This window comes from Homarus americanus, unplaced genomic scaffold (assembly GCF_018991925.1).
Source record: "Homarus americanus isolate GMGI-L3 unplaced genomic scaffold, GMGI_Hamer_2.0 scaffold32583, whole genome shotgun sequence".
NCBI classification, from domain to species: domain Eukaryota; kingdom Metazoa; phylum Arthropoda; class Malacostraca; order Decapoda; family Nephropidae; genus Homarus; species Homarus americanus.
The window spans coordinates 27,086,020-27,207,980 of record NW_024713129.1 but is presented as its reverse complement, the minus strand read 5'-3'; the positions used below and the strand labels follow the sequence as shown (position 1 = coordinate 27,207,980).

Below are 121,961 nucleotides of genomic sequence, written 5' to 3'. Positions count from 1 at the left end.
ATTTTTGTCATTCTTCGCTGCACCGACTCTAGTGAATTTATATCCATTCTATAATAGGGGCACCAGAACTGAACCGCTTACTCGAGGTGCGGCCTGACTAGCGCAAGATATAGTTGCAATAAGACCTCTGCACTCTTGTTATTTACACTTCTAGATATAAAACCCCAATACTCTGTTTGCCTTATTTCGAACATTAACGCACTGTTTTCTAGGCCGTAGGTCCGGGCTTACAAGTACCCTTAGGTCTCTTTCACAAGTCGACTTCTCTAGGTTGATGTTGTTAAGGCTGTATACATTATAAGTATTTGTTCTTCCAATATTAAGTACGCTGCACTTGCTGGTGTTGAATTTCATTTTGCCATTTGCCATTTGCAGTTTATTTAGATCCTCCTGTAATGCATTTCAGAGATCTCTGCCCTGAATTAATTTGTTGCCCTATTTGGTGTCATCCGCAAACTTGCTTTTATGTCATCAAGTGATCCCAGTATTCAGATCGTTTATGCAGATTATGAACAAGAGGGGTTTTAGCATCAACTCCTGGGGAACCCCACTGGTTACATCGGCCCCACTCAGATTTAACACCATCTACGACCCCTCTGCTTTCTATCGAGCTATGATTTTATCCAATTTAAAATCCTTCTCGATACCATGAGCCTTTAATTTTCTCTCCTTCCCATTTCTCCCCTCCTCTACCTTCCTCCTCCTTTACCTCCTTCTTCACCTACCTCACTTCTTTCTCTCCCTCCTTCCCTCTCCTCCTAAGCCTCTTCCTCCCTCTTCTTAATTATGATTTTATCACCTCTCGTCCTTTGGTACGATTCCACCTTCTTATTCCAGGTTGTTGTTAGTCATATTCGAGTAATTAATACATGCATAATAAATATGTGTAAACTTTAGAGGATCCTATGAATATTCCTACACCATAGCGATCTTCAAGACACGACTGGGGAGGCACTTGTCAGATAAATCATCAAGATGTCGAGTTAGATCAAACTGTTTTGAGTGTATGTAAAGATACCTGGATGTTAGACAAGTTATCGAACATCTGCAGAGAGAGAGAGAGAGAGAGAGAGAGAGAGTAAAGAAGAGAAAGAATGAGAGGAAAAAGGAGAGAGAGAGAGAGAGAGAGAGAGTAAAGAAGAGAAAGAATGAGAGGAAAAAAGGAGAGAGAGAAAGGAATCACTCAGGATGGCCAGGTGATGGACACGAGACCAAACACAGGCGCTGAGAACGACAAAGCTGAGACGCCATGATGACAGTACAGTACCTCCCGTTGTGTACCCAGCAAAGATCCAGCCACCCCACCCACCATCACCACCCCCACCACCATCACCACCCTCACACCACCATCACCACCCCTCATACCCACCATCACCACCCCTCCCCACCATCACCACCCCTCCCCACCACATCACCACCCCACCATCACCACCCTCCCCCACCACATCACCACCTCCCACCATCACCACCCTCCCACCATCACCACCCTCACACCACCATCACCACACCCTCCCCACCATCACCACCCCCACCACCATCACCACCTCCCCACCATCACCACCTCCCCACCATCACCTCCCCCACCATCACCACCGCACCATCACCACCCTCCCCACCATCACCACCCTCACCACCATCACCACCCTCACCACCATCACCACCCTCACCACCATCACCACCCTCACCACCATCACCACCCTCACCACCACCACGTGTGACCAAATGTATCTTATGTTTGTTTACAGTAGTGCGGTGGCTGAATGGATACCACACTCGCCTCCTATCTTAATGGTTGCTGATTCGATACTAGGGGTACTCTGAATGTACGCAGCCTTACATAGGTGCCTGAGTTTACAAATGAGAAGTGTCTTTTTACGTACCTCAGGTGTGTTGTATCCATCCACACTACCCCTAACGGGACACCATGCTATGAAACTCACTTCTCTTAGATTTATTGTTTATTGTTGTTATTCACTAAGTTTTTGGGTTCAACATGGAAATCTCTGTAACCACATTGTCCTGGATTTTTTTAATTAGACAAGGAAGTTTTATGATGAACTTAACAGGGTCGTTTGTCGAGGTTGTGTGCGGGGGTGTCCTTGTTCATCCTAGTAAAACAACAGCTCTTAACTGTGGGGTTATTTTAGTCGTATCGTTATATACTCTAAGAGAACAATAATATTAAATTTATGTTTAACTATAGTCGAGTTCTTGTTTATCCTAGTAAAACAGCTCCAGGATGAGGGTTTCATCTCCTAAGTAGTGCGTCTTTGTTCATCCTGGGGAAACAACTCCTCAGACTGTGGGTTTGTCCGGCCACTTTCACTCCTTCTCACCATTTTTAACGCCACTCCTCGCCACATTAGCATATTTCACTTTCTCTTGACTGTGTCTGTTTGTCTCTCTCAGTGTGTTGCTCCTCTCTATTTGTTTTTTGTCGTTTACTCTATTTCCTTTTTTTTATTGTTTGCTCCGGCGTCTTTCAGCACCGCTTGGTCCTTATTCTTTCACAATGTGATTTTAAGCTTGTCTATATACAAAGACAACAGAGAGTTAATGTCAACATCCCAGCGTTGTTGTCGTAGTTGTTGTCGTAGTTGTTGTCGTAGTTGTTGTCGTGGTTGTTGTCGTTTTATCGTTGTAGTTGTCGTCGTTGTTGTCGTAGTTGTTGTCGTCGTTGTTGTCGTCGTTGTTGTCGTTTTATCGTTGTAGTTGTCGTCGTTGTTGTCGTGGTTGTTGTCGTTTTATCGTTGTAGTTGTCGTCGTTGTTGTCGTAGTTGTTGTCGGTTTATCGTTGTAGTTGTCGTCGTTGTTGTCGTCGTTGTTGTCGTAGTTGTTGTCGGTTTATCGTTGTAGTTGTCGTCGTTGTTGTCGTCGTAGATGTTGTCAGGTAAGTCCACACGTTTAGCCAGATAACTTTAATAAACACACGATCCTTGGTATCCATTCCCAGTGTTCTTGTTTGTACTCAGTTCATTGACTGCGCTCTCTGTATATCGTTTCCTCAGACAGGTAACACCAGGTCAAGGACACATGTGTAGCCTGAGGGTGTATCTGGCCATGTAACACCAGGCCAAGGACACATGTATAGCCTGAGGGTGTATCTGGCCAGGTAACACCAGGTCAAGGACACATGTGTAGCCTGAGGGTGTATCTGGCCATGTAACACCAGGTCAAGGACACATGTGTAGCCTGAGGGTGTATCTGGCCAGGTAACACCAGGCCCAGGACACATGTGTAGCCTGTGGGTGTATCTGGCCAGGTAACACCAGGTCAAGGACACATGTGTAGCCTGAGGGTGTATCTGGCCAGGTAACACCAGGTCAAGGACACATATGTAGCCTGAGGGTGTATCTGGCCAGGTAGGACACATGTATAGCCTGAGGTGTATCTGGCAGGTAACACAGGCCCCAGGACACATGTATAGCGTGTGAGGAGTGTGTCTGGCCCGGGTAACACCAGGCCCAGGACACATGTATAGCCTGAGGGTGTATCTGGCCAGGTAACACCAGGCCCAGGACACATGTATAGCCTGAGGGTGTATCTGGCCAGGTAACACCAGGCCCAGGACACATGTATAGCCTGAGGGTGTATCTGGCCATGTAACACCAGGCCCAGGACACATGTATAGCCTGAGGGTGTATCTGGCCAGGTAACACCAGGCCCAGGACACATGTATAGCCTGAGGGTGTATCTGGCCATGTAACACCAGGCCCAGGACACATGTGTAGCCTGTGGGTGTATCTGGCCAGGTAACACCAGGCCCAGGACACATGTGTAGCCTGAGGGTGTATCTGGCCAGGTAACACCAGGCCCAGGACACATGTATAGCCTGAGGGTGTATCTGGCCAGGTAACACCAGGCCCAGGACACATGTATAGCCTGAGGGTGTATCTGGCCAGGTAACACCAGGCCCAGGACACATGTATAGCCTGAGGGTGTATCTGGCCAGGTAACACCAGGCCCAGGACACATGTATAGCCTGAGGGTGTATCTGGCCATGTAACACCAGGACACATGTATAGCCTGGGGGTGTATCTGGCCAGGTAACACCAGGCCCAGGACACATGTATAGCCTGAGGGTGTATCTGGCCAGGTAACACCAGGTTTATGACACATTATGTTTGGTACTAAACATTAATCATAACAAAAAGATGTAATCTACTTGACGTACAGTTTTGCTGAGAATCCATTAACTTGTGACACTTATGTTCTATATGCGGAAGGCAATGTGACATAATCCTGTACATTAATCTCTCAAAAAAGTATATTTACAATTTTGTATTAGACAATATGACACAATGGACGAAGGATTTTGACAACCCTACCGAGACAACAGGAGTCGTAGTGTTCATTTTGAAATGTATCGGGCCCAATTGTAAAGATATATTTATAGTGTACCTGTGTCTTTACTATAGGCTGGTATATTCCTATTCACCAAAGACTTCCAATATCGAGTAGCGGTAAGAGTGTTCTTTATTGTTGTTTACGGAATAATAAATGACTGAAAAACAAAATTTCACTCGCTTTGTTGGTGACGTCAGAGATAATTCCTCACTTCCTTCACCCTCATCGCAATTATCACGTTATCCTCATATTTCTTTCTCCTTTTTTGTCGTTCCAGCTTATCCTCGTTCATTATGGGATTACACCTTATTGTTCTGGAGTCCTTGGTGTAGGAGAGGGAGGGAGGATTAAAGTGCTGTTACAAGTCCTGTGAGAATTACCTCTTGTTTATGGGAGACTTTGTTAATTTTCAACAAATTTCTCTTAACTCCTCGTGAGTTAGTGTTCTAGGAATATTGCTATGACGCTGGTTATATGTGTGTGTGTGTGTCAATTATTTCATATATTTTCACTCATAAATGGTGGGAAATGACATTTGGTCCCCAGAGTTAGTAAATGTGTTTTTCCTGAGCGTACATCTTTTTTCCTTCTTTTCTTTATGTGAATCTCAGGGTTAAAACCAGGGTCTCTGTTGCTAAAAACTGACTGAGGAAGTAAGGTGAGGACGTGTTGGAGGGGGGGTAAGGGGGAGTAGGTTGAGGGCAGGGAGGGTATGGGGGAGTGGGGAGTAGGTTGAGGGCAGAGAGGGTATGGGGGAGTAGGGAGTAGGTTGAGGGCAGAGAGGGTATGGGGGAGTAGGGTGAGGTCGGGGTAGGGGGTGTAGAGGAGGAGGGGAGCCCTGCCGTGAATATCTCTGCTTTTTAAGTTACCGTTGAGGAATTTTGTAATTATATCCATTGGCTGCTAAAGGCAGAGAAACTTCCATGGTTGTGTCCGGCACCAAAAACATCGATCGCTATTCATGCTACTCATTTACTTTCATTAAAATTACAAGTACATAATCGTATTGTTCAGATCACCTTGTTTGCCTATTCATTAGTCGTGTGAGTGAGGACAACTACTTTTATGGGGTATAGTGGTATAGTTCATTAAGTTTTGGGATATTCCTAGAAACCAATACCTTGTGGGAGAAGGAACTGGGCTAGGTGGTGGTGATGTGTCCCGGTGCGTGACACAACGATTAAGAACCATGAACTGATTTACCAGGAATCTCTCCACCCGTGACGCCTATGTTGCCTTGACAGTTTTTAACGCAGGAAGGTGACCGTCCTTTTGATCCAGTGGACAGGAAAAATTGTTTTTAGCTCTTTGAATCGACAGCCTGACTTACCCGCTGATATAATTTTTTTACATAGTTTCCCGCCGACTAACTCACACTGACGCAGCTTATAAACCAATTCTTGACTACCCTCGTTATTTTGTAATTTGCATCGTGAGTTTTCTGCATTGTAAATTTTTAATACTTGTTGCTTGGATAGTTCCTTACGGTAGAGGTTGTCCTTTTACGCTCCAGCAGAGAGAAAACAATATATTCCATGATTTGCTGCGCGATTCCAGAGGACAATATCTTATTCTGAGTCAAGGCTGGAGCTATATTGATGGTTTTTAATTTCACTTTATTATATTAACTTATATTGATCTTATAATAGAAATGGCTGGTATTTTATTAATCGAGGACTATCAGGTGGTAAATGTACTTAACTTAGCTAATCCACAAGGCTCCACACACCTCCACATGACTTCAAACACCTCTATAAGCTCCAAACACTTCCATAAGGCTCCACACACCTCCACTACCTTAGCTTGTATGTGAGTCATTCCCTTCCCCCCTCTCTACCAAACCTTCTGAAATAAATTAATGTAAATTGCTTCAGAAGGTCGATTCATTAGAGGGTCGACGCCATTGTGGGTGAGGATAAATTAACAGCTGATGTGCTGGACTGTAGTCACAGTACCGGAGTGACTCAGGGGGGAGACTCATCGTGGTTAAGGGATTAGTGGCAGGTGTGTCGTGACCCAGGTAAAGCTTCTTGTGTACAGGGACGATGTGTAATTGTAATATAAAGTCTTTTGAGCTGTGATAAGGTTAGGGATTATTTGAGTGTTTTTATAAATGCGTGCTCGCTATACATACACGCACACCTATGTATGAGCTTGTAGACAGACAGACACACACACACACACACACACACACATTCGTTCATTTATCTTCCGCTATCTAATGAGCACTTGTCAGCAACACACACCTGTCAGCAACACACACCTGTCAACAACACACACCTGTCAGCAACACACACCTGGCAGCAACACATACCTGTCAACAACACACACCTGGCAAGAACACACACCTGGCAGCAACACATACTTGGCAACAACACACACCTAGCAGTAACACACACCTGGCAGCAACACACACCTGTTAGCAACTCATACCTGGGCAGCAACACACACCTGGCAGCAACACACACATGGCAGCAACACACACCTGACAGCAACACACACCTGGCAGCAACACACACCTGGCTCTGGGTACAACAAAGAGGTCGCCGACCTCGTCATTATCCTCATGGTATACCTGACCTTCTCACAAGTATTAATACCTATAAGAGTGAAGATCTAAATGCATGATTGGGTTTTAACTTTAATGAAATTTTAGTACAACGTTTCAGTATCACTGCACACCCACACACACGCACACGCAAAAGAGGGCATGCAAGATTATTCTCTCCCCTTCCTACTCCACATATCAAGAAGCGCTCAACACACTGACCCTTTCGACTCTCACTGACCATCACCACGACCTCATCTGCAAATTTGGTAAGAAGCTTCTACACCATCCCCGACACCGGCTCCTACTACCACCTGAGATCCCTAGTCCGAGAATAGCTGTTCGACACCACAACCGCATCCAGCCCATACGTGCACGAACTGATCGCTATAAGAACAGCCCAGTCCCAACCATTGTAAAAATTATCAATAACTTGTAATAAATCAGTGTATTCACTCCCGGTAAACACTGCTCCTTGCACTGTCACTATGTTGAAATGAACTGTAGTTTGAGCTTTTCCCCATCTAGTTATTATATGTCTTATTTGTGTCACTTATGTTACTTGTATATCATTTGTAATTCGTAACCCATTCCCCAAATATGTAACTGTATGTTTTCAGCCTTCTGGCTGCCAAGCTCTTTCAATAAACCGTTAATTATTATTATTATTATTATTATTACACCCACACACACGCACACGCGCACACACCCACACACACGCACACACCTGAGAAGGAAAAACGAGTTTTCGTATACGTGTGAAGTTATATTCTACGTTAGAGACAAAACCTAAATATAAAAAAAATTGTATACATATAAATGAAAACTAAATACGATATTTGTGCCATTGTGAAGACTCATTGCCAAGACAAAACGTAAATGGAGAAATAGGTTTCTGTTGTGTGTGTAATTATATGTGTTGTAAATTACTATATAACTGTTTACACAAATGCTCTTTGACGAATAGATATCAAACGTAAATGTTTTATAGTATCATATGTTATTGTCTACAAGTCATTCGGACTAACTCTCATCCAAGGTTGAACTTGGGGTTTTTCTTGAGACTATAAAACCATCTCAAGGAACCCCGCGTGGTGCAGCGTATCGCCTGACCTCCAAGTTAGTCACAAGAACGATGGCTTCGTGTCGGTGTAATTATCATTTACGTGTCATCACGAAGCGACGGACGGACTCACACCATAAACCAGACGAGGAAATGATTCAAGTGTTAAACATTGTTGCATATTAACGCTTCGCCGACAACAATACGTCGTTTATATTTCCAGAAATAAGAAAAAAATGAATCTTTGACGACGATCAGTGGCGTCTAAAAAGCCAAATTATTACTCATTCGTAAAATGTGTCATGTTGAAGTTGTTTTACCTGAGAGGTTTTCTATTAAGAGAACGGAACTATTCTTTAAAGTGGTGTATGAGAGGTTTGGTCGGTGGTCCAGTGTTAGTTCATTATACAGAGTTGATGGTTCAGGAACACGTGGGTTGGAATCCTCACATTGCTGCATAAATCTTAATCTGTTAAGGAGGCTGACAGCGGACAGCCAAGAAGACGATGAATGGTTCCAAGGACACAGCTGTAAAAATAATATTAATTTCCAACCTTTGTATACACCGATTCTAATTACGTTATAACATGTACCAATTTTCGGTAATTACCCACAAGGTTTAGATCTAAAAGTGTAAGAAGCCTATTTTTTGGTTGATTTTCCTAATGTTGGTGTCAATCACATTTGTATTGGATAATCAACCCACTCTACTCTGTTCCAACAAAATTATTCACCTGAAATCACTTTTGTCACTTATTCTTTACTCAAGTAATGAAACATGGCTGCATTTTCCTCTCTTATCTGTAATAGTTTCCAGTAATAATATTGAGACAATGATCGTGAAACACACTTTACTTCTTCCTTCCACTCAGTTGTGTAAGAAGCGAGCTGTTGACGCCCCAAACATTGTGGCATAATGTATACATACGTGTTTGAGGATGTGAATGTGTGCAAGTTTGTTTTAGACTGTGGTTGTGTGAATATTAGGGCTCCGGTTGTGGAAGCGTGTGTGTGTGTGTGGGTGTGTGTGTGTGTGTGTGTGTGAATTAGCGAGGGAATCCGCCAAATTGGTAGCACTATTGCAGGGATGTGAAGCGAATATGTGCATGTGAGCCAGCTAGTGTGATGTGTAAGTTTGTGAGTGTACACGTGCAAGAATGTGTATGCAAATGTGCGAGTTTGTGGATGTATGAATGTGTGTGTGTGGTGTGGTGTGGTGTGTGTTTGCGCGCAATTGTATAAATGTGTAAGTTGGGGGCAGAGTCACTCACCTGTTGGGGTGTGGCTGGGAGGGAGGTAGAGGCCAGGTAGTATGGCTGCTCGTGCTAACTCGTGCCTCCAGCTGAAACAATGTATAATCCATTCTGACATCAATTTCAGTTTATAGGTTTAAGATTTCTCACGAATACAAATAGAGGAAACTGATTCACATAAAGAGTTTTAATGGAATATTTATTTTTATTTAACTTCGTCTCTACAGTTTTTTTTAGGATAATATTTAAGTTTATTCAGCTAACTGTGATTTATTCGGCCAACTGTGAGCTTATTAAGTCAGATGTGAGTTTATTCAGTCAACTGTGACTCTGAGTTCATTCAGTAGTGAGTTAATTAAATTAACTTTGAGTTTATTCAGTCAACTGTGACTCTGAGTTCATTCAGTAGTGAGTTAATTAAATTAACTTTGAGTTTATTCAGTCAGCTGTGAGTTTATGTAATCAGTTGTGAGTTTATTCAGTCAGCGATGAGTTTATTCAGTTAAATGTGAGCTTATTCAGTCAGCTGTGAGTATTCAGTTAGCTGAGAGTTAATTCAGTTAACTGGGAGCTTATTCTGTCAGCTGTGAGTTTATTCAGTCAGCTTTGAGTTTATTTAGTCAGCTGCGAGTTTGTTCAGTCAGCTGTGAGCTTATTCAATCAGCTGTGAGTTTATTCACTAAGCTGAGAGTTCATTCAGTTAACTGGGAGCTTTTTCTGTCAGCTGTGAGTTTATTCAGTCAGCTCTGAGTTCATTCAGTCAACTGTGAGTTTATTCAGTCAGCTGTAAGTTTATTCAGTCAGCTGTGAGTTTATTTAGTCAGCTGTGAGTTCATTCATTCAGCTGTAAGTCTGAGTTCATTCAGTCATCTGTGAGTTTATTCAGTCAGCTGTGAGTTCATTCAGTCAGCTGTGAGTTTATTCAGTCATCTGTGAGTTTATTTAGTCAACTGTGAGTTTATTCAGTGCTGTGAGTCAGTTCTGTGAGTTTATTTAGTCAGCTGTGAGTTTATTCAGTCAGCTGTGAGTTTATTCACTAAGCTGAGAGTTCATTCAGTTAACTGGGAGCTTTTTCTGTCAGCTGTGAGTTTATTCAGTCAGCTCTGAGTTCATTCAGTCAACTGTGAGTTTATTCAGTCAGCTGTAAGTTTATTCAGTCAGCTGTGAGTTTATTTAGTCAGCTGTGAGTTCATTCATTCAGCTGTAAGTCTGAGTTCATTCAGTCATCTGTGAGTTTATTCAGTCAGCTGTGAGTTCATTCAGTCAGCTGTGAGTTTATTCAGTCATCTGTGAGTTTATTTAGTCAACTGTGAGTTTATTCAGTCAGCTGTGAGTTTATTTATTCAGCTGTGAGTTTATTCAGTCAACTGTGAGTTTATTTAGTCAGCTGTGAGTTTATTTAGTCAGCTGTGAGCTATTCAGTCAGCTGTAAGTTCATTCAGTCAACTGTGAGTGTATTCAGTCAGCTGAGAATGACGTACGAAGGCGGGGAATAAACTGTAATGTGAAGGTGAGAGTTGAACATGGTATCGTCTTGGTAATGGTGCAGTAATCTGACGAGCTATTGAGGAACGGGGTCAGAGTGTGAGGCGCAGGGGTCGTGAGTCAGAGGTCACCGGGTCAAGGTCAAGGAATTCGAGAAAGCCCCCAGTGTGTGTGAATCGTGTTTCGTATCACTCTTTCACTCTCTCTCACATTCACTCTTTCTCTTGCATTATCTCTCTCTCTCTCTCTCTCTCTCTCTCTCTCTCTCTCTCTCTCTCTCTCTCTCTCTCTCTCTCTCTCTCTCTCTCTCTCAAGAATGCGCATGATGACAGAGATGAATTAGGGCCATTTCCTTCACAACGTCTGAGTCACACACACACACACACACACACACACACACACACACACACACACACACACACACACACACACACACACACACACACACGAGTAAAAATCACCTTAAATGATGAGATGACGTATAGAGTGACAAGATATGAACATGACAAGTCAGTTTGTAGCGCCTTTGACCCAACCTTGACACGGGGGGGGAGGGGAGGGGGTGAGGTGTGGTAGGACTGAGGTAGACGAGAGGGGGGAGGAGGGAGGTTGGCGAATTACTACCGGATGCCGCAGTAATGATGAGAGAGTCATTGTTGTGCCTGTTATGTGCACAGTTACACACAAGCACAGTTACACACAAGCACAGCTAAACACAAGCACAGTTACACACAAACACAGTTATAAACAAACAAATGATATGTACAGTTCGTTACAGCTACAGTTATATGCAAGTGATTGATAAACAGTTATAACTTATAACTTATAACTTATAAGCATATCTATATACGATACTATGAGTGCCTGGATAGTTATGAATATTGTTATATACGAACAAGTTGATGTATACATATTTACAACCAGTTACGTACAAACACATGTTATATAAATTCTGACCTGTTCCGTATGAGAATTTGATCTATAAACAGTTATAAGCGCCGGTATACGCAAGGTTTTGATATGTAAACAAAATAAACATAGTTTTTATAGATACGGACAGATATATGTGTTACTTGATATATAGAAATGTACAAGCAAAGTCATAATAAAGTCGATGATTTATATATAGGTACAATAACAGTCATATAACACCTGATATATAAATAACTATGAGCACAGATATATATAAACTACTTATTACACAGTTACAGGCACAGTCACATTTAACACCTGCCTATACAGTTACAGGTACAGTCACATTTAACACCTGCCTATACAGTTACAGGTACAGTCACATTTAACACCTGCCTAAACAGTTACAGGTACAGTCACATTTAACACCTGCCTATACAGTTACAGGTACAGTCACATTTAACACCTGCCTAAACAGTTACAGGTACAGTCACATTTAACACCTGCCTATACAGTTACAGGTACAGTCACATATAAACACCTGCCTATATAGTTACAGGTACAGTTACATTACAAACACCTTTCTCTACAATTACAGGTACAGTCACATATAAACACCTTCCTATACAGTTACAGGTACAGTCACATATAAACACCTGCCTAATCATTTACAGGTACAGTCACATATAAACACCTGCCTATACACTAACAAGCACAAGATGAGCAACAGGTATTACAAGTCATCCAAGAGGTAGAACGATGACCTGCTTGTAATGCTCCATTTACTCTCCTTATATCGAATCTTATATTATTTTCTGAAGGTTACTCCTATATATATATACCTCCTAGTGTGTATATTTATTTACCTCCGCCAACAGCAAGATGGGGTTAATAAAATCTTGTCTGTGTGCTTGTCTGTATGTCAATCGGTTTTATTACCAATCGGTTATTAGGTCGAACGGTCGCTAAGGAAAAGTTGGTTTTATTTCTTTGGGAAGATAATAATTAAAATATCGAAGTTGAAGGTCACAGTTTTGCTTCGGGCAGTCCAGGTGAGGAGAGAGTGAGGGGAGGGGAGGGGGGGAGGAAGAAGAGAAGGGAAGAAGAGTGAAGGAAGAAGAGGAGGAAGACTATTATGGAGAATTACTTCTATATTTATTAATCTATTGTTGTCTATGTTTGATTTAATAATTTTAAATAAATTTATATGAACGAAATAAAACTTAGATAAATTATCACGTGATTTGGTGAGGTGAGGTGAGGTGAAGCTTTGGTCATTACTACACCTGCCTCAAACATCACCAAAATACAGGTCATTACAACACCTGCCCCAAACATCACCAAAATACAGGTCATTACAACACCTGCCCCAAACATCACCACAATACAGGTCATTACAACACCTGCCTCAAACATCACCACAATACAGGTCATTACTACACCTGCCCCAAACATCACCACAATACAGGTCATTACAACACCTGCCCCAAACATCACCACAATACAGGTCATTACAACACCTGCCTCAAACATCACCACAATACAGGTCATTACAACACCTGTCCCAAACATCACCACAATACAGGTCATTACTACACCTGCCCCAAACATCACCACAATACAGGTCATTACTTTCTTTGTATCCACCACCACCATCACCTGTAATCAAAACACAATAAGCAACTATGTGCAGTCGTGAAGCAAAGAAGTATCAAAGGTTGTAGGCAGTCACGGAATAAGTGATCATCATCATTGTTACCAAACGCTGTAATACCTGCAGGAGAGGTAAAACACCTTCATTGTTGTAACACGAAAAATTATATGGGGTTTTAAAGTTGGATGAGTGAGTAGGCATTTATTAGAGCTATTTAGGAATGGGTATTTAGAATCGCTCTTATGTTACATTAGATTATGTTAGGCTTAAGTTAAGGTTACGGTTGGTTAATTGATGAAAAATGAGTTTCATGATTACTTTAGGTTAGGGTAGGTTAAGTTAGGTTAGGGGGTGAACAAGGAGTCTTATTTACAAGGTAGTAGGTAGTAGGCAGCTACCAAACAGGGAGGTACTACCGCCTGGGAAGATATTGGAAGCATAATGTGTTGTCTAATGGTAGACCCTGCTGCCAAATGGCATCACGAAAATTGTGATCAGGTCCCAGGTTGCTGATCTGACTTTCTGCTTCATTTACACGCAATTGCAGGGTCTCAATTGTTTCTCTTACCATTGACAACACAACATACATATATCGTTTCTCACTTTTGATCTTTTTTTTCATTTTTGTGTTTATAGTTCTTTATTATTATTATTATTATTATTATTATTATTATTATTATTATTAATATTAATATTAATATTATTATTTATTATTATCATCATTATTTTATTATTCTATTTTTGTTTGTTTTATTATAAATTTTATTTATTATGAATTTATTATGACTATTATTTATTATTATTATTATTATTATTATTATTATTATTATTATTATTAATATTAATATTAATATTATTATTATTATTATTATTATTACATTTTCGTCCCCCAGGCCCCAATGTGGGTCAGTGACCTGTGCCCGGGTGGGCTAATCCCCGTAAAAAAAAAAAAAAACGTTAACCTAAGCGAAGAAACCTCCAGTACACCCCAGTGTGAGTCCACCTCTCACACGCCCAAGACCTATGACAACACACGAGTCCAGAAAGAGTGAAAGATCAAACAATGCCCAACACTCCTCATATTTATACAGCTTACATCACACTCTTAAAATATCGGGAGTAAAATAAAAACAAATGAATAACGAACGAAGGAAGGAACAAAAATACACAAAATAGTAAATAATTAAAAGAGAATACACAAATGTAAAGTTCATGTAGTTGGAATTTTATTTTCACTCAAGTACAGTTTTCTCCGAGCTTATAAAAACATGTTGATATATAGCATTGTTGGTTTTATAGTGTAGTTAATGTATAAGGGGTGGGGGGTGGACTGCAGTAATTGTCTTGTGTCTCTCTCTCTCTCTCTCTCTCTCTCTCTCTCTCTCTCTCTCTCTCTGTTTATTATTTTGTCTGAGAATTCCCGACGAGTATTTTGTGGTATGTAGTAAAGTTAAAATGCCAAGGAGGAATGTCGCTTAATATATATTATGGTTATATAAGAATTATACTGATATATCCTGTAGTATTATTTTAATTAGTTGTGATAAGTAGAAATACAGTAGAGTTTCTTATAAGTAAATCTGGATATATATTTATAGTAGTAACAATATATAATAATTCTTAGTCATTAGTAATTACAGTATAAAGTCCAGTTTATTGTTTGCACTAAGTAGTTTTTGTTTGTATTATTAATTAAAGTGGAAAAACAAAAGTATCCCGTACTTGTTTTTGTGGATTTATCTAAACTATCAGGAAAATTTAATTACTGTCTTTTATCATGAGTGAAAAAAAAAATCTAAGTTGTTGTTAAATACTCAAGAGTGATTTTGCTTATACTGAACCGGCGGCCAGTGACCTTGACCTTTAAGATGTAAGGTCAGGCACCCAGAAAGCACCTTGCCTCATGTCTCAGGTAAAAGGGGATTACACCACACATTTTAACAAGATACACTAATTAATTACTCGGAATACCAGTCTGGCCACAAGAAAACTGTCCACGTACAGTTAGTCCTCAACAGTCAGATAACTGGACCTTCGACTATTATTATCTCCATGAACCACAATAATAATTCTCAGAATCACACCGCTTCAATAATCAGTATAATCCTGAGGTAAATTATACCATGTATTGGGTGCGTTCAGTGTACATGGAATTATTTTGTTTTACTGAGAATTATAAATATGTTTTTCTCTTAATGGATAGGTGGTAAGTGTCCTTTATGGAGGCTCGTCTGACCTATTCCTTAACGTGCAGTAACTCCTTTAAAGTTAGAGGACCTTCATTACTCATTAGTTTGATGAGTAAATATCACCTTAAAGAATGTATGGTAAATATCACCTTAAAGAATGTATGAGTAAATATCACCTTAAAGAATGTATGAGTAAATATCACCTTAAGGAATGTATGAGTAAATATCACCTTAAAGAATGTATCAGTAAACTTCACCTTAAAAAATGTATGAGTAAATATCACCTTAAAGAATGTATGATAAATATCACCTTAAAGAATGTATGAGTAAATATCACCTTAAAGAATGTATGAGTAAATATCACCTTAAGGAATGTATGAGTAAATATCACCTTAAAGAATGTATCAGTAAACTTCACCTTAAAAAATGTATGAGTAAATATCACCTTAAAGAATGTATGATAAATATCACCTTAAGGAATGTATGAGTAAATATCACCTTAAAGAATGTATGATAAATATCACCTTAAGGAATGTATGAGTAAATATCACCTTAAGGAATGTATGAGTAAACATCTCCATAAAAACCCACAACTCACCCTTAAATCAGTAGTCTAACAAATCCTTCAAATAAGAAAAGATGAACCTCACTACAGCGACTAATAAGCATTGAAACAATATTATGTCGCCTTTGGTAATGACTTAATAACCGTCACAGAGCCGCAGAACATAACTGGTTACTGTGGTCTGCAAAACTTTACCACAACGAAAGTTAACCTTCTGGTGATCACTAAAAAACTTGTTCATAATAAGTCCTCAGCCAGCGTCTTAATGATCAACTGAGAAATAGCTCAGTGTAGTGATTGGTAAATGGGATCACCTGATGATTAAACAACCTAACCTAACCTAACCTAACTCCCAATTAACGTTAGGCTGCTTAATCATCAGGTGAAATAAGGTGGGTGGGGCTAAACTTCAGGTGATGCAATGACTGTTATAATACTGGCATATTAAACAGAAAATATATCTTTCATATAAACTATTGATACATACTACCATACTTACAAACAACCAGAGAATATATCCCTTATTGTTACCGAACTGGTACTTAACCTTTTACGATTTATGATTAACTTGGACAGAAACAAGAAAACAAATATTGGTCGGTAACATGGAGGAGTTGAGAGGCATTCTGCAGGTGGTGAGGTGGTCATGGTGGTGAGGTGTTGTGATGGTGGTGAGGTGTTGTGATGGTGGTGAGGTGATGGTGGTGGTGATGGTGGTGATGGTGGTGGTGGTGGTGTGGTGGTGAGGTGATGGTGGTGGTGATGTGGTGATGTGATGGTGGTGAGGTGATGGTGGTGAGGTGATGTGGTGATGTGATGGTGGTGGTGAGGTGATGGTGGTGGTGGTGAGGTGATGGTGGTGAGGTGTTGGTGGTGAGGTGTTGTGATGGTGGTGAGGTGATGTGGTGATGTGATGGTGGTGAGGTGATGGTGGTGAGGTGATGTCATGGTGAAGGTGATGCACTGGTGGTGAGATGATGCGATGGTGGTGATGTGATGGTAGTGGATGCTTAAGAACTGGTGGATTTTGTTGTGGTCGAGAAGAGGAGGAGGAGGAGGAGGAGGTGATCGACCTCCTTACACCTCAAGGTCGTCATCATAAAGGGGGGTCGACTGGTACAGTACAAGGTTCACATGGACTAACACCAGCATAATGGACCGGTTACTGGAAGGCAGCTTTTGTGGGTTCCATTCTGGGCGAAGGCGACTTCATGGACGGTCGTACTGAACAGTTGTTTAGTGATTACTTTTGTGTTAGACTGCTTAGTTGACTTGGATTTACATAAGACGACAGCTTAATGGGCTTAAATAAAAACAACAGCTAAATGGGCTAAAATAAAACAGCATAATGGGTTTAAATAAAAAACTTAATGGGTTTAAATAAAACACAACAACAGCGCAATGGCCTTAAAGAAAAAAACAAAGAATCTCATAATGAACTACAGCTTACCTGGTGAGTGTAAAGCTTACGGCCATTACTAAAACACGCTCTGAGTGGCGTGACTTACTAATTTGTCAGGAACTTAATCTTCCCCTCAGCATGCATTAATTAACCTGAACCTTAAACTGGTTTCTACACACAACTAAAAAATATATCTGTACGGAGGGGTCAGATGAATGTCTAAATGAACACTACGACTCCTGTTGTCTCGGTAGGGTTGTCAAAATGTTTCGTCCGTTGTGTCATATATGATTATCTCTATGATTCATCAGCCGCCCACTAAAATATTATTCGGCATCCATACGGCGTGATACAATATGACATGAGTACCGAGTAATTTTTTAGTGGGTGTACATACCAGGAAATATTCACTCGTGCATAAATAATTTAATCTAGTTTAGTATAGTTCGTTCACTTACCATGTGGTGTATGTTGTCGTGAATGTTCAGGACTTGTGTGTGAATGTTGTTGATGATTTTGGTGTGTAAAAGTGTCATGGGAGATATACCTATGATCCTTTGATTTGTGATAGGTGAGGAAATGTGGAATAATTTTAGGAGTGAAGGAAACGGATGAAGGAAATGAAAAAAGGAACAAAAATGTTGAAAGAAATGAAGGAGGGAAACATACAGGATGAAGGAAACTAAGGAGGGAATCCCATTAATCCCATTTCTTTTGGACTTGTTAAAATAAAGATTGAGATGATTGTCGGTAATGAGTTTCCTTTAAGAACTGTTGGCCTAACTTAACCTAACCTAACCATAACATTCGTGAAGACAGTGAACTGCGGGAGGCAAACAAAAACATTATTTAAATGTCGGAGCAACTGACAACATAACTTCAATTTCTCTTGCTCTTGTTCTTGTTGCTCTTATTTTCCTTCTTGTTCTTGTTATTCTTGCCCTTCATGTTCATATTACTGTTATTGCTGTTGTTCTTATTTTTCTTCTAATACTTGTTCTTCTGGTTCTTCTCTGCCTTCTTCTTCTTTCGTTATTTTCTTTCTCTGCCTTCTTCTTCTTCGTCTTCTTCTCCTTTCCTTCTTCTCTGCCTTCTTCTTCGTCTTTACCTTCTATGTCTTCTAGAAACTAGGAGATAACGAGCACCACACAAGGTCAGTCAGAGCGGGTGTGAGAGGGTGATCTATTTGGTGTTCTGTGTCACGCTCTAATTGGTCGACCACCTGAGTGTGAACAGTGAAGGAAAAGACGATAAAAGTGGAGAAACCAGATAATGTAAGAGTAAAGAATATACGATGAGAGATGGAGAGAGGATGGTTGGAAGAGGAGTAGTGTAGACTTAACTGTATAATATAAGGTCAGAGGTGTTATGAAGACACCTGAGGAATGTCTTAATGGAGGCTGTCAAGGTGTGAGGATGGGCAGGTGTGAGGATGGGCAGGCGTGAGGATGGGCAGGTGTGATGATGGGAATATGTGATGATTGAAGGGTACAAGGATGGGGAGGTTTGAGGATGGGGAGGTGTGAGGATTGGAAGATATAATGATGGGAAGTTATAAGGATGGGAAGGTGTGATGATGGGAAGGTGTAAGGATGGGCAGATGTGAGGCTGAAAACCTGATAAGAAACACTAAAGAGAAAAATAGAGAACAGAAAGGACAATTAGAATGCAATCAGTAACCAAGGTGCAATGGACTCGAGTAAAAACACATATCGAATTAATGTAGATGACGTTTAGACGCTGGTGAGACTATTGATCGTGGAAGATGTGAATGTGTGAATGTAAACGTAGATGGTGAGTGTGAATGGGTCGTTTATATAAGTGTGGGGGGACATCATCCACCAAGGCTTATTATAATGTTTTCCTTCGGGAGTGGGTGACTTGGGGGTGTGGGACTTGGGGAATGTAGGATTGGGGAATGTGGGAGTATGGGACTTGGGGAATGTAGTACTTGGGAACATAGAAGGTAGTCGAACCTTCTGGTCCTTTAGTCACTAGATGAAGACGATGAGAGCTACTGTAAGCTTATGCTGCTGTCCAGTTGGCTGAGGAAAACAACTTTGGGGAATATGTTAAGCTGTGATGAAGAGAGTATAGGAAGGTGCTAAGAGTAAGTAGAGGTGAATGAAAGGGACAGACGTAATGTATCACTCATTTAAATAGTAAAAAAAAATAGTATTATGGACTAGATTATTCATACGAGAAACAAAATTGAAGACAAGATTGATTTGGAAACGAATTTGAAAGCGAGATTACACAAATGGAAACGAGTTGAAAGTAGAAGGCAGTACGAAACCACAAGATTGTGAGTAGAATGCATTAAGAAAGTAAAGTGTGGATATACTCTAAAAAAAACTTCGAAAATGGAGAACAAGTCGAGCATTGAATATACATGAAGCCTCCGTGAAAGGTAAGAATTCTACACCATCCTTTCAGCGCCTTGACTTCTGTGTGTGTGTAGTCCTGAACACCGTGGAGCTGTACAGTATAAGACATACCACAAACATTAAGAAGACTCACCTCCTTAATGTCTTCTTTACACTCGTACAAAAGAAAACTTATTTTCACTTTTAAGGATACTGAAATAGATAACTAGTTTGTGATGTAATATTTTAAGAATTACAAGAAAATTTAAGGAAAGGGATTTGAAGATAGATGTTTGGTGCAGCGTTGAAGTCATTAGAAAGTCTCTTGGGTAAAGACATGCTTGGACGGTGTGGTGAGGAGGCGGGCCCGACAGTGTGTGGGTTGATGATAATTGAATGAGTGATGACAGCGATTGATACTACACGTTAATGTGACGAAGAGAGCAAAAGATTGCTATTGAAAGTGAATGATCATTTAAGCTCTTGGCTCTACGAGTGCTACTTTTTGTTCGTGTCAATGTCAAAATAGACACAATACATAAATATAATAAAGTAAATATTTAATACTTTAAGAGGACATAATAAGTGGTCGAGCGAAGGGTCGCTTCACTTGACTTAACGGGGAAAGTAATGATGATACGATTTTTTTTACTGAATTCTCAATTTAGTTTGTAACGTGAAGGTGTTTTATTCTTACTGAAATCTTAATTATTTTATTGTTACTCTTCTTCTTGGAAGGTTATTTTGTACCAGGTAAGCAGTTCATCATCCTCATTGCTTTTATAAATAGTTTTGGAAATTAGTTAAGGAGATGTTATCATGGAAATTCTTAGAAATATTGTAATGGATATTTTTTATGGAAATAGTTAGTCTAATAAAATAAGGGAATGGCTGATTAGATCCCATGATGCAACATTATGATTTAATTAAAGTCTAATATGTAGAATGCGGTTTTACTGGCTGGGGAAAAGGGGGTGGAGGAGGGAGGGGTAGTGGAGGATCACGGGAGGAGGAGGAGGAGGAAGTGAATGGTTGAGGGAGGAAGAGGAGGAGGATGGCTGAGGGAGGAGGTGAAGAAGAATGGTTGAGGAAGGAGGATGGTTGAGGGAGCAAGAGGAGAAGGAAGAAAATGGCTGAAGGACAAAGAAAAGGAAAGAGTAGTAGGAGGAGGAGCTGGGGGTTGTCTGACGGAGTAGGAGGAGGAGGAGGAGAAGGGGGGAGTGGTAGAGAGGGAGGAGGAGGGGGGGAGGGAGTGTTAGAGAGGGAGGAGGAGGAGGCAGAGAAGTTATTGTAGACGATAAGCTGCAAGTATCACAGACAACCTACTATTACTTAAGCAGTGGCTGGTTTTAACTTCATAAGGCCCGGTTCTTGCCCACCTGGAAATTTGAAGTAGAATAATTTGCATCTCACCGGTCCTCAGTTTAAGCTCATGCTCTGTAATATATTCACTAGGCTGATGTGTAAGTATATGTTACAAGTGGGACGTCCTGTGATAATTCAAACATTTGACGGGACTAGAAATTTGCATAAGCAGCTCACTCCACTACCACCTGTTCTCGCACCTGCATACATGGTGAAGCGATTGCATCATTCCACAGAAATATACACTGATACATGCCTTCATACACCACACATGGGAGTATTAGAACATCTATTCAGGAACACCGCATTTATTAAGTTTTATATAAACATTACACACACACACACACACACACACACACACACACACACACACACACACACACACACACACACACACACACATACTGATGATTGACCTCCAAGCACACGTTTTACAATAACAACTCATATACACACACGATAACATGTGCATGCTGGCAGGAGGTTCATGAAGGAGATGTGAGGCTCACTGTGGCTCACTGTGGCTAGCTAGTGACCACCAACCAGCCCTCACTGAGCCCTCATCCTGTAGCCACCAGCCAGCCGTCCCCTTGTAGCTACAAGCTAGCCCTTCACCTGTAGCCACCATCCAGCCCCCTCCCCCGTAGCCAGCCTGTAGCCACCATCCAGCCCCTCCCCTTGTAGCTACAAGCTAGCCCTTCACCTGTAGCCACCATCCAGCCCCCTCCCCCGTAGCCACCAACCGGCCCCCGCCCCTGTAGCCACTAATCAGCACTCTCCCTGCAGCCACCAGCCCTCGTAAAGTGTCGCAGTGATCGCTAACTCGCTAATGAACGCCGTCACGACTTCTTTGCTGCCGGCGCATGCGTTCTTCTTATCGTGACCTTCGTTGCATTGGGGTTACTGTGGCCTCCCTGGGTCAGTTTGGTTTATAGTGTGGATCTGTAACACGTCTATTTTTTAAAGTATTTTTCGTCAGGTGGTCATTGTGGCAACACCGGCACCATGCAGGCTGTGTGTGTTAACAAGTTGGTGTGGAGGTTTGCTATTTGTTTCTCTCTAGCTGGAAAGGCTTGCTATCTCTCACCTTCCCTCTATTTGAACAAAACATTAATTGTCTTTCTCTACCTGGTCAAGGCTTACTATCTCTTTCCTTACCTGGACATAGTTATCTCTCTCTCTCTCTCTCTCTCTCTCTCTCGCGCGCGCATAGTTTAGTGTACAGTCGAAAATATGGGTTGCTTTAGTTAATTATTTGTACAGCCGCAAAGGACGTTTGATTTCTCTGTACAGGTGTGAAGGACATTTCATTGTATCAAGATGTGAAATGCATCTCACTACTCAAGACAAGTATTAGAAATCTATTAATTCTCAACATAGTGGGGAAGAATAATGTATATTTTAAGTACAGTTGTGTAGAACACCTTTATCTACGTACAGGTGTAGCGTATGAGCACATCAACAGTGTAGCCAATCCGTAATGGATGAGTGACGGCTGAATACCCCGAGCCATGATGCTTCCAACACGACTTTCATCCAACTCCTATATATAAAACGTATTCCTCATGTATATCTGCATATTAGGTTACGTTAACTTGGCTAGGTTAGCGTAAGGGTGTTTAATCTTAAGGTGAAACAAGCTGGAGGGTTAATGATCACGTGATCCTCTCCAGGTTACCATAATTCCTCCATGTTGTTCCTTGAGGAGGTGATCTATGGTACATGTAATACTAATGTGAATTTCTATTTTTCCCCAGGAGGTGAGTCGTGAGGGGGAGGACCCTGAACTAGGTACTGGGGCAGTTCGGAGACCTATTGAAGGGTGGGAGGAGCCCCTGGAGGCCTCAGGTGAGTACCCTTGACGAAACCAAACAAACTCCTCCGTGTTTTCACTGTGAAATTTTGAATAGTTGGAAAGGCTCTTGGGTGAGGTCAGTGGCTCATGTTAGGCAAATTAGCGCCGGACTGACCCACATTTTGAGGTTTAGTGGCGCTTTAATTATCCAGGCAATACTGGCGGGTGACGTCACGGTCCCGGAAGCCGTACTTGAATAAAGCCATTCATAGATTCAGTCGTACTTTGAAGCCTCGTGACTTCAGTCCCATGAGTCAAAAACTGCTTAACTATTTACTTATAAGTTATTGATTTTTTTTACGGTAAGAATATTTTTTCATAAATAATTAGTGTAATAAGTTTTGTGAAAGTGGTGTACTGGATATGTGGACTTTCCATCACTAACGTATATGTAAGAAATATGTACAGTACATTACATAACAAATTTTTCCATTAATTCTTTCACTAATCAATCATTAACACTCAAAGCATAAAGTAAACAACAATTCCCTTATAAGAACTACGGAAAAGTGTTCTTGTAGGTGAAGGCTAAACATTACTGTGCCTTGAAGCAGTAAGCATTAGGTTCAGATATAAATAAAAGTTATTCCATGAAACTCCAAGAATATAGTGTAGGAACCTGCGGATAATGACACACTATGTTCCCTCACAGATGACGTGCCTATATAAGGGTATTGCTCTTATTGTTATGCTGTGGACTTGTTATTAGTAGTATAAAAACCTCGCCCTGGGGTATCTCGGCTCCACCAGGTAATGTAGTCATCATGTGAGATTTAGAAACTTTATTTACTAATTTCAGTATACAAGTACAGATATAAGTACATAAGTTACAATAATTCTCTTGTGGTGGTAATGTAAGTGTAAGTCTTAACGTAGATACATTAGGGACACTACAATATATAACTTTACCCAAGTGTTGTCTAATGGTAGACCCTGCTGCCATATGGCATCACGAAAGTTGTGACCAAGTCCCAGGTTGCTGATCTGACTTTCTGCCTCATTTACACACAATTGCAGGGTCTCAGTTGTTTCTCTTACCATTGACAACACAACATACATATAATGTTTCTCACTTTTGATCTTTTTTTATTTTTTTATTTCTTTATGGTTCTTTATTATTTTTATTATTATTATTATTATTATTATTATTATTATTATTATTATTATTATTATTATTATTATTATTATTATTATTATTATTATTATTATTATTATTATTATTATTATTATTTTCGCCCCCAGGCCCGATGGGGGTCAGTGACCGCCCGCAGTGGCTAATCCCCTCGAAAAAAAAATATATATATATATATATATATATATATATATATATATATATATATATATATATATATAATATATATATATATATATATATTAATATCTATATATATATATATATATTATTACCAACACACGTACACACCAACAACAATGTACACCCACCAGCAGACATATACCACCAGAAAACCTCACACAACACCACAACCCACGAAAAGCACACATGACACCTCACCGACACACCACCATCACCAACACACCACCATCACCAACACACCACAACCAACCTGCCAACAACACCAGCACACCACCAGCACACACCACCAACACACCACCACCAGCAACCACCACCACCAACACACCACCACCAGCACACCACACCACCAACACACCAACCACCAGCAACACCACCACCAACACACAACACCAGCACACACACCACCAGCACACCACCACACACCACCAGCACACCACCACCAACACACCACCACCAGCACACCACCACCAACACACCACCACCAGCACACCACCACCAACACACCAACCACCAGCACACCACCACCAGCACACCACCAGCACACCACACCAGCACACCACCACCAACACACCACCACCAGCACACACACCCCACCAACACACACCACCAGCACACCACCACCAACACACCACCACCAGCACACCACCACCAACACACCACCACCAGCACACCACCACCAACACACCACCACCAACACACCACCACACCACCACACACCCCCACCAGCACAACACCATCAACACACACCACTACACACACCACATCACCAACACGTTCACCAACACACCACCATCACCAACACATCACCAACACCTCACCAACTCACCACCACCAGCACACCACACCACCAGCACACCACCACCAACACACCACCACCAACACACCACCCACCAGCACAACCACCACCAACACACCACCACACCACCACCACCACCACCACACCACACCACCAGCACAACACCACCAACACACCACCACCAACACACCACCACCAACACACCACCACCAGCACAACACCATCAACACACCACCACCAACACACCACCACCAGCACAACACCATCAACACACCACTACATTACCACCACAGCATCAACACGTCACCAACACATCACCAACACCTCACCAACACATCATAACCACTACTACCAGGAGAGAGACAACATTCCAACCATACAGGATCTGACAAACGAAACTAAAAAACGGCTAACTTTCTCCTGTGCTGCCGCTTGCCTCTCCAGCCCTTCCATGCCTATCTCTCTCTCTCTCTCTCTCTCCTGCCTTCCCCTTCATACCCATCCCTCTTTGTTCTCCCATTTTTCCTCTTCTTTCTATCACTCTTTCTCCCTCCCATCCCTTCTCTCCACTTCACCTTCCTTCGCCTCTCTTCCTTTCCTTTTTTAATCTCTCTTCTTTTATTATTTTCCTTCCCTCTTGTATAATTGGTAATTTTTTCGTTTCTTTTCGTACTCTTTTCCACCTCATCATCATCTTCTTTTCCATTTCTTAACTTTTCCCTCACTCATCATCCTTCTTTTCCACCTCTTATCATCCACTCCCCCACCTTTCATCACACCTTTACCTTTCTACCTTCTCTTCTCTCCTTCTTTCCTTCCTTACTCCCATTTCCCAGTCACTCTTCTCTCTGGAATCTAATAACTGCTAACTTTCTGCCGTGACACTTGATTTAGCGTCACTAGAACCCAACAATAACACTAAGACTTAATAATAATTCAGTCAGATATACAAATGACTCCCTGAAGCTCCCCCCTGCTGGAGGTGGTGAGCCTTCACTTGTTTTTACTAAGTTTTTCTCTCGCCTTGTGATCTACCTCCAATAATCTTGACCTATATTGTAGATAATCGGATTACTTTTTTTTGGCCTCATACACAGGCTAATATTCCTACAGGTACAAAAGTATGCTTAAACAAATACTGTATATAGGCAAGCTCAGATATATACATTTATTCATGTATAGTCGTACAAAAACACAACCAGTATGTGTTTATACAAATGTCCAGTAACACTTATGTTGCATGCTTATGGCAGCCCATTGAAGTCGATGACGACGTTGCTCCAGATGAGATGATTGATGAGTTATGTGTTATTCCTCTGATGCCACCGTAGATGAGTATGGAGTCCAATCCCGGAGGCACAGATCTTGTTTCATAGGTGACAGGGAGATTGTTCATTGAGAGGAATTATACCTTGAGCCCTCTGATGTCGTTGGGCTCGTTTAGTAGCTCTCGTTTGGTTCAGTGAGGTCTCAAGTGTTTCCGCTCCTCTATGGCTTGTTAAGCGCCATAAGGAACGGTCTGAGGCGTACTGATGTACACACACACACAAACACACACACACACACACACGAGAGGATAAGCACGTACACGTAACAACTTTCACTGGCCCCATAACACTGGCTGGCGTCTACAGGCGTGGTCGACCATCCCCTACCTTGAGGCAACTCCACCAGCATCTTTATAGGGAAAGTGACCTGTGCCACACAGTGTAAACATCTTTCCCATATACCCCCATTATATGACAACTGCAAAACCACAATAGCTTTACTAATCGCCATTATGTGACAAGTTTAACGCTACATCACTCTCCATTATTTAACAAAGGTAGAGCCACAATACTCTTGCCATATTCCATTATGTAACAACTGTAATGCCACAACTCTTTATGGTATCGTAAACTACCCATACAAAGATTCATAAACAGATCACAATGTTATGGCTTCTAACACAGACTTGAGGGGGTCGTTATCGATACGTGTAATCTGTACTTTCAAACTTTCAACTTTTTTTAATAGGGAATAATTCACTGTCGAAGCAACTCCTAGACAACCATGTATGGGCAGTGTTGCATTCACCTCTCTCTCTCTCTCTCTCTCTCTCTCTCTGTTTGTCTCATATCCCAGCTACCTAAATATCACTTTCTCCTTCTCCCTTTCTCCCTACATCACTTTGTCAGTGTACTGTGTGGCGTTGCGGAGAACATACTCCTGAGGAGAGAGAGAGCGAGAGAGAGAAACACACAGTACTTTCACTTTCCGTGCCCTACCATCTTTTACTACCTGTTCCTCCTCCTCAACCCTCCCCCCCCATCAGCCCTTCACATCACTCAAACTTTCTCCTGCTCAACCACTGAATCTAATGTATGGTTTTATCCTGAAGTTATTTCGATAGACCGTTTCGTGTTTCTACTCCTAATATGGCACTTTTATGATGGTGATTTCCTTTAACAACAAGTAAGAAATGCTTTGGGATAATTTCAGTGGCTCCTGTGAGAAAAGTGAGGTAAAAGTAGAAGGTCCTCTCTGTAAAGTGAAAGCTTAAGAATACGATGTGCATTCTTGATTCTGAAAAATTTTGCCCCAAATATTAGACGCCTCGGTTTGGTAATACCCTATCAGGTCTCTCGACAGATGGCAAATCATAAACATCAAGCTTTTTTTTGTATCTTTACCGTTCCCGTAAATAAACTCCTACGTAGAAAATATAGTAATCAACTTTCGTAAACAAGAGAGTTGTAAGCGCTGCCATTAGTTAAAAAAAACACTCACACATGCCCTTCCGATGCCACATTCTGCAAGTTTTTCTCTGATTTCACTCCAGTTGGACTTGTCCTTCAGCCTGGCGAGGAACCCCCGCCAAGCAGACCTGTTTATTATCTCTCTTTTCTCTCTCTCTCTCTCTCTCCCTCTCTCTCTCTCTCTTTTTCTCATTCTCGTCTCGTCTCGTCTCGTCTCGTCTTCTCTTCTTTTCTCTTCTTTCCCCTTATTCTGTGTACATCCTTGAATATGAAAGTGCGTGCCTCCGTGCCTTTCTGCCAGCCAGTACGTTGGTTTGTCTGCTTGCCTGTCTATCTTGATCACCAGATGAGTAAGTGTCACGCGGTCAGGTTTATCCATCCCAACCCTGCCCGTCTCAGCTCTTGCTCTGTCCACCGTGCAGTGTAATAAATAAACCATAAGGTTAATGTATCTCGGCCAGGCCAGAAAACACCTACCTCAGGCTCCCCAACACATTTTCGAGTATCAGTAACAGTGAGGTCTTGAAAAAGGTGATTAAAATCGGTCATATTGTTCTCGTAAGTTTCAGTGGAGTAAAAATAATCATTGGTGGTCTTTTAAGTGTTGTTGGTAGCCAGTAATTTCCATTAAGACCTTCCCTCTTTAGAAAGTGATTCATAATAAGCGAATGTTGATACCAGTCTTTTTCAGTGCAGGTGACAGCGAAGTGGCTTTCTTATCGATCGTGAATACCCGTCTCTTTAGTAACAGGTGACAACGGTACACATTTTCTTGGACACGAGTTAACACCTGTTGTTTTTATTTGTATGTTAAGTTAGAAAGTTTACTGATTGTCATTGAAATGTCTTAAAGATATTAATGGCGGGCATATTGTTTATTACACGATAGAGTGCCTAGTGTTGCTACCTGACTGGCCTTGTTTTTATCACGTCGGATTCTGGGCGGGGCAGGGCAGGGTAGGTTGGGGGCAGGCCAGGGCAGGGTAGGTTGGGGGCAGGCCAGGGCAGGGCAGGGCAGGGTAAGGCAAGACAGGGCAGGGCAGAGCAGGGGGTAAATAAAACCTGTGTAAGAGCGACGCCACCTGAAGGACAACATTTGTTTATCGTGGTGATTGATCTGATGAATTAATAACATTCCTCATAATTTTAAATACAGATAAGTCAAAACCTTTAAGTGTACCCAAATTATTAGGATTTGTTTTGGGGGAAATGACATCCGTCTTGTTTCTAATTACATTAGTGAAGTCTGTGAATACCAGTTTTGACTGATTGTCAATCTAAGAGAACATATTGACAGTCTGTGCTGACGCAGCTTGTTTTAACCAGTTCTTGACCAGTCTTGCTTGTAATATAATTAGTGGACTTTCTCATCAGCAAGATTTTAATTTTAAACATCTGATTTTGAAGAAAAAAAATTCGTACCAACAACATAGAGTAAACTATTGTACACTGATATACATCCCTGTTATATATCAACACAACATTAATGATAACATATAAAATTAAATAGAACAACAAGAACACTGTAAGAAGACTCAACCCCAAGATATTGTAAGTGTATCTCTCAGTGTAAGGAAAGTAATCTCTGCCTCCCTCCCCTACAACTAAGAATGGTGTGGTGGAGGTGTACTGGGGGTGTAGTGGATGTAAGTGGAGTTGTAGTGGCGGTGTAGTGGAGGTGTAGTGTGTTGTGACACCTTAGATAACTGAGTGAAAGCTTAAGAAAGACGTATACATAATGGTGAAGGTGAGGAGACGAAACACGTAATTACTTTCACCTACCACCTGACTCGTGAGAATCCTTTCAGATGTTCTTATACTTTTATATATGAGTTACTTTTCTTGTTTTCTGTGAGTCCTTCCTCTGTTTCATCTTTGTTTCATGTAAGCATTTGCTAAGTGCGTTTTAGTTTTGACCCTGTGAATATTTTGTTTCATTTTATTCCTCAGGAGTTCTTGTGATTGTTTCATTTTCATTTATTATCTGTTTCATTCGGACACTGTGCTTCCTCTGTGTGTGTTTCAACTTTGTGTTTTAGTGGGTAAGCCTATGAGTTTTTTTTTTTTTCCAATCAGTATTCTCTATATATATTTCGTTCTATTATAAGTATAAATTTACAGAATTAACTCCTGGACAAAATAGTGTTTATCTGGTAGACTAATAATATCAGTGACCCAAGTTACTCACTCTGCATTCATTCATGAAATACTCCCCCAAAACATATTCATTAAAAATTTACTCATATAATCGTTACTCATTAAGGTTACTCATCAACAATTACTCATTAAAAGTCACTTATCTAAAGCTACTCATTAAACATTTATTCATGAAAGTTGCTCACTGTAAAGTCACTCAGCCAGGTCCAGTGAGCAAAACCTGCATCAATATTCCGCGTAAGTCCATCAGACAGTTAGATACGCATTTACTATTCTAACCACGTCTTATAAACTGCCTCAGTAACTCCGCCTCTAAACTAACTACGTCCCCTGTTTTATAACATCTTTAAGAAGCACTGGAGGATTTAATGAGATTCTGTGTGTCTTTATGTTTAAGGTGACCATGGGTGAGTCCTTCCTTTAAACGTGATAACTCTCCATCGGCAGGACAGATGTGATTGAAATTAAGGTGAAACATTAAGACTAATAAGAGCTTAAATGAGTAGGATAATTGACATGGTCAGATGTGCATTAACTGATTGCTGGAGATTTTAGATTTTTGATGACACATTATTAATATCTGAATGGAATGTTAATGACAAATGGGGTTTTATATCATATATCTAGATAAAGAAACACACACACACACACACCACGTTTAAGTTAACCCTCGGTCACTGTATCGTGAACACTCCTTAAATATATCATGAGACGAGAAATCCTAATAGTTTTCCCCTTTTAACTCAACCAAACAGTTATATACTTGGTTACCATTCAGCCCACGTCCCCCTGGATACGAACTCTGTGATGACATGGTAATAAAGACTCGTGTCTGAACAGGTAAGAAGGCGCGTCCTGATTAATCTAAAAAGAAAAGTCCAATAAACATCCATAAATGGTATCAGAATTACCCTGAGACTATAACTAAACTAGATACGTTCACTTGAGCATCAGGTTGATCAGGGAAAAGAAGAAGAAGAAGAAAAGAGATAAAGATGAGGAGAAAGAAAATATAAGAAAAGACAAAAGAGGAAGAAGAACCAGAAGATGGAGAAGAAAATTAAGTAGAAAGGAAGAAGAGGCTCAAGAAGACGAGGAGGAGGCGGAGATGGAGGAGGAGGAGAGGAGGAGGGAGAGAAACGTGTTTATGGTGCTGAGCAACGAGAGTAAATTTGTGATAATGTGGTTTTCTTGTTCTTGTCGGTTGTTTCATCTACATTATCAGAGGTATTGTACTTTATTGAGCCCTTAACGCTGAGAGAGAGAGAGAGAGGTTGCTGTCTAGACTAGCTTTCTTTCTCTAACAGGTATCGTGTTGTGTGTTCATTATAGGTGGCAACATCACAAAGGATGAAACATCGGAAATTATGAATGTGAAAAAACTGACACTTTGAAGTCGGAGAAAGTTGTGTGTGTGTGTGTGTGTGTGTGTGTGTGTGTGTGTGTGTGTGTGTGTGTGTGTGTGTGTGTGTGTGTGAGTGCGTGGAAAAGTGCGCGCACGCGAAACCTCCTTCAGTCATTTAATGAGATACTTCCGCCATGCTGAGGATATGAAACTTCCTTCCTTCACACGACAACTAGTGACACCAACCATCTACTTTTTTTCTCCCTTCATTATACAACATGAAGCACCAATACCTGAAGGCTCTAGCATGACCAGCGTGTTTTCCTCACTAGTCTAAAACTTAAACTTTCTCTATTGTCGCTTGATTCCTTCCCTTCACTCAGTATGCTACATGAAGGACTTAAGACACAGACTGAAGCTAGAGACGAGAAACATTAACTTAATTGTTATTCAGCTTTTCTGTTTAAACGGGACGCTAATGACCTTTAAACATAACTATAGCTCAATTAAATGAATGTTTTACTTTAGGAGGATGTCAAATTTGTCTTCTCATGCTCATTCTTGGTGTTTTGGGCTGACAACACAGCACTCGTATTTAATATTAACTTAGCAAGGTCCACTCTTATGGGGGTAATATCAAACACACAGATATTTGCATTAATATTATGCATTTTCGGTGGTTGTTCGTCATCTTCAATTCTGAGAAAAAATTGCTATTATTATTATTATTATTATTATTATTATTATTATTATTATTATTATTATTATTATTATTATTATTATTTTTATTATTATTATTATTTTTATTATTATTATTATTATTATTATTATTATTATTATTATTATTATTATTATTATTATTATTATTATTATTATTATTATTATTATTATTATTATTATTATTGTTGTTTATCGATTAATATATTTTTGTTTATTCATTTAAGCATTTGCCACCGTCAATAATTGCAACACTCTCTTGACCCGACGTTCGCCAGCTTCACATTTCTTGACCCAGCGGCCACCAGCTGTTGAAAGTCTCCTCACGTACAGCCATCAGATGGACGGTGAGGGGACGTCAGTATCTTCCGCGTCGGTCTTTCATCTGCATATGCTTACCCTCTATGAACTAAGCATACAGGGAGTGACTAAGTGGGGCGGTCCATCGTTTGTGTAGCGGTCGGTCGCCGATTCATTGGCTATCGTCCAAGAAGAATCGTTTTTTATACTTTGCATTAACTCCTCATTTTCTCTTCATTTATTGTTGTCTTTGTTGTTTTCCTGTAAATCTTTCTTTATCTAAATTAAATACATTTGTTGTAGCTATTAAAAGTATAATTAAGTTTGTGTAGATACAACTTATTGAATACTAAGCCTTCGATACACAAGGAGGCAACATGTCCGGCACTGCACTCGACTGTCCTCACTTTCCCAACAGTAAAGTTATGTGCCCCTCTCACAGCTGGGTGGATTAAAGGTGCCCCAGCCTCAAACCAACGACCCTTAGGACAGGAGACGAGTGTTGCACCCACTCGCCCACTATACCACGCATTGCAATTGAATGTTATTGTAAAAAAAAGTCTTTCTTGAAGCAACAGGTCAGTGTTGATTGACTTTTGACTATATATATGAGAAATTTCTTTAAAGTATATTTCTTTTGAAAGTAATGAATATCAACGTCTTATGGTAGACCCTGCTACCATATGGCATCACGAAAATTGTGACCAAGTCCCAGGTTGCTGATCTGACGTTCTGCCTCATTTACACACAATTGCAGGGTCTCAATTGTTTCTCTTACTTTGACAACACAACATTTCATTTTTGTATTTCTTTATGGTTCTTTATTATTATTATTGCAGTGTTATTGTTATTATTATCATTATTATTTTATTATTTTATTTGCTATGAATCATCATCATCATCATCATCATCATCATCATCATTATTATTATTATTATATTTTCGCCCCCCAGGTTAGGTTAGTGTAGGATATGGTAGTGTAGGTTACTCTTGTAGTTTAAACAGAAACATATCTTTTATTCAGAAGTATAGACATATATATTTACCCATGCAATACAAGTACATTAATCCACGTATGTTTCAGAATAAATTACGCTGGTGTCTTTAACCTCAATATGAACAGTAATGTCACTATATTAACTCTCTCTACACACGTCCTCTACTATACATCCGACCACCATTAAATAATATATTCTCTCTCCTATATTTCTTTTTATTTCCCCTTAACAAACCCGTATATTAACATCAACCGAAGATCATTTTACCAGCTTTAGAGACCCTGTTATTCCTCCCCTTGCTACTCTGCTCCTACCTTCAGCGCACTATTGTTCTTTACCTCCACTATTGTTCAATATCTCCATTATTGTTCATTACCTCCACTATTCTTCACCACCTCCACCATTGTTCACCACCTCCACTTTTTTCACTATCCCCACTATTGTTCACGAGATCCACATCACTGACTGTTAGCCTCGCCTTGGGTGTTTTCCGCCAATAGTTCTTACAGTAAGAAGAATATGCAGTTTTACCTGTTAATTATCATCTTACAGGTAACATTTCAATCACACTTAATAATATACTACCATCTACCAATCCCATACTAAAAACTACCAGTCCCATACCAGAGTCTACCATTCCCTCACCAAAATCTACCATTTCTATAAACTTGACCTGTTCGTAAATGCATCATATTTTAGGGGAAGGAGGGTGGGAAGGGTGTGAGTGGGAAGAGAGTGGGTGAGGGAGGGGGTAAAGAAGGGAGTGAGGAGAGGGGGATAAGAGGGTGAGAGGGAGTTGGGGAAGGGAAGGATGGATTGTGGTGAGGAGGGTGGCAGAATTATATGAATAAGCTGAACTATGACCTTTGTTGAGAAATGTCCATCACTAACTGTAATAAAAGTTCAAGGACACATACTCAGCTCACACCCATCTCTCCCCAACACCTTTAACCTACACCCATCACTCCCCAACACCTTTAACCCACACCCATCACTCCCCAACACCTTTAACCCACACCCATCACTCCGCTTTAACACCATCACTCCCTAACCCTTTACCCACACCCATCATTCCTGTTCCTTTAACCCCACCCATCACTCATATAACACCCATCTCTCCCCCCTTTTTGTAACTACCCATCACTCCCCAACACCTTTAACCCCACCCATCACTCCCCAACCCCCAGCACACCATCACTCCCCAACACCTTTAACCCACACATCACTCCTCCTACCTTTAACCCACCCCATCACTCCCTAACATCCTTTAACCCCACCATCACTCCACCTTCCCACCCATCTGCTCCACCTTCCCCCCACCCATCACTCCCCAACCCACCCACACCTTCCTTTAACCCACACCCATCACTCACCTAGCCCCACCCATCACTCCCTAACACCTTTAACCCACACCCATCATTCCGCAACACCTTTAACCCACACCCATCACTCGCCATAACTCACACTCATCTCTCCCCAACACCCGTAACCCACATCCATCACTCTCCATAACCCACACCCATCTTCTCCAACACCTTTAACCAGCACCCATCACTCTCCGGCACCTTTAACCCACACCCACACCCATCTTTTTCCTACACCTTTAACCCACACCCATCTTTTTCCTAAACCTTTAACCCACACCCACACCCATCGCCCTTCTCTCTGTATAATAAAAAATCCTCAAATAACCATCCTTACTGTTCTATAATACACAGTTCAAGCCTTTCACTGGCCTAAGACTTGACCTAAAGCAAAAACTTGCCCAACAGCTGGCAAACCAGATGGAGCCAGCGAGAGACGGCTCACCCCACCAGCTGGCGAGTCTTGTATCTCTCGCCTCACAGTTACCGCGGGTTAAGGTAACTAATTGTCCACACGTTTGATAGCGGAGTACCTGAACTAATAGTACCTACATGTGATTCTTATCGGATGTTTTAATTGTTCCGTCGCTATAAACTTTGTCGGCAGCCAGTTTTAAAAGTCTTTCTAGAAACTAACAGGAGATAAAAGGAGAATAAAGAAAAAACATTATTGGAACGAGTCTTATTGCTTTAGGGTCATTAGTCTCGAACTGATTATACTGGATTTGATGATCGTAAAGCCACGAAATTTTTCCTGTTTTATTTTTGTTTTTAATTGTGGTATCATCATGATGTCGTCGGCCAACTAACTTGACAAAATTGTTTAACTCCCTCGAATATAATGACTTAGTCTACTGAGTACAGTGTTATCGTCACCTGTGGGAATAGCTCGTTGTATTCAAAGGGTTAAGACCGTACTCAGAGGATGAAGTTAAAGTACTCATGGGGGTTTACGTCATTTGGCGAGGCTCACTATGTCAAATATTGAAGTTTCGTGGGAAGTGTTCGTTAATTTGGGGAAGCAAATATTTTTAGAAACCGCTGAGTATGACCATTCCAAAAATTTGTGTTTCCATTTTTTGTGTCTGCTCAGTATGTTATGACGCCATTGAAAATTAGCCTATTATGTGCAGATTGGGAAACATTTGTGGCATGTCTTTTCTGATTATCTACAGTACATGTTTACCATACTATTAATAAATATAATATATACACAGTTTTCTTTGTTATATTTTTGGTCTCTCACACACATACAAATCAAATTTTATTTTGATATATTGAAAGATATCGATCTTATATGCATTTTCTTAACTTTTACCAAATTTATTATATTTCGTAGAACATTTTAATCCGCCATCTATAATGTAAAACATGTCGATTATGTTCAACAAGCTTAAGGACTCTTGTGATCATGGTTTACAATGAGTTTCTACTGCCCACAAAACAAAAAAATACAATCTCGGCGTCGTCATCTTCATCTTCATCTAAATTGAATAGCTCTTGATCTTCGTTTTCACAGTCTACACACAAGCAAAGATCTGTACACATTTGTCCTTTGGTTTTGCCGTTGCATCGGATGGACACACAGTTGGTCTGTTTACACGAGCATTTAACAAATTCCTAGATGGCAGTTGGTGCAGGCTTTAGTCGTGTTATTATGGCACAGAGAACCCCACCAACTTCCCACCAACCAATCTCACGTGGATCCAATTTAACTTGTATAGATGTGCTGGACTGGCCTCACACAAGACTGCAAGTGAGCTCTCTTGATGTGTTCATGCAATGCAGCACCTGGTGGTGGTAGCCTCTCATTTTCTGTTAAGTATTTACAAAACAGGTGCCAACGCAATTCTTTAAGCTGGTGAATAACGTCACCAGTGGGACAATATGTTTGACACACAAATCTGGCAAGTATATCTATCCTGTGTTGTGTCGTTGAGATCACCTACAGTACTCAATTGCTGGAAAGCATCAATTGTTCTTTCAATAGTTTAAACCATGTTGCTTTGCTCTTACCAGATAATCTCCCTGTGGTGTCACATCTTGCGAAGGCATGAAACCCCATTAGTGCTAGAGACATGTCTGGCCTAGAAGCTCGAAACGTCGGTATCGCTTCATGTTTTCCAGATACCATGGAAGTGTGAACATTTGGTATAATTTTGGAAAATGTGCAATGAGTAGAATCAACACATCTGTGCTAGGAGTGAACACAGAGATTGCTTCTCGGCCTCTGGACTTTCCGCACTAGCAAAGAGTGCATGCCATGTCATCAGAGCGTCTGTTTCTTTATGGTTATTAACTTTCATGTAGTCTTCATCTTTGCTGAAAAAGGTTTTCCAGCAGCTGATACGCAGAGAGCCTTGTTATGTTGCCTGAAATGAAGCAGAGACTTCTCTGTCAGATTTTGTTTTGTTGTTTCTGAAAGAACTTTTCAGCGTGCTCATATTGACAATGTTTGCGGTGTCTGTAACCTTGTATGTGACTGCCTTTTTCTCGTCCTTTCTCTTTTCTCTCGTGCAGGTCTTGAGCGAATTTGATTTGTGGTTCATAATAAATACTGAGGGAATTTGAAATAATATGACAAAGGAAAAAATGTACGTTATATGCTTTAGCTCACGACTGATGATAAACTTTTCCGAGAACTGTTCCAAATATCTAAAGTCGATCCAAAACAAATGGTAACATCAATATTCCTGCTTCTTATTGATGAAACTTTAAAGTTATACAGTCGAACCAAAATTAACAAAAGTTCCCACGCATTTACATAGTGAGCCTGACTAATTGTACTTTAGAGGTTAAATTACTGAACTCAAGGATTTAATTGTACATAAGGGGTGTGTCTTAGCAATCAAGGGGTTAAGTCATTGTACTCAAATGGTTTTAATTCACTATATTCAAAACGTTTGTCATTGCACTCAGGTGTTAAGGTATCTGAATCCCTGGAATTAGTTCAATGTATTCAGACGGATACCATCATACAAAGGGTTAATGAGTTATAAACAGAAAAGGGGGTTGACAGACCTTTATTAACACTGAATTAAAGAGAGAAGGGATGACCTCGAGTCATCAGGAAGAAACCAAAACAACAAGGGCGAGAGAAGAAGGAACAATTGAAGGAAACAGGTCGAGGCATAGAGAGGACAAAGATGGCTGATATCACCTGCTATCCCACAACCAAAGGCTCCAATGATTGATATCTTGACTATGATTTGAATCTAAAGGCGACTGTCCCTGCTATCTTGTCATCTTCTGCTGGATTTAGATAACGATATCCCCCGAGATACACTCACGTTTTATTCCTGTCACTGCCGTCACCCCGAGCGTGTATTGAGAGTTGGATTGTACAGTATTATAAAGGATGTTTTGTTTAAGCTCCAGGATGAACTAATCGTGTGAAGGAAGTCAGGTATTAATTATATATTGTGAGGTAGTGTTTGTGAGGATGACGGCCCCAGTTGAGACGAATCAGTGGGCCAACTATTAACGTTTAATTTGATAACTAGAGAAAAGAAACAATAGTCTTTGATAACTACATACATGAGTAAACAGTAAGTGACTAATTAACTGGAGTTTTAAAGTTTCCTGGTTAGCATGATGATCAAGGAGTATACTGAGGTCATTCCCCTGCCAGTGGTCCAGGCGTGGCACACAGGTACGTGGTGGCAGTGACACACTTATCTCACACAGGGACAACCTCACCTTTGTCTCTGTGTGTGTGTGTGTGTGTGTGTGTGTGTGTGTGTGTGTGTGTGTGTGTGTGTGTGTGTGTGTGTGTGTGTGTGTGTGTGTGTGAGATAAATGAAAATTTGTGTTTTTAAAAGATGGCTGTTGCTTTGTTAATTGACTGAGGTATGCAAGGAGTGTCACCTCCACCTTCCTTCTTCTCCTCCTCCTCCGTCCTTCTTCCTTCCTCTTCCCCCGTCATCCTCTCCCACACCCACCTCATTCTCTCCCCTTCCATCCTCTCCCATACCATCCTCATCCTCCCCTTCATATCCTTCCTCCTTCCATATTCCTCCTCCCTCCATATCCCTCCTCCCCTCCATATCCCTCCTCCCCTCCATATCCCTCCTCCCACATCATTGTCTTCCTCCCACCCTCCTGCTCCCCCTCTCCCACCCTCATGCACACTCACTCTCCTGCGCCCCTTACCCACCAACCCACACCTCCCCCCCCTCTGGCTCCCCTTCCTCATCAATCATTTCGTCCTCCTTTCTCTTCTTCCTCATCAACTGCTTCATGTTCTTTTCCTTTTTTTCTCTTTTTCGTTTATCCATCTTTGTCTCTTTTAGCTTGTCGCGTCTTATTTTACGTCGAGTACAGTTGACTTTGGGTCTGATCACGACCTCTGGCAACATGAAGAGCTTTGGATATGCTGTAAACTCTCACGCAAGGGCCTATAACCCCTTAAGAACAAGGCCAGGATACTAAAACGTACTGTTAAGCCGCTCTGACCAGGGGATTTAGTTAAGAACATTGTGTAGTACAGAGATAAATAGCAATACTGATGAGGGCTTAGTTATAGACAAGTGTAAAACAATTTTGAGCAATGGGTATGTGTGAATATGTGGATAAACTCGAAAATGACTGTGTCTCTCTGTCTGTCTGTCTGTCTAAATGGTGGGAGGGGCTCACCAACAGGCGTCTGGCAGGTAGGAGACACAATCTTGGGACATTCCAAGTGTCCATGTGTGGTTTAACGACTTAACACGACACCTGCCACCACCTGGTCTCCTAGTGTCTCCCGATCCTGGACCTCCCTGATGGCTGCTCCTGTAGCCAGATCACTGACCAGGGGGACACGTCTCATTTCATCCTTTTATCCTCCTTCTCCCCCCCCCTCCTCCTCCTCCCTCCCCCCTCCTCCTTCTCCTCTCCCTTCTTCTTCTCCTCCCTCCTACCCTTCTTCCTCCTTCTTCCCTTGCGTATTCTCTTGCTACTCTTTCTACTCCAATAGAATTTCCTCGTTCTAATCATTCTTTATCCTTTAATTCCTTCTCTTCTCTCTCCTCCTCTCTTCCTTTTTCTACTTGTCATCTTACTCCTCCTCTTGCTATATGCTCATTTCTTCCCCTTCCTTCTCTTTCTCTTGTATTTCCTTCTCCTTTCCCCCACTCCCTCTTCCCCTTCTCCCTCTTCCTCTCCCTTCCCTACCCTTGACCCCATTTCCACTCTTTTCATACTCTTTTCTTCCCTTTTTCATCTCCTTTTTTCCTCTGCTCTTCCTCTCTCTTCTCCCTCCTCCCTTGTCTTCTCAGAATATTCCCTGCAGTCATCTCTCGTACCTGATTGGCCATTAACCTGTTCTAATGACTTGTTCAGTGGCGTTTGATAATAATTGATAGTGAAGGAGTGTTGCTTCGGTGTTTCAATGACCAGAGTCCTTAAGCATTATTAATTTAAGTCTTAATGGATCACCTGAATATTGGCATCCCTGTTATTTTCACCTGGTTATTAATTATTCTAATGTTACCTGGAGGTTTAGGTTAGGTTTGGTTTGGTTTGTTTTGTTTGGTTTAGTTTGGTTTAATTTAGTTTTGTTTTGTTTTGTTTAGTGATCCATGATAATTTCTTCACGAGACAAACCACAACTTTTAAGAATAATCTTCTCATTGAGGCGTCATTTACAGTCTTAGAGTCACCAAGTTTATAAAGATTATGACTCATAGTGACAAGTTTACGGGTGAGGTAGACACACAGTAAACTAAATACAATAGTGAAGATATATGCTACTGAATATATAGGTGAAATTTATTACGATAGAAAAGAATCACATCACCTGTACATTGTTGAATATATTACATCATTATAGATTCTTAAATGTGCCAGCTACGTAATTTATAATCTTAATTTTATTCTATAGTTTCGATTTCTTAAGTTCCTGGTTAAGAAACAATGTCAGGTTTAATATTTCAAGGCCCAATATTGAGGGATTCTGCAAGTCATAATTGTGAGTCAGTTTTCGTTTTCCTGATAATTGCTAATTCAGTTTCTCTCTCTCTCTCTCTCTCTCTCTCTCTCTCTCTCTCTCTCTCTCTCTCTCTCTCTCTCTCTCTCTCTCTCTCCCAATTAAAAACATTCACAATAAGAATATCGTTCCAGAATTATATGAGTTTTCTCCACCATTCGATTTCCTAAACAGTGAAAAGTAAGATTTGAGTTTCTTGCACTGCCCATGATTTTCACTACAAGGTTAGGTCACGTCCAAAAAAAAAGGAGGTAATTTATTCCAAATAACTAAAAGATCACACAACACAACACACATGTACAGTATTAGTCCCTCTTAAATAATATCACCACACTAACATCATATCATAAAATCCTTCATATTTCCTCTGATATAAATAACAAAAACAGGAGCCAATTCCCCGGTAGTCGTCTAAGTTAGAGCGACAAGGCAGGTAGGGTGGCTGTGGTGGTCTAGGAGTTATGGTCGCGCGTAGGAATCTTGCCAACACGGGTTTTTCATCTCCAAGTTATGAGGAAATCCACAAGAATAGTGTCCAGCGTTACCAGGGGGCTGGTTTAAATTAAGTGTAGAATTCCGTACAGTCACTGCAGGGTGGGATGAGCTGTGATCGCTGATGGAAGAGTGTAATAAATTATACGATTATCTTAAATGATCTCGAGCTGGAATGATGAAATTACCAAACAGAATGATGAAAGATAATCTGAAGATGATGAAATTACCATTAAGAATGATGAAAAGCAATTTGAGGTTGTTAAGATAGCAATATAAGGCGTCATGGTGTAATTTTCTGGCGCCTTGATAAACTATCTCTTAATGAACAAGGTAAATATTTCTTGAGATAAATGTAGTTGGAATTATTGCAATACGGATTTAAATTAAAATGAACAATATAAAATAGTGTAAATATCATGAGGTAGTCAGGTAAGCTTGGCGACACGTTAGAGGCGGCGCGGATATATTACACTGTAGACTAAACCTTCTTTGGTACATAATGAGGCCAACTCTGTACTCGACTACCTTCACGAGCACCGTACCCACTCAGCCACAGGTTTACATGTAAAGTAAGTAGTAACGCAGGATGTTTTTTCCTGTGTTTGATCAGCCCAAAACTTGTTGTCCTGACCTGACTGATGGATGTTTTTATCCTCATGATTGATCTGTTATGAAGTAAGGCTCAGTGTAGCCAATGAACAAGTTCATGATCACCCCTAACTGTTAACTCTCTTTTCTTCTCTGGTAAACATATGGATCTGTATAAATGATGTGTGTACGACTGCAGTTTTACCCATAAGGAGGAGGAAGGAGTTTTCACACCACCTGAGAGTATTATGTATTGGCGTGTACGTGTTGGCTCATCCGTGTGTGTGTGTGTGTGTGTGTGTGTGTGTGTGTGTGTGTGTGTGTGTGTGTGTGTCACTTCGCCAGTCACTCGCTGATCATCTACCAGCAACATACCTTCACGTTTATCTTTTCTTGTGTTGGGGAAAATCCTGCCACATACATACACGTTTTCTCTGTCAGGGGTACTAGCATATCTAGATGAATATAGCTGTCAGTCTGTTTATTTTTCCTCTCCTACATATTACCGCCATCTATCAGTCTATGTTTATCTGTCATTTATTATCTATTTCGGTCCGTTTATTCTTTAGTCGCTGGTTCTGCTGTTTGTTTTGTCACTTTTTACGCCTCTCATCTGTATTTCCTCAGTCACGTCTGTCACCTCCATCTCCTTAACCACGTCCCTCATCTCTATTCCTCTTACGTGGTTATGGTGGCCACGTGTGACTCACCTATCCTCACCTAGCCAGTGGTGAAGGTCGTAGTGTGATAATATTCGCTTGGGGAGGAATTAATGCGTGGTGGTGCGCCTATACCAACCCTCTACATGGAGAGTCACTAGTTACCCTACACACCAGGACATGAAGTACTCGATGGGTGAATTATAGGTGAGGGGGTGATTGGTGGTGGAAAGGGAGAGGGGAGAAGGGAAGTGGTGAAGGAAAGGGGTTGAGGGAGAAGAAGGGAGATGAGGGGTTCTGGAAGAGGTGGGGCGATGAGGGGGGAGGGTTAATGAAAGGAGGGGTAAAGAGAGGGAGGGGGGAGGTGAAGGGCACAGGATTACTTAGAAGAGGGGCTGTGGGGGGGGGGGATGTTTTGGAAGAGGATCGGTGAAGGGGAGCAAGGTTTATGATTTAGGGAGAGGAAATGGGCGGGGTTGAATTAAGACGTTACAGTATGTGGGCGGGCATCGCCCACGGCAGGTTACGTCACCTTACCTTACCTTACCTTACCTTCACCAAGACCTTGTATCTGGGAAGTTTTTTAAGTTAGGTTTGTAAATAGACTTTACAAAGTTTGTATTGGATGGCCTTCCTAATAAAACAAAAGCCGTTACCTTTTTTTTCACTGCCCCTTGAGGTAAGTCGTTGTTCTTGTGATCTTGATATGCTTTGGTGTCTCAGCTGCCAGTTTCTTGAAGGACAGTTCACTAAGTTCCAGTTTCTACACTTGATTAATTTTAAGAATTATGAAATATAATCTTACTGATGTCCATCTTCGTTACTTGATAAATTAGTTGCTTCAGTGGCCAGGGTCTTGGAGAGCCCGGTTCATTATTTCCAAGTTTTTACACGAAAAAAAAAAAAATACTTGTGAAATTTATGATCAATATTACTTCTATTTACCTGTCATCAAGGACCTGGTTCTGGGGGACTGCTTACTTAAGGCTTAGCTGTGTTCTTACGATCTTAGGATACATAGGAATTGTGTTGTTTTCCTACAAGTTTTTTGGGGCAGTGAATCCATTAGCAAATTGCTTCTTTATTGTGATCTTGTGTGATAGTGTCCGTAATGTTGTGCTTGTACCATTTGTAGTCATATTTTCCTGGACAAATTGTACACAAATGTCCTTTTTTATATATATAATTACATCCAATATAAATCAGGTTTTTGATGAACATCTTGACTAGATAATATTGAAGTAACTCTATTTTTGACGCTGTATAAACTGAAGTACATGACATGTATGCAATTAATGTTTATATATTATCAGTGGTAATTATACAGGTGATAACGATACGATCATTATAATTACCTGTAATAAAAAGTTAACTAGAAATAATATTGTGGTGGTTTTCATAGTACTTGTGGTGGTAGTTTTATTGGAAGTTTTTATTGAATGATAATGTGAAATAAAATCACACAAGGTTTATTATTCACTAAAGTGTTTTTTTTCATATAATTATAAACAAGTTCTGTTAGGAAAGAAATCCCCGAATTCCTGGTAATCAGTTGTTTCTAGCACTCATACAACTCCTACAAGGCAGCGTGTGCGAAACTTAGGCTGGTATAATAGTTCCTGGATAACACAGATATATTCAAGGTGACAAGGTCTATCTCAGCGTTATGTCGAGGTCAACTATTTCCTCATTCTTTTGCTTCAAATTTTCTGTCGGTTGCAATAGTGAGCGTGTTTGGGATTTAACAGAATAACTTAAAAAAAATATATCACTATCATCAATTCTGCTTTTTGATCACTTCAAGAGTTCTCTACCGCGCCACACCTTCAGTACCTCTGTGATCAGTGTGTTTGGTGCTATGAGTTTTTCTTCATTAATACAAAGAATATAAATGTAAATATCACCTAAATTCCTTCCATCAGTTCGATTTCTCAGTAGTCATTAGTGGCTCTAACCATCACTACCTTTCATGCCAATTACCTCTACTACCGCTACTGGCAAGACCATCGTCACCACCCGTAACGCCCATCATTAACTAGACCAGCATCAGTGTTAGTGATTTTTCGGTTTTTATCCACAGTTTCAAGAGAGGGAGACAGAGAGAAAGAAAGAGAAAGACAAAGAGAAAGAAAAAGAAAGAGACTGATACAGAGAGAAAGATAGAGACAGAGAGACCGACAGAAAGAAAGAGACAGAGACATACAAAAAGAAAGAGACGGAGACAGAGAGAAAGATAGAGACAGAGAGACCGACAGAAAGAAAGAGACAGAGACATACAAAGAAAGACTCAATTAACCCAGTACGTGTAGGTGGTCACGGCACTAGACTCACGAGATAAAAAGAAACTATTAATATTTTACATTTATATATATCGTACTAAATACTCCTACATACATTATCCAATATATTCTTTGTTACTCTTTAACGTCGGCGTACGTAACTTCGTGTTCAATTACGTTGTTCATAAAATGTCGACAATATGTAGTTTCAAGCGAGTTTTTGCTCTTGCCAATAATCGTGTGCAGTTCTCACTATGGCTTCTTCCAGGATCTCTTGTTTTTATTTTAAGATTTTGTATAAATTTTGTCGTGGCATTTGTATACACAGTGACTGGCAAGGTTGAAGATCAGCTGAACTTATCATAGCTTATTTGTGTTGGAATGTTTATATTTTTGCATTTTTTATAAATTGTGAATTTTTTTAGCACATAGATGTGTGTACGAGCGCTGGTACACGTGTAAAGGTCTAAATATAGTTGAACCTGTCACTTCTCTCTCTTAATACCGTCATGTGTGGAGTAAACGCTGAAGCTTTGCCAACTCGCAAGTACACTTACACTCCTCGTCGCCCCCTACGGCACTCCTCCCTACCCTCCTGTATAAGGCACTGACGGTGATGTAAGCAGAGAGCGGGAGAAGGGAAGGTGACTGTACAGTATTTAAGTGATTGGTCCAGATGCATTGTTACGATTCCTTTTACGTCTCGAGTTTAAATGTGGCCCTGTCCTAACAACACCCACCCCCTGACTTGATCTAATCTAACCGAACCTAACTTAATAAATACCAACCCTATGATTTGACTTAGCCTAATAATACCCACCCCAAAGCCAACATAAATTGGATAAGTTGAGACCCCTTAGGCCTGGGGTCAGCTTCACCAGTCACCAAGTTGAGTAATCTGGAAGATTATTGAGATGTTCCATTCTTTAGTGATAGGAAAAAATATATACTAGTGTATAAATAAATAAATAAATAAATAAATAAATAAATAAATAAATAAATATATATATATATATATATATATATATATATATATATATATATATATATATATATATATATATATATATATATATATATAAAACTTAATGACTAAATGCATACAATTACTGGTGATTCAAATAACACTAATAGTAACTTTGGGTGCCTATGATCTGGCGTACAGTAAATTGTACAGGTACCTGTACAACCAGCGCATGTCGGGGCTGTGAAAAGTCGTTGGTTAGTGAATCAACGGAGATCGAATCAATTAATCCCATAAGACTACAACAAATTCTCGGTTGTGCACACTGTCATGCAACAAAGTAAAGCAGACAAAAACCAAGCATAATAAGCATTAAATAAGGAATATAAAGCATAAATTGAGACTGTTATTTAATTAATCTGACCTGACCTAACCTACTCTAACTTAACCTGACCTAGCCTGACCTACTGTGAACTAACCTGAGTTGACCTGACACACTCGTAATGTACCTCACCGAAGTTACTTCAAGTGATTACACAAAGGTGTTTCTAGCTTGTTCCTTCCCCGAGTAGTGTGTGTGTGTGTGTGTGTGTGTGTGTGTGTGTGTGTGTGTGTGTGTGTGTGTGTGTGTGTGTGTGTGTGTGTGTGTGTGTGTGTGTGTTAATCATGTACTTGTCCAGTAAAGGTTTATGTACATTCAATCGGGAAGTATATACACAATACATAACTCGTGATGTGCCGCCGAAACTGCAAGAGAAAAGTCAACAAAATATAATGAAAAATATATGAAAGTGGACGAGACTGACGGCAGAAAGTAAACAATTATGATGAGTATCAGCTGAGATATGACCTCTCTCTCTCTCTCTCTCTTTCTCTCTCTCTCTCTCATCTATTCCTCTCAATTTTTCACCTGCTCTTTCTCCCTCCTCTCTCGCTATGTCTTTCTCCATTCCCTTCTCCCATACTATCCCCCCATCCTCTACCACATACCCTTCTCTCGCTTCTCTCCTACTATCCCTCTTTACCTCCCTTCCTCTATCCCTCTCTCCCTCCGTCCCTCCCCAACACAGCTAATCTACACGCTGCCTTTCCACTCACTGGCTAGGGAGGGGTGGTTGAACCAGCCCTCCCTTAGCCTGGTACCCTGGTGCAGGATACTGTGTTTTGGTACCTTTTTAAATATTTTGGTACTTTCCCCATACTTTGATACTTTTTATTGTGTTCCTCTAAATATCTTGGTACTTCTCCCATATTTTGATACTTTCACCTAATTTGACACCTTCACACTTTGAAACGGTATAGAGAAAGTGAGAGAGATTTTCTAGGTCAGGTGATAGATACTGTCCATCTCGGTCCTCTAGGTGGCTGTGTCGTCTTTCGTGTATGTAAATGAGAATGTAAATATATTTGTATTAATTTACCTTCTTTACTGTCTTTTGTTTTACTTTCTCTGTATGTAGCTTTATATTTGTAGTCCGTCTAAGAATGCAGTTCAGACACAAAGGTTTATTATTATTATTATTATTATTATTATTATTATTATTATTATTATTATTATTATTATTATTATTATTATTATTATTATTATTATTATTATTATTATTATTATTATTATTATAATTGTAAAATGTTTTTTTTTTTATCAATTACTATTGATTTTGCTATTGTTGTTATTATTAATTTGTTATTGTTGTTCCAATACCGAACAGTATTACTCAACTAATAACGAGACGTCAAGGGAGTGAGTAAACATGGTGAGTAAATGGTGTGTAAGGTGAGTCAGTGTTTTGAACAGGTGAGACGTGAGGGATGAAAGTTCACTATGGTGGATGAAGGTTCAGTAACTATCTACTGAACTAAGTGATGAAAGTTTAGTCGTAGTCATGAAAGCTCAGGAAAAGTGATGAAATTTCAATGAGTAACTTCTGATATAAGGCATAAACGTTCACTATTAAAGGGTTATAAGATAAACCATCGACCTTAAAGAGTTATAACATAAACCATTGACCTTAAAGAGTTATAACATAAACCATCGACCTTAAAGAGTTATAACATAAACCATCGACCTTAAAGAGTTATAACATAAACCATCGACCTTAAAGAGTTATAAGATAAACCATCGACCTTAAAGAGTTATAACATAAACCATCGACCTTAAAGAGTTATAACATAAACCATCGACCTTAAAGAGTTATAAGATAAACCATCGACCTTAAAGAGTTATAACATAAACTATTGACCTTAAAGAGTTATAACATAAACCATCGACCTTAAAGAGTTATAAGATAAACCATCGACCTTAAAGAGTTATAACATAAACCATCGACCTTAAAGAGTTATAACATAAACCATCGACCTTAAAGAGTTATAACATAAACCATCGACCTTAAAGAGTTATAACATAAACTATCGACCTTAAAGAGTTATAACATAAACCATCGACCTTAAAGAGTTATAACATAAACTATCGACCTTAAAGAGTTATAACATAAACCATCGACCTTAAAGAGTTATAACATAAACTATCGACCTTAAAGAGTTATAACATAAACTATCGACCTTAAAGAGTTATAACATAAACTATCGACCTTAAAGAGTTATAACATAAACCATCGACCTTAAAGAGTTATAACATAAACTATCGACCTTAAAGAGTATAACATAAACCATCGACCTTAAAGAGTTATAACATAAACCATCGACCTTAAAGAGTTATAACATAAACCATCGACCTTAAAGAGTTATAACATAAATCGACCTTAAAGAGTTATAACATAAATCATCGACCTTAAAGAGTTATAGCATAAACCATCGACCTTAAAGAGTTATAACATAAACTATTGACCTTAAAGAGTTATAACATAAACCATCGACCGTAAAGAGTTATAACATAAACCATCGACCTTAAAGAGTTATAACATAAACCATCGACCTTAATGAGTTATAACATAAACTATCGACCTTAAAGAGTTATAACATAAACTATCGACCTAAAAGAGTTATAACATAAACCATCGACCTTAAAGAGTTATAACATAAACCATCGATCTTAATGAGTTATAACATAAACTATCGACCTTAAAGAGTTATAACATAAACCATCGACCTTAAAGAGTTATAACATTAACCATCGGCCTTAAAGAGTTATAACATAAACTATCGACCTTAAAGAGTTATAACATAAACTATCGACCTTTAAGAGTTATAACATAAACCATCGACCTTAAAGAGTTATAACATAAACCATCGACCTTAAAGAGTTATAACATAAACCATCGACCTTAATGAGTTATAACATAAACTATCGCCCTTAAAGAGTTATAACATAAACTATCGACCTTAAAGAGTTATAACATAAACCATCGACCTTAAAGAGTTATAACATAAACCATCGACCTTAAAGAGTTATAACATAAACCATCGACCTTAAAGAGTTATAACATAAACTATCGACCTTAAAGGGTTAAGTTCAAACACTTGAACTTAAACAATCAGGGTTGTCATGCTGTCTTTACTTCAATCACTTTTTTTATTCTTTGCGGGAACTTAGATAATTTTGGGAAAGTTCAATCAGAAAGGTTATTAACAGTTTATTGCAAGTGAATGCCAGATTATATAACAATATATCATACGTATCGAGTTCTTTGATAGAGTTACGATATCAGTAGTCATGCTAAAAAAATTTTGATTATTATTAATAATACTGTTATGAGTACTACTACTAGTAGTAGTAATAGTAGTAGTAGTAGTAGTATTTGTAGTAGTAGCATTTGTAGTAATAGTATCAATTTTCATTGTCAATCATACTCATTATAATTATTGCCATTACTATTATCATCACCATAAAATTGATCGACCGTGATATCAACACCATTGAACCCGAATGAAAACGACTGAGTATAAACCCACACGCTACAACAAGATGGAGTTACTCTCAGATCACCACCCTTCCCTCTCCAGCCTCTAGATGTTACGATGGCAACAGCAGCAACGCAACGACAGTGGCATTTCTCATGAGTATGTTGATGTCTATTTTATTCAGTCTTCACCTATTTCTGGTTGGTAATGGCCATCAGGAGAGCGAGGCCCTCAAATGGTTGGGGTTGGTTGATCTTATTTGGTGTGCTTGAGTGACAAAAAGACAGGTAAATAAACAGACAGACAGGTAAATAAGCAGACAGACAGGTAAATAAGCAGACAGACAGGTAAATAAATAGATAGAACCACAGGCAAATATACACAGACAGAACGAGAGACAAAGATACAAACAGATTGAACACCAGACAATAATATAAATAGTGACAGAGAGAAGTACAGAAAAATACACAGACAGACAGACAGACAGACAGTATAAAACGCGACCACAACAACTTATACACTCTGAAGGATTCATTCACCCTGTCCAAGGTGAGCTAATCCTTCAGACTGTGTGAGTTGTCTGATCTTACCTGATGGGTATATGAGACAGAGACACACAGAAAGGCACGGCAGGCAGACAGACAGTGAGAGTAGATCGATATCATTAGTCCCTGTGTCTTTTATGTCCATGATCATGTAAACAAAACCTACACGAGCCCCACGACATTGTTGTGGCCGCCAGTGAGGCAGCAACACGTTATCACCTGTTGTATACTACTCTCTATACCTAGGTTAGCGCTCCATACATCCTCTGTTAGCTTATAGAACATCTGTAGAAGAGCACTTTAAGGGAATCGTGTTACGGTGTTTGACTGTAGTGTGGTGGTGTGTTTGTGGTGGTGTGTGTTTGTGGTAGTGTTGTGTTTGTGGTGGTATGCGTTTGTGGTAGTGTGAATTTGTGGTAATATTTGTTTGTAGTATTGTGTTTTTGGGGTGGTGCATGTTTATAGTAATGTGTGTTTATGGTAGTGTGTTTTTGTGCAGTGTCCTGCACAACGGCACCCAGTGTGAGTTCTACCCCATCCAAACTGGCGTAAAACAAGGGTGTGTACTGGCATTAACTCTTTTCCATTTTCTTGGCTGCCTTCCTTACTCGTGACGGTGCCAATTTATGCAGTGGGGTGGACATCCAGTACCGGATGAAGGGAGTTTTCAACATAAGACAGCTCCAGGTAGGAACAAAGGTGTCGGCCGATTCCATCACTGAACTTCAGAATGCAGACAACCTCACCCTCGACGCCCACACTGAACACGATCTACAGCAGATCCTGAACTCCTATGCAGATGCGTATGCACACTTCGGCCTTGAGGTGTATGCACGTAAGACTCAAATTCTCTCTCAGCCTGCCCCTGGTTCAACTACACCGCCATCATCCATCCACCTTAATGGTACTACTCTCTTTAATGTTACCCACTCCCAGTACCTTGGCTCCCACTTGCCCACCACTGCAAACATCGATGAAGTGATTCAACATCGGATCAGATGTGCATCTCAAGCCTTTGGCAGACTCCATACCCGTGTTTTCAGCTGTATGGAACTGAAATTATCTACAAAGTTACACGTGTATCGAGCAGTGGTCTCCCCCACCCTGCTGTATGGCAGCGAGACATGGGTCATATACAGGAGGCACCTTAAAGCACTTGAAAACTTTCACTAACATATTCTAGATTCCATCCTCCGAGTTCGCTGGGAAGACAAGAGAACTAATGCCAGTATTCTTGTTGACACGAACTGTAGGAGTATCGAGGCTACCGTTAACAATGAACAACTACGTTAGACTGGCCATATTACCCGCATGGACGACAACACTGGCGGACAACTGAAAAGGTATAAGGATAGTCTTAAGACGACCCTGAATAAGTGCCAAATCGACCCCCTCACCTGGGAGACGATAACTCCACAACGTAACGCTTGGAGAAACACCACATGAGAAGGTGTCAGTACTTTCGAGTTAGCCCGACTGCATACCGAGGCAAATTAAGCGCCAGCGCCGGAAAGACGCTGCCTCCGCCCTTCCCGCACTAGATGTAGCCCTCCACTTGTACAACATTTGTGGACGGCCCTGCCGGTCCTGTATAAGCCTCTTGAGTCACCAACGAAAGTGACATCCTTAATAACTCATATCAATGTATCAGAGCTGGATGACAGTCATACTCGATTACGAGTAACAGCAAATTAGTAGTAGTAACTGCATAGATCTGTAGCTCAACTAACTCAACACAGATAGAATAGCTACTTATGTATTAGGATATTTAGTTTTAAGGCAATAAAATGGCGGCGAAGGTGTGGCTATTGGGGGAGGCTGGAGGCCACTTAAAAAAGAAAGAAACAAGTAGTAGTAGTAGTTGTAGTGGGTGTGTGTGTGTGTGTGTGTGTGTGTGTGTGTGTGTGTGTGTGTGTGTGTGTGTGTGTGTGTGTGTCGTTCCAGGGCTCATTGTACCTCGTGTTCTGTGCGCCTCAGCTAGTAAATCAGGTGAGATACGACAGGGTAGTCAGACCTTCCCCTGTGTCTTAAGACTTGTGACTTTTGTGTAGCATTACTTAACGTTAGGGAGTGAAGAACCAGACACACAATGACCGCGAGGGTAAACAACTTTATTATCTAGGTGTTGCAACTGTGTGTGTTTGTGTGGGAGTGTCCCGTTGTGTGTGCGTGTACCTAGTATGTGTGTGTGTGTGTACAAACATTCCATCCCTCCCTCTTTGACTACCTCTCCCCACATCACTCTCAAGGCTAGTAGCATCCAGGAAACCCGTCCCGGAGTGTCCTTCACTAGCGCCATATACGAGTATCCCTTCAAATGTCACCCGCTGAAGTCATTGGCCTTTACCAGTGAATCGGTTTTCTTTTAAGCGTCTCACTCGAGCATTTTTAATCACCATTGTTTTTACCTCGGGGGAAGAAACTGGTTCCCTCTGAGCTGTGGTAATAAACCCGAGCTAGTTTGACTATCGCACAGATGAGTGGTTAATTAGGCCCCAGTCCTAATAGGCCCCGATCTAATGATTGTTCGGATTTGGGTCTCAATTTTAATAGGGTGAATTTAATGAGTGTTAGGATTAGGGCCCCAGGGGTACTTTGTTCCAATCCTAATCGTATATAAGACTGATGAAGCCCTACATAACTTTATCTATTAGGATGGACCTCACATTTAATGGGATTATTCACTCCTAATACACCTTAATATAATATAACGTGTCCTTGTGTGCGTCTGTCCTTGTATGCGTCTGCCTCAGTGTACGTGTGCGCTTTGTGCGGTTTTCCTTGTGTGCGTGTGCCCTTGTGTGCATTTGTCCTTGTGTGCGTATGCCCTTGTGTGTGTGTGTGTGTGTGCGCCCCAGTGTGCGTGTGTCCATGTGAGCATGTGCCCTTGTGTGCGTGTGTCCATGTTTGCGCATGCCCTAGTTTGTGTGTGTCCTTATGTGCCTGTGCCCTAGTTTGTGTGTGCCCTTGTGTGCTTGTGCCTGTGCCCCTGTATGTATGCTCATGTGTGTCTATATGTGCCTTTATATTTGTGTTTGCGTATATTTGTGTGCGTTTCTTAGGTCAGATGAAATAATGGTTGCCCCTCGTGTAAGGAGGATGGCCTGCCCAAGGGTCACCCAGGCGTGAATTTGTTGAAGGTGTAGAGGCTGTTGCTAACACAATAACCATACCTTAAATTAATGAGTTGCATGACCCAGTGTCAAGGAATAGTCCGAGAGGACCGGAACACGATTCGCAAATCGATTAACATCAAGATTCCCAATTACTTCTGGGTAGAGAAGAGGTAAATGGCGTAAAGAAACTTGTCCATAGTATAACCCTGCTCGGGGATCGAACCCGGGTCCACTTGCATAGTTAGGTCGGATAAGCTTGTGTTCATATCCCAACAGAAGAATTTGGGAAGTGGCAGTACAGTATAATTTATATTCATTAGTGGCAAAGGATTACAACAGGGGTCATAACCAGTACAGTACAGTACTGTGTGTGTGTGTGTGTGTGTGTGTGTGTGTGTGTGTTTGGAAGATGTGCCGCTATATATAAACATGTACAAACTTCAGTTGTGTAAGAGGTATGTATATAATTATGTGTAGTATTTATACATCTCCACAATACTCCTGAATTTTTGTAAGTGTTTAAATTAGACTGACACTGATATTTAGGTTTATAGACACTGTAAATGTCGTTTATAAACAACACAATGACCTCTTGAAGGGTTCGGCGAGAGCGTTGACCTCTTGATATGACCTCTTCAAGAGACATATATCAGTAAACATTTCTCATATGAACTTAAATATTACTAAATTTTTAACGTTGAATTAGCCTCAATTTCCTCCTTGTGTGTACGATACGACGCCCTGGTGTACATATTTACCCAGGCGGAGTGTCGGGTAATGTGAGTTTTTGTCAACAACGATGGTCTGGTTTTAACATGTTGGAGAGAATCAAGGAGGAAAAAAAGTACCAAGTAAAAAATAGTATTGTGTGAACAAAATCACAAAGACGTAACCACCGTGTTTGTTGTTTGCTTGTGCCAACAAAATTTGCAAGGTGAGGAGGTTTGCAGTGTTGGACTGAGTTGAGGAAAAGCAAAGAGAGGGAGAGAGAGAGAGAGAGAGAGTGTGAGTGTGGCATTTCATAAGCTTTCCAGGTTACGGCCCCAAGAAGTTTTGCACCAAATGAAGTGTGTAACACGGCGTGTAGTCGCGGCAGGGTGTTGCTGGCTGCTTCTTGGTTAGTATACGTATTGTTAACCTCACCTGACGTGTAGCTGGTGTGTTGTCAATTGGCGTGGTAGGCAGTTGTGGTATATTTAACTTACAACAGAAGATACGAAATCGCTCATTACAAGTGACGTTAAAACAGAAGAGCATCGCCCTACGTGGTGAGGTTGATGGAGGTAAAGTGATTATATCTGACGAAGGTGAATAGTACACTATATCCTGTCGTGTAGTTCATCATATCTATCATGGTATAAAAACTTTGGGGAAGGGCATGGGGACGGGTAGACGACGACCCGCCACCACCCCCAACCCCCGCCACGCCCCGGGAAGCGAATGACCTCGACAGTTGGGTTTTGTAAGTGAGTGTCTGGGAGGGATGGGGGAAGGTAAGGGAGGGTAGGAGGGAGAAGAGGGGCGAAAGGAGAGGAGGGATAGAAGGAGAGGAAGGACGAAGGGAAGGGAGGGATGAAAGGAGGGGTGGAATGGACAGAGGGAGGGCCGAAAAGAGGAGGGGGAGGAGGGAAGGAAGGGAGGGACAAAGGCTCGGAAGGAATGGAAATAATGGAAAGAGAAGGGGAATGGGGGGACGGCAGGAGGGGAGGGACAGGGGGGGTGGAGAGGTAGGGGAGGATGAGGAAGGGAGGAAGGGCTTGAGCCGAAGGAAGTTGAGGGAGGTCGAGATGGGAGGCAGTCAGGACACGACACTACTGAGGTCCCAGGTGAAAGTACTAATTAGCTGATGTAATGACTAAACACTCTTCGCCAGGTAGTTACGGAGGAACGGAACTGAAAAGGGGGAAAAGGAAGAGATAGAAAAGGAATGTAACTTAATGAAATAATATCAGAAGGAAGGAAGGAAGGAAGGAAGGCGGGGATGTTTATAGTTAGTGTAAAGGAAGAAGTGACGTCATAGCCAAAAATAGTAATTAGAGAGAAAGGGACAAGAGGGACAGGAATAATTCGACCAAAAGAAAGGGTAAAAATATGAGCACAGGAGAAAAAAAAAGATAATGAGAACTAGGGAACAGGAATAGGGCAAAAGGAAAGGAGGGCAAGAGGACAGTAGGGCAAGAGGACATCGATAAATGGGCGTGGTTTCCTGGCAGTCTTGCCCACGCCTCTTACCCAATCATGCATTTCAATTGGTCAAGTACGGTTCCCTTTCCCCTTTGTGCCTTCTCATTGGTCAACGTGTTTAGCGGTTTTTTTTCAGTTAATGCTTGTTTGGCTAATCTTTATGGGTAAGCCTTTTCTCTAGTCCGTTCTGATTGGTCACCCTCTGTGTGTGTGTGTGTGTGTGTGTGTAGGAGATTTCCCCGTACAAGAGCCTCAGTGTTAGAGATGGTACGTGCTGGTATATTTCCCTGTGTGCCTCGACTGGCTAATCAGGTACACATTGCATCACCGGAGGGCAGCGAAGGACGAGGGTGTGAGTGAAAGTCATTGAGCTTAAGGTCCACTGTCTCAGCCTTAACACTGCCTCTCTATAATCACGGGAGGTGTGTGTGTGTGTGTGTGTGTGTGTGTGTGTGTGTGTGTGTGTGTGTGGAAAAGTCAATAACGAGCCTTAAAATGTGAGTAAATAGAGGTCACTTTCTCCTGTAAACGGTGAGGGTAGTGCGAGCCTTACTGAGAGAGGCGAAGCAGCCCCGAGGCTTCACCCTGTGTGTGTGTGTAAGGTGTGGTGGTGTTGTACCTGGATCGCAGTGTGTTGAAACACTCGTCTTGGTGGTGGTGTGACGGATGAGGAGTATTTCCTAGTGGTAGATAGGGAGAGAGAGGAAATGGTTTGAGTGTGTGTGCGTGTGTGTAAGGGAAAGGAAAGTAGGGAGAAGGAAGAGGAGACAGATGAATACTAAGAAGAAAGTGAGAGGTTTGAATTCTTGGGAGAAAGAGGAGAAAGAGGGAGAATGAAAGGAAAGCAAATGAAAAGTCATGATAGAAAGGTTAGGAAGTGCTGTAATTTGCGCAAGGTCAGAAAACCCACACGACCGAGCAGATCTCATCACCTTGCCTGAGGCCTTCTGAACAAGTAATGAACATTAGTGGTCTTCAACAGTTAAAAGTCACAAGTGCTGCAGTAGTGGTACAGGGCGACCCGCTATTGTGGTGTAGACCACAAAAATATATTATGTAAAGCAGCAACAGGTGAGATGTTGCCCGGTACCGCAAATTGCCTGTGCTGGGGGAACTGGGTCGTTATTTAATAAAAACATATCATATTTTACAGGGTAAAGGCAGTATGTCGATAATCAGTAGAGAGAAAAAATTATTTTACATTTGGAGAAAAAATAAATCGTTATTAAATAAAATAAAAGATTTTACCTGTATGGCAAAAAAATCGTTTGGTAATTAATGGAGCCAGAAAAACCTTTTACCTGCACAGGAAAAAAATCGTAAATTAATTAGGAAAGAGAAATCTTAGCTTTGCGAGGTGTTAAATAGGTCAGTAATTAAGTGAGCCAGGGAAACCTTACCCGGGAAATGAAAATAATAGATTAGTAATTTGGTGGGCCAGGATACCTCCAGACCCGTGAAGCGAACAAAAAAATACTCGGTAATTATTGGAACTCAATAAATTACCTTAACTGTCTGAGAAAATAATCAATGGTAATGTTGCCGGAAGATCTCTGTACCAGTTAAGATAACATCTGGGACTTTAGAAGATAACCTTAAAAAATATATATTTCTTAATTTTTGTGTAGAAAATAATACTTATGGAGGGCTAAATAATCATGGTTAATACTTTAGCTCGGAAATATCCGAGTCTTGCGCGCGTGCACGTGTGTGTGTGTGTGTGTGTGTGTGTGTGTGTGTGTTTTCACCACAGATAGTAAGAGGCCGACCCCCAAGTCATCCCAACACTCCACTTTACCTGTTAAAACATTAATTATATCCAACCTTCACCGACCTCATTTTAAACAGAATAATAGAAATGGCAAGAAAAACACAAAATAATCGTGTGAGATATATAATACAGAATAACAAATAGAAGATTACAAAGAAAGAGAAGGGAGAAAGTGAGTAAATTTGTCATCACTGTACACAAGACGACAAACTGATATGGGTATAAAAATAAAAATAGATAAATACTGGTGACCAGGTACTCTCTCTCTCTCTCTCTCTCTCTCTCTCTCTCTCTTGGGAAACGCAGAAGGTGGGCGGGGCGGGAGGATGGGCGGGGACGGAGGGAGGGAGGAGTGTGAGGGAAGGAAGGCTGTGGGTGAAGGTCGTGTTCTACTTGTGGTTGAGGACCTCTTACTGGCCCTGCCTACCCTGGAGGAGGAGGAGGAAGAGGGGAAGGAGGACCCGCCTATCTGACACTGCTGATGGTGGTGGTGGCGAGGAAGAGATTTTTGGTGATGATATTTGTGGAAAAGAGATTGGTGATAGTGGTGACAATAGTGAGAGATGTTAGTTGTGAGAGTATGGTGATAATGATGGTGATGAGGCGGCTGGACAAGATAATAACGATTGAGTAGTGATGGCAGTGATGATGGCAGTGGTGATGTTAATAACAGTGGTGACAGTGATGGTGGTAGTGGTACTGTTAATAACAGTGGTGAAAGTGATGGTGGTAGTGGTACTGTTAATAACAGTGGTGAAAGTGATGGTGGTAGTGGTACTGTTAATAACAGTGGTGAAAGTGATGGTGGTAGTGGTACTGTTAATAACAGTGGTGAAAGTGATGGTGGTAGTGGTACTGTTAATAACAGTGGTGAAAGTGATGGTGGTAGTGGTACTGTTAATAACAGTGGTGAACCACTGTTAATAACAGTGGTGACAGTGATGGTGGTAGTGGTACTGTTAATAACAATGGATGGTGTCAGACTATTAACCACCTTCATTAATCAAACCAAACATGTCATCTGCCGTTTCAAGAAACTTTATTGATAAGAGAAACTTCATGACTTAAATAAACTTCTGATAATCGGTAAAACAAAAAATCCAAATAAATCAGTTAGGTTTCTTGTTTATCGTATATTCTAACCTTACTTTTGTATTCTAATAAGCGTATGCAAATTACAATCAGAAAGTGTGTCATTAGGATTCGGATGTCCCCAGCGTGGTCACCAAATGCCAAATTAGTGTCGGCGGCCCTTCACTCGGCAGCAAGCGAGCCGTAATGCTGCTACGCCTCGGAGTCTCATTAGCGTGACGTTTCTATTGTAATATGTATGTAATTAAATGAATTAGGTGTGGAGTTTATGGGTGGAGGGAAAATTTGACCCGATGACTTGTCTAAAAAGCACACACACACACACACACACACACACACACACACACACACACACACACACACACACACAGACGCTTATCTGGAGGCAATAAATGATGAATCACACATCTTAACAATGGCAATACTTTCTTGTCCATAATCTCTCTCTCACACCACACAACCCCCTAATCGAGAATCTAAGAGAGGACAGATAAAATGTTTGGTAAGATAATGGAGACTTGTGAATATTTACTCTCAACTAACGAAGTAAAGGTGAAGGTTGGTGATAATATTGCAACCAAACGCTGTACTGAAACACGACCTCCTCTGTTTACTTCCCTTTCTTCAGTGTCATCATCATCATCATCATCATCATTTATCATCATCATCATTTATCATCATCATTTAGCATACTAACTATCATATTCAACGTCATCGTCGTCGTGTTGTTGATCATCATCATCATCATCGTTATCATTATCAGTGCCATTCGTCATCATCAACAACGTTTCCATCAAAATTATAATCATCATTAACATTCATTATCATTCATCATCAATCTCACCACCATAATATAAGTATTTTACCCCATCGTATTGTTGTCCGCTTTGATACGTGTACTAAACTCACCATTAGGATTTTGGCTCAGGTCAAAATCAATTCCATTCCTAACATTATAGACAAGTATCAACTCAACCTGACTTAAACATTAGAATTGGGGTTCAATCGTAATAGGTTCCAGTTCTAATGCGCTCTATTCTCAATGATTTGGTCAGGGCCTATTAGAACTGGGACCTGCTTGACCTACAACCAGTTAATTGAGTGGCTAACTGGGACCGCCTCGGGTTGGCTGGATCACTTCATTGCAGCGTTGAGGTCTCTGGGAAGGACTGCCGATTGAAGGGGGGTGATGGGGAGGCGAGGAGAACGGGGAAGGGGTGGTGGGAAATGATAATATTTGAATATAAGTGAAGAGGAAAGGGGAAATAAACTATGGTAATGGGGAGATACGACTCTGAGCAATGGTAATGATGAGAAAGGATAAATTTGAGTAGTGGCGAGGGTAAGAGATGGATGGAATGATAATTGAATGAGTAGACAGAGATGGGAATGACTGGTTTGAAGAGGAATGGAGACAGAGATTAGGTGATGGGAATTCTGGGCTTACTTTGAGTGGGGGAGAGGATATGCGGGCGTAGAGGGGATTGAGTAGGTGGGAGGGAGGAAGCCAGAAAAGGTGGTGGGGAAGAGTTGAATTTAAGTGGGTAGGTAACCGCGAAAGGGAAAGTGCGTACTTTGTGTGTGGGGAGAGGGGGCTGAGCAAGGGTGAAGGGAGGGGAGAATGAAGTTACAGGCGTCCAGACAGGGATTACGTAAGGTCTCTCTCCAACCGTGAACGTAGTTAGGGCATTATTGATGTAAAGAATTAAATGTATCCTTGGTTTTGATGTTTTCTTCCGTAAACCTGCATGCAAAGACTTCATCTGTTGCGATTCTGTGTAACTTATTTCTTCTCTTCTTATCCCTCTTCCTCCTACTTTAATTCATCTTCCTCTTCTGTACCTTTTCTCCTAATTTCTCCTTCTAGCACCATCCACTTGGATATCTTGTAACAAAGTCGTTCTTGAGGGCGACATGGCCGAAAAATCTACCATAAGAATGAAACACTTTTTGGTCAAAGTCAATAATGTTCTCTCACATTTACTATACATTTCCACGGGTATTTCTTATCCATCTACATGTTCATTATAATTAGGAATCACTTTACTTAAAGCAATTGTTTATCATAGACATTTCACTAGATAACTTTGAGATGTAGAGAGAATACAGAGCTCTTACCTAACCGGTGTGGGCAGACGAGGAGAAAGTTTCAAAACACGACTCGTAGCTACAAGCGGCGTACGATGAGGAAATGCCATGAAAAGTAAGAGTGTGGACCACAGCTGGGTTATAATATCCGGTATGACATCCTTAGTATCCACCAGAGGCCCCGCCACACCACCCTGAGGGACGCCGTCAGGAAGGTTACTTCAAGTGTTTGTGGTCTTGAGGTGTGTTTAGTAGTCCATGTGTACTGTGACGTTAAGGAATGTGACCTCCTGTTAATTTCTCCTAAACCTAAATTTAACGACCGTTTCATTTACCTAATCTAACCAACACCGAACGCCAATCTAACCAAACCCAACCCAACCTAACCTAACCTAACCGAACCGAGCCTAACCTAACCTAACCTAACCTAAGCTAAGCTAACCTAACGTAACCTGACCTAGCCTAGCCTAGCCTAGCCTAGCCTAGCCTAAACTAACCCAACAATTAACGCCAGTCTCCCTTACCTAAACAAGCTTTCTCCTCCTCAACTCCCTTCCAGCACAAACCAACAGAGAAAGTAGAGTTACGGCAAGCCTCAACCAGCCAGCCTATCGTTAACATATGCAGAGCTGAGAGGGTGGGAGAGCTGGGGGTCATCAGTCAGCATGAGGCGTAACGTGTGAGTGACGGTGATACAGTGGTGAGATAAGGTACCATGGCCTGACCGAGAGTCTGGTGACCTATAGTGGTTTGATGCACCTGCTGTGTGTGTGTGTGTGTGTGTGTACATCTTCCTCTCTCTATCTCCTTTCATTTTCTCATTCATTATATCCTTCTCCGTCTTCTCTCCTCTTTTTCTCTTTAATTTTCTTCTCCTCTCCTCTTCTTTCCCAAGTCTTGGGAAAGAAGCAGCTCAGCCCATATGGCAGAAAATGAGTAGGGCAACAAAATACAACAACCTGTGCATTATGGGGGATTTCAACTTCAGAAATATTGACTGGGACAACATTATAGGTGACTATGAATCTGAAGACTTCCTAGACGCAGTACAGGACAATTTTTTAGAACAACTAATTACAGAACCTACTAGAGGTGACAATATATTAGACCTAGTATTAACAAATAAAGAAAATATTATCAGAGATATCACAGTAGGGGAAGAACTAGGGAACAGTGATCACAGAGAAATTAGGTTTACCCTAAAATGGGAAACGAGAACTATTGACAATATTGTCAGAGTCCCAGACTTTAGATCGGCTGATTATGGCGGGTTAAGAAAGTACCTAGGTGAGGTCACCTGGGAACGGTCAGGCCAGTCTCCAGTAGGAATGGGTGAGGTCACCGGCGACACAACAATTGATCAAATTAGGTCAAATAAGAATGAGCCTTTGTGGATGACCAAAAAACTTAAACATGACTTAGGAATAAAGAAGGCAATTTAAAAAAAATAAAGGGAGGGGAGGAGCATCTCAGAGATAGGTATAATGAACTATCTCGGAATTTCAAGAAAAATGTAAGGAAGGCAAAGAGGGAGTACGAAATCAAGATAGCAAGAGAATGATAGTGAGGAAATAAGCAAAGCATTAAACACCTACTTCTTTTCAGTTATCACAGAAGAAATTCACGAGGAAACGCCAGAGATGGAACTGATATTTAGGGGAAATGAAGAAGAGAAACTAAAGGATATCACAATCACAAAAGAGGATGTTCTTAAGATGATAAATAAATTAAAGACAAAATCCCCAGGGCCGGATGGAATTTTCTCTCGAGTTTTGAAAGAGTGTAAGGAACAAATCAGTGGACCCCTCGTAAATTTATTTACAAAATCATTAGTCACAGGTTTAATTCTCGTAGTGACTGTAACTGTGTCCAGCTCCTGTCACCCATCAAATAACGCGCGCACACACACACACACACACACACACACACACACAGTTTATTGTGGCCATTAGTCAGCAGTATTTTTGGTGTTATTAGAGCTGTTATATTTCTTTGCTACCGTAAATGGTATTCATATTTATATGTACTATAATTATATCAGACACACTCTAATTTACCTACTGAAATATTAGGTACTAAAAAGTCGTGAAGTTAATATATATATATATATATATATATATATATATATATATATATATATATATATATATATATATATATATATATATATATATATATATATATATATATATATATATATATATATATATATATGGTAATGTTTACTGTATAACGCTGTAGTGGGTAGAGACGTCAATATAACTTTTAAAGTTTGTGTTCATAGATCACTCTAATCTTATGTTAGTTTATTCACCATTGTTGTGAGTGTTTTCCCCACAGTTGAGTGTTATTGGTGAGACAGAATGGTTCGCTACTACGCCAAAACGATAAAAATGTCTTGGGTAACGGAGCTTTTCTCGGTAATTTTTTTTTAGGTTTTACACCTTCTGTTTTGCTGTGTTCCCATGATAACGTGTGAAGGATGTTTCTTACTATAATCACTATGAGAGTCATGCCATCAGCAGCTGGGTAGTGAAGGTGCCTCTAGTCACAACACTCTTAAGGAGCTTTTCAGGATCTTGGCTGTAAGAAGCGAGGTCGCTCGTTATCTGATGTATAAGGTTACCTTGAAGCCTTTGTGATAAGTGATAGTGTTTGTGTGTGTGTGAGGGGGGGGGGAGGTTGTTTAGGTTTGAGTTTGTGTTGATGACTTGGAGTCTAAGATGAATCATGTTTATTTTTACGTCAGCTTCTTAGTGTATTTAATTTTACACTGAAAATTTGTATAAAAGTTGATACTTTTTCTGATATTGGTAGAGAGAGAGAAAGAAAGACATAAGAAGAAAGATATATAAAGAGAGACAAACAGAATGAGAGGAAGAGGACTTAGTGTAAAAATCACCATCACATTCCCCTCGTGTCAGGTCTCAAACTCACACTCAACCTGTCAGTTGGGTACACATAACCACTGACCTCTTTATGTCTGGTCAGCTCTGATAGATATCAGGGAACTCTGCATTATATAGACTCTGTCACTTCACTATCACTTGACTGTTTATCGTGTTCATTTATCAACCGATACCTTCGTGATGTTCTTTGCCAAATACAAATCTTGTACAGTAGATTAGATGTTGGTCTTGGCTACCTCAGCTGTAGATGAAAATACACACACACACACACACACACACACACACTCCAAAAATCTAGGTTAATGTAAATCAGGTTAATGTTTAGCTTCTGTTGATGTGGTAACTGATGCAGGCGGAGGAAAAGATAGCGAGGCTCATACAGGTAAAAAAATAAGACAGGTGCTCCTCTACCGTGGATCAGAAACTGTGTACAATGTCCGCCTTCCTTAATGATCCAGGTGTGTTGGTTATTACCTCCAAGGTCTGGTGGTCTTTGCTTATCAACATTACGCCATGATACACGTTGCTTAATGCCTCGATTTTAAGAATAATACGAGAAGTTGCTAAACCATTTCCGACATCCAAACACAAACAATGGCGATGGTTGGTGAGTAGCCCATGCACCTTCTGCTACAATAATTACCAGCGCAAGTTTAATGGTGGGAGGTGATGGGTGCTGCCACGCCTGTCTGACCGACACTCACCCTATTTAAAGGTCCACATGTAAATATTTATGAATGGAGGTAGAACGGGTGGCGCCTACAGTCCTCCTAGATTAGTAAAATGTTATGGTGGGTGTCCCTCAAAAAAAGATTTTTTTTTTTTACATATTTCAAACTTCTTACCTCTTACGCTTTTATCATCCAGTATGAGTATCATTAAACTGTGCACATATCATTTTAATTTATTTTATTGGTAATTATGTTTACCGCATTAATAACTTGTGTAAATATGGCAGATATGAAGTAATACTGGCACAGTAGAGTTCACAGCCTCGTGTCTAAGAACGACCATGTCTTAACATCAGTAAATATTATTTTAATGTTAGTATAATTACGTGCAAATCTTCCCTGTGTTTGGAAGAATTAATAACTATATACATTAAAACACCTCACCGTACATCCTTGCGGAACACATTAAGTCTCACTGAACCTATTTCTGTATCGTGACACACTAAGGAGGTCAGACACAGGTACCTTAAACACCCAAGTTGAATCAGGTCAGCGATGATGTTGTGTCATTACCAAGATCTGAAGCTATTAGAGATGTTTCCTTGAGCCTCTAACAGTGACCCCCCCCCACCCACCCCCTTCTCCACAATGTGTAAGACACACCAGTAACTCGAAAGAGACATAAAGGAGAGAAGAAAGTAATTAAGAGAACTCATGTGTACCTTAGCTTTTGGAATCAGGTCAGTGTCTAGGTCAGTGAGGAAGCACAGATTCACATCTCAGGTGAAAGTGTAAACAGACAATTCACTTGGTAATGTACAGGAGTTGAGTAATGGTTGGAGAGCATTAAGACTTTTAAGGTAGCAATGTGTTGGTAGTGGTGGCAGTGGTGGTGGTGGTGGTGGTGCTAATGATGGTGATACGATTGGTGGTGAGGTGGTGATGCTAATGATGGTGATACAGGAGGTGGTGGTGGTGATGCTAATGATGGTGATACAGGGGGTAGTGGTGGTGATGCTAATGATGGTGATACAGGGGTGGTGGTGATGATGCTAATGATGGTGATACAGGGGTGGTGGTGGTGATGCTAATGATGGTGATACAGGGGGTGGTGGTGGTGATGCTAATGATGGTGATACAGGGGGTGGTGGTGGTGATGCTAATGATGGTGATACAGGGGGTGGTGGTGTTAGTGGTAGGAGGAGTAGTGGTTATAGGAGAGGTGATGGTAGGTGACATCGAGACACTGAAGTAGCGGAAGTAGATGTAGAAACCGCTGAAGTGTAAACAGTAGGAGTGGCAGTACTTGTAGGAGAGGTTACGTAAGACATGAAAGTAGTTGTAGTTCTGGTGACAGGTCAGATGGGCCTAACCTAACCTAACATAATCTGACCTAACCTATTAGAACTGAAACCCATTAGGGCTATTCCGCAATCCTGATGGTAAAGTTAGATTAGGTTAGATGAGGTGAGGTTTGGTTACTTCAGGTTAGGTTAGGTTAGGTTAGGTTAAGGACTTTTAGTTAGGTTGGTTAGGTTAGTTTGGTGTCTGAATAGGAATGGGGCCCAACTGACCATTTACCATAGTTTGACCTGAATGGGTGTAGAGGTGGAGGAGGAGGTGGTGACGCAGTTGTGTAAATTCATATAAATTTCCCTTACAAAATCTTCATCTTTTGTATAACGCGACAAACACTGAGTTCCTCATCTTAGTAAGTGAGGTATAATATCTCCCTACGGTAAATTGATATATATATATATATATATATATATATATATATATATATATATATATATATATATATATATATATATATATATATATATATATATATATATATATATATATATATATATATATGATAATTAATAAAAATATTTATTATAATGATAATAATAATAATAAATAATAATAATAATAATAATAATAATAATATACAATAATAATAATAATGATATGTGATGATGATGATGATGATGATGATGATGATGATGATGATGATGATGATGATGATGATGATGATGATGATGATGATGATGATGATGATGATGATGATGATGATGATGATGATGATGATGATGATGATGATGATGATGATGATGATGATGATGATGATGATGATGATGATGATGATGATGATGATGATGATGATGATGATGATGATGATGATGATGATGATGATACATAATTTTTCTAATCTTCCGAAAGTCATTAATGGGTGTGAAGATGAGTCAATTTTCTTAGAGCAGGAGGACGGTGCCTAACCCAGGGACGGCGGCGAGAGTGATTCTGTAATGTGTTGTAAGGATAAAGTGATCCTGTCCTGTAGTGTGATGAAAGCAAAAAGTGATTCTGTAGTTAAAGATGAATGATCTTATAGTTTTTGCTTTTGTTTTTTGATGTTCACTTCCTTTCTCCTTTATACGTAACTTTTCTCTCTCTCTCTCTTTCTTAGCTTCTTCATTTATTTTCTAGTGTTGCTTATCCCTCACCCTCCACTCAGCACCCATCACCCTCCTCCCAGCACCCTCACCCATCTCCCAGCACCCTCATCAATCTCCCAGCACCCTCACCCACCTCCTATACCCTCACCATTCTGTTAACACCCTCACCATCCTCCTAGCTCCCTCACCATTCTCCCAACACCTTCTCCATTCTCATAGTAACCTTCATCGTCCCCCTCACCCTGCATGGCGTGAGTGGTGACCCTAACACACTTCCCGTCACGCTCTGTAGTTCAAGATTAACCAAACAGTGAGTCGTCAAGACCTTCCTTTCTACGTTGGCAGCCAGAGTGAACGTTGCCCCCCCCCCCTCCCACCCGGGCAGCAGTGTTGGTTGAACGGCGAGCAGGATGGTGAATGTGAAGTCAATGCCTCGCCTTGGAGGGTGACACAGTGTAGGCAGACTGAACAACACCAACATACAAACAACTTTACACACACACACACACACACACACACACAGTCACAGCAAATTAACGACGCCATATGTCACCCTTTCTTCTCTTTACAACATCAGTTAAACCAAATCCTCACTTGCGTCATGGCAAGTGACGCCTCAGCTTCCGGCGACGACACCACAGTTACACCCTACGGCAGAGACCTCCTCAGGGCGTGACACTCTCTAATGTTACGCCCTCTGTCGTCAACCTCCCCCCACCAACCCCATCTACCTCCCCCAACCCCCTCACTCACTTCACGATGCCCCCAATCATCCCATTAATACATAAATGAGGTACGATGAACATATTAATACATAAATGAGGTATTTACCGTCTACAGCTATGTTGAGTTATGCTGTAGATATTTGTTGTTAGAGATATAGATATTGAGAAATATAGGGTATTGGTTGCTCTACACAGTCGGTGCTGCTGATGTGTGTGTAATAATAGTGATGATAATATAATAATAATAATAATAATGATAATAATAATAATGATAATAATAATAATAATAATAATAATAATGATAATAATAATAATAATAATAATAATAATAATAATAATAATAATAATAATAATAATAATAATAATAATAATAATAATAATAATAATAATAATAATAATAATAATAATAATAATAATAATAATAATAAAGTACAGTTCCTCAGCGGTATGTACCTCATCCGTCACCTCATACTGTTCAAGTTTATCTGAGGTTCGCTGTATGTATGTATGTATGTATGTATGTATGTATTTATTTATGAACGTGTGTATAAGAGAGTGTGTGTAGGAATGTGTGTATACGTGTCATTATATCTGCAAAAACCCGCCTCCACTTGCTTCCTTGGGGATGCCATGTGCAAGGTGTACTCCGTTGGGTTAGATTATGTTTATTTTGTATACACCTCTGCGGGTGTCCATACAACTGCATTTGTAATATACACTTTCCTTCAAGTTAAAACTGATATATTTTTGTTTGCGTGCAACTGTGTTTGTGCTTGTTTTTTTGTTTTGTATTTTTTGGTGCTTGTGTGTGTGGGGGGGGGGGGGTATATGTATAGGTGAATGTACACGTCACTTCAAATTAAAACTCAACCTTGTAGTCACGTTGGTTATGTACTGTTATTCCTGTTTAATTACGAGGTACTGTGTTAAGTGGGTGATAGCCCGACACAGGCTTATTACACCTTGTCTGAAGAAACATTTTAACAAACATCATGATGCAGTCAATTTAAGTTACTTTTACTTTATAGAAGCTTAATGTTACTTGTTATGATTTTAAATAGTTTTGTTTTATCTTATTCGTGAGGACTTTTGATGTGTTATTAATGTGATTTATATTACTTAGGTTATATTGTCGATGCTGGATATATTGTAAATGGTGAAGATATATTATTGTAAGTGGTGCTTGTCGGGGTAAGATATACGTACTGGTGACCCGTGTGGTAACTTTATTGCTGCTTTGTGATCATGCGAATCAATTTTTGAGGTTTTATCGCAGTGTGCCTGTGTTATTCTCGTACCCTGGAACAACATACATCTTATGTTTTTGTTTTTCTTGGCTTAGAGAATTGTCTAGACCTCGAGACGGAACAAAAATATTACTGCAGAGTCATCCTAGTTCTCAAATTTGTAGTACGTCCTTGACATCCTCAGCCAAAATATAGTAATCCTACTATTGTGTTTGTCGTCAGAACCGTGACACGCAATCTCAAACAAAACAGAAATGCGTATTCCAAGATTATTTTAAGCCTCTCTTTAACCATCTGCTGTTTCCTACCACCACACCTTACGGGAGACAGATAACCTTGGTAGTGGAGAGCCTTCACGTAGCCTTTAGGTTTGGATAATACATAAATGTTGACTCTTCAGTTTTCATGTGTCATGGTTGGAGGATCAGAAACAGGGAACATCTGGAAGATTATGGGAGTCTGAGGCAGACGTGTGGGTGTTGGTGAGGTATGTGTCCTTGGGGGAGGAGACTGGGGTGGATTTAAGACCTGAAGGGAAGGCTGATGTGGAAGGCCTTAGGAGAGGATTGTAGGCTTAAGGTGGAAAAACTGCTGAAAGAGGCAAGTGATAGAGGACAAACAACAGCTGTTGCTTAGAGAAGGATGGCAGAAGGTTCTCTCTCCGTTAGTGTGACCCATCATGAAGGAGTAGTCGTAGTCTTTGTGATCTTACTTCAGATATACCAAGAAGTGTAACTGAGTGTGCAGGACTCCTTTTAGGCACTGCAACAGCTGATGTTGACATTTGGAGTTGTCTTGTCCTCCAGAAGGATCAAGGGGCAATCTCAGGAACCTTCAGTTGTCTGAAAGGAATCTTGGGTGTGTATGAAGTCGACCATAAGGACCCTCGTGTTGTGGTCAGGTCATCTCCTGAGAGAAGGGTCAAGGAAGTGGTGGATTGAGTATAATGTTTTATTTTTGTTGTGGAACTTCATTGACATTCAGGAGTCTACACTTTTGGGCGTCAGGCGGATACTGCTGTGACTTGTGAGTTTTTTTTCAAGTAAAATATTATATGAAATCTTCAGTAAGAGGTGATATGTGAAATTTATTCACGAATATATTGTTAGTTAGGCGATAAAGAAACAAGGTGAGTCAGGGTGAAGAAAAATAGTTTAAATTTATTTTATTCTGACTTATTGAGCAGAACATCATATTCTGATACAATATTACTCTTTTTTTTTAGACAAAGGAGCTGGCGCATAATAATAATAATAATAAAAATTAATAATAACTATTATTATAATTATTATTATTATTATTATTATTATTATTATTATTATTATTATTATTATTATTATTATTATTATTATTATTATTATTATTATTATTATTATTATTATAATTACGCAAGTCTAATGCCTTAAAGAAAGTGCGATGCTCGAAAGGTTCAGCCACGTCAGTAATGTTGTTGTTACACACTTGTGTCTGTATTATTCTGGCCAAATAAACTATTTCAGATAGAAAGATATATTGTTGCGTTTAATGTTTTCCTTCTTCACAATCATCTGCTTCTGGAAATCTGGCATCATGGTCCACCGACAGTATCAGTGACTCTTCTCCAGTCTTTTCTTTTTTCTTTTTAAGGTTAAGGTGGGGAAAGGATGGGGCTCAAGGCTCAGCCAGACATGATGGATAGAGAAGTCACGACAGATAGTCGTGGAGGGAAAGGTTGGAAAGAAGTATAATGAGTTAAACAGAGGGGGACGACACCCCTTGTTTTACATATTATAGAGTTTGTTGGCTAACTAAGGTAACCTAGGATTTAGGATGAGGTTGCACAATGGTCACTTTGGTAGACAATGACTAGTTTGATTTTACAATTATATGTTTATTAAAATCTAATACTGTATTACGTTATGGACTCACTAGATTGTGACTTGTTAAATGCGATCTTTTATCATCTAAGTTTTAATCTAAGGTGGATTTTTTTGTTTTTGTTTTTATTTATTGGGCACTCCCCTACATCCTTGTGTAAGGTGAAGCGCAGAAGCGTTTACAGCGCCCAACAGGGAAGCATGCTAAGTTCATGCTTGCCTTTATGTCTCATGAGTTAAGGGCGTAGAAGCCTGAAGAGTCAAGGGCGTAGAAGCCTGAAGAGTCAGTGGTTTATGTCATCAAGTTATTGGAAGCTCCAACAACTCCCTGAATACGAATTCGCAACTTTCGACTCACAACAGGTACCTACTTTACTGCTAGGTGAACAGGGACTAATGGGGGCTAGGAAGTAAGTCCAAACAACTTCCACCGGCCCGGGAATCGAACCCGTGACATCTCGCTTGCGAGGCAAGAACGGTACCGCTTCTAACACCGGTCCCCCGCGATTCTAAGGTGGCCACTGTGGCGGACATAGATGGGACGCGGGTTGGGTTGTTGTGGTGCGGCAGACTCCGGGGCCACCAGGCGTGGGGTCGCCCTCCGTTGATGTCTTCCCCGCGTATGTGGTCTGGGCTGTGAGGGTCGTCCAGGAGCTTGTCCCAAACTTTCTTCCCTAGGCGATGGAACCTGACGTTGAGGGCCTCCGTTTTATTTCTTAGGTGGATGGTTTCCACTGTCTCCTGGTAGGGTGGCGCTTGGCCACTGGCTGACCTCAGACACTTGTTTTGGAAGCTCTGTAGTTGTTGTACTCTGTTCTTCCCGAGTGTGACGAGTGGTATATGAGGGTACTCTAACACAGGCCTCATCAGCGCCTTGTACAGGTGGACTTGTATCTTCTCAGGCATCAGTTTAGAACGTTATAATTTGGCGGCGGCGACTTTGGCTTTCTTTAGTCTGTCCCTCACGTGGGAAATGATGCCCGTCCGAGAGATGATGAGGCCGAGCAACCTGTCTTGCTCAGAGTACTCAATTTCGTCGATCATCACTGGCGCAGACTGGAATTTGGCTATGGGTATGAACTCAAATTTCGCTTTGTTTGTTTTTATTTTCCATTTATTTCATACTCCCAGATATCCTCTATTGCCCGAGCAGTGAATCGCGCCATCATCTGCCATAGACCTTCCTGAGCAGGTAACGATCTGTGTTACATCGTCGGCATACATGACGTACTCACTGCCGACGATTGGGGGTGGCAGGTCAGCTAGTGAGAGACAAGAGCCCTGAGGCACGCCGCTCGAGAGTGAGAATTCTTCTCCATAATGTTCTTGCATCTTGATTTTGCCTCTGCTGTCCGTAATGAAGTTGCACAGCGGGCGCGTCAGGTTTTCGGGTAGCCCCAGTTGTATGATCTTATACTGCAGCCCTGCGTGCCAAACTTTGCCAAGCGCATTGCTGACGTCCCTTCAGTACTACGTTGCACTGCAGGCGGCCATTCATGGCGTTGGCGATCTTCTCGTAGGCCTGGGCTGTGGTGGTGGATGTGACTCGGTACTGGCGGGGATTATGCACGTCTTCGTCCTTTAGAAACATCCGCAACCGCTTGTTTACTGTTCTGTCGAGGATTTTGACAGGCACCTCTAGCAGCGATATTGGTCGAAAGTTTTCGACTTTGTTTGGAGGTTTCCCTACTTTTGGTATGAGGCGGATAACGGCGATTTTCCCTGCAGTCTTAGTTCTTTGTTATTTTCGTTGATTTTTTATATGCTATGGTGCGCGAATTATAAGACACTGCATAACACCCACTCAGCTCAGAGTTTCCCATGACGGTGTGGCTGTTCTTCAAGGCCGTCTGAAATGCCACACGAACACCTGTTTTCCACCCTAACTGATCTGGTAACACAAGTCTATATCGTCCCTGAGCTGTGAATAAACCCCAGGCTCGTGAGGTAGCCAGTCCCTTCTGGTAACAGTTCCACCAGGTTAAGTGAGTCGGTCGTTAATAATTGTTATTATAACCGTTGTAATTATTATAATCTTCATCCCACCCATCTTAAGCAGTGAACGATATACGAGTATTTAGGTCATAACAGAAAACGAGTAATGATTACAATGTATATAAAAAAAATAATTGTTTTTAGAAGTGTACACCTGCACAGTTTCCAGCACTAAAAGCCTCTGGATGTCATACAGGTATTCATTACTATTATTTATCTGTTAAATTGAACTTTAGGCTGTTGTTAATTATCACTGAAGTACAGTTAACTTGCTCCTTCTCCATATACTGCATTTCTGTGTGTGATAAAAACTGCACCAACAACACCTAATGAATGAGTCACGTATGACCAATAAGTGAGCGACCTGGGCGTTGGTCCGGGAGATGAACTGAATGGAGTAGGAGTGGGAGCCACGCCTGCGAACCAGTGACGCTTAGAACGGAAAACGAGCGTTGTTTCCACTCAGCCAACGTACCATGAGCGCAGTGTTGCAAATTTTACTATATATTCAGCTCAGCTTTTACAATCAGCGTTAACAAGAGCAGAGGGGGAAGGTTGTTGGGGAGGACTAGTAAGGTGAGGACATGGGGTTAACAAGTTTAATCATCAGTGTTAACAAGTTTTACCATCAATGTTAACATATTTTACCATCAGTGTTAACAAGTTTTACCATCAATGTTAACATATTTTACCATCAGTGTTAACAAGTTTTACCATCAATGTTAACATATTTTACCATCAATGTTAACAAGTTTTACCATCAATGTTAACATATTTTACCATCAGTGTTAACAAGTTTTACCATCAATGTTAACATATTTTACCATCAGTGTTAACAAGTTTTACCATCAATGTTAACATATTTTACCATCAGTGTTAACAAGTTTTACCATCAATGTTAACATATTTTACCATCAGTGTTAACAAGTTTTACCATCAATGTTAACATATTTTACCATCAGTGTTAACAAGTTTTACCATCAATGTTAACATATTTTACCATCAATGTTAACAAGTTTTACCATCAGTGTTAACAAGTGTTACCATCAAGGACGACTTATATAAATCTCTATTCATACGTCATCCTTCAATACTTATACGTGACCTCGTCCTCCAGCACGTCTTCTAATAACTGCACCGACTGAGTACATTCTCTTTTCCTTCCCCTTCAAGAGTTTACTTATTCACCTCTCGGTCATCCCCCACCATAGAGACCTTTACACTAACCTCTGCCTCCGCGGTACCTTCCATATACCAGTTTTTACCCAAGTGAGGTTCTCGTCGACGGGTGTTTCTCGGGTGGTGGTGTTTTAGAGAGGAGGAGGAGGAGAAGGAGGAGGAGGAGGAGGAGGAGGAGGAGGAGGAGTTCAGCCTACAGTCAGAGAGGAGGAAACTTTCGATGCCGTTCACTATAGTAAGACTTTAAGAGTTGTTGGGTTATAGTTTTATAAAACTTGAAGAGTGAGGAAGATGGAGAGATGGATGATGGTGGTGATGATGGTGGTGATGGTGGTGATGGTGGTGGTGATGGTGGTGATGATGGTGATGGTGGTGGTGATGGTGGTGATGGTGGTGATGATGGTGGTGATGGTGGTGATGATGGTGGTGATGGTGATGGGTGATGGTGGTGATGATGGTGGTGATGGTGGTGATGGTGGTGATGATGGTGGTGATGATGGTGGTGATGATGATGGTGGTGATGGTGGTGATGGTGGTGATGGTGGTGATGGTGGTGGTGATGGTGGTGATGGTGGTGGTGATGGTGGTAGTAATGGTGGTGGTGATGGTGGTAGTAATGGTGGTAGTAATGGTGGTGGTGATGGTGGTAGTAATGGTGGTGGTGATGGTGGTAGTAATGGTGTTATGTCTATTGTCAGTATCTCGCATTCTTACGACTATTACCAAAAGTATTATATAAATATCACTATCAGCAATAATGTTATCAGTATCAACACAGTTATCATCATATCACCACCAATATGATGATGATCATGATGATGATCGTCATCATGATCATCATCATTAAAACTATATAACTATTACCACTGTTCATCGCCAACACCATCTTCTTCAATACCGCTAACGACAAACCAGTATCACCATAATCACCGCCATTCACCACCAGCACCATTCACCACCACCATCACCACCATTCACCATAAACACCATTCACCACCAACATCACCTCCACCATCACCACCATTCACTACCAACGTCTTTATTTTCAACGTTACCACCATTTACATCATCACCACCACCATCACCACCAACACCACCATTCACCACAACCACCATTTACCACAACCAATCACCACCACCAGCATCACCATTTAACAACATCATATGCCATCAAGACGATCAATCATACACCATTATCACCAGTAAATCGCCCACCCGCCACTAACGCCGTCATCACCATCATCATCACCATCAATCACCATCTCTTTAGGCACCTGGCGGCAGCTACTCCCCATCGATACATATCACTTTTATAATCTGGTTCTCGATGAAATGTTCAATACTATCGTTACGAAACCATGATTATGGTGACTCTCTCTCTCTCTCTCTCTCTCTCTCTCTCTCTCTCTCTCGTAGGAACATTGCTCTAACACGCATCAACACCTCACGCCACACACACACCTGACTGACAAGTCGCCCTCAGGAAACATTTCATAAGAGATTTTACCCGCCCTCCCCTTCCCCAGTCTACCTGTCACCTGGGACCAAGGTTAAAAGGTAAGGCTAATTTACGGTTGAGTTTTAAGAAATGGGTTATGGTGGCTTGGCACTCTAATGATCCTGGCGTAAGGTAAAGGGAGGTGCTGTGTGTTTTTTATGTGTTTCTGTGAGTTTTGTTGTGTTTTGTTTTGTTTTAGTGAGTGAAATCATATTGTGACAGTCATGTGGTTTTTTGACACACACACACACACACACACACACACACACACACATACACACAATTAACACTGACCACAACCTACACCTTAAGTAGCATTCTAATTCAAGGAGCTTAATCCTCTTACACACTCGAGTGAATTAAGAGAGCTCGATGTCCCTCTGAGAAGACTTACTGTATAGGAGTGTTTAGTGAAGTCTCTTTTAGTTTTAACTCATTTTTTGTAATTGGTTGGAAGATTAGATATATGGCGATTAGTTTAGAGATTAGACGTAAGATGGATTGGGGAAGACGAGAAGTAAAGTGATTAATTTCAAGATTGAATATAAGACGATTGGTATTAAGATTAGACGTAAAGAGAATGAGGAAAGATTAGGCTTGAAGGAATTAGTTTCACGATTAGATATAAAGTGATTGGTTTCAAGATTAGATGTACGATGAATGGGGCAGACTAGACGTAAGGTGATTTGTTTCAAGATTAAACGTACCTGAATACCTGGAGATATTAAATGAATTTCTTTCTATCGATAAATTTATAGGTGGTTCAATGTAGGTTACTAATGGATGTAAAATGGCTTGCTGATAACACTAAACTCTTAGAAAATTCTCTATTCGTGCATTCGAATGTAAATGAGTTTGATTTCAAGGCTTGGTTATGGGATGACTCTGGTTACTGACGTTTTAGAACTGTTATCGGTGTATTATGATTATTATTATTATTATTATTATTATTATTATTATTATCATCATCATCATTCTCATCCTCATCATCGCCATCATCATCATCATCATCATCATTATCATCATCATCAATATTATTATTATTATTTGTGTACCTAAGTCAACCTAACATACTGTACAAATACTCTCTATATAAACTGTGGTCATACCTCGACAAACGGTAAATGGGCGCCTGCAGGAGACAACGAAATTATCAGCCTCCAAACAGCGTCCACACCTTCATAAACAAGTGGCCCATATACCTGTATACCCAGGATTTTTTTGCTGTGTTTCATTTCGCAACTAACGGAGACCTGACCACCGTAGTCAAGGTGTTCATTTAGCTGTTGGTCGGTTGATGGGAAAGGTAGGGTTGATCGGTGGATGGGGAAGGTAAAGTTGGTCGGTGGATGGGAAAGGTAGAGTTGGTCGGTGGATGGGGAAGGTAAAGTTGGTCGGTGGATGGGGAAGGTAGAGTTGGTCGGTGGATGGGGAAGGTAAAATTGGTCGGTGGATGGGGAAGGTAAAGTTGGTCGGTGGATGGAGCACAACTAAACTACATCTTAAATGGTTAGATGTGCTCAACCTTGTGGTGTTCTGTTAGGAATTTTCTTTACATGATATCGCGTTTTTTAGCTTTATTACTGAGTCTTCATGCCCTTATGGACGCAGGTAAATGAGACTTCACGCCCTTATAAACGTAGATAAGTGAATCTTCATGCCCTTATGAATGCAAGTAAAGGAGTCTTCACGCTCTCACAAGCACAAATTAATACTATAACCAATCTAATTTTCCATCTAGGGTTTATGATATCACGTGAAGATTAGCCCCCAGCTTATTTCACCTGATAATTAAACACCCTAACGCTACCTAGGTGTTTAGTTTAGTTTAGGTTACGGTTTGGGAGCTTAGTTGGCAGGTGAAATAAGCTGGAGTGGCTAATCTTCACGTGATCTGTTCTTGGGGCGTGAGAACTCTACTAACACAACTGTTAAGGTCTACACAGAAGCGAATATCCTTCAGCCATTAGACACCCTTTTAGGTCTGGATGATTATCGGGGGTTTAGACCTTCTCCAGGTGATTAGCTGTCTCGGGGTCTGGTAAGAGAGATAGTTAACCTCCTACTCCTTTTCCTCCTCTACATCCTACTTCTCCTCCTCCTCCTCCTCCTCCTATCTAAAACACTAAGAGTGATTTAATGTTCAGTAACTATACCATTAGACATAATCTTACAGGATGTATCATAATACGTATTTGCGTTCATCACAAGTCTTGAAAGAGGAACTTTAACAACACAAACTTGTTCAGTCATTCGTTGATTTATATTACATACTGATACTACATATAGTACACCTTCCCTTGTGTCCATGTTACTTAATAATGTCCTTGATTGCACGTAACACTTAAATACTAGTTACGTAAACCCGGTACACAGCTTTCGCTTTCTACACTGCCCGATAAACCTGCAAAAAGTAGGTTTCTAGTGTCATTTCGCCGAGTATGGTAAATGAAGTATAATTTCAGTGAGCAAGCAGTAATCGTCTTCATTTTTTGGTCAAAGATTTCACTCTGGTAAAAAACAGAGGGCAAACTTCCCTCCGGCGACTCAACAGCTGCGGTGTTTGGTAGTTTGATACGGGGTGGCTGGTGATGACAAGGTACAGTCGTCGATAATAATGGTGGTGGTCGGGGCAGTAGCGTGTAGTATGAGTAACTGGGTGGGTAGAAAGCCATGTCGAGAGGGTTTAAAGCGATACTGGTTCTAGTGGGCATTGAGGCACGACTGGGTACTGCTATTGGGCGAGGAGTTCGAGTGGATACAGCGCTGGCCTCTTTTCCCAAGGGTCGCTGGTTTCCGACCTGAACACTCCCAATTCACCCAGCTCTAAATAAGTACCTAAATTTACAAGATAGGAAAGTGAAGGAGGTGAAGTACACATTCCAGGAGTAAGGAAGGCCTAATATACAATATTCTGTATCCACATTGTCCCTATATGGGCCGTCATGTATATGGGACGCACTTTCACCTTCACTGATAAAAACGAAATCCTACTGCAATCCCTTTTTTTTTCAACAGTAATTCACTGAGAAGGACGATTTTCAAGGGAAGGATTTTTGTGCTTTATTAAACCATCTCTTCTCTCCACCAACCTACCAGTAGACGGTGGGTAGCCGAACAGACGGACCCTGAAGGATTACCCCTAGAGAACAGCAGAACAAGTAGATTGCGGGGCGTGGGGGAAACTGGTGATGGTCTCTGAGAAAGTTGGGGGAATAGGCAGGTGATGGGTTCAGGTGAATGAGAGGTGGGGGGGGGGTTCAATTGAATGGGGAGGTAGTGAGTTCAAGTGAATGGAGAGGTGGTGGGTTCAAGTAAATGGGTAAATGGAAGAGTGAAGGAATGGGAGAGGGACGGAAGGAAATAAACACAAGGAAATGAGAAGATTAATGAAGATGGAGAGGTGAGGAAGGAAAGGTGAACAGCCCGTTCACCTCCCGTCATCAAGTTCTGAACAGGGAAGGAAGACTTGATGACGGGAGGTGAAAGAGAAGATGATAGCAGAGTTTAAAGAGAAAGTTCGAAATTGGATAAAGAGAAAAATGGCTTAAGTGATAACAAAGTGAAGGGTAATAGGTAGGAAGTAAAATGATGATAACATGAAAGGGAAAAGACATCAGGATACACAATAAACCAAAAGAGAAAGTAAATAAATAGCATAATGAAGAATAATATGATAATTGGTGGTGATGTGGAGGAGAAGGACTCACGAAATAAGTCCTAAATGGGGCTTGGAAACGATGAAAAATGAATGAGAAGAGGAGAATAAATAGGACAAGGAGGGGAGGAGGATAATGGTGGCGGTGGTGAAGATACAGGCTGTAGACAATGGGCCACTTTTTACAGGCTTCTGATGGTCTACAGGCCAGGGTAATCCGTCAAGATTACAAGCTGACCTACAGGGTGCAGTGTGAACCCCATAGTGGTGTTGGTCTTATTATTATTATTATTATTGGGTTCGTATCGTTGACCTGGAGAGTGAAACATTACATGAGTGTGAATATCAGTAGTTTTCGGCAGCTTTAAAAATTTCCGTTTCCTCTAAATCTCTTTAAAGGAACCTAACCTAACCATATTAATGTCATCAACCATTATATCGGTCATCAACCATTATATCCGCCATCAACCATTATATGTGCCATCAACCATTATATCTGTCATCAACCATTATATGTCACCAACCATTATATCTGCCATCAACCATTATATTCGCCATCAACCATTATATCTACCATCAACCATTATATCTGTCACCAACCATTATATCTGCCATCAACCATTATATACTGCTTGTCATCAGTGTAGATGTAGACTGTAGAGGGTGCATGACTCGCCTCTTCCCAGGTACCCCGCTGTGACAATCATAGACGGGATCACATTCTTATAGACGAATGAATTGTCTACTACCTGGCACGGTCGGTAGCCAAGCATTTATTGTTTTCATAGGATATTAGTGTGATGGTACACGTTATCTCAGGAGGTGGGCAGTAAGGTGGGTGTTTACGACCATACCGCTCCGAGTTGACGTCACACACACACACAGAGTCGCCACAGCCACCCAGCTGCACTTAAGCTACCAATGTATTATTTAACTTTAACAATAAGGGTCTTTAAGCACTTAGACTAGGTTAGTAATGTACATACACTAGTCATCAACAATTAAGAGACTGATCTTTCTGGGTTGAGCCGTGAACCTGTCTGGTATAATTAAAACAAAAGTGGGTTAATGTGAACTTTTATCTGTATATATTGTTGGGGTGATACAGGGTGACTGAGAGTCCCCTACGCACCTGCAGTAATTAACAATACAATGATTTACCTTGATCTATGTATAACTGTGCAGGTATAACAAGGAATAACTGTATTGTTTATTATTGTTGGTGCACACCGACTTTTCGACAGTAAACTGGATCTCTTCTGGCTTTTCAGTGAGAGTTAAAACATGATAACTTTTGTGGGTTAATATACCTGAGTACCTTTATTAACACACAGTCTGATGCCAGTTCTCATTCATTACATAACACCTGTCACTCACCTGTAATAATATTAAGGTAAAGCTGCCACATCTCGACCTTGACTGGCGCCCCTCGGTACCTGTCGCGCCTCACCACCTAAACCTGTCGTTCTAATTAATCACCAACTCGCTATAATCTTGTGGCAGCGTACGGTCATGTCCTCCTCAGGGATACCTTGATGACTAACCCAACACCAGTGACAGGTGGGGTATGACCCCCTTTCCTTCAAGGTCACAAAGAATGGGTCACTGAAGTTCTTGATGACTGTGAGGTGAAGGGCGGACATAAGGAGAGATGGGTGGATCTTATATTCTGGTCATGATTGTTGATTCAGCTTAAAAAAATATATATATATATTTTGTCATTCTTTCCTACACAATGAGGTTCTCTTAACTAAACCCACAAAAAAGAACTAGCGACAAATATCTTGGTATTTACTCAGTACCTCTTGGTATTTACTGTAACAATAAGCAATCAATTATAAAAAAAACTAAAAAAAACTATTCTTATCTAACAAGAAAATCTAATTCATATTCTTGTTTATTCAAGGTGTGACGAGGTGTAATGTATTCTGACACACAGAACAAGACACAAGTAACGTGTGTTTCTTGGCCTTATATTAGTTTGGGATAGATATGGGTTTATTCAGATATGTTCTGATCCTGACAAGCTATATTAGTAAATAGCTTCATATATAAGAATGTTATTTAAAAAATGCACGTTTTTTTCTGTTCCGAGTAAGGGTTACAATTACGTAACCCCATATAGATATCACACACACACACACACACACACACACACACACACACACACACACACACACACACACACTCATTTTAACCCCGTCCCTGTACACACTCACTCACCATAACCAACCATATTCTCCACGTCGCCCCAGTGGTCGCCGGGCAGGTCCAGCTGCGGCAGATCTTAATATATGGAGTGAAGTAGACCGTGTTTGTGTAAGGGGCTCAGACACGTACTACCAACAGCTGCTATACACTGTGTCGACCTTGGCACTATGTTGATCTTGGCACAGTTGTCCTTGTATTCCCTTTTTCCAACTCCAAACTTTCACATCTCGATTTTTTTTCGTGTAGAATGTTCATGTTAATTTGCATTTATATCTCTCAGGTACGTCAAAACTACATTCCAATCATGACACTCACACTCAATGTCTGGTGTAGCTCAGTGTCGAGTTGGTATTTATCTGCCAGTTTATATAAAATGTCTGAAAATTATGATATATTGTAAAGTAGAGCGATAAGGAAGATAATTCTTGGGTATGATTTTTACATTGTTTATATTATATTCTGATCGTCATTTATTTCTGGAGTTTGTAATTTAACATAAGTGACATTAAACTTTTACTACTAATTACCTCATTAAACTCAATGGTTGAACCCCAAAATAGCGGACACAAGGGTAGTGAGGCCAGTTACTACCCTTCACAACACTCACGAAAAATAACTCCCGAATGAATCCACTTCGATCGTTATTATCACCGTTACCTTATCAGTATCACTACCACCATTACCAATACTACCATCGTTACCATTGTTCCACCACATCCACCATCACTACCACCATTACCACCACCACCACCACCATTACCACTACTACCATCGTTACCATTGTTCCACCACCTCCATCATAACTACCACTATTACCACCACCAACATCATACCACTGTTACCATCACCACCACCATTCACATCCACAACATACCATCGACCTTAACTGCCACCCGCCTCCTTTACCATTACTACCAAAATTTAGCACCGACCACAAATGTCACTCGCCCCTTTCCTCCTCCTCCCCTTCTTCTTTACCCATTCCTACCCCTCCTCCTACCCCTTCTCCTCCTCTACGTCAACCACTGGTCGTGTGTGAAAGTTGTTCTGGGACGGCTCGTGTGAGGTGTGTATAAAAAGTAACTTTTGATATGTATGTACTTTTTGTTTGGGCTGTTTGTTCCTTTTGACTTTACGTCTGTGTATGGTAGGGAAGGAAGGGAGGAGTAAAAATGGGTGGGAAGGATGGAGGGAGGGCACTGCATGCTTCTGTCTGTTTTAACCTTAAGAGTGTGTTAAGGAATGAGAGAGGGAGAAAGGTAAGAAGAGTATTGCTGTTTATTTTAACTTACCTCTCTGTATGGCAGGGAAGGAAAGGCCCATTAACAGAACGGTGATAGTGTGTTCCTTGGTGTGTATATTACTGACTCACCGATGCGCCATCCCTCTACCTCTCGTCTCGTCTCTTGTTACAAGGTCAAATCTCCAAGAGGCCCCAAAAATATATGCAATTAGTGACTGTTGTTGTTAATGAAAAGTGTTTGGCTAAAATCGTAATTGTGTGTTCTTATGGAGTTTAGAATTGAATACGGACGGAGTTGAGACTGCATTGGAAGTGCCCAGTTATCGGAGGAAGCAAAAACGACGTCACCTCAGTGAGTTGTTTAGCGTCTTGTGACAGTTGGGCCAAGTGTCTTGTGAACAACGCAGAAAATTGAGTTCATCAGTTAATAAATTCAATAAAAAAACTGTTCATATCGTTCTTCTGTAGGATACTTTCAGGCGATTGTCTTGTGTCAGTTTGAATACTTTTGATTTCTGTGAGCTAGCAGTTAGTGTGTAATACTGTATGAATCCGTGTTGGAGGACCAGTACAGTCAGGTGTGTGGAGCCTCGAGACGTTTAAGCGTGTAACAGTGTATATTAACAGGATCTTCATGATTTGAAATAATTAACACGTAAACTATCCACAATGTCTATCGATTATTTACGGTATTCAAGGAACAATTAGATTAAATGTTGAGCGAGTTGAGGTGACGTTAATTTTATCTTTATGATATTACTAAGGTATACACTCTCAACCTTGCTCCAGGCTACCATGTCCTCACACCTCAGCGGCTGATTCCCGCTAGTCTTACTGATGTTATTCGCTCCTCCTCCTGTCCAGGTATGAAAGTAAAATCGATTGATCGTGTGAGTTGAAAGTGCTAACTGCCGTCCAAGGTCGAGTGTGACTGACTGCCAAGAACTTTGAAATCGTTGGTTGTAAGAGATGGCAGATGAGAGGAGTGTATGGGTGGATGATCACCTTCGCGGAGACAATTACCTAATAAAATAAAAGCGTGAACACAGTTGAGGAATTTATCTGAACTTTCTTCTGTGTTATTTTCCTTTATTTTCTTCTTCTACTTCCGTTTCCCTTTCTCCTTTTTTGCACTTTCATCCTCTTTATTTTCCTTTCTTCTCTTTCTTAATCCCTGGGGATGATCATTAACACACAAGAAAATATTCTCCATAGCAATAAACCTGCCCATCACGGTTACCTTGTTGTGAAAAACATGACCTCAGTGACTGTATCCCCTCTCTCCCGTAACTAGGAATGGCCATTTAAGGTCGTGTAGGACTCATAACATTGGAAGAACATGATAACCTTGCACCCTCTTCGTCTGAGAGGTGATATCAAGAGAAGGTTGTGTGTTGTTGATCATTTAGATGTTGGAGACGTGTGAGGTAAAGAAGTAGGTGAGTGTTGGTATTTGGTGATGGTGTGTGACAAGTGGATGCTTGTGTGCGACAGGTGGGTGTTAGTGTGCGAGGGTTACTGAGAAGGGGGGAGGGGGGAAATAATTGAGATTGAGAGAGAATGTGGATTATAGATTGTGTAGGAAAGGAGGCATGAGGAAGGAAGGAGGGGAGAGAGAGTGTGTAGACTTCGGACCGTAAGATAAGGCCCGGGTAGAAAATTTGTATCCCCTGTGTGCCGATCACAGCTTTTGCGCCTGCGACCGTAAACATTAGGAAATATAACCCGGGAAGAGGGAAATGTTTCCACGAACTATTTGGGGAAAAAGTGTACCTGTGCTACTATTTTACCTGAAGTTTCCTGGGTGAGTCTCTCTTCCCAGTGCCTTGTCTAATGACTATATGAGTTGCCGCTCCTATGGCTGTGTCAGTATCAAGAGTTAAAGTCGTTTATGACAATCTTTTCTATGACTTCTGAATGGATATGACAGTAATTATAAGAGGCATGAATATGGCTGCAGAAAGATGCCTTTTACCATCACGTCTCCTAAAATATTACAAATTACCGTAGGTTAGGTATAGTTACACATTAGATTTAGAACATTACCTGTTATAAGAAGGTTTGTTTTATAATACACTTATCCCCAGATTAATGGATATCTCGCACAAGAGGGCGACACCTGGCCTCGTTATATTACCCTCGTGTCTTGCTGATTAAGTCATCATTTATAGCCTTTAAGCTCTGTAGGACACACAAGACATCTCTGATTATTGCCTTTTACAACTGGATTTTAAGTAAATACTTATAAACACACTGAAGAAGATGATATCGCTTGAACTTTTACCGGTTGTTGTGATACACCGCCATTACTAAGTCTGGTGTCTTCTTGTTGCACGCCCACTGTTGATCAATTAACTTTACGTGTACAACCATGTCATTACCACAATTCACCGCACCTCTCCGTCATAATGTAGGGTGGGAGAGAGGCATCGAGGCGTCACTTTTATTAGCGGGTCGTCGAGGCGAGATGGTGGACACAAATCATCACTCTCACTCCTCCGTATCTCCCGTTATAGACGCTGGTGGGAGAACTGACCATCGACTGCCAAGTAAAAGTTACAAGATCCCTATGCTACTGTTTTGTTTTGGGCTTCAACTGATCACCACTCCAGATGAAAGTCACCCCCCCTGAGGCTCCCCGCTACCGGTTTTCTTTTTTTCTATGCTAAAAAACGCTCTGGTTTGGGCATAAAAGTGAAAATGCTGATACTTATGACTGTCAGACTGAAAACTGGTTTGAAAAAAAAAACATTGTCTGTGGTCGCATAAAACTCCGTGTTGTCTGTGTGGCTGTACAGCAGCTGTTGATATATCTGGATCACCTGAAGATTAAGTCTCTTGAAAATTAGCCACCATGACACTATCTGGGATGATTAGGTTAGGTCCAGTTAGGTTAGGTTAGGTTGGGTTAGGTTAGAATGGTTAATCTTCAGGTGAAATAAGCTATGGGCAAACTTCAGGTGATCCATTCTTCTGATGCTGCTTTAAGTTTACTCGAAGACGACTTTAAAATTCTTTGTTTACTCTTAATTTTTGTATCTCACCAAATTTACTGATTTTTTTTCTGATTGGTTGGCCCATCCGACTGTCCGGTGTCTGGTTTCATACTAGTTTATGTATCTACTACAACCCACTTCATTAAGTATCTTGCGACACGCACTTATTAGCAATAATTACAAATTTCATACTTTTTTCGTTAATTATAAATCCGTATGAAATATATCCACACAAGCATGCACCACAAGCACTCAGGTAAGGTAACTGTTTATCTACTCCCCGACACACTAGTCTTAGAGTTTGTTGATTCGGGTTGAAACCTCGAATCATTTTTGTTGATTCACCTACTGTCTTCCTCTCGGTCTCGTTGTGGTCAACATAGGTGCGACGAAACACCTCATACTAGGAATTTAATACTCCAATTTATTATCCTCCCTAGACCAGGTGACCAAGACCCTATTCAGCACCATAACGACTGACCCGGGAAGCTGGTGTCAGGGATTCTTCTTAATGGCTTTCATGATTACCATTTTTATCGTTCCGGGTTAACCAGTTCGTTTCATGCTCTCGTGAACATAATAACGTCACCAAATATCTGGTTTTCTCACGAGAAGCTTCATAGCCTCCTGCACCGTGGTTTACAAGTGGCCATATGTGTCAACACCAAGAATCCCATTATTTTTGTGTGTGTGTGTCACCGGAACCCTTGTAATCCCACGTTCGTTCATGGTGGGGGGCTTCCACATAGACACAAGTGCTTCACAGCCACATAAGTCTCCTAGAGTATGATTTACTGTGATTATAAATAATCATTTACACTCGGCTGCGTGTACAGGATGTCATTATTTACCGCCAGGAGACGACACTACTTGGTCGCCAACTTACACGACCTAGATACCTGAGTCGTGTAGAAACCGAGTGATTTCCGACGACAAAGCTCCTCTCCACTTCCATCACCACCTTCACTGCCGCTACGGACATACCAACTTTCATCTTAATTGGTGTAAATATGACCGAACACCAGCTCAATGTATACGTTTTGTGGCTATCTCTGACTCACCACAATCCCTAAAAAGGTGAAAATAGACAAAAAAAGACAAAGAAGAGTCGGGGAGTAGGACCAAATTACAAGTCTGCCAGATCTAAAGCTAAATGACTCAGAATTGAAGATTTGGCGATTAACTGTTGACTGTTTTTAAGAAAGTGAAAAAAAAGACACACAGGGACAACGTAATAGGACCCTGATAAAAAATGAACACCTGAAAAAATAAAGGATAAATTCTGAGAACACCTTTATGGAGAATAAAGTCCAGGAGAGCAGTGGCACCCGTAGATATTCTGTTCAGCCGTTAAGAAAATAAAGAGTAAAGTCTCTCTCTCTCTCTCTCTCTCTCTCTCTCTCTCTCTCTCTCTCTCTCTCTCTCTCTCTCTTTCATCCGTTGCACCGACACACAATATAACCCTCCCCTAACATACCTGTCAACTCTTCCCCATACAGTGTTACCAGATCCCCTGCCTCATATCATGCAGTTGGATTTGGACAATTTCTGCAGTTGACTGCACATAGTGTCACAAAGTTGACAAACCACTAATAACTTAAATTACAGGTATTTTATATCTTGTTATATTAATCAGAAGAAATATTTAAATTATTAACTTAGGACACCTGTAACGAATCAGTTGAAGATTAGGCATCCTAGATTATTTCACCTGAAGAGTTAACCGACTTAACGCTACCAGGGGGGGGGGGGGTGTAGGCTAAGTTTGGTTAGCTTAAGTTTTGTGTTGTTAGGTTAGTTTAGATTAGGATCTCGTTAAGCTTTAGGTGAAATAAGCTGGAGTCTCTAATCTTCACTATAATTCCCTGTATCTTTAAAATGAAGTTAAAAAATTACCTGTTTTAGTTATATATTAAAAGTAGAAGCTTGGAAAGTTACACTTAGATGACTATCTCCACTAACGTATCATCCGGTTTGAACTAACTCCTTGTTGTCATGTTTTTCAGGAGGCGACAGAGGGGGAGGATATGTAGGAATAGGAGCAGATGGGACCTGTCAAAACCAGGACTTCCTAACTAACCTGCTGGTATATCAGTACCTATCCGGCAGCATCCCTGGAGGCCCATCCAGTTCACACCCTCAGCTGGCTGCCCTACTCGGCTCTCAGGTCAGTACAGTACATCGAGTTTTGTGTATTCTTCAGTAAACACACTGGCCCCGCCACTGTTGATACTGCCACCCTCCAGTGACTCCTACTGTTGATGCCTCCATCCTTGTATCATCAACTCGCCAGTCACTTTCTCCACATCATATTTCTCCTTCAAAGGTTCCAACACAATAGTTTTGTTATGTGTTCACCTGTGTGGTGAACTACCATCCTAGTTCAGGGACAACAGGTAAGATGTACCAGTCGTAAATTCTGTTGATCATATACTTTAAAAATGATAAATGGTAGAATTTTTATCTAGTCTGTGTAACCAGAGTATCGTGCCTTATTGGTTACATTTATATATTGTTTAGTATTAATGAAAACTATATTGATGCCACCTCTGTTAATAATTCATGTTACAGTGAATCAAGTCATTTATTTGCCCCTGCTGCATGAATCACTGCTATGTTATTTTGATTATAGGCCTATGCTTTGTCGGCCACTCTTAAGTTTTTCATAAGATTTCTTACCACAAACAACAACGTGGAGATGAACTATCTTTTGTAATCGACTTTTATGGTAGTGTGTGAGATGTGGTCAGTGTCAGGTTCATAAGTATTGTGTTGTTCTTCTTCAGGGACCAGCGACCACCACGGTGACGAGGGTGTCCAAGACGGTGACGACGCTGAGCGTGGACGTGGCGCCCACCACGCAGTTCACCACATCCACCACCTCTTACGTCACCACTATTACTTCCGTTGAATCCAAGGTCATCCCCGTCATCTTCCGCGGCTCGAAGATCACCACCACCATCACAGAGTCCAATGAGGAGGTGAGAGAGTCGAGTTACTATACTTGACTTTGACCACGACCTTCATTACTCCCCCGGGAAGATGACCTTTTGACCTTGTTCTCGGAAACATCCAGCCATTCTGGTTGACTGTTTGTGACCCGGAGTGATCTTACCTTTGATAGTGAAGACCTATCGATGTGTCACTGAGCTTCGACTACGGTGACTCGACTTCAGCAAATGAACGACACTCATCTGGACCTTGGAGAGACATCATCTAACTTGAGTTACTACACAATGACCTGCTTGACCTACCTGAATAACGAAGAGGAAGACTGAGGTACTATACGTCCACCACCGTCAGCAAGGGCGCGTGTGACTGGCTGACTCTGATAATGACGTCCTCGGCCACTGGTGCAAGAGTTTAGGGTCGCGACCTTACATCTGGGTCAGACTAGTTGTTGGTCACACCTGTTGTCCTTTGGTTTACCGGTGAGCACAAGTACAACCACTGATGATGCTGCTGCTCCGACGTACTGGACCCAGGCCGGTGTACAAGAAGCTCACAGGATGGTCAAGGAGAGACGTACTAAGTCTTCCATTTGAGTTGTGCACTTAAGTTATTAACTATTCAGATGGACATAAGCTCTTTTACTAATTGCTCGATTTCTCAGCATCTCCTCCAGATTCTTGTCAGTGGACGCCGAATCACCTGGAGTGTGTAAGATTTGGAGTAATTTTTACCACAGCAGAGTACTGACACGCATTAAGACTTAGAAGAGTAGACTGTTTTGTTATGCAGCACAGCTTCTGCCTTGATGCCCCCCCCCCTAGAAATCGGATGATGTGTATTGTATCACACACACACACATACATATGTATATATATACTTCATTTTTAGTCCATATAACACCCGGACTTAGAACATATAATCAACGACCTCACTAGCCAGGTGGGACTAGGGAACGCTACCGACCAACCCACAAGGACACTACAAAGCAGTCCTTGTCCCACCTAGTAGGTCGAGGGTTCGATTCCTGGCTAGTGAGGTCGTTGATTATATGTTCTAAGTCCGCGTGTTATATGGACTAAAAATGAAGTATATATACGGTACCTCGTGTTTCATACCAACTGGATTCGGTAAAATGCTACTGACACCACATAAGAGGCACGGGCAGTTCCCAATGAGGTTCACGGCGCCATCAGCTCGATGAACAGGCTTTGTGTGAAATATAACAGAGTCTAGGACTGCTTTGTAGTGTCCTTGTGGGTTGGTCGGTAGCGTTATCCTAGTCCCACCCAGTAGGTCGAGGGTGAATGTGAGTGTAGAGTATGATGTAAGATGTAGGAGAGTTTAAAAAGTCTCAGTGAGGAAGGCGGAAATGAGTATGAGTGTGAGTAAATGGAGGAGGAGGATGTGGGTGGATGAATGATCTCGGTCAATGCTTTGATGAGTCAGGGAAGGAGGGGGACATTCGCGTCTTTCCCAGAACATTACTGACGTGTTAGGAACCAGCAGCAGGTGACCTAAGCTGACCTACCTGGAGCTGCAGGTGGTATGCGGCAGCCGAGGGGCAGTCACGCCGTCACTCCTCCACGACACTGTGGGATAAGTAACAACTTGCCACTCACAAAGTTTATCTGTCACTTATTATTAACTTCTTGCGTGCACTACCCGCACGCACATACTAAAACTCAGTATGTCAGTCATACAATTCACACACAATACCGTCACAGGAATTATCAAAAGGTGTTATTGTATAATGTATATAACCGGATCCTTTTAAACTAGTTGTTATATAATCAATGCCTATAGGACGCTGGAATAGTCTGTACATATCACAAGTGAGACAAAGACGCCATTTGTCCAGTCCTTACCACTTGACCTGTCCCTATCACTTGACCTGTCCTTACCAGTTGACCTGTCCCTACCACTTGACCTGCCCTTACCACTTGACCTTCCCTTACCACTTGACCTGTCCCTACCACTTGACCTGTCCTTACCACTTGACCTGTCCCTACCACTTGACCTGTCCTTACCAGTTGACCTGTCCCTACCACTTGACCTGCCCTTACCACTTGACCTTCCCTTACCACTTGACCTGTCCCTACCACTTGACCTGTCCTTACCACTTGACCTGTCCCTACCACTTGACTTCTACTGACTCGGCTTGACCTTGTCTTTTAACTCTAGAGTGTCTAGACCAGCTCGACCTCTCTCCTGTCCAGCAGATGTCGGATAGCTGCACCACACGGTCGCCCGACAGTACTGTGTCACCTCACATTCTTACCTCCAAGAGGGTATTGTAGGTCCATCAGAGTTTAGCAGACAATGGATTTCAACACATAATCCTAAAGACAATGATGAAACACATATACAAAAGTTTCGCATACAGTTTAATGTGTTTTTAGTTATATATTAAATTTCTTAATATTCACCTTTTACATTATAATATTTAATATGTGATAAAAACATGTTTTTTTATAAAATATTCTGAAAACAAACATGCATAGACACACGTACGTATAAAATTATATATGTTTGTGTATTTGTAAGCAATACAATTAATTTTACAATAGCTTTTAATAAATTCTTTTAGTACTAACCTCTTAGTATTTTCCTGGTTAACATTCTTGGACTATTACTTGCGGTATCACTTTTTAGAGCAGTTATTTTTAATCTTATTGTACTAGTATTTTATCAAGTAGTATGACTATGTTATTGTCTATCAATTGTAGTAAAGGAGGTGGTATGTTGCAGGTGATCACGGCGACTGAGTACTTCACTGAGTCTTCCGTCTTCCAGCCCTCCATAGTCCAGACGCTGCCAGTACACATCACCCTGACGGAGACTAGGACCCGAGGCCTCAATGGACAATACTCGGTGTTCGATGTGACACTAGGGGCCACCTCCGTCGTTCACGAGCCAACCACCACCTCCACACTGGACCTGGACGCCACTGGGTTAGATCTGGCTAACTTGGACCTGTCGCAGTTAGACCTAACTAGTCTAACAGGTGGCTTACAGGGTCCAGATATTGACAGTCAGATGTTGGCAGCACTTTCTTCACTGCTCCAGAATTATGACGAGCAGGCGGGAGGTGATCCTTTCAGTGACTCAACGACCTCCAGCAGCCCAAGCAGCAGCAGCAGCAGCGGCAGCAGCAGCGGCAGCAATGGCGGTGTCCGAAATTTCAGAGGTCCTCCATCCAGGAACAGAAATACTGGCGCCAGTAGATTCAGTGAACCGCAAGATTACACTGATTATGAAGATCCAGTGGAAGAGACTCCGAAGTTCAATGTGCTGCGCGGTTTTACCCTCAGTGACCGTGTGGCTAGTGTGACTTCTGGTGGTTCATCATCATCATCCACGGGCAGGGCGGCGACCGACACGCGCTACAGCAAGTTTCATCGAAAAGAAAGAGTTGATACCAACGGCATCAGCACGACAGAATCCAGTCCTCGAGAAAACGAAAGATTTTCTGCTTCAAATCGTCGCCGCACATTCTCAAGGACCAGTGATCAGCGGCGACCCGCCACCATAGGAAGTAGCGGCAGAGCTCCAAGCACACGCTTCGTTCCAGCTGTTGAGTCTCAGTATTTCGATGAAGAGACGCCTTCATTCCGACCTTTTGGCCAAAGACGTGACCGTGAAATATCTACACGGCGCCGCGGAAACCTGGAAGACCGAGGGTCGTCTTCGCCTCCTCGCTCCAGAAGTATGCCGCGACCCCGAGTGACCACTAATTCTATACCACCTATTGGGGGTATACGTCAAGAGGACAGATCCAAAGTCCCAGTGAAGCCCCCAGAGACCCCAGAACCTTCACCTGTAGGTGGAGGTCTGAGCACAGTCTTAACCATGTACATCAGTGGTTCTGAACCTGGCCAGTTCCACACAAGAGTTCAAACTATCCTCCTTCGGTCTCTCGGCTCCTCTCGAAGGCGCAGAAATGTAAATGAGCAACCAATGACTAAATTATATTCATCCACTGCAACTACTGTGTCATCAACGAGCACCAGGATCCCCGAGATGCCTCCAGTAACAGACCCACAGAAGATCGTAAATCTTCTGAAAACTTTAGACCCCAACCAAGTGCGTCAAATGCTTCACTCGTTACAGAAGTGGGTAGACTTCTATAGCCAAGAAGTCCTGGATGAGAGTGAAAATGAAATACTGCCGGAGTTGACCTCGTCTCTCAGTATGGAGAGCTCAGAGGTGGAGAGCAGTGCTACGACAGCCTTACCCAGTTCTCCGTCACTCCTAGCAGGCGTCCCGCGGGCTAGTAACCTTTGTCCCGCACCACCAACGTTTACCACCACTGTGTATCGTACTATAGTGGTCACCTCTGGAGCAGAAGTAGAAGTTTCTGATATTAAGTTTTAAAAATTTCCTACCAACCCCCTTCCCCTTCCTCCCTCCCTGGCAAGAACTGAACCCTCTGAGTGGAGCTGCCAGGGTGGGCGTCAGCCTCCTGACATGAGGCTGTCAGCACCTCAGTAGCCTGGTGGTATTTATGAGAGTGTGTCTTCGCTGTATATAATCGCTTGTGCGTACCTGGACTGTATATAAATGTGTACATGATGTATGTACGTTTGTGTGTGTGCGTGAGGGACCCACCCCAGCTCAAATAATCCAAATGCCTCAAGGACGTCGAGGACCAGGTGGGAGTGCTTTGGAGACCTGTTGACCCCAACTGTCGACTCACCTTATCCTTTATTTAAATTCAAGGTCATCAGTTACATCTTAGACTTTAATCTAAAACAGCAGAGTTAGGAATCAGAACAAATATTTTCAAAGAATAAAAAATATGGATAATTCTTACATGAAAACTAAACCTTCCAATAGAGTACTTGGAACCAAGGAAAGTTCTGGTCTTTATTTTTTTGCATTTGTCGATTCTAATTTCCTGAAAAAAAATCACCGAAAGTGAATATATTAAGCAGCATACATTTTTGAGATATTTATTTGATGTCTCTATGAATATCTTCGTGGCATGTCTGTAAAGCACTCCCCAGCGTCACACTGTATAAACTCCTTCCAGCCCGAAAATTGTTGGAAGATAATTATTAGCTTTTGGTATGTATCATATCATCGTTTGCAGTTAGGTGAAATTAATTTACATATTTTTTATTTTTTTTTCATTTCACTTATTAAAAGAATCGTGTCTGAACCACTCGCCAAAATCTACGTTGAGAGAACAAGATAATTCTTTTGGGGGGATTTATTTTCAGTCTGTAGTTGAACTGTCACCATTGCATAACATACCGGTACAATTGGTAGTTTTGTGTTTAATTTTAGGCCAGTTATGACTGATTAAAAGAATAATAAAACTTTACAGCAGGCAATGTGGTTCTTTGATTCTACAGCGATGTGGAACTTTAAATCATGTATTGGAAAACTATGTAGAACTTTAAAATCTGAAGAAAAAATAATTATTAATAATCCTACAAACAGGAGATTACCGGGCAAACTGTTTTGATCGTAAATTATGGCGATTGTTTCAACTTTTTAAGATTTTTGTGTAATATTTGTTTTCTTGTTAAACGATTACCAATGTATTCTCGACTGTCTTGTACGAGTCTTGTTAATTCTCTAGAGTCTATGATATAGAGCGACATATATACTGTATATTGTGGTGAAGTGTGAGGGTATGTGGGCTGGATTCTTCTCTAGGGGCATTTTGTAGTCATTCCAAGAAATTTCTGATTGATATTTTTTTTTTTTTTAGAAATTATTGATTGGGAGGATTGTCAATGATTCAAACTCTTGTCTTGGTCTGCCATAACTCTATAGGTGTCAGGACACCCGGGTTCTGGGAACGTAAATTCTGTGATTAGCTAATCAGTCAACTTAATCCACGGTCATTGATAACCTTAGTCATTGTTGGCAAAATTTTTCGATTAAATGATAAATAAATCTAGCCCAAGGTAACAGTTACCTGGCCAGTGATGACGCATCCCTTGATTGGCTGACTGGTTAACTTGGGCCGTAGTGCCGCTAATTTGATCGATAATGACGCAGACTGAATGAACGGCTAAGCACTTTACTTGGTCTTTGTTATCGGTTCGTGACAAACAAATAAATAAACACATTCCTCTCTTTCTCGGAATTCATTCACTAACCAAAGGGTTTGTTGCCTTCAATGGCAAGGTTCTGTGAGTAAGAGTTTAAGCTTAACACATCCATCTGGCCGGTTCAGAAGAGGGTTGTTGTATGACCACAAACCCCAGATTTTGTAGAAAAAATTATCTTATAGCAAAACGATTCACCGATTAAGGTTGGAAGAAAAGAAAGCTTTGCTCAAGTCAGAGTGTTTCTTGGGGGAGAGAAAGTAAATGCTTGGCAGGGAAGTAAATCACAATTTTTTTTAATTGCATGTGTATATCTTTTAAGTGGACTTATATAATTGTTTCCCCTTCCCCTTCACTGTGTATTGACTGGGTCTCCTTAGTGCCGTAAGGAACCAATAACAATCTTCAAGGATCAGTAACGCTGATTTTGACATTGTGTTACAAAGATTTTGTTAATATAATGCAGTCAAGGAAACGATGAGACAAGAGGTTTTCGAGTTGACTGTGTTGTGGTGTATCATTCTTGGCCCAAGGCGAGGGTGACAAAAGCGATCATGTGTTACTCTCCTTGTGTTCATCATCCAAAGGCTTCCTCACCGTGAGAATAACACGAACAGCATCCTTAAGAAACAAGACCATGAAAGGGTTACAGAACAATCATGGATAAAAAAACCCAGTCATAAACCAGTATTAAAAAAAATAATAAACTATGGATTCCAAGCCTCATGATGTGTCGTGCTCGTCTGCTGTCAAATGTTTCCAGAGGAAGGTGAACACGGTATCACGCCGCACTCTCATAAGGCCCTGCTGATAGAAAGGCGAAGTTCATGAATATTCTGGGGACTGGTGCTCCAAGTACAGACGTTGGCAGTGAGTGTGTTAAGTGTCAGTGCCACTTTGGCCCTCAACAGCTAGGGCCAACTTAAGTGCCACACACTCCATGTAAGTCATTATCTCTCTACACGTACAGTACATCACTGGTCAGTCAGGAGGTGCGGCTCTGTGGCGGAGAGGAGATGAAGCTCCTTGTCACCGTAAACTCCTTCAGGATAGTCAGTTACTAGTGTTTACAAACGAAAGTCAGATTTCTTGTGCATGAATGGTGAGTCAGAATTCAATTGTTTGGATGTTAAACAAAATTCTATGGCCTTACAGGTTGTTAGAATTATGTTGTCTAAACTGAAGTCAGAATTCTAATCGTTATTCAGAATTAATCTGAAAGGTGCTCAGAGTTCAATTATGGTAATCAGAACTCCACTGTATGAATGGTAATCTGAATGTATTGTCTGATCGGTAGTCAATAATTCTTGTTGTTTATCACTGATTAAATTATTTGAATATAATGACCAAAACAAAAAGCCAGTAGGTAATATTACTTCATATTGTAAGATATAGGAATATGTCTGTATGTTCACAGGTCTATTTAAAAAGTAAACCCATTTATATATTTGTAAAAATAAATCTTTGTTTTACAAGTCAGGTTATGAGAGGTAGATAGCGAATGTAAATGAAGCTTAATTTGGTAAATGATTTCTATAATGTGATAAATGACTTATTGTAATTAGGTGAATGACATGTATTGTGATAAATGACTTACGTAATTTGGTAAAGGATTTATGTAATTTGATAAATGATCTATGCAATATGGTAAATCGTTTATGTACACTGGTAATTGACGTAAACGTAAACTTAGTAAAATAAGAATTGTTCACTTAAAACAGTCTCGTCAAAAATGGCCTCAGTTTTGTCAACACATCTTCATTACTCCACTAATAACATGTCTTGTTTAGGTTAATGTATATACAACTATTTTAAGAATATAAATAAACTCTCTTTTCTAATAAATTGATGTTTCATTAACCTCTTGAGATTCCCTTAAGGAGAGAGTTTGTGAGTGAGTGAGTGAGTGAGTGAGTGAGTGAGTGAGTGAGTGAGATTGTATGTTTGTGAGTGAGTTTGTAAGTGTATGAGTGGATATGTAAGTGAGTGAATTTGAGTTAGTTTGTGAGTGAGATTGTGAGTTTATGAGTAAGTTAGTTTATGAGTGAATGAGTTAGTATATGACTGATTGAATTTGTAAGTTGGTGAGTGAGTGAGTGAGTTGCTGAGTGCGTCAGTGACCTAAACGTGAGAGTTTGTTTGTGAGTGAGTGAATGAGTTTGTAAGTGAGTGAGTGGGTTTATGAGTGAGTGAATCTGAGTGGGATTGTGAGTTTGTGAGTGAGCGAGTGAGTTTATGAGTGAGTGAGTGAGTGAGTGAGTGACATTGAGTTAGCCGGAGAGTTTGTGAAAGGGTGAATGATTTTGTGAGTCATTTTTATGAATAAGATTATGAGTGTGTTTGTGAGCAAGACTCTGTGAGAATGAATTTGTGATTGAGTGAGTGATTTTGTGAGTGAGTGAATGAGTTTATAAGTTCGTGAGTTTTTGAGTGAGATAGTTCGTGAGTGAGTGATTCTGAGTATATGAAAGTGAGTTTGAGAGAGGATGAGAGTGATTTTTTGAGTGAGAGTGAGTTTTTGAGTGAGTTAGTTTGTGAGCGAGTGATTTTGTGAGTTTGTGATGAGTGAGTTTCTGACTGAGTGATTTTGTTAGTGAGTGAGGGAGTTTGTGAGATATTGTTTGAATCTGAGAATGAATGAGTTTGATTGGAAGAGATTATGAGTGACTTTTTAAGTGTGTGAGAGTGAGTTTGTGAATTAGTGTATGAGTGAGTTTGTGAGTTTGTGAGAGTGACTTTTTAAGCAAGTGATTTTATGAGAGAGTAAGTTTGTGAGTTTGTGAATGAGTGAGTGTGAATGATTTTGTGAGCGTGAGTAAGTTTGTGATTGAGTGAGTAAGTGAGTGAGTGGATGAGTGACGGAGTGAAAGAATGTTTGAATTAAAGAATGATTAAATTTGTGAATATGAGTGAGCTTCTGAGTAAGCGAATGAGTGAGTTTGTGAGGGAGTGAGAGGAATAGTGAACGCTTGAAATCAACTTTAGACAGAGAAATATAAATGTAAGTAAGATCATCAAAGAAATTTACATTGGTTCATAGTTATCATAGACAGTGTGTTATGTACACTGGTAAAGAATAAGTTAGATGAAGTTATAATACAACAGGAAGTAATCAAAATAAGATAAATAAGGAATTACTGTAAAGATATATTCCAAAATAAATCACATAAAATTAACCCTGCTCTCAAGTGCTCACCTGAAGATTCACCCTCTCCCCATCTTAACCCATCGTAAGATTCACCAACCAAACCACCTCAAGTTAACTGAACGTTAACCGATGTTGTGAAATAATGTGGTTAAGAAATACAAAAGAATGCACTATAAATCTGTTAAATTAATATTGTTATAGAAATACAAAATAATACACAAAAAGTTAATTAGATACAGAATGATTTTCATGTAACCTCTTGGTGACTTTTGTGGCTGTGTCGACGATAGTGAAGACCCATGTTTGACGCTCCTCTTCCACGATATCTCCGTGCATGAGATAAGCAGGTTTCATCGGATCTCCTGAAGAATAGACACCCCAGCTTATTTCACTTGAATAATAGACACTCCAGCTTATTTTACCTGAAGAATAGACACTCCAGCTTTTTCACCCGAAGAATAGACACCCCAGCTTATTTCACCTGAAAAATAGACACTCAAGCTTTTTCACCTGAAGAATCGACACCCCAGCTTATTTCACCTGAATACTAGACACCTCAGCTTATTTTACTTGAATATTAAACACCCCCAGCTTTTTTACCTGAATACTAGACACCCCAGCTTATTTCACATGAAGAATACACACCCCAGCTTTTTCCCTGAATAATAGACACACCAGCTTGTTTTACCTGAATACTAAACACCCCAGCTTATTTCACATGAAAACTAGACATCCCAGCTTTTTTTACCTGAATACTAGATACCCCAGCTTATTTTACCTGAAAACTAAACACCCCAGCTTATTTCATCTGAATATTAGACACCTCAGCTTATTTCACCAGAAGATTAACTAATCTAACGATACTTGGGAGTGAGGTAGTTTCATTCCCTGGACCAATAAGAGAGCTCCATTCCCTGGACCAATCTGAGAGCTTCATTCACATTACCAATCAAAAAGCTCTATTCCCTAGACCTATCGGAAAGTTCCATTCCCCGGACCAAAGAGAGAGCTCTATTCCCTATACCAATCAGAGAGCTCCATTTCCTGGACTAATCAGAGAGATCTAATCATGGACCAATTAGAGAGCTATGTACATTCCCTAGAAATTTTGGAAATTAAAAAAAAAGGAAATTTGAAAAAAATGGGAAATTTAAACAAAAAAATCGAATGTATTTTCAAAACGTTTTCGAAACATTCTGTAAATTTCGAAGATCATGACCTACCTCACATGTTTCCTTTGTTTACGCTTGAGAAAATACTGTATCATCTTTGTTGACATTCGAGACTACCAAAGTTTGGAGTTGAAAAACAAATATTAAATTCTTCTCTCTACACATAGCAGCATATTCTATACATTGGTGTCATAGCTTCAACACTTGCAACATTACAACCATTGAAATACAATAAAAACCCTGAACATCAACACTTCGACGGCATAAACTAATATCAACAACCCAGAGTTGCCTTGTATGGTAGTACCCTCGTTACTGTCTCCAATAGATGTCAATCATTGTTACTTTAAGATGTTACCTGGGATAATTATGCAGTAAGGACCCGTTGTATGTGTCCTATATATGTCACTCAAAGCCAACTGACATGACACCTGACAGAATCAAAGACTCTGGAACCATGTATCTAACTCTCTTTTTCACATGTCAGTCAGAGTCAGTTCGAGATGTCAAACAAAAATCTTAATCTGCTGGAGTTATTTGGAAGTCATTTGCATCAAGTGACTAGCTTTAAGTCTCTGGTCTAGCTAGAGTCATGGAGCGCTTGGCTGTCATGTGGTGGTAACACTAGTTGATTCTCCTGATGTTCAGCTGATCAACAGTTATGTAAATTGTTTCATTTCCCTGACGAGCTTGATTCTTACCAAAGAGGGATACACTTACTAACTTGTGATAAACGTGTAAAATATTTCCATTAATTATCTTAAAAAAAATATTTTACTAAAACTGCACCGGCAGCTTGAGGTGTAACCTTTACCAAACTTGGAATGTTGGGTGATGGTCCCTGAGTATGGTTCAGAGGGTGCGGACAGCAACAAGAGGTTATGTATAGTACACTAACAGTATAGATTTATATACGGGGAGCGAGAGGAGGTAAGAGATACCCCAGAAAATTGCCAGTCATCCCGCCCCAAACTGCCCGATAGCACTGAGACTCGAATAGGATTAAAGGTAAAAGAATTTTCCATTTAATAGGGGCTAAAAGTACCCTGTCAATAAGACGAGTACGAGAGATGGTAATTATAATTCTGGCAACGTCCATTCTGTATAATGTTAAACCAACTTTCAGTCTTGGCCGTCCACGAGTTGCTTCGTTGCAGATAAAGACTCATTTATTAATAAATTTCAAACACAAATGACTGCAAAATACACTCTCCACATGATACAGTGTAATATGTAGCTTATAATTCCCTCTAACCTTCTTAAAATAATATTATACCGAAGCTCACACATCTGGCATCAGTGATGAGCGTATCACTTGACGATCTGTGATGCATAATGCAACTGTCTGCCGAACGCTAATCTGATTTAATTAACGCCTGACCTGTTGAATGTAGTGCACGGAACTCTTAAAGGTGGTGATCTACATTACTACTCTGAGAAAGAAGCAGTTCCTTCAGAAAACCTAAACAAAGCCATATCAGACTTACCTTATACACCTGTATGTATTCTGTACCTCACCTACCTGAACGACAAATCCTTTAATGTTAAAGATGTAGTTTTCTCTCACTGATGCAATCATAAGATATAAAAAAAAACTCTTACACTTCATTATAAAATTAAAGTTACAATGTAAATTTCTTTGCATTAATATAACTGTCAAAAGTTAATCATCACTACACTATCGTTTCCAATAAACCATATGGATACGTAAAATCATAATCAGACGATGAATTTCAATTGCTATCATGGACGTCTTATGTTTTTCAATTTGAGATGTAGAATTATGTTTGAATGAGAGAATTTGACCCTTATGGATTATTATTGTTACTCTAAAATTAAATTTAACGTGAATCTGTGCTCAGTATATAGTAAACAGGAAAACACTGTCTCACACACACAGAAATATGACAATGAGGCACTTAACTTATTTAAGTGTTTGCGGGAGTAATTCTGCGTTCAAGACATGATGCTGTTAAATATTTGACTTGTCGAAATTAGATGGAAGTTTTACTCCTCTCACATCCACCCATCCACCCCTTCCCCTCAACCACTGAACGTGGGTGTACCGGAGAGACACGATTTAATCCTTTCGTAAACGAGAAATTCCTGAGGGTATGACAAATATAGCGGAATATCTTAACTTATTGATTGTGTAATGTTATATTTGTGAGTGTTTTCAACAACTAAGTTGTTTAAACACGTACACTGAGGTCATACATGAGACATAACTACACTAACCAGTCTAGACCCTGCAACAGGTAAACGGCATTACTGTTCCCGTCCTCATCATTAACCCATTAAAAGTGTTTACCAGAGAAGAACAAAATAATCAATGTAAAACACCACTTGTTTGAAGGAGGTGTTTGCCAAGTATGTTGGGTGTTTGTTTGTATCGGTATCTGTTGGGTGTTTATATCAGTTCCTGTTGGGTGTTTATATCAGTTCCTGTTGCTTTGTTTGTATCGGTATCTGTTGGGTGTTTATATCAGTTCCTGTTGGGTGTTTGTTTGTATCGGTATCTGTTGGGTGTTTATATCACCCAAGTCAGCGGCTGTCATCAGAGGCATGTGTATTGAGAGACGAGGCCAAAAGAGGACTGTGCAAGAAATTAAGTCTACATATGTACGAGTACATGGGCACGTGATGTACTGCAATAGAAAGAACCTAAGCAAGAGAGACCAGTTCTGATCACTGAGGATCTACAACGTCAACTGTATGATGTAAGGAGGGAGAGAGATTCTCTTCTCATTGAGAAAAAAAAGAGGATGGGAGGAGAGGATTTCTTTGCACGAGCAGATAGAAAATGTTTTTATTAAGGCTACTGCTACTGCTAAAGATGTTTTTGGTACTCTAGTTATTTTTCCCTTTTTACAAGATATTTTTTTCTTGACTGGTATCCCTGTAATATACTGGTCTGAGGAGGACACTAGTCGAGCACTGACCCCGAAAGCTTATCGCTACTTGGCTAATAAGAGTAAATTTCCTTTCCCGTCTGTCAGTACACTGCATCGTGTTGCCTGCAGTTCTGCAGCTGTTGTACCATAAATGTGAGTCTATGGATGACCGTGAACGCCTACGTGTTTTATCTTTTGATGAAACAAGTGTCAGTGAGGGTAACCCTTGTCATGTGATGTCATAACTCCTGTCACCTCACCTCACACCTGCAGGCAAAGGCAGTACCTGTGATCACCTGCCCTAACTATACCCGCCCCTTTATAATCTGGCATCAGTGGCGGTAACATATGTCATGTGAGGTCATAACTCCTGTCCCCTCATGTCTACATTATTAACATAATGGACACAGCAGGGAGGTAAGAAACTTCTGTAGGCAATTGTATATATAGTTACAATTACCCTATATGAAGCTGCACTTATTTAAATACATACCTAAAACTGAAATACATTGTTATTCTTTTAACTTTTCCTTCTATGTATCACCCACCACACTGATGAGTGTCCTTAGCTAAAGTTATGTACAAGATTAGACACTCTATTAGTAGTATTGTCCATGTGTGATACTGAGATAACGAAGTATAGTATGTAGAACCATAAAATGTTCTGTTTATAAGGGATGAGAGGTAGGCGAGGGAGCGTGGGCGTCTACCCGCTGACGTCAGTAAAGCTCCATCTAGTAGAGCGGATAATGGAAAAATCGTGCAAATGGTGATACAAGCATGAAATTTGGCATGATTATACCCTAGGGACTACTTGTCAAATCTGCCTGATTGGCCATTTGTAAATCCAAGGTGGCGGCCATTTTTCAAGATGGCTCCCAAATTGACCTTCGAAAGATGATTTTTTTTATAGAAATTGATGTAGTTGGTCAATCTAAATGATCTTAGTGTCGATATGTATGTTTTTAAGCATGATCAGATGATTTTTTTCTATTTCTGATACTCTCAGATATATATTTGTCTTATTTATGATTGGTTTTATGTACTGGTTTTATGTTTTTTCCAACTAGGTGAGGGTAGCATGCAGAGGGTCTCTGCATGTGAGGGAGTGATTGTCGGGCACTACCAGGGCACACTGGTGACATCACTGCTGTGCAACCCAGCATGGGGTTCAGTGTCAGCTAAGAAAAAGCATGTCATACTGCAACAACTTAGTGTCCCAAATGCTGCTTAACCAACCCCAAATCAGTTAAACAGCCGCACCTGAATTGACAGGATGTGCCAGCGCGGGAGAGCCGAGCCAAGGATAACGGGGTTTTAGTTATCTGGATGGTGTACAGATCGCACGGGACTAATGCCACTGGATGAACGCTCGGACTAGGTGTAGGGCAAAAGGCATGAACCTAGTTGTATCCCATACAAGAAAGCGCTCATCAGGGTGGTAAAAGGATAAACCCTCGGCCCTGAAGATCAAAAATAGTTATGGACACAAAATCTACCAACAAATCATTCCTCACTGACTGGGCAAAGTGTTGTCTTTGTCAACAGGATAAGAAGGAAGATCTTAAGTCTCCACATGCAAATCCTGCCAAAAAAGGAGATGACGGTTACAAGAGCTTGGCAAGGAATATTCCTCTATTTCATTCAATCAATGCACTGCCAATCAAGCTTGACCCTGCAAGACTTGTTGACGATGATGGGATAGAGGAAACCTTGAGGAGAAACAAGGCACAGTATAATGAGAGTTGCAGACTTCTGTTCAACAACACAAAGTTAAATAGAGCTCAGAAAAGGCGAACCTCTGCAGTTGCTACAGAGGAGAGCAGCAGTAGCAAGATGCCACGAATGGTCAGAGACCCCAAAGCAACAGAATGCTTTCTATGTGAGGAAGAAGCTTCGGGAGATGACATAAGACATGCAATGACAATGAAACTTAATAAAGGCTGAATGATTGTGCGAAGACACCTAGCGATGGAAAACTCCTTGCCAAACTAAGTGCAGGAGATGTTGTGGCACAAGAACTGAAGTATCACCCTCGCTGCCTGGCAGACCTGTACAACCGAGAAAGAACACACCGAAATGCTCATGAGGAAGAAGAAGCACAAGAGCTTCATCCGAACAAGGACGCATACCCAACTGCTTTCTCTGAACTGGTCACTTACATCACTCAGATGAAAGCTTCTAGTGAAGGTACTGAACCACCCATTTTCAGACATTTTCAGACAGGAATCACAAATAGAGTCTTTCGAGTACCGGGAATATATCAACTTAAAACCGCCCCCCTTCTCGATTTCTTTCGACGACATGTAATGTTTATGTCCTCCAAGACATTTGTAGTCTGTCAGAGTCGTAGATTCAAACATTAGTTTTATACCTACGTTAAGGGGTGCTTCTCGAGATCAAGAGACACAATTCTGATGGTGAGTGAAGCCAACACAACACGTACAATGCAATATGTAAATTTGTAGATTATTTACCTGATGTGTCAAGTAAACAAATGATGCAGAAATATTACCACTTCATATTTATCCCAAAGACTAGATGTTCTTGTTGAGTTTCCTATTCTTTGAAATGTCACAGATGCAAGTCTCACCTCCCCCACGTAACGGTTAATTACTGAACCTTTTACCAAATACCTAAAACACTCAATCCACGTTGGTCCCTCCACCTTAGTACAGTTTAGTGAGCTCAAGAATCCTTGCTTGATATTCCTCACATATTTCTCGCTGAACATGAACATGATCAGCTAATTAGGATTTAATTAGTGAATACCGTAAGGTAAAAACCCACCTTCACAAGCTGGACCAGACAACACTACAGTATCAGGACTGTTGTGGGTCAACTTATCGCAAGTAAGTTTTAGTGATACGTCGTGTTGGGTGAGGCACACGCAGAACAGATGGTTCAAATTGGCTTGTGATCCCCAGAAGTTGATAAAAGCGAAAGAGAAAAGTCGTTATTGAGAATGAGTGGAAACGTATGCAGGAAACAGGAATAATTAAGAAATACAATTACAAAATACAAGAACAGTAAAAAAAAAAGTGTATTATGTTCCGAAACCCATGAAGAATTTAATAAGTTCCCTGTCAAGGACAGTGAAGCTACGAGGTTCGAAGCTAAACCACCGAAATTGGTCTCCTTGTATACCAACAAAGAATTAACAATAAACATATTATTTGTTTTTATGTATTTATATTCCCTAACTACACATGTCATATTTTTGATCAGCACCCTCCCACATCTGAAATGCAAACTTGATAATAACTGTGTAACGTGAGGTCTATACATTGTTCCATTTGTAAATCTGTAAATCATATGGCTAGGCAAAATATGAGATATTATGTGTCTGTGTTACGGTAAGGACTGAATTACAGTCACTTCGATTAAGCTCGAAAAATATAATGAAGATAGTGACCAACAATGCAAAAAAGATGAAAAAAAAATTATTTGAAGTGCTAAATCTTCCTTTTAGCCTTTATCATTGACCAAACCTTGCGTTTGATACTACAACAGGTCTTGTTGGCACTAGTTGTACCAACAAAAATTCTGCCATTTCGAGAGATTTGTAGTAAAATAACATGATTTATCGCCTCAGGATTATATGTACTACTCTGTCTATTTTTATAAAAATAAATATCATTATATAATACAGGGTAACATGCATAGCATTTATTCTCCCAGCTCCACTTTTGTTCCACTTGGACAGCTAGTACTACCACTACTATTTTGCTGTCACTCGGAATCGAGTATGATGATCATCCAGCTATGATACATTGATATAAGTTATTATGTCACCTTCGTTGGTGATCTCTTAGGTGACTCGAGAGACCGATACGGGACATCCACAGATGTTGCACATATGGAGGGCTACATCAAGTGCGGAAGGGGCAGCAGCAGCGTTTTTCCGACGCTGGAGCTTGTCTGCCTGGGTATGCAGTCGGGCTGACTCGAAAGCATTGACACTTTCTCGTGTGGTGTAAAGTAGCTGCTTTCGAAGTCTATTGTCGTCCATGCAGGTAAAATGGCCAGTCTAACGTAGTTGTTCATGGATAATGGCAGCCTCAATGCTCCTACAGTTGGTTCTTGTCTTCCCAGCGAACTCGGAGGATGGACCTGTATGTGACGGTGTGACCCATGTCTCGTTGCCATACAGCAGGGTAGGGAGGACCACTGATTGATATATGTGTGTAACTTTGTAGGTAATTTCAGCTCCCTACAGAGAATCTGAGCCTTACGTACATTCACCTCGAGGCCGAAGTGTGCATACACATCTGCGTATGTGTTCAGGATCTCCTGTAGTTCGCGTTCAGTGTGAGCAACAATAGTGAGATCGTCTGCATATTGAACTTCAGTGATGGAAGCGGTCGACATCTTTGTTCCTGACTGGAGTCGTCTATGTTGAAAAGTTCCTTCATCCGGCACTGGATGTCCACCCCGCCGGTTAAATTGGCACTGACACGAGTAAGGAAAGCAGCCACAAAATGGAAAAGAGAGTTGATGTCAGTACAAATCCTTGTTTTACCCCCGTTTGGATGGGGAAGAACTCAGGCTGGGTGCCATTGTTCAAGACACTGCCGTTCCTGCCACCGTGGGGTTGCCTCACAATGGCGGTGAATTTTGGTGGGTAACCAAAACGACTGAGGGGCTTCCCTATTGACCGAGTCGAAGGCCTGAGTAAGGTCGATGAAAGCCATGTACCGTACATATTCGTTGAATCATAAACAAGTATATATAACAAATACGAGGGGACACATGAGAACACGAACACTGAACCATCGGTATGTTCAGACGACACGAACCGGAAGCTCCTACCTAACCTAACCTATCTCTACATTAACCTGGCCTCTCTCTCTCTCTCTCTCTCCCCATTATAAACAAAATACTCACTGTACAGATATACAACACACACACAAACACAAAAACATTACATATGAGCATGAATACACAATCCCAACGATAAAAAAACACTACCCATATCATACACACCCAAACAGCATTCCTAATGATACACACATTAACACCTAACTGAATACCAATAAACACACACACACACACACACACACACACACACACACACACACACACACACACACACACACACACGCACACGCACACACACACACACACTTTTATACTCATTCCCGGACAAAGTTTCCTTTATGCCTCCTTTCCGCAATCTGTTTTAAATAATTACTAAACACTATTTTCTATTGCAGACATAAGCATAAATCATTAGAAAACATAATTATTACTAACATAGAATATTGTGTTACATTTCCATACGAACAGCAGCACTGAGTTCTGTATGGCAATGGTTCTCAAACTTTTTAACTTCACGGACCAGCAGAGTGAAAAAAAATGGTAATTGTAAATATCTTATCGTTACAATTTATATAGTCCATATATAGTAAACCCTCGGTGTTTCGTGAGACTGGGATCGATAATTACAAAGTTATTTAATTTGGGCGATACAGTACAGTATATCAACAATGTCATTAAGACGTTAATTCTCTAAACATTGGTAGCAGCTCAAAGTGAAGCTCCACTGTAATATGAAGAGGTGTATAAATTAGATTCCTGTCTTCTGACTGCCTTATTATAGACTAAATCAATATCCCTACGCCACCCGTGTCAACTGATAGTTGCCAGATATTAAATATAAATTAAACAATTACCAATTAAGTAATCATAGTAATATTAGTAATGATTGCAAAGCTTAAGAAAAGTTTATTTTACAAAAAAATGTAATATAAACAAAATGAGCGAGTGCAAAAAAAATCAAACTTACCAATAAATCTTAAGCTACGGACCGGGACCACCGCTATTATGGTATGTTTCATAGTTCTGTGTATTTATATAAGATTAAGATGTCTGATGTATATTCATTTTGTGTCAGTGACTGTTGCAAGAGCGGTTTTTTATGAAAGAAGATAGGATAGATGTATACTGTACGGACTTTGCAATAATTAGTTTATTCTTTTCATTAGATGTGAATTATATTGATTCTATGTAATTCCTAATATTTTGTAATCATATAATATTACTTATATAAATAAGTTTTGAGTTAATATTGTAATTGTTTATATGCGAGTATTAAAAAAATTCTGAACGTTCTGATTCGTTTTCTGGTGTTTTATTATTCTCTCTGCAATAAGAAATAGTATTAAAAAATTCTGAATGCAAAAAATTGCCACAATTGTTCTTGTATATGTGAAATTGTCCAGATTTCCTCACGCAAATTCTATCCTACGCTAAATTATGCAGGATTCTTTTAAAGCTATCAGCATTATGTCCAATATCAACAGGGTGCGACAGCTGTCGCAAGTAAATTGTACTTTTTTTATGACATGGGGAATATTTTTCAAATTAATGCATTTTATGGCTGACAAACTTGCTTCCAAATTTAATAAATACCTTTGTTACATAATTTATACCTTAAATACCTGTATGATTTAATTTCTTTACTTGTATAGTATTGTATGTTTCCTAACTGCAGTAAGCAAAAGAAACACTAGTTATGCACACGACACGAGACTGCCCACCACCTGGACATCATTAATTCACCTGGGCGAGGTGAGGCGAAGGCCGAAGGTAATGCAGGGGTCGAAACTGCTAAGACTTATGCCACCAGACCTACAATGATAATAACTCAGCGGGGTGATCATTAAGACCACAGTCAAATGAGGCTCCCACGAGTATCTTTCAAGTGAAACACGAAAGGCAATTAATTCATAGATCTGGTCAGAGAATATCTCTGACTTTGCTAGAACAGAACATGATAGCTTAGAGAGGAGAATTTACAGGAAATAAGGACCACCATTTAGTCTGGGAGGCGCCGGACTGACATTGTTGTCGAGTGACAAAATTATGTTCTGGATACGTGGAGTCAAATGGTTGATTCACTTCCACCCTTGAAAAGAAGAAACTTATTTTATATCAGTTATTAATTTTCATCCATTAAACTAGACTTTTGATAAGAACTAAGAAGATTTTATGAACCTTATGTCACATTATACAAGTTCTTTTTGTTATGATCAAACATCTCAGTCAAAGAATAAACGTAAGTATGAGACAGAGGTATTGTTGTGGGTCCTCAGTCTTAGGATGAGGAGGATATTGAGTCTTATTTCCTGACCACACGACGGAGACGAAAGGTTGGTGATGTTATTAACGTAAAATAAATAATGCATGTGTTGAACTTTCACCAAAGTCTGAGAGGACAGAGGTGCTGAGGAGTTAGTGGTGGTATAAGAATCAATATATTTTCAATTTCAAACACTCGAACATCGATTAAAAAAATGCAATTACTTGAAAATATGAAAGCTACTCCTATATGCGCATGGCAATACATACATACATACATACATACGTGCATACATACATACATACATACATACATACATACGTGCATACATACATACATACATACATGGCAGGTGAAATTCAATGTGGACAAATGAAAAGTACTTAGTCTAGAAGATATAAGCAGAGAAACCAGATACCAGATGAGCAACCAGAAATCCGACTATGAGAAAGATTTAGGAATAATGATAAGTAGGAATCTTAAACCAAGTAAACAATGTGTATTTGCTCGAGACAAGGCTAACAAAGTACTTGGGTTCATACAAAGGAGTGTTAGTTACAAGAATAGCGAGGTCATCCTAAAACTATATCTTGCGTTTGTGAGACCTCACTTGGATTACGCAGTTCAATTCTGGTCACCGTACTACAGAATGGATATAGAATCCCAAGAAAATCGCAAGAAAGAATTTAGAGGAGAATGACAAGACTAATCCCGGGCATTAGGAACCTTGAGTACAGAGACAGGTTTAAGCATCTTAATTTGTACTCCCTGGAGAGACGTAGAGTGATCTGTTTCCCAAGTTCACAAATGATATTGTATATAAGATTATCCAGGATATTTTATGGTTGTATGATTAATGTTCCTTGTTCAATTTATGCTTTCTACATTTTTACTTTGTTTAATATGGTTTAATGACTATCTGTTGGACTACAGTTATCTATTGTTTTAAATAGTTTACAATGAGGGTTTTGTATTCAAATATGTTGTTTGCACCTTGTGTAATATTCTTAATGTAAGCTGTGGCTAATAAACATATGTATGTATGTATGTATGTATGTATTGTATGTATGTATGTAGAATTGAATAAAAAAACCTATATAACCTAACCTAACCTAACCAAGTAGGATTTCTTTCTTTAATTAGGTGTATTTACTTACGGCAACAAATTCAATTACTTCAAGTCATGCATCATTCACGGTGAGCATTGACTCAATCTAGTCAAATGACAACGAAGATCACTGTCCAATGTAACTCGACCAGTGGTATGTATGTGATCTGTTCCTAGGGCTCATTTTAATATCTCATGGAGTCGTAGGTCAGTGGTCAGCAATGAGATCAAAGGAAAGTTGTTTACAATGACTTTTATAGAAGCCGATGACAACTTATTTTCCTTTGAGTTATCAATTCACATTTTATCAGTTTGTTAATTTTTTACCTTGTTTAATTCTTCTTGTAAATCAATCAGTTGTACTAAGTTAATGTGGTTGGTGGTTCATGGTGGTGGTTGACTGATACCTCGTAATAAATGTATCTCTCCAATTTTTTTCAGTCAGCATCTAAATTTATCGCCAATACTCCCTTCGCCCAACACATTTCAATTCCCAACACCAAATATAGTTCCGTGTGTGCTTGGCAACTCTTTCCACTTACCTTCTCTGACACCTGTATGTCATATAAAGCTACTGGGGAGTGTTTGGAATTGTGGAAGTGTGGAAGAGTGAGTAAGTGGGAGTAAGAGTGATTGAGTGAATGGGAGTGTGAGTGGATGGGAGTAAGGGAGGGTAGGATTGTGGGAGTGTGTGAGTGGGGGTGTGGGAGTGCGTGTCCCCAGAGCTCTTGAAGACACTTCCATTGTCAATATTTATAAGAACAAGGGAGACCGGCCAAACTGTGGCAACTAATTACCTTGGGATCTTGCTGCTCTCCGTAGCTGGCAAGAATATCTCCCAAGTCCTCCTAAACAGACCCCTTCCTGAGGCGGAAAACTTCCTCCCAGAATCTCAATGTAGTTTTAGACCATCACGTGAGCACCACTGACATGATCTTTGCTTCCCGCCAGATATAGGAAAAGTGCAGAGAACAGCGTCGTGACCTATGGCTTTCATCGACCTAACCAAGGCCTTCGACTCGGTCAACAGAGAAGCCCTCTGGTGAACCCTCAGCCGTTTTGGCTGCCCACCAAAATTCATCACCATTGTGAGGCAACTCCACGATGGCATGAACGGCAGTGTCCTGCACAACGGCATCCAGTCTGAGTTCTTCCCCATCCAAACAGGGGTTAAACAAGGATGAGTACTGGCACCAACTATCTTTTCCATTTTCTTGGCTGCTTTCCTTACTCGTGTCAGTGCCAATTTAGCCGGTGGGGTAGACATCGAGTACTGGGAGAAGGGGGGGGGGGGTCTTTTCAACATAAGACGACTCCAGGCAAGAACAAAGGTGTCGGCAGCTTCCAATACTGAACTTCAGTATACAGACGCCCTCACCCTTGTTGCTCATAATAAACACGACCTACAGGAGATCCTAAACACCTATGCAGTTGCGTATGCGCACTTAAGCCTTGAGGTGAATGTACGTAAGATTCAGATTATCTTTAAACCTGCCCCAGGTTCAGAGACACCTCCACCATCCATCCAGCTTAACAGTACTACCCTCTCTAATGTTACCCACTTTCGGTATCTCGGCTCCCACCTGTTCACCACCGCGGACATCGATGAAGAGATTCAGCACCGGATCAGATGTGCATCTCTAGCTTTTGGCGGACTCCAAAACCGTGTCTTCAGCTGTAGGGTGTTGAAATTATCTACAAAGCTGCATGTTTATCGAGCAGTGGTCCTCCCCACCCTGCTATATGGCAGTGAGACATGGGTCACATACAGGAAGCACCTCAAGGCACTTGAAAACTTTCACCAACGTAGTCTACGTTCCATTCTCCGAGTTTGCTGGGAAGACAAGAGAACAAATGCCAGCTTCCTGACACTAACTGTAGGAGCATCGAGGCTACTATTATCCATGAACAGCTACACTGGACTGGCCATCTTACCCGCATGAACGACATTAGACTGCCAAGGCAGCTACTTTAGAATCACCTAACGTATAGTAAACGTAACGCCGGCGGGCAATTGAAAAGGTATAAGGAAAGTCTTAAGACAAACCTGAAAAAGTGCCAAATCGACGCCCTTACATGGGAGTTGATTACTCCACATCGTAACGCTTGGAGGAGTACCACACGAGAAGTTACCAATACTTTCGAGTTAGCCCGACTGCAAACCGAGGCAGACAAGCGCCAACGCGGGAAAGACGCTGCCAACGCCCCTCCCGCACTAGATGCAGCCCTCCACATGTGCAACGAATGTGGACGACCATGTGGGTCCCTTACCGGCCTCTTTAGTCACCTCAAAACTCACCAACCTAGGTGACATCCCTAATAACTCATATCATTGTATCATAGCTGGATGATCGTCATCCTCGAATCCGAGTGACAGCAAAGTAGTAGTAGTGGTCCAGTTGCTTAAGGCTCATTTTGGGGTTAATCGAGCACTTTTTAATACACGTATGAGACTTGGAATACAGTTACTATGACCCACAGGGATCAATTTGAAGATTCTCCCCCAACCGGATTAGGATGTGGACAGCGGTGGCAGCCATTTTTCAGAATGGTTTCTTCGCCCAAATATATTCTGCAATATCTCGTTTAATATGTGAGCTACAGACTTTTGGTGTTAATACCCAGGATTTTAGGGTCAAGGAATACAATAAAGTCAATATTTTTCATATACTGAAGATGATGTCAGTCATATGGTATCACAAGATTTCTGCCCTTCATATGTATATATGCTAAACATAATTAATCATGTTTTCGTCACAATGTTTAATGTAGGGTTATGATATACACATAAATTTAGTTAAACTGTATTAGTAAATTATGAAATTATATGATTGTTCATTAGTTCTAACAAATAATGAAACAAAAATACTTGCTCTTATTACAAATAATGAAAACAAATTACATGAAATACCTAATTAGTGGCTAAAACATTACTAATTTCTCTCTCAAAACTTGAAATGAGGGCTTGTTGTCGCTTGTGTGGTGCACCAGTACTCAAACAGTGCAGGCATCATAAGCTTCTTGTCGGAGCATGTATAGTACACAAACTGTTAATTGATGAGCACGAGCTGTTTTCTTTACATGCATTGCCTTAAGAAACGAATTTGCTGTACCTGGCGTAGAAATGCTTGCTTGTGTTATGGCTTTTACCCATCCACTCCCATCAAGCAGGTCGGCAAGACATTTCAGGAGGGCCATTTTTATGTGTAGTCCACCTATCATAACTACGGTTGAGCCCTCCCCATGAGTGTGGGGCCCGGCCTATTGAATGTCCTTAGCTATCTTGTAAAGAGGCTGGTCGCAGGCAATGACTGTAATTTGTTCTGGATTGAGTATGCTGATTGCCTTTTTAACCACATCCATTGAAGGCTTTAACACTGCAACTGATTTAAAGTCATCAGGAAATAAGGGCAGGAGTGCACTAGTTGCTATCTGTCCATGATCACAGTTGATGTCCACATCCTGACAAAGACGACTGGCATGGTATACAGCCCACGACACATGTATGTTTTTATCTTCTTGTTTGGATTCCTCATTTGATGATACAGAATGTACTGTAATTGTTTTACTGATATGTGAACACCACTGACTTTCTTCTGCTAGGGCTTGTTTTACTAGGTCACCGCTGGCTTTAGTGAGACCAGGCAGCTCAGGAATGGGTGGATTTTTAATGGCCACCACAGCTGGCACCACTGTATACTCCTCAGGTAGTTTGTTATTCTTTCTGACTCGTCTGTCAAGTTGAGGCACTATTTGATCCGTGCCGTTATGACCATCTGGGTGTTGAAATAAGGAGATTCCAGTGCCATAGAATGAGCTGTGGAAACTGGTTGCCGATGGATCATGATAGATGTTATCAACAGCAGAGATAGTAAACACACCAGTCTTGAGAGTAGGTGGGCATACAGCTCCCAAGGCTTCAGAGTGAGCAACAGTAGAGTTTGCCAGATCTGTAGACATACTCAAGACCCAATCATAGAACACATATAGCCCCATCTGGTAAAGAGTGTCATCCAAATCCTTATACCTGGTCTTAGCATACACATATGCTCCAAGAAAAAGAGGTAAAAGTGATTCTCGTTCACGACTGTGTCGAGCATCTGTTGTTGCTCTCTGCGAATGAACAAAATTGTAAACCAGCAACTGTTCCAAAGACAGTGCTGCTTGGGAGTCACGGCTATTTTTTTTTATGTTAGTTCGAAAGAGAATCATAGAAGCAAGAGCTACAAGAAATTTTAGGCCAGAAATCTGTTGACAATCTTCCGAAAACTCTCCATTGAATTATGGACAAGATTTGGCGAAGACTTCACGACGTATAATACTTGCTACACGAGATAGAGCTACAGTCTCGCCCTCCCCCATTAAGCAGGCATGTTTTTTTATCAACATTCCAGCAGTGCCTGCTGGTACTAGTAAAACATCACGTCCCTCTCTTGTGTTCTTTTAACTCTGGAAAGTAGCTGAGAATTTTGATCTTGAACCTAGAAGCATGGAAATTAGGTGATTTATCCCCAGTCAAGTAACTCAGCTGCTGGATTCTCAACAGATAGAGATTTTTCAATGCAGACAACTGGAAGACAGGTGTAGACTCATCATTGTCAAGGATTTCTCGCACGTACGAACACTGCTCAGCAAATGCAGTGTTACATTCATCAGCCGCAGGTAGTAAGTAGGTAGTAGGCAAATACCAAACAGGAAGGTACTACCGCCTGGGAAGATGTTGGAAGCATAATGTGTTGTCTAATGGTAGACCCTGCTGCCATATGGCATCACAAAATTTGTTACCAATTACCAGGTTCCTGATCTGACTTTCTGCCTCATTTACACACAATTGCAGGGTCTCAATTGTTTCTCTTACTTTGGCAACACAACTTACAAATATTTGTTCTCATTATTGATCGTTTTTTCTTTTTCTTTCTTTATGGTTCTTTATTATTATTATTATTATTATTATTATTATTATTATCATTATTATTATTATTATTATTAGTGTTGTTGTTATTATTATTATTGTTATTACTATTACATTTTCGCTCCCCAGGCCCGATGTGGGTCAGTGACCTGTGCCTGGGTATGCTAATCCTGTATATAAAAAATATAAGTAAATAAATAAAAAACTAGATGTACTCGGTCTGTCACGATTATAAAACGCCACCAGATATTTAGGGTGATATTTAGCCTCAAGAGCTATAACATCCCACTGACTCAGCTTTGTCATTATCCTTTCATCCTGTAGGTTCTGTGCATATTGTTTTGTGTGTGCATTAACTTTCATTGAGGAAGCATTGCGTAACGGTGTGCTTCTCGTTGCATGTTGTTCGCAGAAAAGACAGGTATCATCATAACCTGACTTTTACATTTTTGTAAGGGTGAATTTCTCTGGTACTTCTGCTGCTTTACTGCTTTTGCGTTGTGACACCCGTTTGAGGCTCTTTTCAATGAACTTTGAAGCACAGAATCTATGGAACTTTGGTATTAATACCCTGGTTTTTAGGGTCAAGAAATACAATAAAGCCAATATTTTTCACAAAGGTGATGCCAGTCATATGGTTTTACAGGATGTTCGTAACAGAAACGTGTTGCAAATAACTGTTGTTGCTATCAGTGTAAAGGAACTGACCAACGACAATATAACATATCATATATGTTGTTAATCAATGCTATGTTATGCCATGTACAGCCTCACCCAAAAGTTCGTTAACTCTCCCAGCCAGCTATTGCCAGCGAGATATTGCCGTCACATTTAGGGGAAGCGACCATTTTGAAAAATGTCTACCACCGCTGTCCACAGCCCAATCCGGTTGGGGAATAATCTTCAAATCGACCCTTGTGGGTCCTAATAACTGTATTCCAAGTCCCATACTTGTATCAAAAGTGCATGATTTTGTCCTAATCCTCTGGGCTAGTGTGGTGAAGTGATGTTTATTTATGTATTGTTCGCGACACAGAATTTACAAGCTAGCAATGGCACTATGTGCCAACATTTTTGCGACAATATGACGCAACGGACGAATGATTTTGACAATCCTATCAATTTGTGGTGTTCATTTTCAAATTCATCGGACCCCGCCTTGCAGATACATTCTGTAACGAGTGTACAGTCAGAAGCTGTAATTAATACACCCCCTCCCCCCACCCCTAGTAGCCGGGGTCTGTCTAAAGTCTAAACGTTGCTGGGTAGTTTTGGAACAATCGTGGCTGGGAATGTTATATTGAATCAATATCGGCCTTCACTGGCTGTGGTTCCGGCTTTTAGGTGGGGGTAGCAATTATTGCTTCTGACTGTATTATTATTTAATCTATGGCGCCACGGGCTATGATTGCCGTGGCAACTTTTGGTACATTTGACAACACTGACTATGGCAACTCATGCTACTGCATAACTAAATACAGGAACAACGTTAACACTCGCTCATAGATTGACAAACGGACCTCACGGACCAGAGAGACTCAAGCACCTTCAAAGTCTTCAGTTTCTTCATTGTATAAAATTCCACCAGTGATGAGGACAGACATACAGACACACTCAAAGCCTTGGTAGGGGTGAGGACAAACATAGTAACACACACACACACACACACACACTCCGTGCAAGGGTAAACAATCGTTACAGCAACAAGGTCATCCCACGGATATTACAGGTGAGGTGTACGTATAATGACCTTAGCCCTGACCACGGTAATTCGCCTCCCACTGTCCTCTGGTCCTGACACTCCCACTGTTATTAGTATCGATTATTCTCATAGTTCCTAGTGGCTCTTGACGACAAATCACAACCCAGGAGGTGATTGGTAGATGTTGGAAAATTGGTAGGTGTCCCTTAAGGTTCTGGGGACTAGGGGGGAGTGTGATGGTGTTGGTAGGTTTACCAGATTCTAAGTGCATTCATATATACAGTCAACCAAAGATGCACCGATCCCGCCCTGGCTGCGTAATCGTAGTTTTTACCGAGCAATACTTGATAAAGTAAGGCTGAATGTAATGGTGATTGTGATTGGTGGATCTATTTTGGGCTGTATCACTGTCAGGATAAGTATTAAACAAACCAAAGGTAACATTTTTATAATAATAAACTATTCATCATTATTTAAGATTATGAGAAGTTTCCAAATGTTCGTAAATTTGCTTAAATAATGAAGAAAATTATACTAATGAATTGGCAACCCAACTACAACCACAGCTGCCACAAGATTCTCACATTATAAAGTTTATTCGTATAGGTACATATACTGTATTATGACTGAATATATACAATTATGTAAAATGTAAGGCATGGTAAGATTATAAAGGCTTCTCTCTCTCTCTCTCTCTCTCACACACATATAGTGGTTGCCCCTCGTGTAACGAAGATGGCCGGTCAAAGTGCCACCTAGGCGTAAATTTGTTTAAGGTGTAGAAGCCGTCGCCAACACAACAACCACACCCCAAATTAACAAGTTGCATGACCCAGTGTCAAGGAATAGTCCTAGAAGAACGGACAACTCGCCAACTGCACTGGCTGACCATTACCCCGGAATACGATCCGCAAATCGATTAACACCCAGGTCCCCAATTACTGCTGGGTAGACAGAGGCAAATGGCGTAAAGAAACTTGCCCATAGTTTCACCCTGCCCGAGGATCGAACTCGGGTCCGCTAGCTTGCGAGGCGAGAATGTTGACCATTACACCACACACACACACACACAGTAATATATTGCGTGTGTAGTGTTGCGTGACTTGTGTGCGGAAAGGGCAGGTACGTCTCCGTACACCACTTCATCTTCCATCCCGGCACTCCCTGACACAGGTGCCAGGTGAGGGATAATTATGGGTGCTAGAAAAAGAATAACCGTTGGTGCCAGGTAAGATATAACCCAATCAAATACTAATAGTGCTTTTAATATTTTTCTCTATCTATTTATCTATCTCTATCTATTTCTTTATCTACTGCATCTCTCTATCTATCATATATACATATATATATATATATATATATATATATATATATATATATATATATATATATATATATATACATATACATATACATATACATTTCATGTAAATCCACAATGAAAACGTGGATAAGATAAATCTTGATAAAATCACACGGGAAAAGGGAAACAACGGAGTACCTTAGCTTTCGTCTTTATTCAAGACATCTTCAGAGGCAACTGGATTACATGGACAGAGAGAGGCTTAAATATACAGGGTGACCTTAAAAACATGAGGCCAGGTCATAATGATGTCATCCACTAATCCCCACACCAACACACACGTAGAGGAGCTTAAGAGAAGGGTGGTGACGTGACTAGCTAGGTCAGGTCAGAAATAAGGGACCCACGTCACCTTCACAATAGTAGCACCGACTTTTCCTAAACTCACAATTTGATGACAGTCAGTAAATCAACTAGTGAAGTGCCCAACCCTGACTCCACGATCCAGGAAAATACTGATAGTAAACCTTATTACTTAATCAAGCAAATAATGACTTGACACACACACACACACACACGTAAATAACGTAAGCAACTCTGTGACGCAAAACTATAGCGTCCAACGGTGTGACGCCTGACCAAGTGTACGCGTGTGAAGTAGTGGTACAGTGGGTGTGTTACCTCACGAGCACCAAACATACCGACTGTACATTCCCGGAACTAATAATATTAAGATCTAAGATAGTGGCGGATGTTTACAGTGCGAGGGTAATAGTAAACGCGAAATAAACTTTCATGTCACGCAAAACTATATGTCCAACGGTGTGACGCCTGACCAAGTGTACGCGTGTGAAGTAGTGGTACAGTGGGTGTGTTACCTCATACCGACTGTACATTCCCGGAACTAATAATATTAAGATCTAAGATAGTGGCGTCTGGGGAGGTGTATATAAACAAGAGTTTACAGTCAGGTGTATGTTATTTATTCGACATGTCAGGCATCAGCACCCACCCCCAACACTTTCTCCAGCCTTGCCTTAAGCCCTCACAACACCCATACACTGTCAGACTGGCGGAGCATGACATGGTGATCCTTGAGCCAACCCATTCATTGAGTAAATATGTAGGCAAATATTTAAAATAATCTGAATAATGGGTTTCGACCTTTCGCGTCATGAAGGGGAGGAGGCAGGCGAGGTTACAGTATCGTGTGGTGAGGCCAAATGGTATTCTGACATTTTATGCTGCCAGTCGTTGCCTCAGAGCGACTGTGTTGTAACTCCATCTTGATTATTTTTATTCATACATGATGAATCAACTTTAGTTCTCTTCTAATAAATAGACAATGAATTTATTTCTAGATATAACAAAGGAACACAAGCGACCTGGTGTGATTTTTCAAATCATATAAGTTATGGGAGGACGACTTTATTTCTTTGTAGTTGTATTTTTTTCTTAAGAATGAGGGATTAAAAGACTGAAACCTATCCATTGGTTTCAGACACTCATGATTCTCAGAGTAACGAGGTGTAACGATGTAGTGTTAACCACAAATGAGATGATCAAGAAAGTAAATAATGGTGATGTAAAAGAGGGAAAGAGGATTCTACCCTACGTGTTGTCTGCCGTAACTTTTCCTCGCCCACTGTCTCTCGTAGATGGATTCCTTAGCACGAGAACCGAAGTTAACTATTATTTGTACTAATTCATCTTCTTTAGAAAGGTTACACATATTTATTTACATTATGAAAGAATAAATAATGAAATTTGAAAGTCTGGTGTCCACATAGTTTCTACTGTAATACACTGTAAACCTCTTGGTAAAAAACAACACATCGCATCACACCAGAATCCTTGTATCTCCATTTTTATTTGATGAATTACTATCGTTGTCTTATGTGTCCATGCACAAATGTTACACGTCATCATCAACCACAACTAAGTCAACATTGCCATTGTTGGCTCAGCCGTATCATTGATCATAAGTTCTTCTCGTCTGTTGGTAAGATTTGTTAACATTAAGTGTAAACAAGTATTGCACCCTGTGGGTTTACATATCAAGTTATGTGTGACTGCTGGACTACACTGAGAGGTTTACAGACTTGGTAATTGTGCACAGTCAACACAAACACATTGCGTCAGTCTCCATGAAGGTTGCTGAAAGTGACCAACCAAGCAGACCTGGCCAGGGTGACCTTGTCAGCTTAGAACCTGAAGAGGAGCCGCCACCCGGAGCTATTTGTACGTAATTATCATAAACACCACTGTCAACTAATACCTCACCCCAGTCCTACATGGTGATAATGACTGTATACTCAACTACAAACTGAAATATTACAAGTAATAGCTGGGAAATGTGAGTAATTACCGTAGGTGTGGCCGGGGCAGATGTGGGAGGAAGATGATGGCCTTACAAAAGCTCATTTGTAATACTGAAGTGAAGTGAAGTCCGCAGTTCAATGTCACAACACAAGGTTTGGGAAATATTTGATCCACAAGCTACTCCTGTATGCTGATAGGCTGAATATTTTTTCAAGATGTTTACTGATGTTCCACTTAGAAGCAGAGACAAAGAACGTTACGTGCGGTGAATCTTGATAACTTCCCCTGTGACAAAGAAACGATATGATGCGTTGGACCTGCTGCCTCTCCTTCCTCCTCCTTCTTGATAATGCAAAATGTAAATATGTCTGGCTTCGTAAAATCTTTGTTGTAGTATTCCAGGTGATGGAGACTTATATTATTTCTACTTGCTGCTGATATGTCGTACACAAATCACTCAAACGTCTTATATCCACTAATAAAACGTTTTAGATTATTTCAACCCTTGTAAAATACTATATAAACTCTCTCTCCATATATCATCAGTATTGGGTATTTATTTTTTCTTCTTGCTGTGACCGTGTGTGTGTGTGTGTGTGTGTGTAACCAGGACATGGGTTTGGTATTTACAGTTGCACACACACACACACACACACACACACACACACACACACACACACACACACACACACACACACACAAACACACACACACACACACACACACACACACACACACACACACACACACACACACACATATCAGACATTTAATGTCGTACCCAACGTTTAACTGCGTCAGTTACTTTAAGTTTAATGCATACTAATTCTTGCTTCCTGGCTGACTGATTGGACTAGAATGGACTGTACTTGACTGAAATGAACTTATCTGGACTGAATGGACTGATCTGGACTGGACTGGACTGGATTGGACTCATTAAACATACCGAATCTGTCAACATGAATTTCAGTAATGGCATGTACAAATTGGACAATTTTGTGATGAACAATATTTGTCCACCTGAATATGGTGGACACCTGCTTTCCCTAAGGGATTTGATCTCACTCTCCTCTACTGTATACTGTATATTAGCCTTCTCAAGTATTTCTCCTTAATCTGTACTCACCCCTGAATATGTGAATTACACGAAAGCGCTTGGGAACTTCGTGTTTTCTTGTTTCCTATGTGATTATCAGCATATACATGGATCACGCGCACCTTCAGTAATTTATTTGCTTATACAGTATATATATATATATATATATATATATCTTGATAAAATCATAAAGGGAAACCCCTCGAAATCGAGGATGGCCGACCCAAGGGCCTCCTAGGCGTGAATTTGTTAAGGTGTAGAAGCTGTCGCCAACACAACAACCACACCCCAAGTTAACGAGCTGCATGACCCAGTGTCAAGGAATAGTCCGAGAAGACTGGACAGTTCGCCAACTGCACTGGCTAACCATACCCCGGAATACGATCCGCAAATCGATTAACATCCAGGTTCCATAGAGGAAATGGCGTAAAGAAACTTGCCCTAGTTTCACCCTGCCAGCGGTTCGAACTCGGGTCCGCTCGCTTACGAGCTGATATAAATGATATCACACATAGCCTTTATTCATCTTTAGGCAACTGAAGATGTCTTGAATAAAGACGAAAGCTAGGTTCTCAATTTTATCAAGATCAATATATATATATATATATATATATATATATATATATATATATATATATATATATATATATATATATATATATATATATATATATATATATATATATATATATGGGAATCGCCGCCCTCCGGGCGGCTCTTTCGCTAGGCCACGGTAGGACGCCACCTTCCGGGAGGCTCCACATTGTCTCACTGTAGTGCATTAAGGTAGACCACATTTTTGGTTTTGCCATTAGCAAGTATGTACAGATTTTTGCCAGTTCCCACTCTGGAGCATCCAACATAGAACTGTCCATGAGAGAAGCAAGGAAACACCAGGTTTAGGCCAACCATCTTTAGGGACTGTCCCTGGCTTTTGTAGATGGTCATGCCAAAGCTCACTTTAACCGGGAACTGCAGTCGCTTGAACTCAAATGGCAGGTCAGTGGTGATGAGAGGTATCCTTGGTATAAAAACGTCCTCTCCTTTAGCTTTTCCTGTCAGTATTGTAGCTTCCAGTACTTGTGGCATCATGTTCTTCTTGTAAGCGACTCGTCTCTCATTTTGAGTATGATGTCTCGTTTCTCAAACTCTTGACCGACAATCAGGATGGCTACTTCATCAACTACAGGAGCGTTGAATCTTCTTTCATGTTCTCCCTTAGGGGTCGTGTCT

General features: G+C 40.7%; 1 protein-coding gene across 1 annotated transcript; it reads left to right on the top strand.

Annotated features, from left to right (window-relative positions):
* The first annotated feature begins 8,253 nt into the window (after positions 1-8,253).
* Positions 8,254-95,832, top strand: LOC121870590 (mucin-5AC-like). The gene is made up of 6 exons (XM_042372423.1): positions 8,254-8,352; positions 22,907-22,997; positions 82,767-82,841; positions 86,980-87,140; positions 87,760-87,954; positions 90,674-95,832. Exons 1-6 carry the CDS (start codon positions 8,254-8,256, stop codon positions 92,297-92,299), a joined length of 2,247 nt encoding a protein of 748 aa, XP_042228357.1. The 3' UTR covers positions 92,300-95,832.
* The last annotated feature ends 26,129 nt before the right edge of the window (positions 95,833-121,961 follow it).

Coding starts and splice junctions, on each gene's coding strand:
- LOC121870590 (XM_042372423.1), top strand. CDS start 8,254: ATGTGTCATGTTGAAGTTGTTTTACCTGAGAGGTTTTCTATTAAGAGA. Junction 22,998..82,766: donor GGAGCCCCTGGAGGCCTCAG/GTGAGTACCCTT, acceptor ACCTTGCTCCAG/GCTACCATGTCCTCACACCT. Junction 82,842..86,979: donor TCGCTCCTCCTCCTGTCCAG/GTATGAAAGTAA, acceptor CATGTTTTTCAG/GAGGCGACAGAGGGGGAGGA.